This window comes from Petromyzon marinus, unplaced genomic scaffold (genome assembly GCF_048934315.1).
Source record: "Petromyzon marinus isolate PM22_M1 ecotype Great Lakes invasive population unplaced genomic scaffold, UKy_Petmar_22M1.pri1.0 PM_G_Scaffold_41, whole genome shotgun sequence".
Taxonomy (NCBI): domain Eukaryota; kingdom Metazoa; phylum Chordata; class Hyperoartia; order Petromyzontiformes; family Petromyzontidae; genus Petromyzon; species Petromyzon marinus.
In genome coordinates, this window is record NW_027422993.1 from 1,851,442 (window position 1) to 1,995,620 (window position 144,179).

The following is a 144,179-nucleotide window of genomic DNA, read 5'->3' on the forward strand; positions in this document are numbered from 1 at the left end:
CAAACAGCCTGTCATGGCATGCAATGAGAAGGCAAATGTCATAAATATTCCTGTAAGCCCTCGCATCTTCAACATTAATGTTGCCATAGAAACGTTGTGGGGTTTTTTGCTTCATTGTAAAAAAATATATCTGTTATTTTAATTTTATTTTCTATCTACGTGACTTTACCGAAAGAACCAAGAATATTAATTCCTGCAGTCACCAAAGTTTTAAGTCAAAACATTCACACACGTTGACAAAGCCTCACCTTGTGTTGTTGTGGGCAGGTCGCTTCTGATAACAAGAGCTGTATAGCAGCTCAAGCGGGCTTGGCCTGGTGAAAAAAATGAAAATAAAAACTGCGTGAATATTTACAATAAAACAAAGTTACAAAGTGGCGAGCCGGGTGAAGACAAATTAAACTTAAGCGAGATAATTAAAGTGAATGCAATCAGGCGAGGGCAGGAGGCAAGGCCCCGCGTGGCTAGGCCCCGCGTTGTAAAGTTCCAACCTGGACATCGATTCCCATGCTCGCTGCTACTCAACTGACATCCCTACGAGAGAGAGCGAGGCTCTACCTTGGTAAACAACAACTACCACGACCACCACAACGACCACCACCACAACGATGAGAATTTCTCACCTCGGATTTCAGTGCAAGCGCGCACACGGCAGCTTCCTGTTGCCTCGGGACAGCAGGAAGTAGTATGACGTCACTTCCCTCCCACGAGCGACTCTTTAACTGAATAAATTATGTTAATGAGGCCGGCCCCTATGTCGAGGGATGGGGGCGTGGGCGCAGAACCCGTCGCAATAAACTCGCAACGGCTTTAACGGACATATTATGTTAATGAGCCACCAGTCACTGGGCGTAGCTTTGCCCAAATAAGGATTGCCACTGGAACGATATCGGCAGTGACACGGGCGGAGGTGACGTCACGCTCAAGAGCGCGGTGGACGGGGGAGGGGTGAATACCTTGGTGACATGACGTCCTAGCGAGGTACACCTCCCCCTGGCGTTTCACGCCGATGAGGTAATGCAGAGTGGTGACGTCACACAGTTGGAGTTTAAGTTGATTTAGATTCATTTTCCATTGCTCCCTCCCTTGGGTGTGTGAGCTCAGCAAGAACAACGTGGACATTATTGTGTATACACTGTGTGTGTCACTGTGTGTGTGTACACTGTGTGTCACTGTGTGTGTGTACAGTGTGTATATATACCCTGTGTGTGTACACTGTGTATATACTGTATGTACAATGTGTGTGTACACTGTGTGTGTACAATGTGTGTGTACATTGTGTGCACACTGTATGTACACTGTGTGTGTGTACACTGTGTATACACTGTGTGTACACTGTGTGTGTGTACACTGTGTGTGTACACTGTGTGTGTGTACACTGTGTGTGTACACTGTGTGTGTACACTGTGTGTGTGTACACTGTGTGTGTACATTGTGTGTGTGTGTACTGTGTGTGTACATTGTGTGTACACTGCGTGTGTGTGTACATTGTGTGTGTGTGTACACTGTGTGTATACACTGTGTGTGTGTACACTATACTCTTTGGTTCTATTGGGTAAAGTCACGTAGGTGAAAATAAAATAAAAATCACGACGTTTCGGCCACAACACAAGCGGCCTTCATCAGGTGAAGGGACGAGACTGCCTGGAGGACAGCGCTGGAGTGAGAGAAGTCACGCTTAGATCACGACCCTTAAGCTTGTGATCGCGGCATCTTTTGAGGAAGGTCAGCGTCTCGATGAGTAGCGACTTCTTGTCCCGTTGTCTGTTAATAGAATAGAACCAAAGAGTATGGATCCTAGCAGTCACGAAAGCTTTAAATCTAGAATTGTGTGTACACTGTTTGTATACAGTGTGTGTGTACACCGTTTGTATACACTGTGTGTGTACACTGTGTGTATACACTGTGTGTCACTGTGTGTCGCTGTGTGTGTCACTGTGTGTGTCACTATGTGTGCGTCACTGTGTCAGTGTGTATATACTGCGTGTGTATATATACTGCGTGTGCACACACTGTGTGTGTACACTATGTATATACACTGTGTGTGTACACTGTGTCACTGTGTGTGTGTACACTGTGTGTGTGTACACTGTGTACCCTGTGTGTACACTGTACACTGTATGTGTGTACAGTGTGTGTACACTGTGTGTGTACACTGTGTACACTGTGTGTGTGTACACTGTGTGTGTGTACACTGTATACAGTGTGTGTGTACACTGTGTGTGTACCCTGTGTGTGTACACTGTGTGTGCACTGTGTGTGTGTACACTGTGTGTACACTGTGTATACAGTGTGTACACTACGTGTGTTTACACTGTGTACATACACTGTGTGTGTGTACACTGTATGTGTTCACTGTGTGTACACTGTGTATACACTGTGTGTGTAAACTGTGTGTGTACACTGTGTGTGTACACTGTGTGTGTGTGTGTACACTGTGTGTACACTGTGTGTGTGTGTACACTATGTGTGTGTACACTGTGTGTATACACTGTGTGTGTACACTGTGTGTGTGTACACTGTGTGTGTGTACACTGTTTGTGTCCGCATTGAACCGAACCCCCAGCAAGGCCATCTACTTAATGACGAGAGAAAATTCACACGAAATCTCCTTTTCAATGAAGTCTTCCAGATGTAAATTGATAAAAGCTTTTAATGAAGAAATAAAATCATCCAATTCAAAACACAACACAATTCAAAGATGTTTCATTTTACAACTTCAAAACGGAGCATGGGGTACTTGCGTAAATGCGTCCTTCGTGTGCAAATGTTGTGACTTTCCTGGCCTGAAGGCCGTCAATGTGTTGAACCCTTATTGGTGCACAGCGTCTCAACAACAGCAGTGGGGTTTGCTTCAACCGATAGGTAACGAACATCCAGACGTCAATCAGCAAGGTGCATTTCTAGCCCTAGTTAGACAAAATCTACGTCAACACGTAAGACAAAACTACAATTCGTGTTGTAGAGAATGTACCTCCTCCTATACGTGTAACTTTCAAGTGGTATGCCTTGTAACTCATGAATGATCCGAGTGTGCTACCTATTTCAAAGACAATGAGTTGCTCCAGAGGAAGATGCTTCGTGGAACACAAAAACACCCTTTGACCTGTATCACAAGAACAACGGGTCTCACCTGAGTTCTCTGTACAGGTTACTTTCAAACACACACACACACTTTGTCCTAACATCACTTATTCAATGTTTGACCCTTACAGATGAAATGTTACAAGTATGCACAAAACCAGACAAGTATACATTCTAAATTTATTGACAGGCATATTAACCATTACTGCAGTGAAATATACTGCATCACGTTACATCGTATTAACAAGAAGCTTTTAAAAAAAGTTGCACAGTCTGCTTCAAAGTGTATGTTAAACATACTATTGTGTCATTCAAAACGAGTAGGCCATTGCATGCTGGCGTCTGAGTGAAATTGTAGCAAATTCTAAACATTACCTACAAACTACACAACTGAGATGACACATCAATCATCGCCCCCTACTGACAGGCTCTAGTCCACATGCAGGCCGGTGCAGGGCCACCACCTTGTGCCACACAGGGGCAGCTGCTACTTGGGGATGCTCTTCGAGTGTTTCAGAAGAGGTACGACACAAAACTCCGAGTTGCTGAGGCAATTAAGCAAGCACTATGTAAAAGCAATTGTTATAACATAGTGAATGCTTGGGAGCTTATTGGCTCTTGCTCCTGGTTAGAGATCTACCCAACCCACGGGCCCACAAAGTGCTCAACTTCACATTACTGTCATTAAAGGCCTGTGACAAAGGTGCATCTATTGTAGCGACATCGTCTCTGGCTTACACATCTACCGGGTCTCCAATTGACTTTGTATTGTCTAGGAGCAAGTCCACCCACACCTCCACTTCCACAAACTGCTGGGAGTTGCCTCACTCTGCCTCAGTCAGAATTCTCCTCCTGCTTCACGTTGCCTTCATCAATGTAAAGGTCCCATTCTGGAGATGAATCTTCATCTTCACATTTTACCTTCACTTCTTCGCTTATCACTTCTTCACATTTCACCTTCACCTCTTCATATTTGACCTTGATACCTTTAAAAGTGTCCAAGCTGGGATTTTCGTCTGGTTCTTGTTTCATGAGGGATGGGCTCATTGCGGCACTTTGACTTTCACAAGCTGATTTCAGACTCCGACTCCGCTCCTTGTGATGCCTTTTTGTTCTCTGGTGTCTTCGAAGAGTTGATGAATCTGCAAACGGCTTCCCGCACAGAGCACACTTGAAGGGTTTCTCTCCTGTGTGTGTTCTCTGGTGTTTTACAAGATCAAATGACTGTGCAAATGCCTTCCCACAAACACTGCACTTGAAGGGTTTCTCTCCCGTGTGTGTTCTTTGGTGTTTTACAAGATTACATGACTGTGCAAACGCCTTGCCACACACACTGCACCTGAAGGGTTTCTCTCCCGTGTGTGTTCTCTGGTGGATCTGAAAAACTGATGGCCATGCAAATGCCTTGTTACACACAGTACATTTGAAGGGTTTCTCTCCCGTGTGTGTTCTTTGGTGTACTTGAAGATTTGATGAATCTGCAAACGCCTTCCCACACACACTGCACTTGAAGGGTTTCTCTCCCGTGTGTGTTCTCTGGTGTTTTTTAACAACAGATGAACATGCAAACGCCTTCCCACACACAGTGCACTTGCAGGGTTTCTCTCCTGTGTGACTTCTCTGGTGCCGTGTCAGATTTCCAGTCCGGTCCGTGCTGTATGCACGCTGGTCGCATTGTTGACTTGTCGTACCGAGCTGCGCTGAGTGCCTTTGCTCCATCAGAACAATTCTGCAGAGGAAGCGTCAGCTGCAGACATAAAAAAAGAATATCCACACCATCTACACGTCAGGCACAGAGGAATGCACACGTGACTTACACGTCTATACTTATTAATATATTCATGATGTAGTGAAAAAGTTTCCCAAATTCATCAGATCTGATGAACGTGCAAATGCCTTCACGCACAGAGTGCACCTGAAGGGTTTCTCTCCACGGGCTGCTATGGCACACAATGAGAGGGAAAATGTCATTAATATGCCTGGAAGGCTTCATATCTTCAAGATGAATGTTAACCCAAAACTCTAAGCACACAATTTCGGCTGTCTGACTACAAAAGGAATATTTATGAAAGCTCAATTCAGCTGACATAGCAAAGGGTGTTGAAAACAATACTATTTGTCTTATGCAGAAATGCATAAATTAATGTTCAATCGCAACTTAGAGGTGTGAATCCAGGCTCAGATGTCCTTGAATGCTGGGATGAACAGATCCGACTTCAGCTGAATGTGTGTGCTGTGTTCACCTCCTGTTTCCATTCTTATTAAGAGTTCCAGAGGAAAACAAAAATAAAATATTTTTTTGATACAACCTCCGTGTTCAACAGAGTTAATAGACTTTACTGCAAACACAAACTTGACACTGTCACACACTGCCATGAGTAAACAGGTGGCGGTGTGACCAGCACCAAGCCTGGCCACCTTCATCTGCTCAGCATTAATTCTTCCTCACTCCACCAAGTAATGAATCGAGGATCATCAACATAGCCGAGGCTATCCGTGTCTCTGTCTCTCTCTCCCCGTGGTGAAGGTGTTCCCCTCCACACATTCAGAGTCAACAGCGGCACGCGCTTAGCGTCTATGACCGATAGATACATTGACACACGTATTGTTTGTTCTTTCAGTAAAGTCACGTAGATAGAAAATAAAAATAACAGATTAAATTCAATAAGATAAAGACCACTTGTGCTGCGATCGAAACGTCGTGGGTTTATTGCTTTATTTAAAAAAATATATTTTTGATTTAAATTATTGTTATTTTCATTTTATTATCTATCTACGTGACTTTACCGAAAGAACCAAGAATATTAATTCCTGCAGTCACCAAAGTTTTAAGTCAAAACATTCACACACGTTGACAAAGCCTCACCTTGTGTTGTTGTGGGCAGGTCGCTTCTGATAACAAGAGCGGTATAGCAGCTCAAGCGGGCTTGGCCTGCTAACAAAATAACGAAAATAAAAACTGCGTGAATATTTACAATAAAACAAAGTTACAAAGTGGCGAGCCGGGTGAAGACAAATTAAACTTAAGCGAGATAATTAAAGTGAATGCAATCAGGCGAGGGCAGGAGGCAAGGCCCCGCGTGGCTAGGCCCCGCGTTGTAAAGTTCCAACCTGGACATCGATTCCCATGCTCGCTGCTACTCAACTGACATCCCTACGAGAGAGAGCGAGGCTCTACCTTGGTAAACAACAACCACCACAACCACCACCACAACAACCACCACCACAACCACAACAACCACAATCGCAATGAGAATTTCTCACCTCGGATTCCAGTGCAGGAAGCGATAGCTTCCTGTTACCTCATGACGTAACGCGGCAACAGGTGACGTGACGTCACTTCCAGAATACAAGACACGCTCCTCCTACAATGAGCTGCTCCGTAACTAATTAAATTAGAGAATTAATCAATTATGTTAATGTGACCCGTCCCATGTGTCGTGGGCAATGAACTGGTCGCAATAAACTCGCGACGGCTTTAACGAATACATTATGTTAATGAGCCACCAGTCACTGGGCGTAGCTTTGCCCAAATAAGGATTGGCACTGGAACGATATCGGCAGGACGCAGGCAGAGGGACGTTGGTGACATGACGTCACTATCGAGGTACACCTCCCCCTGGCGTTTCACGCCGATGAAGTAATGCTGAGAGATGACGTCACAGAGAGGGATTGGCGTTTAAGTTGATTTAGATTCATTTTCCATTGCTCCCTCCCTTGGGTGCGTGGGCTCAGCTACAACAACAACGTGGACATTATTGTGTATACAGTGTGTGTGTACACTGTGTGTGTGTGTACACTGTGTGTGTGTATATACTGTGTGTACAATGTGTGTGTGTGTGTACACTGTGTGTGTACACTGTGTGTGTATACTGTGTGTGTGTACACTGTGTGTGTGTACACTGTGTGTATACACTGTGTATGTGTACACAATGTGTGTGTGTGTACACTGTGTGTGTGTGTACACTGTGTGTGTACACTGTACACTGTCTGTGTGTACACAATGTGTGTGTACAGTGTGTGTGTACACTGTGTGTGTACACACTGTGTGTGTACACTGTGTGTGTACACTGTGCGTGTGTGTGTACACTCTGTGTGTGTGTACACTGTCTGTGTGTGTACACTGTGTGTGTGTGTACACTGTGTGTATACACTGTGTGTGTATACTGTGTGTGTGTACACTCTGTGTGTGTGTACACTATTGTGTGTACACTGTGTGTACACTGTGTGTGTACACTGTGTGTGTGTAGACTCTGTGTGTGTACACAATGTGTGTGTACACAATGTGTGTGTGTGTACACTGTGTGTGTACACTGTGTGTGTGTACACTGTGTGTATACACTGTGTGTGTGTACACTGTGTGTGTGTGTACACTGTGTGTGTACACTGTGTTTACACTGTGTATATACACTGTGTGTACACTGTGTGTGTGTACACTGTGTGTGTACACTGTGTGTGTGTACACTTTGTGTGTGCACTGTGTGTGTACACTGTGTGTGTGTACACTGTGTGTGTGTGTACACTGTGTGTGTACACTGTGTGTGTGTACACTGTGTTTACACTGTGTGTGTGTGTACACTGTGTGTGTACGCTGTGTGTGTGTACACTGTGTGTGTGTATACACTGTGTGTGTGTGTACAATGTGTGTGTACACTGTGTGTGTGTGTGTGTACACAATGTGTGTGTGTACACTGTGTGTACGTATATACACTATGTATGTACATACACACTGTGTGTATATACTGTGTGTGTACACAATGTGTGTGTACACTGTGTGTGTACACTGTGTGTGTGTGTACACTGTGTGTGTGTACACTGTGTCTGTACACTGTGTGTGTACACTATGTGTGTGTGTACCCTGTGTGTGTGTACACTGTGTGTATACACTGTGTGTGTACACTGTGTGTGTACACTGAGTGTGTGTGTACACTGTGTGTACACTGTGTGTGTGTGTACACTGTGTACACTGTGTGTGTGTGTACACTGTGTGTGTACACTGTGTGTGTGTGTACACTGTGTGTTTACACTGTGTGTACACTGTGTGTGTGTACACTGTGTGTGTGTACACTGTGTGTATACTGTTTGTGTACACTGTGTGTGTGTGTACACTGTGTGTTTACACTGTGTGTATACACTGTGTGTGTGTACACTGTGTGTGTACACTGTGTGTGTACACTGTGTACACTGTGTGTGTGTGTACACTGTGTGTGTGTGTACACTGTGTGTTTACACTGTGTGCGTACACTGTGTGTGTGTACACTGTGTGTGTGTACACTGTGTGTGTATACTGTGTGTGTACACTGTGTGTGTGTGTACACTGTGTGTTTACACTGTGTGTGTACACTGTGTGTGTGTACACTGTGTGTGTGTGTACACCGTGTGTGTACACTGTGTGTGTGTGTACACTGTGTGTTTACACTGTGTGCACACTGTGTGTGTGTACACTGTGTGTGTACACTGTGTGTGTGTGTACACTGTGTGTTTACACTGTGTGTATACACTGTGTGTGTGTACACTGTGTGTGTACACTGTGTGTGTACACTGTGTACACTGTGTGTGTGAGTACACTGTGTGTGTACACTGTGTGTGTGTGTACACTGTGTGTTTACACTGTGTGCGTACACTGTGTGTGTGTACACTGTGTGTGTATACTGTGTGTGTACACTGTGTGTGTGTGTACACTGTGTGTTTACACTGTGTGTGTACACTGTGTGTGTGTACACTGTGTGTGTGTGTACACTGTGTGTGTATACTGTGTGTATACACTGTGTGTGTTTGTGTACACTGTGTGTGTACACTGTGTGTGTGTACACTGTATATACACTGTGTGTGTACACTGTGTGTGGGTGGGTGAGTGAGCGACTGGGTGAGTGGGTGAGTTTGGCGCAGTAGCGGGTACAGGTGGTGCATCAGCCAGTCATCTCAGCCGTCTCAGTCAGTCGACCCGTGGCACCTGCTGGGCCTGCCCCGTGACTTCCTGCCAGCGGGCGTTCGACACTTCACGTGGCCTCAAGGTGCACCTAGCCTGGCAGAAGCGTCGTGGTGGCGTCACCGCCACTTAGTGGCGAATGGCGGTTGTTGTTGTTGGCAAAAACAACTCCCTACCTCCGCGTGGTGCCGAACGGGCAACGTCGTGGACAGTGCTGTGGGGTGGAGGGCCAATTCCAATCGGCCTCTTCTCTCAGGGCATTTGCGACCACCATAGCGGCTAATTAATTGAAGGTGGAGGGGCTGGTAACCCCTCCACCTTCATTTACTTAATTGAAGGTGGAGGGGTTACCCACTCACCCACCCACTCACCCAGACACTCACACATCCACCCACTCACCAAGTCGCCCACACACCCAGCCACTCACAACAATCGCCACTAATTGGCGGTGACGTCACCACGACGCATGTGCCAGGCTCACGTGGTTAGCAGTAATTAATTAATTAAGCCCCTCTCCACCTTCAATTAATTAACCCCTCCACCTTCAATTGATTACCGCTAACCACGTGACCCTGGCACAAGCGTCGTGGTGACGTCACCACCAATTAGTGGCGATTGTTGTGAGTGGCTGGGTGAGTGGCTGGGTGAGCGAGCAGGTGAGTGAGTGGGTGAGTGGCTGGGTGAGCGAGCAGGTGAGTGAGTGGGTGAGTGGCTGGGTGAGTGAGCGGGTGAGTGAGTGGGTGAGTGGCTGAGAGAGTGGGTGAGTGAGTGGGTGAGCGTGTGGGCATCTGGGTGGGTGAGTGGGTGGGTGAGTGAGTGTGTGAGCTGAGTGTGTGGGCGACTGGGTGAGTGGGTGGTGAGTGTGTGAGCGACTGGGTGAGTGAGTGTGTGGGTGGGTGAGTGAGTGAGTGGGTGAGTGAGTGAGTGTGTGAGGTGAGTGTGTGGGCGACTGGGTGAGTGGGTGGGTGGATGAGTGGGTGGGTGACTGTGTGAGTGAGTGAGCAACTGGGTGAGCAACTGGGTGAGTGTGTGAGGTGAGTGTGTGGGCGACTGGGTGAGTGGGTGGGTGAGTGGGTGGTGAGTGTGTGAGCGATTGGGTGAGTGTGTGGGTGAGTGGGTGAGTGAGTGTGTGAGGTGAGTGTGTGAGCGACTAGGTGAGTGTGTGGGTGGGTGAGTGACTGTGTGAGTGAGTGAGCAACTGGGTGAGCAACTGGGTGAGTGAGTGTGTGTGCGACTGGGTGAGTGAGTGGGTGGGTGTGTGTGTAGATGAGTATGTGAGCGACTGGACGAGTGAGTGTATGAGTGGTTGGGTGAGTGGGTGGGTGGGTGAGTGGCTGAGTGAGTGGGTGAGCCAGCAGGTGAGTGATTGGGGAGTGGCTGAGTGAGTGGGTGAGTAAATGGGTGGGTGAATGTGTGAGCGACTCGGTGAGTGAGTGGATGAGTGAGGAGGGGTACTGCGGAGGGTGGGGGGGGTGTACCAGGGGTGAGGGGTAATGATTATTATACAGGGCGGTACAAAAGTCAGGACACAGTTTCTTGGGTTTCTCTTTAAGTTTATTGTGATTTTTCGAATTCATATAGTTTAACACGTAGCAGGCTTTCGCGACCAATATTTTTAAAGGTTTTTGGGTAAGATCGCGTTATTTATAAATGTGTCGTAACCCTCCACCACCCGACACGGCCAATCAGCAAAAAAAAATGTCACGTTGACAAAAGACAAATAGTTCACTACTTTAGCCCACCGGTGTGTTGAAGAGTGAATCCACAACATTTACAGTTTGAGTAGTGTGACGTTTCGCTGGTAATTACATCCAGCATCATCGGGCAATTCGCCAGAATGGTAAAGACCCTCTCCACTTGCTCCCGGTCTTAAATAGAGCAGCAGCAGGGTGACGTCATCATTTAACTCATATCAGGTGCAGTGATTTGAGGCTGAGGGGGGGGGGTATTGTAATGATATAATCGAATAGTAATCAGTCAATGGTTATGATTAGTAATGAGTTGTAGATTAGTAATTAGTTGTAATGTGTGTTAGTAATCCGTTAATTAGTATGTGTTTCCCCTATAAGGAATTGTAATATGTATTATTTAATAATACGCTTCCAGGCCGCACTAAGCCTGTAGCTGTCAGAGCGATTAAAGTTATTTTTATTCCTCTCAATTTCAATGGATTCTCTAATTAGTCTTTGCCAGCAATAATTAGTTTTACACAACACTTCAACGTTATCAAAATCAATTGAGTGTCCTTGTTGACAAGCATGTTCTGCCACTGCCGACAGTTGTGTTTGAGATAATTTAATATTTCTCTGATGTTCTTTTAGTCTTACGCTGATGTTACGTACCGTCTGTCCAATATAGCATCTGCCACATAAACAATTAATCCGATATACACCTTCTGTTGATAATTTAGGTAATGCATTTTTAGTACAAGATACTAGTTTTTGAATTTTGTGTACTGTACCAAATTTTACTGTAATGTTTTGCTTTTGCAAAACACGGGCTAATTTGTCAGTTACTCCTGAGATATATGGAATTTTTTTATTGTTTTAACAATGTGATCGCTTTCAGCAGTATTGCTTTGCGATCGTGATTTGGCATTCAGTGCTCTGTTGATTTGAGCATTATTGTAGCCATTCTGTCGTAGTGCGTCTTTAACGTGTTTGATCTCTCTCACTAGACTCTCTCCATCTGACACTGTTTTAGCCCAATGTATGAGCGTCTTGATAAGAGAGGATTTCTGAGCTGGATGATGATGTGATTCTGCATTCAGATAGGTATCAGTGTGCGTTTGCTTTCTGTAAACGCTGTGTGTTATTTTACCGTTTAGGCCATGTCCAAGCAAAATATCTAGGAATGGGAGTGTGTTATTCACCTCCATTTCCATGGTGAACTGGATGGCCGGGTTTTGTGCATTGAGATGATTTAGAAAATCATTAAGCGTATCTTTACCATGTGACCAGACAACCAAAGTGTCATCCACATATCTAAACCAAAAAGATGGTTTTAATGTTGTCTTTTGTCAACGTGACACTTTTTTTTGCTGATTGGCCGTGTCGGGTGGTGGAGGGTTACGACACATTTATAAATAACGCGATCTAACCCAAAAACCTTTATTATGAGTTTATATAGGTAGCTCTGCTTAAACGCGTCTCTCTCTCTCCATCCATCTCTGTCTTCACTCTCTCCCTCTCTTCATATCCCCTGTAGGTTCGGGCCCGAGCGAGTTCCTGCCGGGGATTTGGCTCTTCAGGAGTTGATTCCCCCCGTGACTTTGTCGGCACGAGGCGACCGCGCGGAGCGTCAAGGGCTCCACCGGGCCCCAAGGCGCCGCCCCAGCACCACCGTAGCAGCCAAACCACCGGTGCTCGGCATGGCCTGCATGAAGAAGGTCCTGCCGGACCTCATGTTGCGCACGGGGTACAGCGTCGTCCGGGAGAACGGACAGAGGAAGATCGGACCACCGCCCGACTGGCAGGGGCCCCGTCCCGCCCGTGGCTGCGAGGTGTTTCTGGGGAGGATCCCGCGCGACCTCTACGAGGATGAGCTGGTGCCCGTGCTGGAGATGGTGGGGAATCTCTACCAGCTCCGCCTCATGATGGAGTTTAGCGGAGAGAACCGCGGCTACGCGTTCGCTACCTACGCCACGCGCGCCCAAGCCATGGATGCCGTCAAGAAACTCAATAAATTCGAGATCCGTCCCGGATGCCGCATTGGAGTCCACTTCAGCGTGGACAATCGCTGCCTCTTAATTGGGGGCCTGCCAAAGGACAAGAAGCGAGCGGAGGTGATGATGGCGATGAGCGGTGCCACGGAGGGCGTGGTGGACGCCAAGATGAGCGTCTGTCGCTGGGACAAAATCCTCAACCGAGGCTACGCGTTCATCGAGTACGGGAGCCATCACGCGGCCGCCATGGCCCGGAAGAAGCTCCTTCGAATCAACTTGCAGCTATGGGGCCGGACCATCAAGGTGGACTGGGCCATCTCGGAGTGGGTGGCTGCGGCCGCGGCGGTGGAGATGGAGGCGGCGGTGCCAGACCTGCTGCAGCCGGAGTGCACGGGCACCAGCAAAGCCGCACAAAGCCAATTTGGGGGCTGGGGGGCACGCATGCAACTGTGGTGGGTACCTCTCCACCTGCGGCCCATGCCCATTGCTCTCGAGGCGCTGCCGGAGGCGGCCATGCTGTCGTGGGAGGTGCGGCTGCGGATGCTGTGCCGGACCGCCGGCGTCAGCTACCCAATATTCGAGCTGCACGCTTACTCGGAGCCCGGGATACCCGTGGGCCTCCTCTATAAGATGTCGATTCCCGGGGTGGGAGAAGGCGCCGGCATCTTCCTCAAATTTCTGAGCTCCAGCGAGGAGGGAGCACGGGAGGTGGCGTGTCAGCTCGCCTACAACATCCTCAGCAATGCGAATCCCCCGCCTCCGGCCACGCCCTCTCGTGGAACCTTCGAGCAGGTTACACGAGAGGGCGTGGCCAGAGGTGTGGCTAGGCCCCGCCTCCAGCCACGCCCTCTCGTGGAACCCTTCGAGCAGGTGACCGGAGTAACTCAGCTAGCCCCACCTGTTGCCCTTGCCCCAGATGTGCCTCCTTCCCTGATTGGTTGTTACCTCTGTGGCCGTACCCCTGAAGCCCTTGCCAGGCCAGCAGGTGTCACCCTGTCAAGTCAGCAGGTGTCACCCTGTGATGTCAGCAGGTGTCACCGTGTGATGTCAGCAGGTGTCACCCTGTCATGTCAGCAGGAGTCACCCTGTGATGTCAGCAGGTGTCACCCTGTGATGTCAGCAGGTGTTACCCTGTGATGTCAGCAGGTGTCACCCTGTGATGTCAGCAGGTGTCACCCTGTGATGTCAGCAGGTGTCACCCTGTGATGTCAGCAGGTGTTACCCCTGTCATTGCACTTTAATGAAAACCGACAACAGAATCCTTGAAGAAAAAACTAATTCAGGTGTTTGACATGTCAACGCCATTTCGTTTTGAAAATGTAGCGGAGAAAAATATATATTGTTCACATCGCATTCTGTTTTGTCAATAATCTCTGTAACGTGTGCCTGCTCTGCAAGCCATACATTAACCCCTTTCTTTCTCAATTTAATTCCCAGCATGCAATTCTCCAAGCCTCAGATTTTATAACATATTTCGCACAACTTTAATCCTGGTAAATATATTATTTTCTTTAAAAACACAAGCATTATATTTAGTCTATTGCATTTCTAAAGTCTTCTAAGTAAAAATATAAATTGTATTAAACCAATGTTAGATCATCGCTATGATAAATATATTTCTACCCTACAACATACAAATCTACATTGTGCTAATGTTTCAATTCTACTTTTATTAACTTACAAATATATATAGTCTAGGACACATTTTCAAAGGAATATTTTCATGTACCCAGACAATATTTGCACGTGCCCACATAAAAAACTTGCAGACTGCATACGTAGCTACGACAACAGAATCCTTGAAAAAACGAACTCAGGTGTTTGACATGTCAATGCCATTTCGTTTTGAAAATGTAGGGGAGAAAAATATATTGTTCACATCGCATTCTGATGTCAAAACATTTGATTCTTTATAAAATTGAAAAACCCTTGAACAACTTTGCTGCACATGGAGATGTCCGTGCACCGCCTCGTTTCCACAGCCTCTATCCCGGTGCCATTTGTATTTCATGCACATACCGCTGTTAAGAGTTTGATGTTTTATTGATTTTCAATTTTGGTGTTTTTTTGCTGTAATGTTTTTTTGTTACTTTTTTAGTGGAAATAAAGTCCTGAAAAGTCTCTTCCTCTCTCTCTCTCCACTCTCTCGGCCGAGTCTCTGCCACTTTTGGTTCTGAGTGTCGCATGCTTGGGATCCTTCTTTCCCTCCTCTGTGGATTTAATTTGATTTGCTGATTAACATGTCAACATATTTCAGACTTTTTCCTAATCATTACCAACGTTTCCATGGCCATGCACTTTAGAGTAACTTATTACCTTTTAACACAGCATCATAATATAATTTTCCTGGATCATCGCCTTTATAGCTTTGATCAATCACCAATGGTTTACTGGTTCGTTTTTGTATTTACTTATGCCACCGTCTTTCCCCGTGGGACCATGTGGCGTGAAGTTGTGTCGCACATAAACAGAATCGGTGCACATCACGATTTTCCGTACTCGACTGTCAGTTGCCATCCCCGGGGCGATGTGCACATTTGTCGACTCGGCGAATCGATTTGATTTCGGGGCCCCGTTGGGTCGTCCCTTTTGTGCTTTTGCGTGAGCCGGATTTCAACGCAATTCCCGATCCGCTGTGGTGCCACGGTCTCGGAGCAACTCTGCCATCGCCTCGACTCCCCCGTGCCCCCCCACACCGAGCACGCACCTGCAGCTCACGCACGTAGCGTTCTGGCGGGGGATTGCCCGGCACGACGGGTTTTCATCCGAAGGGTCTCTGGGATGAAAGTCCCGCGGTTTCCCGGCGCCAGGAGAATGGCCGACCCTCGCAGAGTGAGTCACATTGCGGCGCCCCTGAGTTGGCTTCAAATTGTTTGGGCGCGCGAAGTTTCGCCGGGTCGGCGGCGACGAGTCGCACGCGACGCTCTCCGCCTTCTCGAGCCGCTCGCGGAATCCGTGCGACGCCGGCGAGCGCCGCTACGAGGCGGCGATAGGCAAAGTTCCCTTTCGTCTTCGTCCCTCCGACTATCACGGCGTCCGCGCGACGCCGTGAGCACGGCCGCGAGGTACGTGATGGGGCGTGCGAGCATTTGCGGACTTGGGTAGCGGTAGGCCTAGGGTCGGCTCGTAGAATATTCCCTCCGGGCGTTTGCACATTCATCAAGTCTGCAAAGACACCAGAGTACACACACGGGAGAGAAACCCTTCAAGTGCACTGTGTGTGGGAAGGCATTTTCACAGTCAACTGTTCTTAAAAAACACCAGAGAACACACACAGGAGAGAAACCATTCAAGTGCACTGTGTGTGGTAAGGCATTTTCACTGTCATCTGCTCTTAAAAAACACCAGAGAACACACACAGGAGAGAAACCCTTCAGGTGCATTTTGTGCGGGGTGATGTTTGCACGGTCATCAAATCTTCAAGTACACGAGAGAACACACACGGGAGAGAAACCCTTCAGGTGCACTGTGTGTGGGAAGGCGTTTGCACATTCATCAAGTCTGCAAAGACACCAGAGTACACACACGGGAGAGAAACCCTTCAAGTGCACTGTGTGTGGGAAGGCATTTTCACAGTCAACTGTTCTTAAAAAACACCAGAGAACACACACAGGAGAGAAACCATTCAAGTGCACTGTGTGTGGGAAGGCATTTTCACTGTCATCTGTTCTTAAAAAACACCAGAGAACACACAGGAGAGAAACCCTTCAGGTGCATTTTGTGCGGGATGGTGTTTGCACGGTCACCACATCTTAAAGTACACGAGAGAACACACACGGGAGAGAAACCCTTCAAGTGCACTCTGTGCGGGAAGGCGTTTTCACAGTCACCACATCTTAAAGTACACCAGAGAACACACACGGGAGAGAAACCCTTGAGGTGCGCTCTGTGTGGGATGATGTTTTCACAGTCATCACATCTTAAAGTACACCAGAGAACACAAACAGGAGAGAAACCCTTCAGGTGCACTCTGCAGGAAGGCGTTTGCACATTCATAAAATCTTCAAGTACACCAGAGAACACGGAAGCATCTGAAGATCCACAAGGAGTGGAGTCTGAAATCAGCTTGTGAAAGTCAAAGTGCCGCAATGAGCCCATCCCTCATGAAACACGAACCGGAAGAAAATCCCAGCTTGGACACTTTTAAAGGTATCGAGGTGAAATATGAAGAGGTGATGGTGAAGAGGGAAGAGGTGATGGTGAAGAGCGAAAAACTGAAGGTGAAATGTGAAGAAGTGAAGGTGAAGAGCGAAGAAGTGAAGGTGAAATGTGAAGATGAAGATTCAACTCCAAAATGGGACCTTCACATAAATGGAGGCAACGTGAAGCAGGAGGAGAATTCTGACTGAGGCAGAGCGAGGCAACTCCCAGCAGTTTGTGGAGGTGTGGGTGGACTTGCTCCTAGACAATACAAAGTCAAGTGGAGACCCGGTAGATGTGTAAGCCAGAGACAATGTCGCTACAATAGATGCACCTTTGTCACAAACCTTTAATGACAAGAATGTGAAGTTGAACACTCAGCTCCTAGGTTCAACCTGCAGAGTAAGAGCGGCCAGTCTTTGTGGACCTGTGGGTTGGGTCAATCTCTCACCAGGAGCGAGAGCCAATAAGCTCTCAAGCATTCACGATGTTCTCATGATAATTGCTTTTACGCTTTGCTCGCTTAACCGCCTCAGCAACTCGGAGTTTCGTGTCTCGTCTGAAACGCTCGAGGAGCATCCCCAAGTAGCAGCTGCCCCTGTGTGGCATACGGTGGTGGCCCTGCACCAGCCTGCATGTGGACAAGAGCCTGTCAGTAGGGGGCGATGATTGATGCGTCATCTCAGTTGTGTAGTTTGTAGGCAATCTTGATTCGAAGCTTTCGTGACTGCAGGAATCCACATTTTTGAGTTCTTTCGGTAAAGTCACCACGTGAGTAGAAACATAACAGACCACGGCGTTTAGATCACAACACAAGCAATCATCATCAGGTGGGACAACCACAGCAAGAGAAACTGCTGAAGTAGTAGGCGCCTACTCCAGCAGTTCCTTCTTCTTGCTGCTGTGCTTGTCCCACCTGATGACGATTGCTTGTGTTGCCATCGAAACGCCGTGATTTATTATTTGTAGCGTAATGTTTTAAATTTGCTACATTTTGACCCAGACGCCAGCATGCAATGGCCTACTTGTTTTGAATGACGCAACAATGGTACGTTGTACATACACTGTTAAGCAGACGGTGCGTATTTGTAAAATTACTTCTTGTTAATACGATGTAACGTGATGCAGTCAATTTCGCTGCAGTAATTCAATGTTGTTAATATGCCCGTCAATGATTTAGAATGAATACTTGTCTGATTGTGCGTGTGCATGTAACATTTTGTCTGAGGGTCAAACATTGAATAAGTGATGGTAGGACAAAGTGCGTGTGTGTTTTGGAAGTAACCTGTACAGAGAACTCGGGTGAGACCCGTTGTTCTTGTGATACAGGTCAAAGGGTACTTTTGTGTTTCACGAAGCGTCTGCCTCTGGAGCAACTCATTGTCTTTGAAATAGGTAGCACGCTCGGATCATTCATCAGTTACAAGGCATACCACTTGAAAGTTACACGTATAGGAGGAGGTACATTCTCTACAACACAAATTGTAGTTTTGTCTTACGTGTTGACGTAGATTTTGTCTAGCTGGGACTAGAAATGCTCCTTGCTGATTCACGTCTGGATGTTCGTAACCATCGGTTGAAGCAAACCCCACTGCTGTTGTTGAGACGCTGTACACCAATAAGGGTCCAACACATTGACGGCCTTCAGGCCAGGAAAGTCACAAAATTTGCACTCGAAGGACGCATTCATGCAAGTACCCCATGCTCCGTTTTTGAAGTTTTAAAATTAAACATCTTTGAATTGTGTTGTGTTTTGAATTAGATGATTTTATTTCCTCATTAAAAGCTTGTATCAATTTACATCTGGAAGACTTCATTGAAAAGGACATTTCGTGTGAATTTTCTCTCGTCATTAAGTAGATGGCCTTGCCGGGGGTTTGGTTCAATGTGGACACAAACAGGGTACACACACAGTGTATACACACAGTGTACACAGTGTACACACACACAGTGGCACACAGTGACACAGTGACACAGTGTGCACACGCAGTGTACACACTGTGTCACAGTGTACACACACACAGTGTGTAAACTGTGTGTGTGTACACTGTGTGTACACACACACAGTGTACACACTCAGTGACACACAGTGACACAACAACAACCGCCATTCGCCACTAAGTGGCGGTGACGTCACCACGACGCTTGTGCCAGGCACAGTGACACACACACAGTGACACAGTGACACACAGTGTATACCCATAGTGTACACACACGCAGTGTACACACACAGTGACACACAGTGTACACACACAGTGTACACACACACAGTGTACACACACAGTGACAGTGACACAGTGACACACACAGTGACACAGTGACAGTGTACACACACAGTGTACACACAGTGACACAGTGACATACAGTGACACTGTGACATAACAACCGCCATTCGCCACTAAGTGGCGGTGATGTCACCACGACGCTTGTGCCAGGCACAGTGACACACACACAGTGACACAGTGACACACACAGCGACACACAGTGACACACAGTGACACACACAGTGTATACACACAGTGTACACACACAGTGTACACACAGTGTATACACACGCAGTGTATACACAGTGACACAGTGTACACACACACAGTGTACACACACAATGTATATACGTACACACAGTGTACATACACACACTGTACACACACAGTGTACACACACAGTGTACACACACAGTGACACACACAGTGACACAGTGTACACACACATAGTGTACACACACACACAGTGTACACACAGTGTATACACAATAATGTCCACGTTGCTGAGCCCACGCACCCAAGGGAGGGAGCAATGGAAAATGAATCTAAATCAACTTAAACTCCACCTCTGTGACATCACCACTCTGCCTTACCTCATCGGCGTGAAACGCCAGGGGGAGGTGTACCTCGCTAGTGACATCATGTCACCAAGGTATTCACCCCAACCCCGTCCACCGCGCTCTTGAGCATGACGTCACCTCCGATTGGGTCACTGCCGATATCGTTCCAGTGGCAATCCTTATTTGGGCAAAGCTACGCCCAGTGCTCTGGTTCTATTGGGTAAATTCTAGATTTAAAGCTTTCGTGACTGCTAGGATCCATACTCTTTGGTTCTATTGGGTAAAGTCACGTAGGTGAAAATAAAATAATAAAATTAACAAAAATCACTACGTTTCGGCCACAACACAAGCGGCCTTCATCAGGTGAAGGGACGAGGCTGTCTGGAGGACAGCGCTGGAGTGGAAGAAGCCACGCTTAGATCACGACCTTTAAGCTGTGTGAGAAGAAAAAGACCACGCGCCTTGACAAAGGAATTAGCATATAATTTAGCATTGAAATGGCTCAATGAAATAGCTAAGTTAAAGTATACACATCCGCAGAGGTACCCCTTGACAAAGGAATTAGCATAGAATTTAGCATTGAAATAACTGAGTGATTAGCTTGTAACTGGTCACAGAAATAGCTATGTTAAAGTCAGAGCATATACATTCACCGAGGCACCTAGTACTCATCACGCCCAGTGACTGGCGGCTCATTAACATAATGTATCCGTTAAAGTCGTCGCGAGTTTATTGCGACGGGTTCAGCGCCCATGCCCCCATCCCTCGACACATGTGCTGGCCTATTAACATAATTTATTCAGTTGGAGAGCCGCTCTTGGGAGGGAAGTGACGTCATACTACTTCCTGCTGTCGCGAGGTAACAGGAAGTTGCCGTGTGCGCGCTTGCACTGAAATCCGAGGTGAGAAATTCTCATCGTGGTGGTGGTCGTTGTGGTTGTTGTGGTGGTGGTTGTGGTGGTGGTTGTTGTTGTTGTTTACCAAGGTAGAGCCTCTCTCTCTCAGGGATGTCAGTTGAGTAGCAGTGAGCATGGGAATCGATGTCCAGGTTGGAACTTTACAACGCGGGGCCTAGCCACGCGGGGCCTTGCCTCCTGCCCTCGCCTGATTGCATTCACTTTAATTATCTCGCTTAAGTTTAATTTGTCTTCACCCGGCTCGCCACTTTGTAACTTTGTTTTATTGTCAATATTCACGCAGTTTTTATTTTCTTTTGTCACCAGGCCAAGCCCGCTTAAGCTGCTATACCGCTCTTGTTATCAGAAGCGACCTGCCCACAACAACACAAGGTGAGGCTTTGTCAACGTGTGTGAATGTTTTGACTTTAAACTTTGGTGACTGCAGGAATTAATATTCTTGGTTCTTTCGGTAAAGTCACGTAGATAGAAAATAAAATTAAAATAACTGATAATAATTTTTCTTTTTTACAATGAAGCAAAAAACCCCACAACGTTTCTATGGCAACATTAATGTTGAAGATGCGAGGGCTTACAGGAATATTTATGACATTTGCCCTCTCATTGCGTGCCATGACAGTGCTGTTTGCACAGTCACACATAGTCACTGTAAGATGTTTTTCTTGGTCGTGTTGTTGTTTTGTTGCTTGTTGTGGTTGCACCCGATTCGAGAGCCGAATGGCTCACGGGACTATAACCAAAATAAATCAAACTGAAAATCAAAAAAACTGAAACCGCGTGATGAATTTGGGAAAGTTTTTCACTGCATCTCCAAATATATATAAAAGGCAAAGTTGTGATTGTGTGTGTTGTCTGTTCAAAATGTTTAGCGTACTTCCCGACATGCAATAAACTGGAAATTTGCCATGTGGGTACTTTCCAGACTGTACACCATGCAAACATTATACAAATACACTTTTGTGTTTTTGTTGGGGGGGGGGGGGGGAGAGCTCAATAATGTATAGATTTTTTGGACGGCAAGTGAGCTGTGACGTCAAATCTGTCACGTGACCCTCGCATGTGGAAGCGTAACGCATTGTATTGTAGTGGTTAGCGTTGTCTGTCTGTGTGTGTGTGTCTGTGTGTGTCTGTGTGTGTGTCTGTGTGTGTGTCTGTGTGTGTGTGTCTGTGTGTGTGTGGAAGAGTAACGCATTGTAGTGTAGCGGTTAGCGCTACGCCGCGCTACGAACCCGGCGACCCGAGTTCGATTCCCGCTCACGGCCACCACCGGCGACGATTATTTGAACCGCTTCTGGGCCTCCCCTAGGTCGACTCAGCCTCAAACGAGTAACTGTTGTTGTGTGAACATCGCCACTGGGGAGACAAAGGCGGCCGGACGTGGTGGATCCAAGTCCCGGGCGAAGCCGGGTAGTACAGCTAGTCATGAATACATGAATGAATATAGACGTGTAAGTCACGTGTGACTGTTTATATTCATTCCTCCATGGCTCGATACTGACGTGTAGATGGTGTGGATATTCTTATTTGCTGTCTGCAGCTGACGCTGGTCTGATGGAGCAAAGGCAGTCAGCACAGCAGCTCGGTACGGCAAGTCAACAATGCGACCAGCGTGCATACAGCACGGATCGGACTGGAAATTTGACACGGCACCAGAGAACTCGCACAGGAGAGAAACCCTTCAAGTGCACTGTGTGTGGGAAGACATTTTCAGATTTATCGACTCTTAAAAAACACCAGAGAACACACACGGGAGAGAAACCCTTCAAGTGCAGTGTGTGTGGGAAGGCATTTTCACGGTCATCTGCTCTTAAAATACACCAGAGAACACACACGGGAGAGAAACCCTTCAAGTGCACTGTGTGTGGGAAGGCATTTTCACGGTCATCTGCTCTTAAAACACACCAGAGAACACACACGGGAGAGAAATCCTTCTTGTGCAGTGTGTGTGGGAAGACATTTTCTGATTCATCTGCTTTTAAAACACACCAGAGAACACACACGGGAGAGAAACCCTTCAAGTGCACTGTGTGTGGGAAGACATTTTCAGATTCATCTACTCTTAAAAAACACCACAGAACACACACGGGAGAGAAACCCTTCAAGTGCAGTGTGTGTGGGAAGGCATTTTCACGGTCATCTGTTCTTAAAAAACACCAGAAAACACACACGGGAGAGAAACCCTTCAAGTGCAGTGTGTGTGGGAAGGCATTTTCACAGTCATCTGGTCTTAAATCACACCAGAGAACACACACGGGAGAGAAACCCTTCAAGTGCAGTGTGTGTGTGAAGGCATTTTCACAGTCATCTACTCTTAAAACACACCAGACAACACACAAAGGAGAGAAATCCTTCTTGTGCAGTGTGTGTGGGAAGACATTTTCTGATTCATCTGCTTTTAAAACACACCAGAGAACACACACGGGAGAGAAACCCTTCAGGTGCAGTGTGTGTGGGAAGACATTTTCAGATTCATCTACTCTTAAAAAACACCACAGAACACACACGGGAGAGAAACCCTTCAAGTGCAGTGTGTGTGGGAAGGCATTTTCACGGTCATCTGTTCTTAAAAAACACCAGAAAACACACACGGGAGAGAAACCCTTCAAGTGCAGTGTGTGTGGGAAGGCATTTTCACAGTCATCTGGTCTTAAATCACACCAGAGAACACACACGGGAGAGAAACCCTTCAAGTGCAGTGTGTGTGTGAAGGCATTTTCACGGTCATCTACTCTTAAAACACACCAGACAACACACACAGGAGAGAAATTCTTCTTGTGCAGTGTGTGTGGGAAGACATTTTCTGATTCATCTGCTCTTAAAACACACCAGAGAACACACACGGGAGAGAAACCCTTCAGGTGCACTGTGTGTGGGAAGACATTTTCAGATTCATCTACTCTTAAAAAACACCACAGAACACACACGGGAGAGAAACCCTTCAAGTGCAGTGTGTGTGGGAAGGCATTTTCACGGTCATCTGCTCTTAAAAAACACCAGAAAACACACACGGGAGAGAAACCCTTCAAATGCAGTGTGTGTGGGAAGGCATTTTCACAGTCATCTGGTCTTAAATCACACCGGAGAACACACACGGGAGAGAAACCCTTCAAGTGCAGTGTGTGTGGGAAGGCATTTTCACAGTCATCTGCTCTTAAAAAACACCAGAGTACACACGGGAGAGAAACCCTTCAAGTGCAGTGTGTGCGGGAAGGCATTTGCACATTCATCAAATCTTCAAGTACACCAGAGAACACAGAAGCATCAGAAGATCCACAAGGAGTGGCATCTGAAATCAGCTTGTGAAAGTCAAAGTGCCGCAATGAGCCCATCCCTCATGAAACACGAACCGGAAGAAAATCCCAGCTTGGACATTTTTAAAGGTATCGAGGTGAAATGTGAAGAGGTGATGGTGAAATGTGAAGAAGTGATGGTGAAGAAGTGATGGTGAAGAGTGAAGAAGTGATGGTGAAGAGCGAAGAAGTGATGGTGAAATGTGAAGAAGTGATGGTGAAATGTGAAGAAGTGATGGTGAAGAGTGAAGAAGTGAAGGTGAAATGTGAAGAAGTGATGGTGAAGAGCGAAGAAGTGAAGGTAAAATGTGAAGATGAAGATTCAACTCCAAAATGGAACCTTCACATCGATGGAGGCAACGTGAAGCAGGAGGAGAATTCTGACTGTGAGGCAGAGCGAGGCAACTCCCAGCAGTTTGTGCAAGTGGAGGTGTGGGTGGACTTCCTAGACAATACAAAGTCAAGTGGAGACCCGGTAGATGTGTAAGCTAGAGACGATGTCGCTACAATAGATGCACCTTTGTCACAGGCCTTTAATGAAAAGAATGTGAAGTTGAACACTCAATTCCTAGGTTCAACCTGCAGAGTAAGAGCGAGCGGCCAGTCTTTGTGGACCTGTGGGTTGGGTCAATCTCTGACCAGGAGCGAGAGCCAATAAGCTCCCAAGCATTCACGATGTTCTAATGATAATTGCTTTTACATGGTGCTTGCTTAATCGCCTCGGCAACTCGGAGTTTCGTATCTCGTCTGAGACGCTCGAAGAGCATCCCCAAGTAGCAGCTGCCCCTGTGTGGCACAAGGTGGTGGCCCTGCACCGGCCTGCATGTGGACAAGAGCCTGTCATTAGGGGGCGATGATTGATGCATCATCTCAGTTGTGTAGTTTGTCGGCAATCTTGATTCGAAGCTTTTGTGACCGCAGGAATCCACACTCTCTAGTTATTTCGGTAAAGTCACCACGTGGGCAGAAACATAACAGATCACGGCGTTTAGATCACAACACAAGCAATCGCCATCAGGTGGGACAACCACAGCAAAAAGAAGACGCTGAAGTAGGCGCCTACTTCAGCAGTTTTGTCTTCTTGCTGCTGTGGTTGTCTCACCTGATGACGATTGCTTGTGTTGCGATCTAAACTCTGTGATCTATTATTTGTAGCTAATGTTTATAATTTGCTACATTTTGACCCAGACGCCAGCATGCAATGGCCTACTCGTTTTGAGTGACACTACAATAGTACGTTGTACATACACTGTTAAGCAGGCGGTGCGTATTTTTAAAATAGCTTCTTAATACGATGTAACCTGATGCAGTATATTTCACTGCAGTAATTAAATTTTGTTCATATGCCTGTCAATAATTACGAATGAATACTTGTCTGTGCGTATTTTAAATGTTATTATTTTATAAGGTGATGTTAATATCGAAAACTGACACATAACTGGCATGCCATAAATAGGAAATTAACTCTGCTTATTTGAATCAATGTATTCGTATATGTTGATAAACTTTTCAAGCAGATTTTGTCTCTAACGGCGACTACAGGGACCACCTGATTGTTTAAAAATGTCTTTGATTATAACTATGATTGCCTACAATTCGTCATGTGTAGCTTATTTAGACTATAATTTATTCACTACCCAAAATGAATTTACTTGAAAACATAGAGCTGATATTTGTAAGCAATGTCTTTTTTATTTATACGTTTGAAAAAAAATATTTGCATAAATTGAACTTGTTCAGATACAAGGTGAATTCACAAGGCTTTGTTAAAAATCCAATATTTCAGAATTTTGCCTTAACGGAGAATATTTTTTTAAATGTTGGTAAAAATAAAGATTCAGAAATATATATTGTGCCGTGTCTACAATTTTACTGTAAAGTGGAATTGGTAAAAAAAATTGATGGTTCAATGAGCCACTCCGTCTACGGGAAAGCTACCCATACGGATGTTTACCTGAAACCGGATTCCAACCACCATCCATCCCAGAATTCCCTCATCAAGACTCTGCACCATAGAGCCCAATACATATCCGACCAGGAACACATAGCCAGTGAACTCAAGCACGTACATCACGCTCTTAAGGCTAATGGTTACTCCGACTACAATCCGCAAAGCTATCACTCCAACCATGAAGAAGGACCCTCTTGAGGAGCCTTTCAAAACCATCACTTTGCCCTACATTGCGGGGATCACAAAAAAGATCTCCAAAATCTTGAGTAAACACAAGATCCAGGTCCGATTCAACACATTACATAAAATCCGTGATCTGGTTCCGTCTGTAAAAGATGTGATTCCGGACATACAGTACCCTGGCGTCTACAAACTAAGTTGCCTCTGTGGTAGTAGTTACATTGGAGAAACCAAACGACATGTCTCGGACCTCATTCGTGAACAGAATGCAGACCTAAAACACGGTAGGACCAACACCTCAGCCGTGGCAGATCACTGTTATAATTCAGTAGGCTCACATGACATTGACTTCTCCAAGACAGAGGTTCTTTGTAAGCCATCTGGCTACCATGAGAGATTCGTTCATGAGGCTATCCACATATACACAGAGACAATTGCAACCGGGAAGATGCATTCTGGCTTAGCAATCATTGGAAAGATTTGATAAACCATTTCGGGTCTTAATTGTTGTTCACGCTTACAGTGGCTTTCAGACCGCATTCCATTATTTTCGTCTCCCCCCTCCTCTATTCCGAACATAGATGGACTAGTCCTTCTAAATAAACTGTCAAATCGCTCTCTGTGGTGCTAACGTTAAAAAAACCCGCCACTTTTTTTCAAAATTTCTTGCTGTGGTTTTCACACCTGATGATTGCTCGTGTTGCAGTCGAAACGTCGTGAGAATTTTATTGTTTTATATTTTTATTATTTTATTGTTTCCCTTCTACGTGGTGGTGACTTTACCGAAAGAACCAAGAATATGAATTCCTCGCAGTCACGAAAGCTTTAAATCAAAATGTATTTTTACTTTGTTAACATCTTTCACTTTCGCACGCCGCTAATTTTTTGCGACAAGAGGTTTCATTATCACAGGTTACACATGCAGTGGGCCCAAGATGAGGCGAGACGGTTCGCTGGAGGCAACACGTTTATTCAACAAGGGAACCACAACACAGAGGGGTGACGACCCCTCACAGCCGATAACCTCAGGAGGCAGTCCCTCCACACTACGGTGCCCTTACTCTGGTTCTAGCGCATACCCTACACTGGTTATGTCTGAACCCGACCCTAGCCAGGGTCACTGGGCTCTTCGCTTCAGGGTATTCAGGGTCTTCAGGGTAGCGCTCAAGAGTCTTCTTCAGAGCTTCAGGTGGACGAGGACCGCCAAACCCGTTCAGGGGTCCGGCTTTTATCCCCGTTCCAGGGTCTCTCCGCCCCTGGCCAAGCCTTCTGGAACTCTCTAGGGGGCCCTGGAACATCCCCCAGCCCCCCCCCCCCCCCTCTTGGGGTCTGGGGGCCCTGTTCGTCCCACCTGGTCTGTACACCACCCCCTGTTGCCGCATGTCCGCTATTACAGGTCAGCTCCCGTGGTAATACGCAGCCCAACATGGCGCTACATCATCCCCCCCCCCCCCCCCCCCTTGTAGCATCCAGGCGTCTGCTACGTTCACAGGAAGCCCTAGACGCATGCACGAATATGCTCAAGGTGCCACGTCATACGTTCGAGCGTATGGATGTCCCCGACTTATTTATTATCTTTACATGTAATCCAACTTGGCCTCAGATAAAACAAAAAAAGTAATAACTTTCATTCGGCCAGACACCCAGCCGTCGATACGACTTCACAGCCAGGGTGTTCAGACAAAAGCAAGTCAAATTCATCGAGAGCATTCACCGAGAGTCGTGTTTTTTGGAGAAACAAGATGCTGGATGTACTCAATTGAGTGGCAGAAACGAGGACTTCCACATCATAGGGGTTTCCCCTTTTTTTCTGGCAACAAAACTGAAACCTTTTGGCGTCCTCTGGTCGAGCACCAATTTGGTCGAGGCTCTCAAGAAAGCCGTCCCTTGATGTGGACCAATCGGTTTCAAGGACAATGCCACATATATTATCATAGTGTGTGTTTTGTTTGCATTTTGACTGCAGGTATTGTGGTTAATGCAGTAGACATGAATCCTTGTAAAAAGGTTTCAGTTTTGTTGCCAGAAAAAAGGAGAAAAACCCCTATTATATTTTGGTACTGGCAAAGGAGGTCTAATGATGTAGATGACTTGCCCACGCTCATATTTTAATCCGGCTGAAAGAAAAAAATCATCCAATCCAAATCGATGTTATATCTGCCGAGTTTCCAAATCCAGAGGAAGACCCAAAATCTGTTTGCAGTAGTGACCGCAAATATGATTCATGGACCATGTGGAAACCTTAATGTCAATGCAGCAGCATGTATGAAGGGGACATAGAGAGCAGCAAGAAATATCCGAGACAATTTAGTAAAGACACACAAACTGGAGATGATGGATATCCTCGCTATAGAAGGTGAGCTCCAGCAGACGGTGGATACACAGCAAGACTGAAGATTAGAGGCAACGCAGAAATCGAAATGGACAACAGGTGGGTTGTTCCGTATTCTCCACTTCTTTCTAAAATGTTTCAGGCGTAGATGTGTTGACCACACTCCACCTCCTCCAGTCAGTGTGTGTATCATGGTGTGTGTGTCAGTGTGTGTGTCAGTGTGTGTGTGTGTCAGTGTGTCTGAGTGTGTGTGTGTCAGTGTGTGTGTCAGTGTGTGTTTAACTCTCTGCTTTATTGACCTGGTCAAGGCCTATGCTACCATCAGTAGGCCTGGGCTCTGGGTTGTTCTTCGTGCTTTTGGAGTACCTGACCCTCTGCTCACGAGCATTAAGGACCTTCATGATGGTGAGCGGGCCCGGGTAAAACTACGTGGCTGGGAGTCAGAGCCATTCCCTGTACACCTTGGGGTGCGACAGAGATGTACTCTGGCTCCCACATTATTTAACATCTATTTTGACCACGTAGTTCTTGAAGCCTTCAATAGCTGTACTGGGGGAATCTCCATATGGTACAGATATAATGGGAGGCTGATCGATGCCCGGGTGCGGTCAAGGGATGGCTCCCTATTGCTCAACCACGTTATGTATGCTGATGATTTGGTAATGGCTGCTCAGTCAGAGGAGGAGTTGGAGATGCTGCTGCTGAGACTGGAGCGTGCCACTAAGAGGTGGGGCCTTACCATCAGCCCCACCAAAACTAAGCACCTGCCTGGGTATGACTGGCTCCAGTTTAACAGCAGAGGTCTCACTCCGAATCAGTCGAGCGGCAATATCTTTTCATTGGTTGCGTAACGCTGTGTGGAAGCTACCTGGTCTGTCGCTCCGCACTAAGCTTCAGGTCTTCTTGGCCACGGTCATTCCCTCCCTTCTCTACGCTTGCGAAACGTGGACCCCCCCTAATGGAACATCTTCGCCAGTTAGAAACATTTAGTCTGGCCTGCCTACGATCCATCCTGGGTTTAACCAGACTGGATTGTGTGAGTTCACAAATCCTTGAAAGATCTGGGCAAGGTCCCATCAGTGAGCTCCTCCGGCGGGCAAGGCTGCGATGGCTGGGTCATGTAGCCCGCATGCCCAGCCACCGCATGCCGAAACAGCTTTTATTCGGCCGAATTGAGGGGGCTAGGCGGGCGCGGCACGGGCTAGAGAAGAGATGGAGTGATGTGGTACAGGAGGACGTGGAGCTGAGTGGACTTGCCGATGACTGGTACCAGCGGTGTCAAGATCGGCCTCTGTGGAGGAGGCTCGTGAAGGATGCTACTGGGCAGTTGGAGGCAGTCGCCCTCCAACAACAACGGAGGGCGGAGGAGCGACGCTCAGAAAAACGAGCGGACCGCCGGGTGGCTAAAGCACAGCAGGTTGGCACAGTAGGGGGCACAGGTGGTGCATCAGCCAGTCATCTCAGTCAGTCGACCCGTGGCACCTGGGTCTGCCCCATGACCTCCTGCCAGCGGGCGTTCGACACTTCACGTGGCCTCAGGGTGCGCATAGCCTGGCACAAGCGTCGTGGTGACGTCATCGCCACTTAGTGGCGAATGGCGGTTGTTGTTGTCAGTGTGTGTGTCAGTGTGTGTGTGTCAGTGTGTGTCTGAGTGACTGAGTGTATGAGTGAGTGACTGAGTGACTGTCTGAGTGAGTGACTGAGTGTCTGAGTACGTGTCTGAGTGACTGAGTGTCTGAGTGACTGAGTGTCTGAGTGAGTGTCTGAGTGAGTGACTGAGTGAGTGACTGAGTGTCTGAGTGAGTGACTGAGCGAGTGACTGAGTGAGTGTCTGATTGAGTAACTGAGTGATTGAGTGTCCGAGCGAGCGAGTGAACCACTCCCAACGCCCTCACCCGCTGCCCTGGAGTCTCCTCACCCTCCTCCTCACCACCCTACACCTCACCACCCAGCCCCTCCTCACCACCCTACACCTCACCACCCAGCCCCTCCTCACCACCCTACACCTCACCACCCAGCCCCTCCTCACCACCCTACACCTCACCACCCAGCCCCTCCTCACCACCCTACACCTCACCACCCAGCCCCTCCTCACCACCCTACACCTCACCACCCAGCCCCTCCTCACCACCCTACACCTCACCACCCAGCCCCTCCTCACCACCCTACACCTCATCTCCTCCTCCTCACCCTGCATCTCCCCTCCAGCTGGTGTAACTCAGCCATGATGTCGTCTATCTGCTTGAGAATCCAGCACTCCTCCACCCTCTTGAGACTCGCCACCCTCTCCTCCACCTCCTCCTCGTCGCCCGACTTACAGTCGCCATCATCGGCTGCACTGCATGATCTCCGTAGTCCCCTCCTCCTCGTCCTCTTCTTCTTCCTCCTCCTCCTCGTCTTCCTCTCCTCCTCCTCGTTCTCCTCCTCCTCGTTGTCCGCCACCTCCTCATCGTCTCGTGCTCTGTCGACGCTCGGCTGCAGGCGGCTGGCGCGAAACTTCAGCAGCAGCCTGCGGACGCCCCCCGTAGACTCCACCACCTCCTTCTCCTTGTCGTCCCTCCGCTCCTTCACCTCGTCACCCTCCACCACCACCTCCCCCTCCTTCTCCTCCTTGCCCCTCCGCTCCTTCACCTCGTCACCCTCCACCACCACCTCCCCCTCCTCCTCCTCATCGTCTCTCCGCTCCTTCACCTCATCACCCTCCACCACCTCCTCCTCCTCCTCGTCCCTCCGCTCCTTCACCTCGTCACCCTCCACCACCACCTCCCCCTCCTCCTCCTCGCCCCTCCGCTCCTTCGCCTCGTCACCCTCCACCACCTCCTCCGGCGATGAAGACGATGACGACGATGCGTCCGAGAACGACCAACAGCTGGACGACGAAGACAACGCTCTCTGCTGCCGGTATTGTTGCTGAATTTGTCTCCGTCGCTGCCGCTGCTTCTCCAGGGCGCGACCCCGGCGCCTCTCGGAGGGCGGCGGCGGCTCAGCCAGCGGCCGCGGCATCAGCGAGCAGAAGTGGAACGTCGCCCCACGCGGGGCCGAGCGCCGCTTGCCCGCGACCGCCGCCGCCGGCAGCGGCAGCGGAGGAGGAGGCGGAGGAGCGCGGCAGGTAGAGGAGCCCGGGCAGGGATCGGGATTCGGTCCCACCGGGCAATCCGCCGCCGCCTCCCGCCGCTTGCTTAGCGGCGACCGCCCGGCCAAAACCTCCTCCTCTTCCTCCTCCGCCTTCATCGCCGCCTCGGCCTCCTCTTCCCCTCCTCCTCCTCCTCTCGCTCCGCCTCCTCCGCCCCTCCTGCTGCTCCCCCTCCTGCCCATGCCCTGCCACCAAAAGTCGAAGTGTCTCTTCCGCGCCGCACGCGGTCCAACCGCGGCCTCCCTGCGTCTCTCCGCCTCCTCCGCCTCCTCCTTGCCCGCCGCCTCGTCGGCACCGAGCGCCGGCCCCGACTCTCCGCCGCCGTCTCCGCGCTCCGGGGCGACCCTCGGGCTGATTCCCGGCGTCGGCCGGGCGCCGCTGCTGACGCCGCCGCGGGAGCTCTCCTGGGGGGGCGCCGCCGCCGCCGGAGTCTCCCGGCGGCGGCGCCCCCCCTCGAGAGCCCGGAACGTCACGGGGCGACGAAGACAACGGCCGCGGCGGGGAGGCCCCGGCGCGGGCCCCGGCCCCCCGGCGTCGTCGCCGAGCGGGCGAGCGACCTTGGAGGGCGCCGCGTGGGACTCGGCTCCTCCTCCTCCGGCGTCGTCCGTGGAGCGCTTGGGCACCCGGATGGGCCGGGAGGAGCGAGCCCTCGCGGAGGGGGCGGCCGTGGCCATGGCCGGGGTCGGGGCCGGGGCCCGGGCTGGGGGAGGCCGTCTGGGAGGCTGCTGGTGAGGGGGGAGGGCCAGAGGAGAGGGAGGAGACGCGGGATCAGATTCCAGCATTCAGCGCGCAAACATCCCGGTAGCGGTGGTGTTATTAGTGGTAGCGGTGGTGGTCAGTGATTGTAGTGATGTTGGTAATGGTGGTGGTAGTGATGGTAGTGTACGGTAGTAGTGGTGGTGGTGGTATTGGTGGTGGTAGTGATGGTAGTGTATGGTAGTAGTGGTGGTGGTGGTATTGGTGGTGGTAGTGATGGTAGTGTATGGTAGTAGTGGTGGTGGTGCTGGTAATGGTGGAAGTGGCGGTAGAAGTGGTGGTGGTGATGGTGCTAGTGGTGGTGGTAGTAGTGGTGGTGTAATGGTGGTGGTAGCGTTGCTGGTAGTAGTGGTGGTAATGGTGGTGGTAGTGATGGTAGTGTATGGTAGTAGTGGTGGTAATGGTGGAAGTGGTGGTGGTGATGGTGCTAGTGGTGGTGGTAGTAGTGGTGGTGTAATGGTGGTGGTAGTGACACCCGAGATTGTATACAGGTTAAGGGGGGGGGGAGAGACAAGAAGGGCCGTGGGGGGGGGCTAAGTTAAGCCGCCTTCTGTTATGCTGCAGGGGGTTGGGGGGGGACGGAGAGATGGCCGTGTGCAGGTTGAAGAGCGTTACACACATGAACCAGAGGCAAGAGGCAGTAGTTAAGCTGACAAACTGGTTGCCTTGCAGAGCATACTGCTGTAAACTATAAGGCTGCTAAAGTTTAACTTGGGTTTAACTTTATTTTTTTTACCTCCGCGACTTTACCGAAAAAAATCCAAAGAGTATGAATCCTTGCACATCACGAAAGCTTCAAATCTAGCGCCTGACATCGTGTTAGTTTGGCACCGATGTTCGTGCTGATTTTTTAAACTAGATCAATAAAACAACATTGATTACATAATAAAGTATAAAAGCTTTCGTGACTGCATAAAATTACTCATTGGTTTTTTCGGTAAAGTCACGTATGTAGACATTTTATTGTAGAAATACAATAAAATTATATTAAAAAACCAATGAGTAACATTGATTACAGCCCCAGCTCAGTTTTTTTTTCCCCATCAATGAAACAGCCCCTGGAGTGAGAGCACCTTCCAGGGTATAAACCAACACTGCCGCACATCTGTCCAAGAGCTGTGTAAAAAAACAATTGAGTTGAAAACAATGTCAAGCCGACAGGGAAAGGGGCTCCTGGCAACTGTGACCACCAGCCAGGTCGATGTGTTGGTAATGAGAATGTGCAATTTGTTTTATCCTTGGAAACACGGACTATGAATAAAACGAGATATTCTTAGTTCTTTCGGTAAAGTCACGTTGAAGGGAAACAATAAAATAATAAAATATATATAAAACAATAAAAATTCTCACGACGTTTCGACCATAACACAAACGGTCGTCATCAGGTCGAAACGTCGTAATAATTTTTATTGTTTTATATACATTTTATTATTTCATTGTTCCCCTTCAACGTGGTGACTTTACCGAAAGAGCGAAGAATATGAATTACTGCAGTCACGAAAGCTTCACATCAAAATTCAAAACGAGATACTCGCAGAGTTTACGCTTCTGAATGTGCACTTGTTCAAGCGATTCACTCGGTCTAAGAGGCAGACGCACGGTAAATTATTGGGCGGCACTTTGTAAGCTCCTAAGGTAGACAAAGCGAGCTTGAACACGACGCGCTCGAGTGAAGTCTTTGAGCGACGCATAGTTCATAGTTCATTTATTTGGTATAGCCCTGTGAGCCATTCGGCTCTTGAATCGGGTGCAACCGCAACAAACAAAAAACATGAACAAGAAAACATCTTAAAGTGACTTTGTGTTGACTGCGCAAACAGAAAATACAGGAAAAAAATATCAAAATATTCCTGAAATAGCACCGTACACCAACGCTGTGTGCAAAAATCCCAGTGGGATGCAAGTCAAATAACAACAACAACCACAAGACAACTAAGATTAAAGCCATCAGTCTAACTCCGTACTACAATAAACAAAAACATGGCCAAAACAATTTTTTTTCGAAATCACCAAAATAAAAGCCATAAATCCAATGTAACAGTGATCATAGGGACTGTGACCGAATTTTTAACAATAAACTACATAAATTATAACACCAAAATCTAGAGCCATAATTTAGGCCACTGAATAGCAGTGGCAGCTAGGGTTGTACAACTCCTCTAGAGCACATTGACACGCGTGCATTGCAAATAATTCAAGTTTAAAACACGCAGCAAAGATTCGTTACAAAAGCCTAGCGGCAGCCTTCAGGCATCCTTTGGAAGCTTGCTAACCCACAACATAACCTAGAGACCATCTTCCAGGTCTCTATGGAGACCATCGCATGACAGCGGCATCTGTAGCCGGCCAAAGTGCCGCCTCGGCCGGCTGGGCAATCTATCCGAGACCGGTGACACTCCCGGAATAGGCCTCAACACGGCACTCACCAGCGCAACGCTGCGTAGGTGTCTGGGGAGGGGGTCTTGAGCTATATTCTCCTTCGTGGTGAGGTTACAAACAAAACAATGTCCTCGTGTGGTCGTGGTGTAGGAGGAGATTCGACGTTCCGTGCCTCGAATCACGGGCAGGCGACTCGGCGGGGCTGTTATCACGTGAGGCCTTAGCAGGGCGTTTTTATAAACCGTAGTGCGGATAGGCGAACACGCAGTGCGAGCGAGGCTCAGATTCTGTAGAATTGATAAACACTGCCCACAGACTCAGCACTGCCCATAGACTCAACACTGCCCATAGACTCAGCACTGCCAATAGACTCAACACTGCCCATAGACTCAACACTGCCCATAGACTCAACACTGCACCATAGACTCAACACTGCACCATAATAGACTCAGCACTGCCCATAGACTCAACACTGCCTGTAGACTCAACACTGCCCGCAGACTCAACACTGCCCGTAGACTCAACATTGCCCATATACTCAACACTGCACCATAGACTCAACACTGCCCGTAGACTCAACACTGCCCATAGACTCAACACTGCCCATAGACTCAACACTGCCCATAGACTCAACACTGCCCCATAGACTCACCACTGTGATCTCTAAATTGGGTCAAACTTAACATCTCTTAATGTTTGACGGCTTGTGCACCAGATCTTATTTATTCACGATGTACTTACAAAAAATTCCGCAGACTACCTACTGGATCTCCTCTCTGTTTCAAAGAACAAATTTGACCTCAGGTCTTCGCTCATTTACCAGCTTCACATTCCCTATTGCCGTACAAAAACTGGAGGAAGGGCCTTTGCTATTCATGACCCCAGGGTCTGGAATGCTATTGCCAATAAACTGCAACTTGAATCAGTACCTATGAGATCTTCACTCAAAACTGCTCTAGAGGAGTTGTACACCCCTAGCGGCCACTGCTATTCAGTGGCCTAAAATATGGCTCTAGATTTTGGTGTTATAATTTATTTATGTAGTTTATTGTAAAAAAAATTCGGTCACACTCCCTATGATCACTGTTACATTGCATTTATGGCTTTTATTTTGGTGATTTCGAAAAGTTTTTTTGGTTTAGGCCATGTTAATGTTTATTGTAGTACGGAGTTAGACTGATGGCCTTAATCTTAGTTATCTACATAATGACACCTTGCCGATATTAACTATGTTAACCTATTTGTATTTTTTATTTTTAAATTATATCTTAAAGCTATTTTATATTGGATATTTATTAAATTTTATATACTTCAGCCCCTTGGTGTTAGACTTTTAACCCTTATTATTATAGTAAGACTTGTTTAAAACTTATTTAAGATTTTAGATTCCTATATGTTGAATGTATGCACCATCCTGCCAAAGTAAATTCCGTGTCGGTGTGAACTTTCATGGCGCATAAAACCCTTTCTGATTCTATTGTGGTTGTTGTTGTTATTTGACTTGCATCCCACTGGGATTTTTGCACACAGAGTTGGTGTACGGTGCTATTTCAGGAATATTTTGATATTTTTTTCCTGTATTTTCTGTTTGCACAGTCACATAATCATTTTAAGATGTTTTCTTGTTCATGTTTTTTGTTTGTTGCGGTTGCACCCGATTCAAGAGCCGAATGGCTCACAGGGCTATACCAAATAAATGAACAAATGAACTAAAATGAACTAATATCGAAATGAACATTAACATAATTTATTCAAACTATAATTTATTTATTTACGGAGAAGCTCATCGTGGGAGGAGCGTGTCCCGTTCCCCGGAAGTGACGTCATGTCACCTGCTGCCGCGTGACGTCACGAGGTAACAGGAAGCTATCGCTTCCTGCACTGAAATCCGAGGTGAGAAATTCTCATTGCGATTGTGGTTGTTGTGGTGGTGGTGGTTGTTGTTGTTTACCAAGGTAGAGCCTCGCTCTCTCTCGTAGGGATGTCAGTTGAGTAGCAGCGAGCATGGGAATCGATGTCCAGGTTGGAACTTTACAACGCGGGGCCTAGCCACGCGGGGCCTTGCCTCCTGCCCTCGCCTGATTGCGTTTACTTTAATTATCTCTCTTAAGTTTAATTTGTCTTCACCCGGCTCGCCACTTTGTAACTTTGTTTTATTGTAAATATTCATGCAGTTTTTATTTTTTTCACCAGGCCAAGCCCGCTTGAGCTGCTATACCGCTCTTGTTATCAGAAGCGACCTGCCCACAACAACACAAGGTGAGGCTTTGTCAACGTGTGTGAATGTTTTGACTTAAAACTTTGGTGACTGCAGGAATTAATATTGTTGGTTCTTTCGGTAAAGTCACGTAGATAGAAAATTAAATATAACAATAAAATAAATGAATAATTCCAAATAAAGAAAAGCAACTCACGTCGTTTTGATCGCAAAACAAGTAGTCTTTATTTAATGTAATTGTATTATCTGTTATTGTTATTTTCTATCTACGTAACTTTACCGAAAGAAACAAGAATACGTGTGTCAATGTCTATCGGTCAAAGACGCTAAACGGAGTGACGCGCAAACTCCAAATATACAGCAGGCGTCAGGGTCGGGATCGAACCCACGACTTCCTGTATACCAGGTGAGGTAGTTAACATCTCACCACGGAGAGAGACACGCAAACTCCAGTTAGCCTCGGCTGTGTTCGCTTATCCTCAATTAATTACTTGGTGGAGTTAGGAAGCATTCATGCCAAGCAGATGAAGGTGGCCAGGCATGATTCTAGACACGCCACCGCCTGATTACCCAGTGACAGTGTACAGTTTGTGTTTGCAGTAACGTCTATTAACTCTGTTGAACACGGAGGTTATAGCGTAACAATAGTTTATTTTTGTTTTCCTCTGGAACTCTTTGTAAGAAAGGAAACAGGAAGTTAACACAGCACACACATTCAGCTGAAGTCGGAACTGTTCATCCCAGCATTTAAGGACATCTGAGCCTGGATTCACACCTCTAAGTTGCGATTGAACGTTAATTTATGCATTTCTGCATAACACAAATAGTATTATTTTAAACACCCTTTGCTATGTCAGCTGAATTTAGCTCTCATAAATATTCCTTTTGAAGCCAGACAGCTGAAATTGTGTGCTCGGAGTTTTGGGTGAACATTCATTTTGAAGATACGAGGGCTTCCAGACATGTTTATAACCATTTGCCCTCTCATTGTGTGCCATTACAGCCCGTGTGATGAAGTTGGGACACTTTTCCACTATATCATGAATATATGACTAAGTATAGACGTGTAAGTCACGTGTTACTGTGTATATATGCTTTCCTCTGTGCATCGATACTGACGTGTAGATGGTGTGGATATTCTTTTTTTTATGTCTGCAGCTGACGCTTCCTCTGCAGAATTGGTCTGATGGAGCAAAGCCACTCAGCGCAGCTCGGTACGACAAGTCAACAATGCGACCAGCGTGCATACAGCACGGACCGGACTGGAAATCTGACACGGCACGAGAGAAGTCACACAGGAGAGAAACCCTTCAAATGTACTGTGCGTAACAAGGCATTTGCATGGCCATCAGTTTTTCAGAACCACCAGAGAACACACACGGGAGAGAAACCCTTCAGGTGCACGATGTGCGGGATGGCGTTTACACAGTCATGTAATCTTGTAACACACCAGAGAACACACACAGGAGAGAAACCCTTCAAGTGTACTCTGTGCGGGAAGCCGTTTGCAGATTCATCAAATCTTCTAAGACACCAGAGAACACAAAAGCATCACAAGGAGTCGAGTCGGAGTCTGATATCAGCTTGTGAAAGTCAAAGTGCCGCAATGAGCCCATCCCTCATGAAACAAGAACCGGACGAAAATCTCAGCTTGGACACTTTTAAAGGTATCAAGGTGAAATATGAAGAGGTGAAGGTGAAATGTGAAGAAGTGATGAGCGAAGAAGTGAAGGTAAAATGTGAAGATGAAGATTCAACTCCAAAATGGGACCTTCACATCGTAAAGCAGGAGGAGAATTCTGACTGTGAGTCAGAGTGAGGCAACTCCCAGCAGTTTGTGGAAGTGGTGTGGGTGGACTTGCTCCTAGACAATACAAAGTCAAGTGGAGACCCGGTAGATGTGTAAGCTTGATATAATGTCTATCCAATAGATTCACCTTTGTCACAGGCCTTTAATGACAAGAATGTGAAGTTGAACACTTTGTGAGCCCGTGGGTTGGGTAGATCTCTAACCAGGAGCAAGAGCCAATAAGCTCCCAAGCATTCACTATGTTATAATAATTGCTTTTACATGTTGCTTGCTTAATCTCCTCAGCAACTCGGAGTTTTGTGTCATACCTCGCCTGAAACACTCAATGAGCATCCCCAAGTAGCAGCTGCCCCTGTGTGGCACAAGGTGGTGACCCTGCACCGGCCTGCATGTGGACAAGAGCCTATCCGTAGGGGGCGATGATTGATGTGTAATCTCAGTTGTGTAGTTTGTAGGTAATGTTTAGAATTTGCTACATTTTCACTCAGACGCCAGCATGCAATGGCCTACTCGTTTTGAATGACACAATAGTATGTTTTACATACACTGTGAAGCAGACTGCATTTTTTTAAAAAGCTTCTTGTTAATACGATGTAACGTGATGCAGGATATTTCACTGAAGTAATCCAATTTTGTTAATATGCCTGTCAATAATTTAGAATGAATACTTGTCTGATTTTGTGCATGCTTGCAACATTTGATCTGTAAGGGTCAAACATTGAATAAGTGATGTTAGGACAAGGTGTGTGTGTGTGTTTGAAAGTAACCTGTACAGAGAACTCAGGTGAGACCCGTTGTTCTTGTGATACAGGTCAAATGGTGTTTTTGTGTTCCACGAAGCATCTGGAGCAACTCATTGTCTTTGAAATAGGTCACGCTCGGATCATTCATCAGTTACAAGGCATACCACTTAAAAGTTACACGTATAGGAGGAGGTACATTCTCTACAACACGAATTGTAGTTTTGTCTTACGTGTTGACGTAGATTTTGTCTAACTAGGACTAGAAATGTGCCTTGCTGATTGACGTCTGGATGTTCGTACCTATCGGTTGAAGCAAACCCCACTGCTGTTGTTGAGACGCTGTGCACCAATAATAATCCAACATATTGACGGCCTTCAGGCCAGGAAAGTCACAACATTTGCACACGAAGGACGCATTCACGCAAGTACCCCATGCTCCGTTTTGAAGTTTTAAAATGAAGCATCTTTGAATTGTGTTGTGTTTTGAATTAGATTATTTTATTTCTTCATTAAAAGCTTGTCTCAATTTACATCTGGAAGACTTCATTGAAAACGATATTTCGTTTGAATTTTCTCTCGTCGTTAAGTAGACGATGGTCTTGCCGGGGGTTCGGTTCGATGCGGACTTTCACCTGATTGGGATTGCGGCATCGAGATAAGGCGACACGGAGCTGCTGGCCGTCTGCAGATCGATTCCAACGTAATCGAGTGTCTGCCCCTGCGACTCCGTCGTTGGTACAGGCGGTGCGTGTCTCCGTTGTGGAGTTTCTGGATAATGTTTGGAATTTCCGCAATTTTGACCGTGACACCAACATGCAATGTGCGTTGTGAATGACGCAACGTTATGTTTTACATCTGCCGTTTAGCAGACTGCGCATATTGTGGTGAATGTTACTGGGGTAGCCAGGTGTGCCTGTCAGATTTTAACCTTGAACCTCTGCAATAAATAGAGAATGTGCTACCACATTCTTGGTTCTTTCCATAAAGTCACGTAGATAGAAAATAAGAAAAACAAGAAAATTGGAAAATTATAAATTGATGAAAAGATGCCCATTGGTCGACTGAGATGACTGTGCCCCCCACAATTTACACACACACACAGTGCACACACAGTGCACACACAGTGTACACACACACAGTGTACACACACACAGTGTGTACGTGTACACACAGTGTACACACACACAGTGTACACACACACACAGTGTGTACGTGTACACACACACAGTGTACACACACAGTGTACACACACAGTGCACACACACAGTGCTCACACACACAGTGTACACACACACATAGTGTATACACACACAGTGTGTACGTGTACACACATAGTGTACACACACACAGTGAACACACACAGTGTATACGCACACACAGTGTACACACACACAGTGCACACACAGTGTGTATGTGTACACACACAGTGTTCACACAGTGTACACACACAGTGTACGTACACACAGTGTGTACACACACAGAGTGTACACAATAATTTCAGTTTATTTATTTTGGTATACCACTGTGAGCCATTCGGCTCTTGAATCAAGTGCAACCACAACAAACACGAACAAGAAACACATCTTAAAGTGACTACTTTGTGTGACTGCAAACAGAAAATCCATGAATAAAAAACAGCAAAATATTCCTGAAAAAAGCACCGTACACCAACGCTGTGTGCTAAAATTCCCAGTGGGATGCAATGTCCACGTTGTTGTTGTTGCTGAGTTCAAGGGAGGGAGCAATGGAAAATGAATCTAAATCAACTTAAACTCCAATCCCGCTCTGTGACATCACTACTCAGCATCACCTCATCGGCGTGAAACGCCAGGGGGAGGTGTCCCTCGCTAGGACGTCATGTCACCAAGGTATTCACCCCACCCCGTCTACCGCGCCCTTGAGCGTGACGCCACCTCTGCCTGGGTCACTTCCGTTATCTGTACAATCCTTATTTGGGCAAAGCTACGCCCGGTGACTGGCGGCTCATTAACATAATATATTCGTGAAGGCCGTCGCGAGTTTATTGCAACGGGTTTCAGCACCCACGCCCCATCCCTCCACGTATGGCCCGGGCTCATTAACATAATTTATTTAAATTAGGACCCGCTCGTTGCGGGAGGGGAGTGTCTTGTACCACGCAAGTGACGTCATCTCCTGCTGCCGGGTGACGTCACGATGTAACAGAAATCTGCCGCTCCGCGCGTGAACTGAAATCCGAGGTGAGAAATTCTCATCGCGGTTGTGGTGGTGGTCGTTGTGCTGGTGGTTGTTGTTTACCAAGGTAGAGCCTCGCTCTCTCGTAGGGATGTCAATTGAGTAGCAGCGAGCATGGGAATCGATGTCCAGGTTGGAACTTTACAACGCGGGGCCTAGCCACGCGGGGCCTTGCCTCCTGCCCTCGCCTGATCGCGTTTGCTTCAATTATCTCGCTTAGTTGAGCAATCTTTGTAAGAAAGTAATCTACCAGGCTATGCGTTTATTGTGTGTTGACCGACTCTCTGTGTTGCATTGCATTACATTTCCAAATTTTACTCAGTTTGTTTGATTAAGTGAGCTTTTGATTTAAAGCTTTCTTGACTGCAGGGATTCATATTCTTGGTTCTGTCGGTAAAGTTACCACCACGTAGAAGGGAAACAATAAAATAATAAAAATATAAAACAATAAAATTCTCACGACATTTCGACTGCAACACAAGCAATCATCATCAGGTGTGAAAACCATCAGCAAGAAAATGTTCTTGTGTTGCTGTGGTTTTCACACCTGATGATGATTGCTCGTCTTGCAGTCGAAACGTGAGAATTTTATTGTTTTATATTTTTATTATTTTATTGTTTCCCTTCTACGTGGTGACTTTACCGAAAGAACCAAGATTATAAGTGAGCTTTCTCTCTCTCTCTGCGTGTGCTCGTGTTATTATTATTTCCTGCAGTCACCAAAGTTCCAAATCTCTCATTGACACAAGGCCGTAATGATAATGTTATAATAGTTATGATATATATTGGTGGGGGACATATCCCCCCCCAATAATCAAATATGCTCAAAATATATTGCATTAAAAATGTTATTTAAAATAATAATTGCTATGCTATGTTAATAAAAACAATTTGCTAAACCTTGGCCACAAAATGTGGACTTGTCTTCACGTAACAATGCGTAGATTTGTGTTTGTATGATTGCCTTGTACTTTATGAATCCCTAATCTCTGCCAATACATACTATGAAACAAGAAAAGTTAAAGAATAAACAACACAGAGCAATGTAATACAATACAATATTATACATTATTGTATCAAATAAAACAAAAATTCCATCCCATGTGTTAGTGAAATTTTTCAATATTTTAGGAAATGTCAGGAAATTAGTTTTCAAATTTAGATTTTTCTTTCTGGCGGGGGGGGGACCCCAGACCCCCTGGTAGATTTGGTCCCCCCCAATGTTGACTCCATGGCTACGGCCTTGCATTGACTCACGGATTTCTCTACACCCCCTCCCCTCTCTCTCTGCCCCCCTCTCTCTCTATTTAAGGCCTCGACACTGAGGCGTTGTTTCTCTGTGTGCCTACAGTGAGGGAAAAAAGTATTTGATCCCCTGCTGATTTTGTACGTTTGCCCACTGACAAGGAAATGATCGGTCTATAATTTTAATGGTAGGTTTATTTGAACAGTGAGAGACAGAATAACAACAAGAAAATCCAGATAAACGCATGTCAAAAATGTTATAAATTGATTCGCATTTTAATGAGGGAAATAAGTATTTGACCCCCTCTCAATCGGAAAGATTTCTGGCTCCCAGGTGTCTTTTATACAGGTAACGAGCTGAGATTAGGAGCACACTCTTAAAGGGAGTGCCCCTTATCTCAGCTCATTACCTGTATAAAAGACACCTGTCCACAGAAGCAATCAATCAATCAGATCCCAAATTCTCCACCATGGCCAAGACCAAAGAGCTCTCCAAGGATGTCAGGGACAAGATTGTAGACCTACACAAGGCTTGAATGGGCTACAAGACCATTGCCAAGCAGCTTGGTGAGAAGGTGACAACAGTTGGTGCGATTATTCGCAAATGGAAGAAACGCAAAAAAACTGTCAATCTCCTTCGGCCTGGGGCTCCATGCAAGATCTCACCTCGTGGAGTTGCAATGATCATGAGAACGGTGAGGAATCAGCCCAGAACTACACGGGAGGATCTTGTCAATGATCTCAAGGCAGCTGGGACCATAGTCACCAAGAAAACAATTGATAACACACTTCACCGTGAAGGACTGAAATCCTGCAGCACCTGCAAGGTTTCCCTGCTCAAGAAAGCACATATACATGCCCGTCTGAAGTTTGCCAATGAACATCTGAATGATTCAGAGGACAACTGGGTGAAAGTGTTTTGGTCGGATTAGACCAAAATGGAGCTCTTTGGCATCAACTCAACTCGCCGTGTTTGGAGGAGGAGGAATGCTGCCTATGACCCCAAGAACACCATCCCCACCGTCAAACATGGAGGTGGAAACATGCTTTGGGGTGTTTTTCTGTTAAGGGGACAGGACAACTTCACCGCATCAAAGGGACGATGGATGGGGCCATGTACCGTCAAATCTTGGGTGAGAACTTCCTTCCCTCAGCCAGGGCATTGAAAATGGATGGTGGATGGGTATTCCAGCATGACAATGACCCAAAACACACGGCCAAGGCAACAAAGGAGTGGCTCAAGAAGAAGCACATTTAGGTCCTGGGGTGGCCTAGCCAGTCTCCTGACCTTAATCCCATAGGAAATCTGGAGGGAGTTGAAGGTTCGAGTTGACAAACGTCAGCCTTGAAACCTTAATGACTTGGAGAAGATCTGCAAAGAGGAGTGGGACAAAATCCCTCCTGAGATGTGTGCAAACTTGGTGGCCAACTACAAGAAACGTCTGACCTCTGTGATTGCCAACAAGGGTTTAGCCACCAAGTACTAAGTCATGTTTTGCAGAGGGGTCAAATACTTTTTTCCCTCATTAAAATGCAAGTAAATTTATAACATTTTTGACATGCGTTTATCTGGATTTTTTGTTGTTATTCTGTCTCTCACTGTTCAAATAAACCTTCCATTAAAATTATAGACTGATCATTTCTTTGTCAGTGGGCAAACGTACAAAATCAGCAGGGGATCAAATACTTTTTTTCCCTCACTGTATGTATCTCTCTCTGTGTGTCTCTGTGTTATCTCTCTCTGTCTATGTGTCTCCGTGTCTGTGTTTTGTCTCTCTTTCAAATTGAGCAATCTTTGGAAGAACGTTATCAACCAGGTGGGGTGTTGACTCTTATGTTGGCCGACTCTCTGTGTTGTATTGCATTACATTTCTATTCTAGATTTTAAAGCTTTCGTGACTGCTAGGATCCATACTCTTTGGTGCTATTGGGTAAAGTCACGTAGGTAAAAAATAAAATAACAAAAATCACGACGTTTCGGCCACAACACAAGCGGCCTTCATCAGGTGAAGGGACGAGACTGTCTGGAGGACAGCACATAATTACAAGTTACCGTTGTAATTATGTGTAAGATGTACCCTTTTTTGAGCTGCCGTTTTGTATTTACAAGAGGTGGTCCTTTTTTGAGTTGCCGTTTTGTATGTGTAAGATGTTGCGTGTTTGAGCTGCCGCTCTCGCTCTGGCCCCTCCCCCCCTCCAACCGTATTTCCTATTTAAGCTTCTGTTCATCCCTCCCCCCCCTCTCTCTCTGCCTCCCTGTCCGTCTTTCCTCCCTCCTTACCTCTTGGTGGACTTGTATATGTATTTCTACTGACCGTGTACCTCGTATTTTTCATTCTATCTATGCTGGTATCTGCAATCCAAAGGTTGAACATGAAATTTAACACTCTTCTGAAATTTGTGGTCCGCCAGGAGATCATACAAACTCCACTCACTCTGTAGAACAGGGGGAGATCATACAAACTCCACTCACTCTGTAGAAGAGGGGGAGATCACACAAACTCCACTCACTCTGTAGAACAGGGGGAGATCATACAAACTCCACTCTGTAGAACAGGGGGAGATCATACAAACTCCACTCACTCTGTAGAACAGGGGGATATCACACAAACTCCACTCTCTAGAACGGGGATATCATACAAACTGCACTCACTCTGTAGAACAGGGGGAGATCATACAAACTCCACTCTCTAGAACAGGGGGAGATCATACAAACTCTACCCTCGCTAACTTTGCAAAACAGAAGGATATAATACTAACTCCACTCGCTATTATCAGGTAAGCTACTTTACGTAACTTTCAGCCAAGGATTATTCAATGCGCACTATAACTGCAGTTTGTGTGTTTTCATGGTTTTGGTCGAACAGTTGGTTAATATAGCAGCAGACACAACACCGTGCATTACTAGGCAAGAACCAGGCTCTTCCACGTGGGCGACCCACTAGGCCCAAACTCGTGGTCGGCGAGGCACCGATGTCCGTGTGGACGTGGAACCGTGCCCCTAACGCTGTTCTTGCCATTGTTGTTGCTGCTTCTGCTGTTGTTGTTGTTGCTGTGACACCTCTCAGCGTGGTTGTCTCTCTTTCGTCTCATTGGGCACCCTGCCTCGTTCTCTCGTCCGGAAGACTCCACCGTCCATTTCAACTGGGTGGACCCCTTGCCCTCTGAATCTGGTAAGACCTTCACACATTCGAACCTCATGGTGTGACCTCGGGGTCCCGTAAGCCCCCGGCTCTCGCACGAACTGCGTTGCGACGCCATTGTATATCTGTTGAAGGCGAACTATTCCTCTCGACGAGCTTTACACGATGCGCTAATCAAAGTTTTGTTCAGTCTGCGCATTCGTCCTCGCTGCTGTGCTTGGACGACGCACGACGAGGACAGAATTATCTCAGCGCCAGGTGGGTCACGGCGTTTACGTGCGCGGTGGGAACGGAGTCGCCCAAAATAAATGAATTTCGATTTTGACTTCCGTTTGGTTCATTTCACGTCAGGGGCTCTTCGACAACATCGACCGCCGCTGAGTTGTCACGTGACTGTTCGTTACTGCACCCCCCACCACCCCCCACCCCCCCTTTGCATTTTACAATTCTCACGAAGAAAAATTAGTTGCAAAGAAAAATAAAATACAAACATCATCCCAATGTCTGTGTTCACTTTCATTATTTTTTTTGTATCTCGAAACTTAAACTCAAAATGTCAATGCCAAGACAACTATCTCCCCATCCCCATGTAGACTGTAACAGGTTGTAGGGGCAAGTGGTGCTAGTAGCGAGCAGCAGCACCTACGGCGACACCGCCCTCGGGGGGGGGGGGGGGGGGGCAGGGTCAAGGTCAGGCACGGGGTAAAGGTCAAAGTCAGGAGCATCAAGGTCAAGGTCACGACCGGGGTGATGGTCAAGAGCCAATCCAGCTCGTGCCCTCACACTTGGGGAGCAGGACCCCTCTGGAGGGTGCAGCTCCACGCCACCAAATCGCTGCACCGCCACCGCCGCTCCCACAACGCAGCAGGGACGTTGCAGCAGTCAGAACAAAGGTTTTGGATATCCACTGCGGTCATTCTCAATGCAGCAACGGACGGAGGCCTCCACCCACCCACCCCCCACTTTACATCGCCGTCGGTAAATCACGCGTCACGCATTGAGACTCTACAGGAGCACCGTCAGTAGTGGGCGCAGTGGTGGCTGGGAGATGTTAACTACCTCGCCTGGTGTACAGGAGGTCGTGGGTTAGATCATGTCTCTGAGAGATGTTAACTACCTCGCCTGGTATACAGGAGGTCGTGGGTTGGATCATGTCCCTGAGAGATGTTAACTACCTCGCCTGGTCTACAGGAGGTCGTGGGTTAGATCATGTCCCTGAGAGATGTTAACTACCTCGCCTGGTCTACAGGAGTTTGTGGGTTAGATCATGTCCCTGAGAGATGTTAAGTACCTCGCCTGGTGTACAGGAGGTCGTGGGTTCGATCATGTCCCTGAGAGATGTTAACTACCTCACCTGGTGTACAGGAGGTCGTGGGTTAGATCATGTCCCTGAGAGATGTTAATTCCTCGCCTGGTATTAAGGAGGTCGTGGGTTAGATCATGTCCCTGAGAGATGTTAACTACCTCGCCTGGTCTACAGGAGGTCGTGGGTTAGATCATGTCCCTGAGAGATGTGAACTACCTCGCCTGGTGTACAGGAGGTCGTGGGTTAGATCATGTCTCTGAGAGATGTTAACTACCTCGCCTGGTCTACAGGAGGTCGTGGGTTAGATCATGTCCCTGAGAGATGTGAACTACCTCGCCTGGTGTACAGGTCGTGGGTTAGATCATGTCTCTGAGATATGTTAACTACCTCGCCTGGTCTACAGGAGGTCGTGGGTTAGATCATGTCCCTGAGAGATGTTAACTACCTCGCCTGGTGTACAGGAGGTCGTGGGTTAGATCATGTCCCTGAGAGATGTGAACTACCTCGCCTAGTGTACAGGAGGTCGTGGGTTAGATCATGTCCCTGAGAGATGTCAACTACCTCGCCTGGTGTACAGGAGGTCGTGGGTTAGATCATGTCCCTGAGAGATGTTAACTACCTCGCCTGGTGTACAGGAGGTCGTGGGTTAGATCATGTCCCTGAGAGATGTTAACTACCTCGCCTGGTCTACAGGAGGTCGTGGGTTAGATCATGTCCCTGAGAGATGTTAACTACCTCGCCTGGTCAACAGGAGGTCGTGGGTTAGATCATGTCTCTGAAAGATGTTAACTACCTCGCCTGGTCTACAGGAGTTCGTGGGTTAGATCATGTCCCTGAGAGATGTTAACTACCTCGCCTGGTGTACAGGAGGTCGTGGGTTCGATCCTGACTTTGACGATGCCTGCTGCTGCTGTATATTTGGAGTTTGTGTGCCTCTCATCACGGTGGCTGAGATGTTACCGACCTCACCTGGTGTACAGGAGGTCGTGGGTTCGATCCTGACCTTGACGATCATCACGGGGGCTGTGAGATGTTAACTACCTCGCCTGGTGTACAGGAGGTCGTGGGTTAGATCATGTCCCTGAGAGATGTTAACTACCTCGCCTGGTGTACAGGAAGTCGTGGGTTAGATCATGTCCCTGAGAGATGTTAACTACCTCGCCTGGTATACAGGAAGTCGTGGGTTAGATCATGTCCCTGAGAGATGTTAACTACCTCGCCTGGTATACAGGAGGTCGTGGGTTCGATCCTGACCCTGACGATCGTCACGGGGGCTGTGAGATATTAACTACCTCGCCTGGTATACAGGTGGTCGTGGGTTAGATCATGTCCCTGAGAGATGTTAACTACCTCGCCTGGTATACAGGTGGTCGTCGGTTCGATCCTGACCCTGACGATGCCTGCTGCTGCTGTATATTTGGAGTTTGTGTGCCTCTCATCACGGTGGCTATGAGATGTTAACTACCTCGCCTGATGTACAGGAGGTCGTGGGTTCGATCCTGATCCTGACGATGCCTGCTGCTGCTGCTGTATATTTGGAGTTTGTGTCTCTCTCTCCGTGATCGTGTGGATGTTTCTCCGGGTCCTCCGGTATTTGGCTGCGATCCATGTCCACGTGATAAGCCAACTAAGTTGAACTTTCATTTGTGGCCAGGTCGCTTCTGAAAAATAGCTACGTAGCTCTGTGGAGACTTATAAATATATTTTTTACGTAAAAAATTGTTTATTATAACATATTAAATATAAAATATAATATAACCATTAAAATAAAATGCTATATTATATGAAATAAATCTATAAAAAGAATTATGAACAAAAAGGTGTATTATATATTTAATATTATAATATGAAATGTAATAAAACCATTAAGGGGCCATCAATTTAGTCGGCACGCAAAAATCTGTCAAAACTTGACCCCTCCCTCCCTGTACGCACGCGGAATTTTTACACCACCACCACCAGCACCACCCATCAGCACCACCCACCACCAGCAGCACCAGCAGCACCACCACTACCACCACCAGCACCACCAGCAGCAGCACCACCAGCAGCAACACCACCCATCAGCACCACCCACCACCAGCACCACCCCCCTCAGCACCACCACCAGCACCACCACCCCCCTCAGCACCACCAGCAGCAGCAGCAGCAGCACCACCACCACCAGCACCACCACCATTACGATCCACTACCACCACGATCCACCAGCACCACCACCACCACGATCCACCAGCATTACGATCCACCACCACGATCCACCAGCACCACGATCCACCACCACGATCCAGCACCACCACGATCCAGCACCACCACCATCAGCTCCATGGCTTCGGGATTTGTCCGCACGACGTCTCTGTACAGCAGCAGGAGGAGGAGGCGTCTGGGGTCTCTCCTCGCCGTCTGCGTCGCCGCCACCGCCGTCTACGCGGTGGTGACCGCTCACGAAGGTAACGAGACGAGTGGGGAGCTCACAAAGTGTGTCACACTGTCACACTGTGTGTGACAGTGTGACACTGTGTTAGTGTCACACACACAGTGTGTGACACTAACACACAGTGTGTGTGACACTAACAGTGTCACACACACAGTGTGTGTGTGTGTGACACTGTGTGTGTGTGTAACACTGTGTGTTACACACACACACAGTGTGTGTATAACACACACACTGTGTGTGTGTGTTACACACAGTGTGTTATACACACTGTGTTATACACTGTGTTATATACAGTGTGTTATATACACTGTGTGTTACACACACTGTGTGTTATACACACACACTGTAACACTCCCTCCCTCCCTCCTTGACCCCGTGACCCCCGACGCTCGTCCTGACCCCGTCACCACCCGGGGGGCGGCTCCCCCCTCCCCCCTGCGTGCAGGGCGGGGCCAGCCCCAGCGCCCCTCCCTGCAGGACGGCCTCCCGGCCAACGTCACGGCGGTGGTGGGGAGCGACGCTCAGCTCCGCTGCGTCGTTCTGAAGGGCAGCGATGGCGGCGATGAACACCACCACCAGCAGCACCAGCACCACGTGCAGTGGCTCAAGCACGTGGAGGTGAACGGGAGCCTGGAGGCGCCCAACGGCTCGCCCTACGTGCGCATTGTCACGGTGAGCGAGCGAGGCACGGGGGCACTCACTCACCACTCACTCACCCACTCACTCACCACTCACTCACCCACTCACCCACACTCACTCACCCACTTACTCACCCACTCACCCACACTCACTCACTCAACCACTCACTCACCCACTCACTCACCCACTCACCCACTCACTCACTCATCCACTCACTCACTCACCCACTTACCCACTCACCCACCCACTCACTGACCCACTCACCCACTCACACACCCACTCACCCACCCACCCACTCACTCACCCACCCACCCACCCACTCACCCACCCACCCACCCACTCACTCACCCACTCACCCACCCACCTACCTACCCACCCACTCACTCACCCACCCACCCACCCACTCACCCACCCACCCACCCACTCACTCACCCATCCACCCATCCAAACTCAGTGGAGGCCGACATCACCCTCAACACAACAGGACCCAGCAGCTCCCCGCTTGGCTCAGACTCTACGCGTTCGCTGAGTGACGACAGATACAAAAAAATGAACCCCACGTTGGCGTGGGAACGCAAGATTCTGACTTCCTCTCGTCTCTCTCTCTCCGTGCCGCCCGTCGGTTCGCATCAAGACGGTCGGAGTGGAGGTCACGGACGTGGAGACGAACGTCCTCTACCTGCGCAACGTCAGCACGGACGACTCGGGCCGCTACACCTGCCTGGCGGTCAACGCCGTGGGGTTCGCTCGGCGCTCCGCCTGGCTGCTCGTCGTGCCGGGCGAGACGCCGGCGGGGGGCCGCACGCTCGCCGCCACGACGACCTCGGGGGCCGGGAAGATGTTGACCACCTCGCCTGGTACGCAGGAGGTCGTGGGTTCCATCCCGACCCTGACGACGCCTGCTGCTGCTGTATATTTGTGGAGTTTGCGTCTCTCTCTCTGTCATCATCATCATCCTCACGGTGGCTAGGGAGACGTGACAACAAGAGTGACCCCGGCAGTGTCTCTCGCCACTGCCGGGGTCACCGTGTGTCACCGTGTGTCACCGTGTGTCACCGTGTGTGTGTCACCGTGTGTCACCGCGTGTCACCGTGCGTGTGTCACCGTGTGTCACCGTCTGTGTGTGTGTGTCACCGTGTGTCACCGTGTGTCACCGTGCGTGTGTCACCGTGTGTCACCGTGTGTGTGTCACCGTGTGACACACAGTGTGTAACACAGTGTGTGACACACAGTGTCACACACTGTGTGACACTGTGTGTCACACTCCCTCCCTCCCTCTCCTCCCTCTCCTCCCTCCCTCCTTGACCCCGTGACCCCCGACGCTCGTCCTGACCCCGACACCACCCGGGGGGTGGCTCCCCCCTCCCCCCTCCCCCCGGCGTGCAGGGCGGGGCCAGCCCCAGCGCCCCTCCCTGCAGGACGGCCTCCCGGCCAACGTCACGGCGGTGGTGGGGAGCGACGCTCAGCTCCGCTGCGTCGTTCTGAAGGGCAGCAATGGTGGCGATGAGCACCACAACAACCACCACCACGTGCAGTGGCTCAAGCACGTGGAGGTGAATGGGAGTCTGGAAGCACCCAACGGCTCGCCCTACGTACGCATTGTCACGGTGAGCGAGCGAGGCACGAGGGGACTCACTCACTCACCACTCACCCACCCACTCACTCACCCACTCACTCACTCACCCACTCACACACTCACACACTCACTCACCCACTCACCCACTCACACACTCACTCACCCACTCACACACTCACACACTCACTCACCCACTCACACACTCACTCACCCACTCACACACTCACTCACCCACTCACTCACTCACCCACTCACTCACCCACTCACCCACTCACCCACCCACTCACTCACTCACTCACCCACCCACTCACCCACTCACTCACTCACCCACTCACTCACTCACCCACCCACTCACACACTCACCCACTCACTCACCCACTCACTCACTCACCCACCCACTCACTCACTCACTCACCCACCCACTCACCCACTCACTCACCCACTCACTCACTCACCCACTCACTCGCCCACTCACTCACCCACCCACCCACTCACCCACCCACCCACCCAATCTCAGCGGAGTCCGACGTCGCCCTCAACACAACAGGACCCAGCAGCTCCCCGCTTGGCTCAGACTCTACGCGTTCGCTGAGTGACAACAAATACAAAAATATAAACCCCACGTTGGCGTGGGAACGCAAGATTCTGACTTCCTCCCGCCTCGCTCTCTCCGTGCCGCCCGTCGGTTCGCGTCAAGACGGTCGAAGTGGAGGTCACGGACGTGGAGACGAACGTCCTCTACCTGCGCAACGTCAGCACGGACGACTCGGGCCGCTACACCTGCCTGGCGGTCAACGCCGTGGGGTTCGCTCGGCGCTCCGCCTGGCTGCTCGTCGTGCCGGGCGAGACGCCGGCGGGGGGCCGCACGCTCGCCGCCACGACGATCGCGGGGGCCGGGAAGATGTTGACCGCCTCGCCTGGTACGCAGGAGGTCGTGGGTTTCATCCCGACCCTGACGACGCCTGCTGCTGCTGTATATGTGGAGTTTGCGTCTCTCTCTGTCATCGTCATCATCGTCATCATCACGGTGGCTAGGGAGATGTGACAACAAGAGTGACCCCAAGGTCACCGTGTGTCACCGTGTGTCACCGTGTGTGTGTCACCGTGTGTCACCGTGTGTGTGTCACCGTGTGTCACCGTGTGTGTGTCACCGCGTGTCACCGTGTGTCACCGTGTGTGTGTCACCGTGTGTCACCGTGTGTGTCACCGTGTGCCACCGTGTGTCACCGTGCGTCACCGTGTGTCACTGTGTGTCACCGTGTGTGTGTCACCGTGTGTGTGTCACCGTGCGTGTGTCACCGTGTGTCACCGTGTGTCACCGTGTGTGTGTCACCGTGCTCACCGTGTGTCACCATGTGTGTGTCACCGTGTGTCACCGTGTGTCACCGTGCGTGTGTCACCATGTGCTCCCCGCTTGTCACCGTGTAACACCGTGTGTGTGTCACCTTGTGTCACCGTGTGTCACCGTGTGTGTGTCACCGTGTGTCACCGTGTGTCACCGTGTGTCACCATGTGCTTCCCGCGTGCGTCAGCGATGTTTACCAACGTCCCTGTCACAGTGGAGGCGGGGTCACCGTGTGTGTGTCACCGTGTGTCACCGTGTGTCACCGCGTATCACCGTGCGTGTGCTCCCCGTGTGTCACCGTGCGTGTGTCACCGTGTGTCACCGTGTGTGTGTGTGTGTGCTCCCCGTGTGTCACCGTGTGTCACCGTGTGTCACCGTGTGTGTGTCACTGTGTGTCACCGTGTGTCACCGTGTGTCACCATGTGCTTCCCGCGTGCGTCAGCGATGTTTACCAACGTCCCTGTCACAGTGGAGGCGGGGTCACCGTGTGTGTGTCACCGTGTGTCACCGTGTGTCACCGCGTATCACCGTGCGTGTGCTCCCCGTGTGTCACCGTGCGTGTGTCACCGTGTGTCACCGTGTGTGTGTGTGTGTGCTCCCCGTGTGTCACCGTGTGTCACCGTGTGTCACCGTGTGTGTGTATGCTCCCCGTGTGTCACCGTGTGTGTGCTCTCCGTGTGCGTGTCAGCGATGTTTCCCGATGTCTCCGTCACGGTGGAGGCCGTCTCGGCCGCTCCCTTGACGGCGGGCGACGTTTCTTGCACCGCCGGCTTCCTCCTGCTGACCGCCATCGCCGGCGTCGCCGCCTTCTGCCTCACGCAGACGCGGAGGGCGAGGAGAGAGTCGACCGGCGGAGAGGTGGAGATGCAGGTACAGTTGAGGTGGTGGTGGTGGTGGTGGGGGTGGTGGTGGTCGTGGAGGTGGTGGTGGAGGTGGTGGTGGAGGTGGCGGTGGCGGTGTGTTGTGGTGGTGGTGGCGGTGGAGGTGGCGGTGACGGTGTGTGGTGGCGGTGGTGGCGGTGGCGGCGGTGGCGGTGGCAGTGGCGATGGCGGAGGCGGCGGCGGAGGCGGAGGCGGCGGCGGCGGTGGCGGTGGCGGCGGAGGCGGTAGTGGCGGTGGTGGTGGCGGAGGCAGTGGAGGTGGCGGTGGCGGTGGAGGTTGTGGTGGAGGTGGAGGTGGCTGTGGCGGTGGTGGTGGAGGTGGTGGTGGTGGCGGTGGTGGTGGTGGTGGAGGTGGTGGTGGTGGTGGTGGATTGGCAGTCACTTGTAAGTGCAATAAACTAGTTTTAATAACAATGATAATGATAAAAACAACGATAATAATGGTAACAATGATAATAAAGGGGGAGTAGTTTGCATGTCTCTGCCATCATCATCATCATCCTCATCACGGTGGCTACGTAGATGTTCACTGTGAAAAGAGTGACCCCGGCACTCTTTTTCACAACATTAAACAAACGTTAAACAAACGTTTGGCGCTGAGCAGTAATGTTTAGTGTGCCTCCCAACATGCAAAACAAACTTGAAATTTGGCATTTGGGTAGCTTCCAGACTGTACACAATGCAAAAAGTATAAAAATAGACTCGTGTATTTTGCACGTCAAGTGAGCGGTGACGTCGCGTCTGTGATGTCACCGGCATGCGGCAGCGTCACGCGGTCTGCCTGCTGACGTCATCCCTCCCCAAGCCTCCGCGTAGGCCGTGTGTCCCGCACAGACGCGCCGCATCATTGTCTCGATGTTCTGAGTCAACGCGGCTGTTTCCAGTTCGCCCTCATAAACACAAAGCAGAAGGTTCGTCTTCTTAGCTCTTTCGGTAAAGTCACGTTGAAGGGAAACAATAAAATAATAAAATAAAGTCTTCTTTGGTTCTTTTGGTAAAGTCACCACGTAGAATGAGAATAAAATAATAAATTGATAAAATAAAATAAGACAATAAAATTATCTTATTTTATCAATGTATTATTTTATTCTCATTCTACGTGATGGTGACTTTACCGAAAGAACCAAAGAAGATGAATCCTTGCAGTCACGAAAGCTTTAAATCGAAATAAAATAAAGATTCGTCTGTTTGTGCGAAGCGGCAAAAAACTCTCGAACGCTGACCCTCCAACGTCATGAAATTTCGTTTTTGGTTCTTTCGGTAAAGTCGCTGCGTAGAATGAGAATAAAATAATAAATTAATAGAATAAAATAACACAATAAAATTCTCACGACGTTTCGGCCACGACACAAGTGGCCCTCTTCAGGTTGGACGACAGGTCTGTTCCTTTCACCTGAAGAGGGCCACTTGTGTTGTGGCCAAAACGTCGTGAGAATTTTATTGTGTTATTTTATTAATTTATTATTTTATTCTCATTCTACGTGTTGGTGACTTTACCGAAAGAACCAAAGAAGATGAATCCTTGCAGTCACGAAAGCTTTAAATCGTCATGAAATTTGCACAGCTTACGCCGTCTGGAATTTCTAAGGGAACGCGACGATTCTCAGCTCGCCACATCATTCCATTTCCGAGTTGCCTGGTTAAGGTTCAATTTCCTTGAGTGAAAGACATCCGATTTAGTTAAATTGATTTGTTTCGGATGTTTTTCTTTCTTGCAGGCATCAATGTTTTTTCAGGGTTTTCCAGTGAAATAAAAGGGAATATTAAATTAATCCAAGACGATAATCCAAGTCCCGGGCGAAGCCGGGTAGTAAAGCTCGTTCGTAATAAAGGCTGTCACAAGTCCTACCTGCCTCACGTGGATTTACAATTCCAGTTACGTACGAATAAGGTGCGCAGAGGTTGATCAAATACAACTGTAAAAGCGAGGTATTGTTGTATAAGCTGCGTGGAATTAACTGCGTATAGTCTTACTCGGGGTCAAGAGGTTGATCAAATACAACTGTAAAAGCGAGGCTATTGTATAAACTGAGCGGGATTAACTTCGTATAGTCTTACTCGGGGTCAAGAGGTTGATCAAATACAACTGTAAAAGCGAGGTTATTGTTGTTTAACCTGAGCAGGATTAACTGTGTATAGTCTTACTCAGGGTCAAGAGGTTGATCAAATACAACTGTAAAAGCGAGGTTATTGTTGTTTAACCTGAGCAGGATTAACTGTGTATAGTCTTACTCAGGGTCAAGAGGTTGATCAAATACAACTGTAAAAGCGAGGCTATTGTTGTATAAGCTGCGCGGGATTGACTGCGTATAGTCTTACTCGGGGTCAAGAGGTTGATCAAATACAACTGTAAAAGCGAGGTATTGTTGTATAAGCTGAGCAGGATTAACTGTGTATAGTCTTACTCGGGGTCAAGAGGTTGATCAAATACAAATGTAAAAGCGAGGCTATTGTATAAGCTGCGCGGGATTGACTGTGTATAGTCTTACTCAGGGTCAAGAGGTTGATCAAATACAACTGTAAAAGCGAGGTTATTGTTGTTTAACCTGAGCAGGATTAACTGTGTATAGTCTTACTCAGGGTCAAGAGGTTGATCAAATACAACTGTAAAAGCGAGGTTATTGTTGTTTAACCTGAGCAGGATTAACTGTGTATAGTCTTACTCAGGGTCAAGAGGTTGATCAAATACAACTGTAAAAGCGAGGCTATTGTTGTATAAGCTGCGCGGGATTGACTGCGTATAGTCTTACTCGGGGTCAAGAGGTTGATCAAATACAACTGTAAAAGCGAGGTATTGTTGTATAAGCTGAGCAGGATTAACTGTGTATAGTCTTACTCGGGGTCAAGAGGTTGATCAAATACAAATGTAAAAGCGAGGCTATTGTATAAGCTGCGCGGGATTGACTGTGTATAGTCTTACTCAGGGTCAAGAGGTTGATCAAATACAACTGTAAAAGCGAGGTGTTGATGTATAAGCTGAGCGGGATTAACTGCGTATTGTCTTACTCGGGGTCAAGAGGTTGATCAAACTCAACTGTAAAAGCGAGGTGTTGTTGTATAAGCTGAGCGGTATTAACTGTGTATAGTCTTACTCGGGGTCAAGAGGTTGATCAAATACAACTGTAAAAGTGAAGTGTTGTTGTAAAAACTTAGCTGTATTAACTGCGTATTGTCTTACTCGGGGTCAAGAGGTTGATCAAACACAACTGTAAAAGCGAGGTGTTGTTGTATAAGCTGAGCGGTATTAACTGCGTATAGTCTTACTCGGGGTCAAGAGGTTGAACATTCAAATGAAAGTCGAAGTTCGACTTGGGCCATAATCCGTCAGAGGTGATAACAAAAAAACCGAGCACCACAAAGGCCCTTCTCTCTTAAAAAACACATCCCGAGTAGGCGTATGTATTAATATATAACGCGAGACACGGTCGTGCACACATCAAACTCTCCCGTACTGCAGCCTGAGCTGCCAATGCGCCCAGTCGCCGCTATCCACATCTTCAGTTGCATTGTCGTTGTAAGACGCTGTTTGTAATCGTGGTCGTCTTTCGCGTCGCAGCAATGAGGGATCTTCACGACGAGCTCACAGCTGCCAATCTGGGAAGGGTGGCGGCAATGCTTGGGTGAGCAGTAGCAGCAGCAGAAGAAGAGACGCTTTGAAATGGGTTCCATTGGCAAAGAAGTCAGCGGCTCTCGTCTGGTACGGCCACCGAGGGAGGAGGAAGTGGGGCAAGCCCCCCCAAGTTCGGGGTTTGCTCCGACAAGCCCACAGCTGCGAGCCACAGCGGTCTCCGCCGCTGGCAGCAAACTCTGAGTCTGAACCGACGACGTTCCACAAATACGCAGCCCCCTACGCGCCAACACCGACGTCGCATCGAACAAACATCCACTGAATTAATCTTTGGTTTTTTCGGTAAAGTCACGTAGAAATGAGAAAAAATAAAATTACATAATATGCGACTTTTCGATTGCAACGCAAGCAATCATCATCAGGTAGAGGAAACACAACCGCAGATATATATACTGACCTTAAGGAGAAGGAATTAACACAGATATACCAGGGGATACAGAGAGACGGAGCATCACACTTATCAAACAGGGTTTTTGCAAAATTTGGAAACTGTACAAAGCAACACAGACGGTCGGTTAAAACACAACGCATGGTCTGGTTGAATACGCTATTTCAAAGATTGTTAAATTGTAAGTTGAGCGTGAAATTTAAGATAGTGATAGAATACATACCGTAGAGAGACCTATGGGGGGAGACACGCAAACAGTTAAGAGGTGAAGCAGCTCTGTACCGAGGCCTTAAATAGCCAGAGATGGAGGGACTGGGTTTCAGAGACAATGGGACATAAATTAGCATGTACCGAGGCGCAAACCGTTTAGCTATTGCGAATCGTGTGTTGTGTTTCACATCGATATTCTCGGTTCTTTCGGTGAAGTCACGTAGACGTAGACGGCAAATGAGGAATATTTTAATTCCTGCAGCCGCAAAAGTTTTCGGTGAAAATTTCATCTTTCAATAACGCGTGGGGTGGAGCGGTTGTCGCCGCGGTGAGCGCGGTGCGCGATGAACTCCACCGCCCGAGTTTGAGTCTCCGTCACGGCTAACCGTCAAGTGGCGGAGTGACACCTGAGCCAGACCTGGACACCGCCTCATTCAGTCAACCCGCACACTGTGTGTACACGCACAGTGTGTATGTACACAGTGTATACACACTGTATACACACTGTGTATACACACACACAGTGTACACACAGTGTATATGTACATTGAGGGAAATAAGTATTTGATCCCCTGCTGATTTTGTACGTTTTCCCGCAGACGAAGAAATGATCAGTCTGTAATTTTAATGGTAGGTTTATTTGAACAGTGAGAGAACAGAATGACAACAAAAAAATCCAGAAAAACGCATGTCAAAAAATGTTATAAATTGATTTGCATTTTAATGAGGGAAATAAGTATTTGACCCCTCTGCAATTTGTCGCTAATGTTTAGAATTCGCCAGCATGCAATGGCCTACTCGTTTTGAATGACACTACAATAGTATGTTTTACATCCACTGTTAAGCAGACGCTGCATATTTTTTTAAATAGCTTCTTAATCAGATATTATCTGATGCAGTATATTTCACTGCAGTAATTAAATGTTGTTAAAATGCCTGTCAATTATTTCGATTAAACACTTGTCTGATTTTGTGTGTACATGCATCATTTCATTTATAACGGTCAAACATAGATTAAGTGACGTTAGGACAAAGTGTGTGTGTGTTTGGAAGTAACCTGTAGAGAGAACTCAGGTGAGACCCGTTCTTGTGATACAGGTCAAAGGGTACTTTTGTGTTTCACGAAGCGTCTGGAGCAACTCATTGTCTTTGAAATAGGGAGCACACTCGGATCATTCATCAGTTACGAGGCATACCACTTAAAAGTTACACGTATAGGAGGAGGTACATTCTCTACAACACGAATTATAGTTTTGTCTTACGTGTTGAGGCCACGTGATGTGTCGAAGGCTCTCTGCCAGCTCACAGGACAGACCCAAGTGCCGTGTGCTCAATAAGATGACTGACAGAGGCACCACTGCACCGACTTGGTGTGGCCGGCGCTCCGCTGGTTGTTGTGAGCGTCGCTCATCCGCCCTCCGTTGTTACTGGAGGGCGACTGCCTCCAACTGCCCAGCAGCGTGCTTCACGAGCCTCCTCCACAGAGGCCGATCTTGACACCGCTGGTACCGGTCATCGGCAAGCCCACTCAGCTCCACATCCTTCTTGTACAGCATCAGTCCATACATCTTTAAGAGGGTTATCGAAATGCCATGCTACAGACAGATGGGCAGTTATGAACGAACAGAGCTAATGCATTAACATCTCAAACTTGGTTGGAAAGCGTTAAAAAGGAATGTCTTATTTGACCTGAACTGCATATTGATTGATTTGCATGTAATTTCTAAGACAATGCAAATTTGGCCCAATATGTACAAATCTTTTCCACTAAGCATACATGTTCCAGGCAACGGTTATTCACCGTGAAACGCGATGCAGTGAAGGACAATAAAAACAACTGTAATACAGAAATCGTGCACTCACATCAGTCTGGGTTAGCCCGTGAGAGGATCTGTAATACTATGATCTTCTTCTTTGGTTCTTTCGGTAAAGTCACGTAGAATGATAATAAAATAATAAATTGATAAAATAAAATAACACAATAATATTCTCACGACGTTTCGGCCACAACACAAGTGGCCTTCATCAGGTGAAGGGGGCGAGACTGTCTGGTAGGACAGCGCTGGAGTGAAAGAGCCACGTTCAGATACGGCCTTTAAGCTGTGTGAGAGGAACAAAGCGCCTTGACAAAGGAATTAGCATATAATTTAGCATTGAAATGGCTGAATGATTAGCTTGTGACTGGTCACAGAAATAGCTATGTTAAAAGTTAAAGCATACACACCCGCAGAGGCACCCATTGTTAAAGGGATTAGCATAGAATTTAGCATTGAAATAGCTAAGTTAAGGCATACACATCTTGACAATGGAATTAGCATAGAATTTAGCATTGAGATAGCTGAGTGGTTAGCTTGTACCTGCTGCAGAATACGGAGACAAATTGGCATTAATGCAGATTTGAGGCTATGCGGATGGCTTTGAACCCAATGCACCCTTCAATGGTAATGCACATAATAGAGACATGCTTTGTTCACTTTTTTAAACCCATGCTTTTAAAATAATCTCAAGCAATTTTCTCTGCCAGTCATTGCCTGATCTTATTGCACACACTCACTCACACACTCACACACACACATAAAGATCCCCCGTACAGCCTTCAACAGACTGCTGGGGCAAGTGCTGATGGTGAGCTATAAACGCCGGCACGCACGGCACTCTAGGGGGAGGGTGGCCAACACCGCACCGGGCCGCCTTTGTCTCCCCTGATATTTACACACCACACTCGGAAGTCATTCAAGACGACATCGATGTAGGGAAAACCCAGGACTGGTTTAAATATCTGCCACTGTTGTGTGTCATGAGCAGGAATCCAATTTGGGTCACCGGTTTAATGAGTGCAGTGCGATAGCCACTAAATTACCGCTCCCCACTCGTACACAACGACAAGAACAAAGATCCCCGGTAGAGCATTAACAGACTCTAGGGGCAAGTGCTGTTAGCGAGCACCTATGAAGGATGGCACGGCACACGAGGGGGTGGGTAGCCAGCACCGCGCCCGGCCATCTTTGTCTCCCGAGTGGCGATGCTCACATCACACTGGGTACTCATTTTTAGGCTGAGTCGACCTAGGGAAGGCCCTGGACCGGTTCAGATAATCGTCACTGGCGGTGTTGGCCGTGAGCGGGAAACGAACCCGGGTCTCCGGGTTCGTAGCGCAGCGTAGCGCTAACCGCTGCCCTACCGCTCGTACAAAGATACGTTTAAACACGCGCACGCAAATACACATTCTGTTTGACTAACACTTCTTTCAAACCGTACGTAGCCAAACATTTCCGTTGTAGAGTTTCTGGACAATGTTTGGAATTAACCACAATTTTTGACCGTGACACCAGCATGCAATGACCTGTGCCTTGTGAGTGACACAATACTCTGTTTTACATCCGCCGTGAAGCAGAACAGCGCATATTGTGGTGAATGTTACTGGGGTAGCCAGGTGTGCCTGTCGGATTTGAACTTTGAACCTCTGCAACAAATAGAGAATGCACTACCATATTCCTGGTTCTTTCAGTAAAGTCACGTAAATAGAATACAAAAAATAAACTAAATTAAAGATTAAAAAATAAAAAATATACAAATAAATAAAAATAATAATTTTTCTAAATTAATTGATAAGATGCCATGGGTCGACTGACTGAGATGACTGGCCAATGCACCGCCTTTGCCCCCCACTACACACACAGTGTACACACACACAGTGTACACACACACAGTGTACACACACACACAGTGTACACACACACAGTGTACACACACACAGTGTACACACACAGAGTGTGTACGTACACACACACAGTCTGTACGTGTACACTGTGTACACACACACATACAGTGTGTGTGTACACACACAGTGTGTACACACACAGTGTATACACATAGTGTACATACACACAGTGTACACACACACTGTACACACAATAATGTCCACGTTGTTGTTGCTGAGTTCACGCACTCAAGGGAGGGGGCAATGAAAAATGAAGATAAATCAACTTAAACTCCATCCCCGCTCTGTGACGTCACCACTCAGCATGACCTCATCGGCATGAAGTGCCAGCGGGAGGTGTACCTCGCTAGTGACGTCATGTCACCAAGGTATTCACACTCCCCCAACCTGCTTCCGCGTGACGTCGCGAGGTAACAGGAGGCTGCCGATCCACGCTTGCACTGAAATCCGAGGTGAGAAATTCTCATCGTTGTGGTGGTGGTCGTTGTTGTTTACCAAGGTAGAGCCTCTCTCTCGTAGGGATGTCAGTTGAGTAGCAGCGAGCATGGGAATGGATGTCCAGGTTGGAACTTTACAACGCGGGGCCTTGCCTCCTGCCCTCGCCTGATTGCGTTTACTTTAATAATCTCGCTTAAGTTTAATTTGCCTTCACCCGGCTCGCCACTTTGTAACTTTGTTTTATTGTAAATATTCACGCAGTTTTTATTTTCGTTATTTTTTTGACCAGGCCAAGCCCGCTTGAGCTGCTATACCGCTCTTGTTATCAGAAGCGACCTGCCCACAACAACACAAGGTGAGGCTTTGTCAACGTGTGTGAATGTTTTGACTTAAAACTTTGGTGACTGCAGGAATTAATATTCTTGGTTATTTCGGTAAAGTCACGTAGATAGAAAATAACAATGAAAATAACAATAAAATTAAATGAAAAATATATATTTTTTTAAATAAAGCAAAAAACCCACGACATTTCGATTGCAACACAAGTGGTTTTTATCTTATTAAATTTAATCTGTTATTTTTATTTTCTATCTACGTGACTTTACTGAAAGAACCAACAATACGTGTGTCAATGTCTATCGGTCAAAGACGCTAAGCGTATGCCGCTGTTGACTCTGAATGTGTGGAGGGGAACACCTTCACCACGGGGAGAGAGAGAGAGACACGGATAGCCTCGGCTATGTTCATTGATCCTCGATTCATTACTTGGTGGAGTGAGGAAGAATTAATGCTGAGCAGATGAAGGTGGCCAGGCATGGTTCTGGTCACACCACCACCTGTTTACTCATGGCAGTGTGTCACAGTGTCAAGTTTGTGTTTGCAGTAAAGTCTATTCACTCTGTTGAACACGGAGGTTCTATCAAAACAATAGTTTATTTTTGTTTTCCTCTGGAACTCTTTATAAGAATGGAAACAGGAGGTGAACACACCACACACATTCAGCTGAAGTCGGAACCGTTCATCCCAGCATTCAAGGACATCTGAGCCTGGATTCACACCTCTAAGTTATGATCGAACGTTAATTTATGCATTTCTGCATAACACAAATAGTATTGTTTTCAACACCCTTTGCTTTGTCAGCTGAATTTAGCTTTCATAAATATTCATTTTGTAGTCAGACAGCCGAAATTGTGTGCTTAGAGTTTTGGGTTAACATTCATCTTGAAGATATGAAGGCTTCCAGGCATATTTATGACATTTTCCCTCTCATTGTGTGCCATAACAGCCCGTGGAGAGAAACCCTTCAGGTGCACTCTGTGCGTGAAGGCGTTTGCACAGTCACCACATCTTAAAGTACACCAGAGAACACACACGGGAGATAAACCCTTCAAGTTGCAGTGTGTGCGTGAAGGCATTTGCACGGTCATCAAATCTGATTAATTTGGGAAACTTTTTCACTGCATCATGAATATATTAATAAGCATAGACGTGTAAGTCAAGTGTGCATTCCTCTGTGCCTGACGTGTAGATGGTGTGGATATTCTTTTTTTATGTCTGCAGCTGACACTTCCTCTGCAGAATTGGTCTGATGGAGCAAAGGCACTCAGCGCAGCTCGGTACGACAAGTCAACAATGCGACCAGCGTGCATACAGCACGGATCGGACTGGAAACTTGCCACGGCACCAGAGAACTCACACAGGAGAGAAACCCTTCAAATGTACTGTGTGTAACAAGGCATTTGCATGGCCATCAGTTCTTCAGACCCACCAGAGAACACACACGGGAGAGAAACCCTTCAGGTGCACGATATGCGGGGTGGCGTTTGCACAGTCATGTAATCTTGTAACACACCATAGAACACACACGGGAGAGAAACCCTTCAAGTGCAGTGTGTGTGGGAAGACATTTTCATGTTCATTTGTTCTTAAAACACACCAGAGAACACACACGGGAGAGAAACCCTTCAAGTGCAGTGTGTGTGTGTGAAGGCGTTTTCACGGTCATCTGCTCTTAAAACACACCAGAGAACACACACGGAAGAGAAATTCTTCTTGTGCAGTGTGTGGGAAGACATTTTCTGATTCATCTGCTCTTAAAACACACCAGAGAACACACACGGGAGAGAAACCCTTCAAGTGCAGTGTGTGTGGGAAGGCATTTTCACAGTCATCTGGTCTTAAATCACACCAGAGAACACACACGGGAGAGAAACCCTTCAAGTGCAGTGTGTGTGTGAAGGCATTTTCACGGTCATCTGGTCTTAAATCACACCAGAGAACACACACGGGAGAGAAACCCTTCAAGTGCAGTGTGTGCGGGAAGGCATTTGCACATTCATCAAATCTTCAAGTACACCAGAGAACACACAAGCAATAGAAGATCCACAAGGAGTGCAGTCTGAAATCAGCTTGTGAAAGTCAAAGTGCCGCAATGAGCCCATCCCTCATGAAACACGAACCGGAAGAAAATCCCAGCTTGGACACTTTTAAAGGTATCGAGGTGAAATGTGAAGAAGTGATGGTGAAGAGTGAAGAAGTGATGGTGAAGAGCGAAGAAGTGAAGGTGAAATGTGAAGATGAAGATTCAACTCCAAAATCGGACCTTCACATTGGTGGAGGCAACGTGAAGCCAGAGGTGAATTCTGACTGAGGCAGAGCGAGGCAACTCCAGCTTGGACACTTTTAAAGGTATCGAGGTGAAATGTGAAGAAGTGATGGTGAAGAGTGAAGAAGTGATGGTGAAGAGCGAAGAAGTGAAGGTGAAATGTGAAGATGAAGATTCAACTCCAAAATCGGACCTTCACATTGGTGGAGGCAACGTGAAGCCAGAGGTGAATTCTGACTGAGGCAGAGCGAGGCAACTCCCAGCAGTTTGTGGAAGTGGAGGTGTGGGTGGACTTCCTCCGAGACAATACAAAGTCAAGTGGAGACGCGGTAGATGTGTAAGCCAGAGACTATCTCGCTCCAATAGATGCGCCTTTGTCATAGGCCTTTAATGACAAGAATGTGAAGTTGAACACTCATTTCCTAGGTTCAACCTGCAGAGTAAGGGCGGCCAGTCTTTGTGGACCTGTGGGTTGGGTAGATCTCTAACCAGGAGCGAGAGACAAGCCCCCAAGCATTCACTATGTTATAATAATTGCATTTACACGGTGCTTGCTTAACGCCTCAGCAACTCGGAGTTTTGTATCTCGTCTGAAGCACTCAAAGAGCATCCCCAAGTAGCAGCTGCCCCTGTGTGGCACAGGGTGGTGGCCCTGCACCGGCCTGCATGTGGACAAGAGCCTGTCAGTAGGGGGCGTTGATTGATGCGTCATCTCGGTTGTGTAGTTTGTAGGCAATATTGACTCGAAGCTTTTGCGACTGCAGGAATCCACACTCTTGAGTTCTTTCGGTAAAGTCACCACGTGGGTAGAAACATAACAGGTCACGGCGTTTAGATCACAACACGCACAATCGTCATCAGGTGGGACAACCACAGCAAGAGAAACTGCTGAAGTAGTAGGCGCCTACTCCAGCAGTTTCTTCTTATTGCTGCTGTGCTTGTCCCACCTGATGACGATTGCTTGTGTTGCCATCGAAGCGCCCTCATCTATTATTTGTAGCGTAATGTTTAGAATTTGATACATTTTGACCCAGACGCCAGCATGCAACGGCCTACTCGTTTTGAATGCCGCAATAGTACGGTGTACATACACTTTTGATTTAAAGCTTTCGTGACTGCAGGGATTCATATTCTTTGTTCTTTTGGTAAAGTCACGTAGAAGGGAAACGATAAAATAATAAAAATATAAAACAATAGTATTCTCACGACGTTTCGACTGCACTGAGAACCAAGAATATGTACATACACTGTTAAGCAGACGGTGCGTATTTTTAAAAATAGCTTCTTGTGAATACGATGGAACCTGATGCAGGATATTTCACTGCAGTAATTCAATTTTGTTAATATGCCTGTCAATAATTAAGAATTAATACTTGTCTGATTGTGCGTGTACATGTAACATTTTTTCTATGAGTGTCAAACATTGATTAAGTGTTCAAATCTAGATTAAGTGATATTAGGACAAAGTGTGTGTGTGTTTGGAAGTAACCTGTACAGATCACTCGGGTGAGACCCGTTGTTCTTGTAATACAGGTCAAAGGGTACTTTTGTGTTTCACGAAGCGTCTGCCTCTGGAGCAACTCATTGTCTTTGCAATAGGGAGCACGCTCGGATCATTCATCAGTTACAAGGCATACCACTTAAAAGTTACACGTATGGGAGGAGGTACATTCTCTACAACACGAATTATAGTTTTGTCTTACGTGTTGACGTAGATTTTGTCTAACTGGGACTAGAAGTGCACCTTGCTGATTGACGTCTGGATGTTCGTTACCTATCGGTTGAAGCAAACCCCACTGCTGTTGTTGAGACGCTGTGCACCATTTAATGGTCCAACACATTGACGGCCTTCAGGCCAGGAAAGTCACAACATTTGCACACGAAGGACGCATTCACACAAGTACCCGATGCTCCGTTTTGAAGTTTTAAAATGAAACATCTTTGAATTGTGTTGTGTTTTGATTTACATTATTTCTTCATTAAAAGTTCATTTTACATCTGGAAGACTTCGTTGAAAAGGACATTGCGCGTGAATGTTCTCTCGTCGTTAAGTAGACGATGGCCTTGCCGGGGGTTCGGTTCGATGCGGACTTTCACCTGGTAGGGGATCGCGGGATCGAGATAAGGCGACACGGAGCTGCTGGCCGTCTGCCGATCGATTCCAACGTAATCGAGCGTCTGTCCCTGCGCCTCCGTCGTTCGCATGCAGGGGGCGCATGTAGGTTTACAGCGCCCCCTGCAGGAAAACGACAAAGTGCAGCGTTCATCACGGATAAAGTTGTGCGCTTATATATTAAATGTTATTCTTTTATAAGTTGATGTTGATATCGATAACTGACACATAACCGGCATGCCATAAATAGGAAATTAACTCTGCTTATTCGAATCAATGTATTCATATATGTTGATAAACTGTTTCAAGCAGATTTTGTGTCTCTAAGGACGACTACAGGGACCACGTGATTGTTTAAAAATGTCTTTGATTATAACTATAATTGCCTACAATTCGTCATGTGTAGCTTATTTAGACTATAATTTATTCACTACCCAAAATGTATTTACTTGAAAACATAGAGCTGATATTTGTAAGCAATGATTTTTATTTATACGTTTGAAAAAAATATTTGCACAAATTGAACTTGTTCATCAGATACAAGGTGAATTCACAAGACTTTGTTAAAAATCCAATATTTCAGAATTTTGCCTTAACGGAGAATATTTTAAAAAATGTTAGTAAAAATAAAGATTCAGAAATATATATTGTGCCGTGTCTACAATTTTATTGTAAAGTGGAATTGGTAAAAAACATTATTTGTACACGTAGAGGCGTTGTGGTCCATAAGTCTGGTGACACAGGCGTTGTGGTCCATAAGTCTATGGGCAGTGTTGAGTCTATGGCAGTGTTGAGTCTATGGCAGTGTTGAGTCTATGGACAGTGCTGCGTGTATGGGCAGTGTTGAGTCCATAGTAGTGTTGAGTCTATGGGTGGTAGTGTTGAGTCTATGGGTGGTAGTGTTGAGTCTATGGGTGGTAGTGTTGAGTCTATGGGTAGTGCTGAGTCTATGGGCAGTGCTGAGTGTATGGGCAGTGTTGAGTCTATAGTATAGTGTTGAGTCCATGGGTAGTGCTGAGTCTATGGGCAGTGCTGAGTGTATGTGCAGTGTTGAGTCTATAGTAGTGTTGAGTCTATGGTAGTGTTGAGTCTAAGGGTGGTAGTGTTGAGTCTGTGGGTGGTAGTGTTGAGTCTATGGTAGTGTTGAGTCTATGGTAGTGTTGAGTCTATGGGTGGTAGTGTTGAGTCTGTGGGTGGTAGTGTTGAGTCTATGGTAGTGTTGTGTCTATGATAGTGTTGAGTCTGTGGGTGGTAGTGTTGAGTCTATGGTAGTGTTGTGTCTATGGTAGTGTTGAGTCTATGGTAGTGTTGAGTCTATGGTAGTGTTGTGTCTATGGTAGTGTTGTGTCTATGGTAGTGTTGAGTCTATGGTAGTGTTGAGTCTATGGTAGTGTTAAGTCTATGGTAGTGTTGAGTCTATGGTAGTGTTGAGTCTATGGTAGTGTTGAGTCTACAGTGAGGGAAAAAAGTATTTGATCCCCTACTGATTTTGTACGTTAGCCCCATGACAATGAAATGATCAGTCTATAATTTTAATGATACGTTTATTTGAACAGTGAGAGACAGAATAACAACAACAAAATCCAGAAAAACGCTTCGCTACGTGGCCACGAGTGACGGTGAAATATGAAGAAGGGGCGACCTTGAAGCGTGAAGGTCAGGAATCTTCTCCGGGTGCTCATCCTCCCACGTTTGCAGTCGCCTATCAACGTCATCACAGCATCCCAATGGCAGTATTCTCGACACGAATATCTCGAGACTGAAGGAGGCTATTCTGGACAAAAATCATTCGCGTTATTATGATTATTGTAATCCTCATGTGTGTATGTTGAACTTCTTTCGCACAGTACGTAGCCAACCTTGCTATACATCTTAAATAGAATAGAAGAGTCATCCTATGCAGAGACCGGTGCCTGCCAATAAATGTGTAACTTCCACCCTCGAGCTCAGATAGATGTATATTTGACAATGGTGACACTTTGCTTTGTGTTTCTGGATAAGGTTAACATATAGGTTGCATTTTGCATTCAAACATGATTATACAGGAATACAGCTTCTGACCTTCAAGTGTGCATAACGTTAATTTTATTTAAGCCGAGATGCCATTCATTAATGTGAATGGAAATAAGCTCAAATATACGTTTTATGAAAGTATACCACATTGATGAAATTTATGGTGTGCATTATTGAAGGTCTGTGAACTTTCTAACAGTCTTCCCAGGAAGTTGAAGAAATTTGTCAAGCATTTCTAAAACACTTTATATAAACAAGGTTAATGTTTTAATGGTATCTGTGAAAGCAGAGGATGGAGCTCTTTTTTTCATCAGCGGAGTACGGTGCCCACACTCCTCTTACACAGCAACTCTGAGTTTACGGATCACGCAGAGATCGTAAAACTCTGCACGCCCGACTTGCAGGGCAGCACTGTGGTGTCTGTAAGAGCATTCATTTTTATCTATGCACGTAGTCTTCAGTCTCGGTGGTGCTTTCCTGGGTAAATATTCTAATGAAATATGGATGATGAATGTTAGCAACTGCTCAATCTGCTGTGTGTATATTTACATTTCTGCTCTAATTTGATGCGTGAGAAGGGGAGATCCATTTTTCACTTAATGGGAACCAGTCTTCCCGAAAAAAGACTGCAGTATAGTGGCTGTACAAATATACTTACAGCTTTGTTGAACAGCACCACTCACCTTCATTACAGTGGAGATAACCCATGTATATCGGTTCACCAACATTGATCTGTTGTTCACACATTACTAAGGTTGTGGTTATGGTGGTGGAGACAGAAAAATGCGCATTTGTGGGGGCTACCATCCCCCGCCATCACCGAATTGTCGGGGCCGTTGGCCCCCGACTCCTCCGTTAAATTCATGCCACTACCACAACTGCAACACCCGGTGTATGATTATGCCCGTGGGTACCCGTGTACCTCACGGCGCAGCTCTACTCACGCGGTAACCACCGCCAGCAGCATCGCGTGCTTGAATTGTGTAATCTTGTTTCATTTACCTTCGCAGCCGGTCGGAAGCAACAAATTAGGCTGCGCTGCGGAATACCCGCTCACCAATTGATCTCTACGGCGCGTGCCGTGAGCGCCGCTGCTCCTGCACGCCCCCGTACTGGCGCGGGCGAAGTGCAACCAGTACCACACGATGCAGAGGCTCACTACACCACGCACGAGTGCATTTAATGATCGAAGGACCCGTACTTTAATTCCCAGGGCGATAGCACGTTACTGCTGCCCCGGCATGCGCGTCGAGCCCCGAGTGGACCCACCCGTGCGGGCGTAAACACGTGGGTAAAATTACTCACTCACGCGCAAACAAAAGAATCACCGCGGGTAGGCTCGCCACACCATGCACCGCCCCTCCGTAATCACAGAGACAACAGGACACGGTTTATACCCTACAGACGGTTTATTCCCCACGAATAAACGAACTAGACTGTGCGTGTCAGTACGGACCAGCAGGACAGGTCTAACCTATCTCGCTACTGCCTGATACCTAATCGACCTGTCTGCCCTCTATTTTCTCTCCGAATTTCGTCCCTTTGTCTTACCTCTCTCCCTCGTACTTACGGTCCAACCTCGCAGCGATGGAGGTCGCGGATAAATGATGCTGTAAACAGAATCTGGCTGTTCTCTTCCCCATCTCACGGACGTGCGAGTAACAGTCAGGTGACGGCTCCTCGATCCCTCCCTCCTGTTGATCTCCAGTCAAATAAAAAATGGCCCGTGCTTCCCCAAAGCGTCCCTTTTTATGCTCCTTTCAAAGCCCTCGCACCGCCCATCCGCGGTGCATCACGGGTCAGGCCGTTAATCCGCGGTGCATCATGAGTAGAGACGCTAGCCCGCGGTGCACCATGGGTAGAGACGCTTAACCCGCGCTGCCCCGCTCCCCACCTGTCTGCTGGTCCGCGTGTGTCTTGAGCATCTCCTCACTGCGGTTCTCAGTGAGTTCGCCGTGGTCATTTAATTCTAAGTTAAGCCACGGCGCCGCAGTGCCATTTGGCCTGGGGGGGGGTGCCAATTCCCTGACCCTGAGAAACCGTGGAGCATCCCCACGAGGGGGCCTCTCGGGTAACAACTCAGGGCAGGTGCCCCCCCCCCCTCCCCATGAGGCCCTACTTGAGTGTGTGTGTGTTTAAGGGGGGGGGGGGGGGGGGTGGCGGTTGAAGTGCTGTGATGGGAGCCGGGTGGCTTCTCGGTCGCAGCAGCACAGCGACGGCCCCTATTTCGACGGAGCGGCTTCGCTGTTGTGGCACCACAATTACATCCAGCATCATCGGGCAATTCACCAGAATGGTAAAGCCCTCGCTTGCTCCCAGTCTTAAATAGAGCAGCAGCAGGCTGACGTCATCATTTAACTCATATCAGGTGCAGTGATTAGAGGCGGATGGGGGGTATTGAAATTATATAATCGATTGGTAATCAGTCAATGGTTATGATTAGTAATGAGTTGTAGATTAGTAATTAGTTGTAATGTGTGTTATTGTGATTATATGCTACGTTAGTAGTCCGTTTATTAGTATGTTTCCCCTATAAGGAATTGTAATATGTATTATTTAATAATACGCTTCCAAGCCGCACTAAGCCTGTAGCTATCAGAGCGATTAAAGTTATTTCTATTCCTCTCAATTTCAATGGATTCTCTAATTAGTCTTTGCCAGTAATAATTAGTTTTACACAACACTTCAACGTTATCAAAATCAATTGAGTGTCCTTGTTGACAAGCATGTTCTGCCACTGCCGACAGTTGTGTTTGAGATAATTTAATATTTCTTTGATGTTCTTTTAGTCTTATGCTGATGTTACACCGGTTGATAATTTTGGTAATGCGTCTTTAGTGCAAGATACTAGTTTTTGAATTTTGTGTACTGTACCAAATCTTACTGTAATGTTTTGCTTTTGCAAAACACGGGCTAATTTGTCAGTTACTCCTGAGATATATGGAATTTTTATTGTTTTAACAATCTGATCGCTTTCAGCAGTATTGCTTTGCGATCGTGATTTGGCATTCAGTGCACTGTTAATTTGAGCATTATTGTAGCCATTCTGTCGTAGTGCTTCTGTAGAGGTGTTAACTACGCGCTGTTGCGTAACCTGCATTGCCGCCAGGGCAGTGCAGCATTACCCCTGGGTACAACGGTTGGGGTCAGTCGAGGTGAAACGGATCGTGGCCAGGGTTTGGTGCGAACCAATCAGACGGTTCCACGTGGGAATGTATGATTGGTTCTACCTGGCCACGAAGGGGTATAAGACGGGTGACCCAACGGACCTCGGGGAGTTCTCTCCCCGCACGAAGATAGAAGACTGGGCTGAAGCCTAGCTAGGACCCTGGACCAGCCCTTCAGCTCGGCATACCCAGTGGTCAGGACCCACCGGGCCAGCGGTGGGTCAGATAGCCTCCCCTAGGTCCTAGCCGGAGGACTAGGATAGCGGTAGACGTGTGAGTCCCGCCAAGTCCGGAGGTTGTACCTCCTTAGGTATCAAGGAGGTTAGCGGTAGACGTGTGAGTCCCGCCAGGTCCGGAGGCTGTACCTCCCTAGGGTATCGGGTGAGGGGACCGAATATCCCTCTGTGTGTGTTAAGCATTGTATAAGGAAATAATACAATAAACAGAGTGTGCCTCCTAAAGAAGTCTGCTCGTCCTTACAACACTACAACTGGAGTCAGAAGTGGTTGGAAATGGAAACCAGAAGTTCAGCCCACGCGCGGAGCCAAAACGAAGATAACGCTGTCTCACCTGCAAGCACCGCCAGCTCCGCTGAAAACACTGCCGCGTTGACGGCCGCCCAGCCACCGGTTGAGCAGCCGGTTGCTCCCCCTGCCATGGGGGACGGACTCAGGGCAGCACACGGCCGTCTCGCTCAACTCCTACACGCCGCGGCCTTCATTTTCGAAGAGATCAACTTGGAGGTTGCGGGCAGGCCGAGTCAACAGCCGGCAGACGTTCCCGCCATCGGCCAGGGCAGACATTTTGATTTTCCCGCCGGGGAACCACGTGATTCCGCCGGAAGCGGAAGCCAGGGGCATCCTGGGAACGCGGGGGGCCAATCACAACCCGCAACGTCATCAGCACGCGACGCTGCGGATTCAAGTTCCTCAGCGGACGCCGCGTCATCACTGTACCGACACGGTACAGTAGACTCTATCGGCCGGGAAATCGCCGATCTCCGGCTCGAGACGGTACAAGCTGAGGGGGAGACGACGTCCGCCCTCCAACAACGCCTGCCCATCTTCCGAGAATTCACATCTGAAGGGGGCGACTGGGCGGCGTTCCAGCGTCGCTTCCTGAGCCACCAAGAGATGGTGGGCTGGTCGGACGCACAGGCGCTCCGAGCACTACCGGCCACTTTGGATGACGACGCTCTCGCCTCGCTCCTCACCATCCCCAGGCAACAAAGGGCGACTCTTCAATCGGCCCTCTGACGGATGTCCGACGTGTACGGGCCTCCATCCGACGTCCGCAGCCGATTTTACGACAGGCGACGCCGCCCTAAAGAGTCTCCGTTGGCATTCCGGACTGCTCAACTGGCGATGGCAAGAGCGGGTTACCCTCGCATGGACGACGAGGCCATCGATGCCATCGTTCTCCAGAAGATGCTGGAGCTGGCGCGCGAGCTGCTCATCGTCATCCAAGCGGTGGACGACGACGGTATGTGCTCGCTACGAGCCGCTCGGTGCATCCACGCACATTTGCTGCTCCACACGGAATCGACCATCGCCGCCTCGGCTTCGACGTCGGAGCCTGCCAGCAGGGGCGCCGAGTTCTCCCCCAACCGGGCCTTCATGGCGACCAGGTCAACGGGCCGGCGATCGTCCGACCACGCTGGTCCCCGCAACGACCAGCAGCGGGGACGGCCTGCTCCACGCGGCGACTTGACGTGCTTCAACTGTGGCCGACGAGGCCACATCTCCTCTGACTGCCGTGCGCCTCGACGACGCCCCTCCGCATCCCGGGGCCAGGACTACAGGACGTCCACGGCATCGCGGCAAAACCAGGCAAGTCGCGACGCCTCTCACGCTCGGCCCTCATTCACACCATACACACTGCAACGCACCATAAGAAGGGCTCGCGATTCGGCGTGTGATGGGGGGTATTCTGGCGTTTGTTCGTGGCCACTCAAACCTGGGCAGTGGTCTGAGTTGGCCCATAGGGTAGTCGCGGCGACGGCAGGTTCGTCCGTGGTTGTCGGATCAATCGAGGGTGTGGAATTTCGCGTGTTGGTCGATACTGGTGCGTCGGCTACGATCATTTCGGATCTGATTTACAATATACTGCCCGTACGATGCCGCCCCTTGGAACGGGTTTCTATCCCGTGTTTCGCCGCTAATGGCAGTTCACTTGGCATTATTGGGCAAATTCGGGCGCAAATTTCGATTGGAGACATTAAATTGGCAGGGCCTATTTTGGTCTCTTCTTCCCTCGCCGTGCCGTGTTTGTTAGGCACTGATTTTCTCGCGAAAATGCCTATTAAGATCCTTGTAGATCAAGGCTGCATCGAACTCCCGTCGGGTTGACGGATGGCGTTCTTGCCCACACCCTCAAATCCGCGCATGGCTAGTGCCTCGGTGCAGGCGTTTGTTGCGAGCACAGTCCGCATTCCGCCAGGGACACAAATGCTCGTGCCCTTGCAACTTAAAAAAACCGCTAGCCCCGGAGGCCTCGGCACATGGCATTTTGCTGGGGCCTTCAAACGCAGCTGCTAAGGGGTTAGATTTGGTGGCTGCACAGACCCTCGTAGCAGCCGACAGGGAGCCGTTCTTGCAGGTTTTGAATGTCGGATTGTCCACAACCGTCATTCCGCAAGGAACTGTGCTCGCTCACGCGACCCCGGTGCCGTTGGGAACCGGAGTCGCGGGACACGTGCATGACACGCCGCAGGTCCCACCTCCTTCCGAATCGGATGAGAAATGGTTGGGCGCGCTCTGCACAGACACGGGTGATCTGTTTCATTCGCAGCGAATTAAATTGCGCGCTCTTCTGCGAGAATTTTCCGATGTCTTTAGTAAATCTAAATTTGATATTGGCTGCACCAAGCTGCTGCGTCACCACATTGATACTGGTGACGCTGCCCCGATTCGACAAAACCCGTTTCGGCTTAGCCCGGCGGAGAAACAGCATGTTAAATCGGCTGTGGATGACATGCTGAAGGCCGATATAATTTCTCCCTCCACTAGTCCCTGGGGTGCTCCAATAGTGCTGGTCAAAAAGCACGATGGTAGTCTCCGTTTTTGCGTTGATTTTCGGTGCCTAAATAAAATCTCGGTAGCGGACGCCTACCCTCTTCCTCGTATGGACGAGTCATTGGATGCCCTGGCAGGGGCGCACTATTTCTCCACCTTGGACCTTCTGTCGGGGTTTTGGCAACTCCCCCTCGACGAATCGTCAAAACCTAAGACTGCTTTTCGGACACCACAGGGCCTTTTCGAGTTTAATAGATTGCCCATGGGTCTCCACTCGGCCCCAGCGACGTTCCAGAGGCTCATGGAGCTGGTCCTCGCTGGGCTCCAGTGGGACTCATGTCTCATTTATCTTGACGACGTCATCGTCTTTAGCCGCACGTTCGGCGAACACATCGAACGGTTGCGTGCTGTCTTCTTGAAAATGCGGGCCGCTAACTTGAAATTCAAGCCGCAGAAGTGTCACCTTCTGCGTGAGTCTGTGCGCTATCTGGGCCACATAGTTAGCCGCTCGGGCATCTCTACCGACCTTGAAAAAACCAAATGTGTTCAACATTGGCCGACCCCTACATCTGCGGGCGATGTTCGTAGTTTTATTGGTTTTGCGTCGTACTACCGCCGGTTTGTTGCTGGCTTCGCGACGATTGCCAAGCCGCTCCACGCCCTTACGTCAAAAGGGGTGGCGTTTCATTGGGGGGACGCAGAACAGGCTGCGTTCGACTCCTTGCGGAACGCGTTCGTGATGGCACCGTCCCTTGCGTACCCCGATTTTTCCGTGCCATTCGTGTTGGACACCGACGCTAGCAATACGGGGATTGGGGGTGTTCTGTCCCAAAAAGTTGATGGCATTGAAAGGGCTGTTGCCTATGGTAGCAGAGTCTTGTCTCTTGCTGAATAAAGATACTGTGTGACCAGACGTGAGCTGCTGGCCATTGTGTTTTTTATTCAGCAATACAGGCCGTACCTGTATGGTCAGCATTTTACCGTGCGATCTGATCATTCGGCTTTACAGTACGCTCTGCGGGTTGACCAACCGTCCGGGCAGCTTTCTCGGTGGCTCGAAGTCCTTCAGGACTACGATTTCAATGTCACTTACCGTAGGGGTGCACAACACACGAATGCCGATGCGTTGTCTCGCCTTCCGCCGGCTCAAAAATGTGCGTGTTTTTTGGGCTCGGGCCATTGTAAGCCGCCACTGCCTGCGCAGGTCGCGCCTCTCACAACGGTGTCAGCCGCACTTCCCGCCGCCTCAGCGCCGATGTTGGATCACGCAGATCCAATGGCCAGTGACGATTTGCTGGGGCTAACTTTGACCAAATGGGGTCGGCACCAGGGCGAGGACATGTCGTTATTGAGGTTGCGTCGCCACGCGAATAATGCGGTTCCAAGACAGGGCAAATTTAATTCATTTGTCATGAAGCGCGGCTTGTTGATGCATTGGGATGCTGACTCGTGTCAACATAAAATCGTCGTACCATCCGCCTTGCGATGCAAGGCCGTATGGGCGGCGCATGAGCGTTTATTGCACCTGGGTGTTCATAAGACCATTGGGTTGTTGCGGTTGCAATTTTTCTGGCCGGGCATGCTGCGCGACGTCACTGACATTTTGCTGGGGTGCACCCATTGTGCGCAACGTAAACCGCCGGCTAAACCGGCATGTCCACCCCTGCAACCCATTTCGGTCTCTCGTATAAATGAGTTGGTGGCTCTCGATATTTTGGGCCCTTTTCCTACTACGCCACGGGGTAATAAGTACCTTCTGGTTGGGGTAGAGTATTTTACACGGTGGCCTATGGCCTGGGCCCTCCCCAACCAGTCGGCGGCGGCCGTTGTGGACGCCTTTGTTCAAGGCTACGTCCTGGACAAGGGCGCACCAGAACGGTTGCTGACCGATCAGGGAAGAAATTTTTCAGGAGCCTTGCTGACTGATGTGTGCCGCCTGTTGGGCACTAAGAAAGTGCGCACTTCGCCCTACCATCCCCAGACCGACGGCATGGTGGAGCGCCTTCATAGAACTCTCACCGCTATGTTATGCCATCAGGTCGATGAATCCCACCTCGATTGGGACTTGCAGGTTCCGGGGGTCCTCACCGCATACCGTATGGCACCTCACGCGGCGACGGGATTTTCCCCGTTCTTTCTAATGTACGGCAGGGATGCCTTTCCTCCCGCCGACGTTCGGCTGGAAATCGAACAGCCACCGCAAAAGTCAAAGCTCGTTGACCACTTGCGATTCAACCTCCGTAAGTTGGCCGAGGCACGGGAGGCCGCCATTGAAAATTCGGCTTCCCGCCAACGGGCGAATTTGCGACTGCGGGACCCTCGGTCGTACACGCATCGGTGGCCACCGGGAGACAGGGCATGGCTCCACTGCCCCCAGGTGCCGGTGTCCATGTCGGCCAAACTCCTCAGACCATGGCGAGGCCCGGTTGAGGTAGTGGAAGTCCTGCGTCCCCAATGTGTTAAAATTAGCTGGGGACGGCGTCGCTGGTGCGTTCACCCCTCTCGGTTAAAACCCTTCGTCACGCCACGCGTCCCTCCACAACACACACGACATGGGGGCCGAGTGTGCGACGCGTCCGACGAGCCGGATGTTGCCCCGTTGGTGCCTAACCCACAGCGCAGGCGTGTCATTCCTCCTGCAGATGACGCGGGAGTGACGGCTCCATGCAGGCCACGTTCGGCCTCAATGGACCGTGGAGCAGCAGGTGTCCCCGTGGAGATGCCTAAAGGCCCACCGGATGCTCTGGCTCATCCTCCTCCTTCCCTTGTGCCGCCGACAAAGCCTGCCATCCCCTACGATGGCCCCGCGAAACGCACGCGCGCGAAATCTCGCCGGTTGTTATGTTTTTTTTGGCATGTCTAGTGCCTTGTACATACGTTATGTTGTTAAGGGGGGTATTTATAGTGGTTTAATTGTTCTTGTTGTTCGTGAGGCACACTCACAATTCTTCTACCATTGATAATTTCGGAGTTTCTCATTGTTGCAGCCGGGACGGCTGGAGCTTCCGAAGGAGGGGGTGATGTAGAGGTGTTAACTACGCGCTGTTGCGTAACCTGCATTGCCACCAGGGCAGTGCAGCATTACCCCTGGGTACAACGGTTGGGGTCAGTCGAGGTGAAACGGATCGTGGCCAGGGTTTGGTGCGAACCAATCAGACGGTTCCACGTGGGAATGTATGATTGGTTCTACCTGGCCACGAAGGGGTATAAGACGGGTGACCCAACGGACCTCGGGGAGTTCTCTCCCCGCACGAAGATAGAAGACTGGGCTGAAGCCTAGCTAGGACCCTGGACCAGCCCTTCAGCCCTTCTAAGGGCTAAGGCTCGGCATACCCAGTGGTCAGGACCCACCGGGCCAGCGGTGGGTCAGATAGCCTCCCCTAGGTCCTAGCCGGAGGACTAGGTTAGCGGTAGACGTGTGAGTCCCGCCAAGTCCGGAGGTTGTACCTCCTTAGGTATCAAGGAGGTTAGCGGTAGACGTGTGAGTCCCGCCAGGTCCGGAGGCTGTACCTCCCTAGGGTATCGGGTGAGGGGACCGAATATCCCTCTGTGTGTGTTAAGCATTGTATAAGGAAATAATACAATAAACAGAGTGTGCCTCCTAAAGAAGTCTGCTCGTCCTTACAACACTACAGAACCAAAGAAGATAAATCAAACAGAGTATAGCAAGATTTGGAAACCATATAATGCAACACAGATGGTCAAAACACAACGCAAGGTCAGGTTGATTACGTTATTATTACTGGTAGGAACGAAGTTGTAAACTGAGTGTACCAGCCTGCAATAGATTAATGTGTCCGTCCGTCCGTCCATCCGTCCCCTTTCAATACTTTAGAAGTGAAATCTCGTGCTGTTGGGTGTAAAAAAAAATCCAATGTTCCTACCAGCCCACCCTGCAAGGACCTGTTAATTTATCTTCCGTCCTGCTGTCCACGCCCCCACGCTACTCTCCCACTACTTCCTGTCTCCCTTCCCCCCTCTCTCTTCACCCACTTGGGGTAAACTGTCCCTCAAGGATCGTAGATCGAAGCCCCCCACCGCACCTCGCTCTCTCCCTCCCTGGCCCCCCATCTCTCTCCCTCCCTGCCCCCCCGTCTCTCTCCCTCCCTGCCCCCCCGTCTCTCTCCCTCCCTGCCCCCCCGTCTCTCTCCCTCCTTCCCAACTGAACCCCCCTAACCTCTCGCTCACAAGTCGCTGAAGGTGAGGCGCCCTCTGATGTCTCTCTCTCTCTTCCTGCCGTGCCCTCGCCTCCCCGTCTCTTTGCCTCTCTCTCGCCACGTCTTTGCCCCTCGACTCTTCCAGCCCCGTCGTCTCTCTCGCTCCTTCCGAACTGTGCGCCCCTAACCTCTCCCTTAAAAATCGTTGCATGAAATTGCTCTGATGGCGATCTCTCTCTCTCTCGCTGCATCCCCCACGCCGTCAGGTCTCGCTGCCTCCCGCTCGCCACGTCTCCGCCCCTCGACTCCTGCCTCCCCATCTCTCTCTCCCCTCTTCCCCTCCCGCTCCCCGGTTCCGCCAAGTTCCTGTGCCCCTCGAAGCGAGCCCCGGTCCCTCGCTGCCATTCGTCCGCCCCCCTTCGATGCTCTCCCTCAGGCCTCCCTCGCCCCGTTCCTTGGCCCCCTCTCTCCCTCGCCCCGCTCCCGCCTCTCTCCATGGAAGCTCTCCGCGGGTCGCGTCTCCTCACTCCTCCGGACGCCGTTCGGCCTCCTGCGCACACCTCCTGCACCGCCGCCACCGCCAAAGATCCCCCGTGCAGCCTCGAACAGGCTGTCGGGGGCAAGCGCTGTTAGTGGCGAGCAGCAGCACCTACGAAGGCTACCGGCACTGTGGTACACGAGGGGGGTGGGTGGCCAGAAACCACGGCCGGCACCCCTTTGTCTCCCCAGCGGTGATGTTTTACACGTCCCACAAGGTACTACTTTTAGGCGGAGTCGATCTCGGGGAGGCCCACGACCGGTTCATATAATTGTCACACTTCTAGATTTTTGTTGTTTTTATTTTTTTACCTACGTGACTTTATCGAATAGAACCAAAGAGTATAATTGTCACACTGTTTTTGGGCCGTGAGCAAGGAAATCCAACTCGGGGTCTCTGCAGAGTTCGCTCGAGTTTGCAAACGAAAAAACTAAAACGTGTAGCGCTAAACGACCAAATCGGTGATGACAATTCCTGCTGAACGCCGCAGAAGACCAGGCCCACAACGTGGATAGCAGAGCCACGCCCCACCGGCATCAAACTCTGCCCACACATTGTAAACAAATGCAACTCGTGTAACGCGTAGGCTTTTCGCAAGCAGCATTATTCGTGAATGTTTTTGGGGGTTAGTTCGCGTTATTGTTAATGTGTCGTAACCCTCCACCACCACCGCCCGACACGGACAATCAGTAAAACAAATGCCATTGCTCCACTGTAGGGGCGGCCAGGTGGATTTTCAAGAACGCCAATGTTGGTTTCACTGTTGTTAGATTTACACATTTTGGCCGAGGAGGCGAAAATCCACGAGTTGTTAATTCACGTCAAAATCTGAGAATTCGCGGTGAATCCACAAATTTGGCCTAGTCTGCTGTATCCATCAGTCACTTTCCGCATCAGATATTAACCAACATATCCATGATGCAACGTAACAACTGCAGTCTAACTGCATTTTAAATGGATTAAATAAGCATGGACTGAATGACCATTCATTATGAATATCCCGAGGTAACACCAAAACACACTTTACGCACATTCAACAATCTAACAACAATTCTACACTATGTGCCTGTGTTCAACCAAGTTAGCGATCTTAAAACCATTCAAACTCACCACCACCACCACCACAACCAAACCACCAGAATCGTCAAATCGAAATCCCAACGAAGCGAACGGCGGTCCACAGAAGTACGTCCTGGCACGAGAAAACATTCCCCGCTCAAACACAAAGAACACCACCACCCATACACTCCACACCACCACCACCACCACACCACCACCACCACACCCCACACCACCACCACCACCACACCACCACCACCACACCCCACACCACCACCACCACCTCCCCTACACCACCACCACCACACCCCACACCCCACACCACCACTACCACACCCCACACCACCACCACCACACCACCACCACCATACCCCACACCACCACCACCACACCCCACACCACCACCACCACACCCCACACCACCACCACACCACCACCACCACTACCACACCCCACACCACCACCACACCCCACACCACCACCACCACACCACCACCACCACTACCACACCCCACCACACCACCACCACCACACCCCACACCACCACCACACCCCACACCACCACCACCACCACATCCTACACCACCACACCCCACACCACCACCACATCCCACACCACCACCACCACACCACCACTACCACACCACCACACCCACACCACACCACCTCCCCTACACCCCACACCACCTCCCCCACCCCACCACAACACACCACCTCCCCTACACCCCACACCACCACACCCCAAACCACCACACGCTACACCACCACTACCACACCCCACACCACCACCACACCCCACACCACTACCACACCCCACACCACACTCACCACACTCACCACACACACGCTCACCACACTCACCACGCTCACCACGCTCACCACACACACCACACTCACCACACACACACCACACACACCACATTCACCACAAACACACACCACACACACCACACTCACTCACCACGCTCACCACAAACGCTCACCACACACTCACCACACACACCACACCACACACACTCACCACACACTCACCACACACTCACCACACACACACCACACACACACCACACACTCACCACAAACACACACCACACACACCACACACTCACCACACACTTACCACAAACGCTCACCACACACTCACCACACACACTCACCACACACACCACACTCACTCACCACACTCACCACACACTCACCACACACACACACCACACTCACCACAAACACACACCACACACACCACACACTCACCACACACTCACCACACACACACCACACTCACAAACACCACACTACACTCACCACACACTCACCACACCACACTCACCACACTCACCACAAACGCTCACCACTCTGTTCACACACACTGTTCACACACACTGCTCACCACACTGTTCACACACACTGTTCACACACACTGCTCACCACACTGTGCCCCGGAGAGGCCTACCCACCTGCTGGGAGGCCTACCCACCTGCCGCTGGGAGGCCTACCTACCTGCTGGGAGGCCTACCCACCTGCTGGGAGGCCTACCCACCTGCTGCTGGAGAGGCCTACCCACCTGCTGGAGAGGCCTACCCACCTGCCGCTGGGAGGCCTACCCACCTGCCGCTGGAGAGGCCTACCCACCTGCCGCTGGAGAGGCCTACCCACCTGCCGCTGGGAGGCTTACCCACCTACCGGGAGGCCTACCCACCTGCCGCTGGAGAGGCCTACCCACCTGCTGGAGAGGCCTACCCACCTGCCGCTGGGAGGCCTACCCACCTGCTGGAGAGGCCTATCCACCTGCCGCTGGGAGGCCTACCCACCTGCTGGAGAGGCCTACCCACCTGCCGCTGGGAGGCCTACCCACCTGCTGGGAGGCCTACCCACCTGCTGCTGGGAGGCCTACCCACCTGCTGGAGAGGCCTACCCACCTGCTGGGAGGCCTACCCACCTGCTGGGAGGCCTACCCACCTGCCACTGACAGTGGTACCTGGAGCGTGCTGACGCTCAGCTGATGTGTCACACCGTGGCGAACCCCGCAGCTAACTCATTCACGTGGAGCAGGCCAAGAAACGACATTCCAGTCGTGGGCTGAGCTCAAAAGGGCTAACTCGAGCACCATCCTGCGGCGGGGAAAGGAGGCGGTGCAAGAGGTTCAGCCGAGCCCACAACAGCCAAGAATCTGCTGTCTGGGAGAGGGGGGTGGGCGCTGTTAAACCCTAGCACATGGGCGAGAAGCCGTGCATGTGTGACGAGTGCGGCAAGACGTTTTTCTCACGCTCGGCCTACAAGTATATATATTTTTCTATTCCACTTGTGTGTAAATCTGTGTATACCCCGGATATTTTAGAGATGGCAATTCTCCTGCTGTGTGTCCTACTGCTGTCCCTCCCGGCCATATCTAGTGTCACACTCAACTCTACAAACGGCTACCCTCGTTATTTTGCGTCAATACTTGTTGCTCGATTTGCCACTACACCTGCAAATGAAACAGCTCATAGACACTTCTACACTCCATCATTGTATCCTTTTAAACCCTATCTTTGTCCCATTACTTCACCAGCACTCCTTCCAAACTTCATTTTGCTCTTAAAAATAACACCATCTGCGAGCTGCTGCTATTCGTCCAAGGTTCGCCGCTCTTCATCCTTTCACAGAAAATACTTATGCAAACTGTTAATTCTACATTTCTTATTCCTGGGTGGTATTGAGCTTCATCCAGGCCCAAATGAAAAGAGCTCGTATAATTCTGTAGATTTTTCTGGCAGGAAAGGTGTTGGTGTTCTACATATCAACATCAGAGGGCTTGTGATTAAATTAAGTCAACTAAAACTAGAAGTGGCAAATCTTGATCCGGACATTTTTTGCCTAACAGAAACATTTCTCACTCCTGCCGTCAATAACTTGCAGATTACGATTGAAAACTACAACCTTTTTCGGCTTGACTGAGGATCTAAAGGAGGTGGAATTGCCATCTATGTTCGTAACACTATTGCATGTTCACCAGCTCACTCTTTGTTTAAAAAATGTTGCTTTGAAGGTCTGGCTCTCAGAATAACTCTCCCAAATAATCAACAGATATTGGTAGTGTGCTGCTATAGACCGCCTTGTGGGAAGGATGTTGAAGCTGCATCGGCACTGAGAGAGCTTTTTGGGGGCCTCCCTAAAGGTGAAATAATTTTAGTGGGTGATCTAAATTGGAATTGGCTAAACCTGCCGGCCGTGGCCACAAATTTTACAAATGAATTTAACTTGTTTCAATTAATAAATGTCCCCACAAGACCCAACCTAAAAAATCCGGGACAGTCAACTCTGCTTGACGTCCTATTGACAAATGCCCCTCACAATTTCGCACTGACTGGTGTTCTGGGTAATAACCTTAGTGATCACTCCTTCATTTTTGGTGTGAGATCATCAGCCAGACCCAAAGCCCCCCTAAAATTGTTGAGAAGCACTCTTTGAGGCACTTCAGCACTCAGGCATTTACAAATGATGTGCTTCACTCGGATATTGATAAGGTCTGTGATATACCCAACCTGACTACGGCTTGGGAGACTTTCAGGTACACATTTCTCCAAATTCTTAACAAACATGCTCCGTTGGTTAGATTTAAAACTAAAGGCAACCGCCCACCATGGTATGATCCTTTGATTACAAAGCTCATGAAAACTAGGGACAAGGCTTGGGCATGTGCTCAGAAAAGTAATTTGGTAAATGACTGGCTAGAAAACAGGATTTTAAGGAATAGATGCGTAAAAAATACGGCATGCAAAAAATGCCTATTTTTCCTCCACTCTCCTGGAATCACATGGAAATGCCAGGATTTTTTGGAAAACAATCAAATCTATCGAAAAGGCATCCAAAACAGAAAATCTGCCCGTTGAGCTTCACCGAAATGGGGAATATTTTTCAGATCCCAAAAAAATAGTTGACAATTTTAACCTTCATTTTTCTGAAGCTGGTAATCTTTTTGATAATGTATTGGGAGTCACCCCTGCTCCTGCAAATTCCTACACCCCTGTCCAAACATTAAACGAATTTAGTTTCCAACCAATCCACGAAAGTAATGTTCTGAAACAACTGTCCTACCTCAAAGGGTCCTCCTCTACCGGAGCAGATAGTTTTCCCGTCTTTGCTCTACTGTTGGTCACCTAATATACAAACCTATAGCCCATATTTTCAACCTGTCCATCAAAGAAGCATCAGTTCCTCTAGAATGGAAACATTCCTATGTCCGCCCACTTCACAAAGGGGGCCCTAAAGATGATCCCAATAACTACCGACCTATCTCAATTTTGTCCCCATTGATGAAAATTTTTGAAAAATTATTGAACTACCAAATTAGCAGTTTCCTGTCCACCAACAATCTACTACATCTAAAACAATCTGGGTTCCGGAAAAAATACAGCACCACATCTGCTGCATTAGACTCTTTGAATCAAATTTACAATAGCCTTGATAATAAGCAGTACTGTGTCTGTCTTTTTCTTGACCTGTCCAAAGCTTTTGATACAGTTGACCACAACACCCTGCTTAGTAAACTAAGTTGCCTCGGTTTTTCCGAGAACACAGTACAATGGTTAAAAAATTACCTCTTTTCTCGCACCCAAACTGTATTCACAGATGGTTGGAGGTCAAACAGTGTTAAGATAACAAAAGGGGTTCCACAGGGTTCCATCCTCGGCCCCCTCTTGCTCTCTCTTTATGTCAATGACTTGGGCACTGAACTGGATCATTCCAGGGTAAATCTTTTTGCAGATGACACGATACTGATTACTGCTGGCCGCTCTCCGGATGACGTGATTGCTAAGCTCCAGGGTGATTTCAACAAACTACAACATCAGCTAGTTTCTCTTAAACTAGTCCTGAATACCTCCAAAACCAAGGTGCTATGCTTCTCTCCGGGACTAAAGCAGGAAGTTATTTTTCCCCAATTACATTCCTTGAATAATTATCAAATAGAGCAAGTCAAGATCTATAAGTATCTTGGGGTCATCCTGGATTCAAAACTTAGTTTTGAAGATCACATTGATTATATTGGTAAAAAGACAAAAATAAAAATTGGTTTTCTGTATCGACACAAGCACTGCTTCCCCCCAATGTTCCGTTTGGAATTGATAAAAGCTACCATACTGCCTCTACTTGACTACTGTGACATCGTGTATAAATCAGCCCCAAGTACTGTACTGAAGAAGCTTAATTCCATCTATCACTCGGCCTTAAGATTTGCATTGAACTGCCCATATAGGACTCACCACTGTGATCTCTACATTGAGTCAAACTTAACATCTCTTAATGTTCGACGGCTTGTGCACCAGATCTTATTTATTCACGATGTCCTTACAAAAAATTCCGCAGACTACCTACTGGATCTCCTCTCTGTTTCAAAGAACAAATATGACCTCAGGTCTTCGCTCATTTACCAGCTTCACATTCCCTATTGCCGTACAAAAACTGGAGGAAGGTCCTTTGCTATTGATGCCCCCAGGGTCTGGAATGCTATTGCCAATAAACTGCAACTTGAATCACTACCTATGAGATCTTCACTCAAAACTGCTCTAGAGGAGTTGTACAACCCTAGCTGCCACTGCTATTCAGTGGCCTAAAATATGGGTCTAGATTTTGGTGTTATAATTTATTTATGTAGTTTATTGTTAAAAATTCGGTCACAGTCCCTATGATCACTGTTACATTGGATTCATGGCTTTTATTTTGGTGATTTTCGAAAAGTTTTTTTTTGTTTTGGCCATGTTTTTGTTTATAGTAGTACGGAGTTAGACTGATGGCCTTAATCTTAGTTGTCTTGTGGTTGTTGTTGTTATTTGACTTGCATCCCACTGGGATTTTTGCACACAGCATTGGTGTACGGTGCTATTTTAGGAATATTTTGATATTTTTTTCCTGTATTTTCTGTTTGCACAGTCACATAACCACTGTAAGATATTTTCTTGTTCATGTTTTTGTTTGTTGCGGTTGCACCCGATTCAAGAGCCGAATGGCTCACAGGGCTATACCAAATAAATGAACTATGAACTATGTCCTAGTTCGACAAAATCTACGTCAACACGTAATACAAAACTACAATTCGTGTTGCAGAGAATGAACCTCCTCTACGTGTAACCTTTGAGTGGTATGCCACGTAACTGATTAATGATCCGAGTGTTCTCCCTATTTCAAAGACAATGAGTTGCTCCAGAGGGAGATGCTTCCTGAAAACACAAAAATACCCTTGTTTGGTTCTTTCCTCCAGTCTCATCCCTTCACCTGATGAAGGCCACTTGTGTTGTGGCCGAAACGTCGTGAGAATTTTATTGCGTGATTTTATTTGATCAATTTATTATTTTATTCTCATTCTACGTGGTGACTTTACCTAAAGAACCAAAGAAGATGAATCCTTGCAGTCACGAAAGCTTTAAATCGAAAAACAAAAATACCCTTTGACCTGTATCACAATAACAATGAGTCTCACCTGAGTAAGCTGTACAGGTTACTTCCATAACACACACTTTGTCCTAACATCACTTATTCAATGTTTGACCCTTACAGACAAAATGTTACATGTACGCACACAATCAGACAAGTATTAATTCTAAATTATTGACAGGCATATTAACAAAATTGAATTACTGCACTGAAATATACTGCATCAGGTTACATCGCATTAACATGAAGCTATTTTTAAAAATACGCACCGTCTGCTTAACAGTGTATGTACAACGTGCTATTGTATTGTCATTCAAAACGAGTAGGCCATTGCATGCTGGCGTCTGGGTCAAAATTGCTCAAATTCTAAACATTACCTACAAACTCCACAACTAAGATGCCACATCAATCATCGCCCCCTACTGACAGGCTCTTGTCCACATGCAGGCCGGTGCAGGGCCACCACCTTGTGCCACACAGGGGCAGCTGCTACTTGGGGATGCTCTTCAAGTGTTTGAGACGAGATACAAAACTCCGAATTGCCAGAGGCGATTAAGCAAGCACCATATAAATGGATTTTAAAACCGAGTGAATGCTTGGGAGCTTATTGGCTCTCGCTCCTGGTTCGAGATCTACCCAACCCACAGGTCCACAAAAACTGGCCGCTCTAACCATGCAGGTTTAACCTAGGAACTGAGTGTCCAACTTCACATTCTTGTCATTAAAGGCCTGTGACAAAGGTGCATCCATTGGAGCGACCAGAGTGGAGTCGGCTCCGGGGAGGCAACCACCTTGCCCCACGGCGCTCCTCCACTTCGAGGTCTGCGGAGTACTTCGCCACCACCACCAGCGTGGCGATCTTCACGGCTGTGCTCACTTTGGTTCTGCTGCTATCGCAGCCAGTGGTGGAACTCCTCGGAGGATCTCGGCGTGGGGGTTCGAACATCAACGGCTCCAACACCACCACCACCACCACCACGATCAACAACTACTCGGGACTCGTGAAGGACGTCTCTCCACCGGCAGCGGTCGCCACCTGGGGACCGATGTTCACCAGTGCCAGGACATAGTGGACAGCGTGCTCCCTGCTCTACTGCAGGCTATGGGTCAGCTGAGCGGCAGCTGCCAGGACATAGTGGACAGCGTGCTCCCTGCCCTGCTCCACGTCGTGCGTCAGCTGTACAGCGGCTGCAAGGAGGCCATCGGCTCCACCGTGCCGCTGAACACCCCGCACATCGCCGTGCGTCTCCGGCGTTTCGTACGTCGCAGAGTTGAGTGAGCAACATCCATCGTCGTCGTCACCATCAGCCACGGTCAATCCACTAGCGGGTAGAGACCTCCCCCGTGCCGTCGCCACCTCCCACGATGCCGCTGTGCGGTGATCCACCCAGCGCCTGACACGTGGAGCGATTTCATTGCTTGATCTCCCCACTGGGCATCCTCTCGGATGACCCCCTCGCCGCCCATCGGCATCTCTCGCCCCCTTCGCGCCCTCCACCGTCACCCTCAACTCTACTCGCGGTTAAATTTTGATTTAAAGCTTTTGTGATTGCAGTAATTCATATTCTTAGCTCTTCCGGTAAAGTCATGTTGAAGGGAAACAATAAAATAAATATATATAAAAAATATAAATTCTCACGACGTTTCGACACACCTGAAGACGACCGTTTGTGTTATGGTCGAAACGTCATGAGAATTTTTATTGTTTTATATATATTTTATTATTTTGTTTCCCTTCAACGTGACTTTACCGAAAGAGCTAAGAATATCCACTCACGGTGTTTTCAACAGCCTGGTTGGGCACTGGAACGATATCCCGGACAGTACCGGATTAAGCTCGTGCGGGTCCTGTGGCATATATTATAATGGTGCCCAAAATAAAATAAAAAAACACAATTATCAAAACGCAAAGTTTACACATCTACCGGGTCTCCACTTGACTTTGGATTGTCTCGGAGGAAGTCCACCCACACCTCCACTTCCACAAACTGCTGGGAGTTGCCTCGCTCTGCCTCACAGTCAGAAATCTCCTCCTGCTTCACGTTGCCTCTGTCGATGTGAAGGTCCCATTTTGGAGTTGAATCTTCATCTTCACATTTCACCTTCACTCCTTTGCTCTTCACTTCTTCACATTTCACCATCACCTCTTCATGTTTCACCCCGATACCTTTAAAAGTGTCCAAGCTGGGATTTTCTTCCGGTTCTTGTTTCATGAGGGATGGGCTCATGGTGGCACTTTGACTTTCACAAGCTGATTTCAGACTCCACTCCTTGTGGATCTTCTGATGCTTCTGTGTTCTCTGGTGTACTTGAAGTTGTTGTTGCTGTGCAAACGTTATCCCGCACGGAGTGCACCTGAAGGGTTTCTCTCCTGTGTGTGTTCTCTGGTGTACTACAAGAGTAGATGAATGTGCAAACGCCTTCACGCACATACTGCACTTGAAGGGTTTCTCTCCCGTGTGTGTTCTCTGGTGTTCTACAAGAAGAGATGAACGTGGAAACGCCTTCATGCACACACTGCACTTGAAGGGTTTCTCTCCCGTGTGTGTTCTCTGGTGTGCTACAAGAGTAGATGAATGTGAAAACGCCTTCATGCACACACTGCACTTGAAGGGTTTCTCTCCCGTGTGTGTTCTCTGGTGTGCTACAAGAGTAGATGAATGTGAAAACGCCTTCCCACACACAGTGCACATGAAGGGTTTCTCTCCCGTGTGTGTTCTCTGGTGCTCTGTCAAATTTCCAGTCCGGTCCGTGCTGTATGCACACCGGTCGCATTGTTGACTTGCCCTACCGAGCTGCGCTGAGTGCATTTGCTCCATCAGACCAATTCTGCAGAGGAAGCGTCAGCTGCAGACAGAAAAAAATAATATCCACACTATCTACACTTCAGTATCGATGCACAGAGGAAAGCATATACACACAGTAACACGTGACTTACACGTCTATACTTATTCACATATTCATGATATAGTGGAAAAGTGTCCCAAATTCATCACACGGACTGTTATGGCACACAATGAGAGGGCAAATGGTTATAAACATGCCTGGAAGCCCTCGTATCTTCAAAATGAATGTTCACCAAAAACTCCGAGCACACAATTTCAGCTGTCTGGCTACAAAAGGAATATTTATGAGAGCTAAATTCAGCTGACATAGCAAAGGGTGTTGAAAACAATATTATTTGTGTTAGGCAGAAATGCATAAATTAACGTTCAATCGCAACTTAGAGGTGTGAATCCAGGCTCAGATGTCCTTGAATGCTGGGATGAACAGTTCCCACTTCAGCTGAATGTGTGTGCTGTGTTCACCTCCTGTTTCCATTATTATAAAGAGTTCCAGAGGAAAACAAAAATAAACTACTGTTATGATAAAACCTCCGTGTTCGACAGAGTTAATAGACGTTACTGCAAACACAAACTGTACACTGTCACTGGGTAAACAGGCGGTGGCGTGTCTAGAATCATGCCTGGCCACCTTCATCTGCTCAGCATTAATGCTTCCTCACTGCACCAAGTAATTAATTGAGGATCAACGAACATAGCCGAGGCTAACTGGAGTTTGCGTGTCTCTCTCCGTGGTGAGATGTTAACTACCTCACCTGGTATACAGGAAGTCGTGGGTTCGATCCCGACCCTGACACCTGCTGTATATTTGGAGTTTGCGCGTCTCTCCGCTGAGTGTCTTTGACCGATAGACATTGACACACGTATTCTTGTTTCTTTCATTAAAGTTACGTAGATAGAAAATAACAATAACAGATAATAGAATTACATTAAATAAAGACCATTTGTGTTGCGATCAAAATGACGTGAGTTTTTTTGCTTTATTCACAATTATTTATTTATTGTATTGCTATTTTTATTTAATTTTCTATCTACGTGACTTTACCGAAAGAACCAAGAATATTAATTCCTGCAGTCACCAAAGTTTTCAGTCAAAACATTCACACACGTTGACAAAGCCTCACCTTGTGTTGTTGTGGGCAGGTCGCTTCTGATAACAAGAGTGGTATAGCAGCTCAAGCGGGCTTGGCCTGCTAACAAAAGAACGAAAATCAAAACTGCGTGAATATTTACAATAAAACAAAGTTACAAAGTGGCGAGCCGGGTGAAGACAAATTAAACTTAAGCGAGATAATTAAAGTGAACGCAATCAGGCGAGGGCAGGAGGCAGGGCCCCGCGTGGCTAGGCCCCGCGTTGTAAAGTTCCAACCTGGACATCGATTCCAATGCTCGCTGCTACTCAACTGACATCCCTACGAGAGAGAGCGAGGCTCTACCTTGGTTAACAACAACAACCACCACCACAACCACCACCACCACGACAACCACAACAACCACAATCGCAATGATAATTTCTCACCTCGGATTTCAGTGCAGGAAGCGTTAGTTTCCTGCTACCTCGTGACGTCACCCGGCAGCAGGTGACATGACGTCACATCTGGGGTACGAAACACGCTCCTCCCACAATGAGCCGCTCCGTAACTGAATAAATTAGAGAATGAATAAATTATGTTAATGTAACATGTCCCATATGTCGTGGGCAATGAACCCGTCGCAATAAACTCGTGACGGCTTTAACGAACACATTATGCTAATGAGCCGCCAGTCACTGGGCGTAGCTTTGCCCAAATAAGGATTGGCACTGGAACGCAATCGGCAGTGACCCAAGCGGAGGTGACGTCACGCTCAAGAGCGCGGTGGAATACCTTGGTGACATGACGTCACTAGCAAGGTACACCTCACCCTGGCGTTTCACGCCGATGAGGTAATGCAGAGTGGTGACGTCACAGAGCGGGGTTGGAGTTTAAGTTGATTTAGATTCATTTTACATTGTTCCCTCCCTTGGGTGTGTGGGCTCAGCTACAACAACGTGGACATTATTGTGTATACACTGTGTGTGTGTGTACACTGTGTGTGTATACACTGTGTGTCTGTGTATACTGTGTGTGTGTGTACTGTGTGTGTGTACACTGTGTGTGTGTACACTATGTGTGTACACTGTGTGTGTGTACAGTGTGTGTGTGTGTACACTGTGTGTGTGTGCACTGTGTGTGTGTACAGTGTGTGTGTGTGTACACTTCTAGATTTAAAGCTTTCGTGACTGCAAGGATCCATACTCTTTGGTTCAAAGGGTAAAGTCACGTAGGTCAAAGATGTTGTACTGTCCCCTGACGATATCCTTGTCAGCTTCGATGTGGTCTCTTTGTTCACCAAGGTCCCAGTACCTGATACCATTGAAATAATTGAAAATTTGGTCCAACATGGACTAGACCCCGACACACCTGCACTGGTTAGGCACTGCCTCAACAATACCTACTTTACTTGGAATGGCTCCTACAAACAAAATGAGGGTACCCCCATGGGATCCCCCTTATCACCAGTGATAGCCAATATTTTCATGGAGAAATTTGAATCAGACGCCATCCAGACTTCCACCCTCAGACCTTCCCTGTGGAAGAGATATGTGGATGACACTTTCGTCATTTGGCCACATGGCCTCCCAGCTTTGAACCTTTTCCTACACCACATCAATTCCAAACATCCCGCCATCAAATTCACCATGGAAGTGGAGAAAGATGGCAAGCTACCATTCTTAGATGTTCTGTTTGAGAGGAGACCTGATGGCTCATTGGGGCATTCTGTCTACAGGAAACCCACCCACACAGATTCCTACTTGAAACCTGATTTCCACCACCACCCAGCCCAAAATAATTCTCTCATCAAAACTTTATACCATAAGGCTCATTGCATTTCGGACGAACACCACCTGACCAGTGAATTAAAACATGTACACCTGGCCCTCAAAAGGAATGGTTACTCTGACCGTATAATCCGCCAAGCTGTTTCTCCCTCCATACAGAAACAACAACTTGATACTCCGGTCAAAACCATCACACTACCATATATAGCAGGCGTTACTAAAAAGATTTCCAAAATTCTAAACAAACACAAGATCCAGGTTCGGTTCAATACAGTACACAAAATTCGTGATCTGATCCCATCCGTGAAGGATGTCATTCCTGACTTACAGTACCCCGGGGTTTACAAATTGAGTTGTACCTGCGGTGATTGCTATATCGGGGAGACAAAGCGACATGTCTCTGACCGAATCCGCGAGCACAAATCAGATTTGAAACACGGCAAAACGAATTCTTCTGCCGTGGCTGATCACTGTTACAACGCTGTGGGTGATCACGATATCATTTTCTCCGATACCAAGGTTCTTTGCAAACCCACGGGTTTTTATCAGAGATTTGTTCACGAGGCAATTCAGATCTACAAACACAGACACAATTTCAACCGAGATGGTTTCAAATTTAGCAACCATTGGAAAGATGTTCTAAATCGAACTAAACATTAAACTAATTTCAATGGTACAGTATATTTTTCAAGTAGTGGTACCCCAAACTTTCGCAGCTCTTATAAATTCCCTTTTCACACCATCAATAGGTAAACTCTCCCCCCCCCCCTCCCGCGCCAAACGGCAAGTCCACCGGCACGTACAACACCTCTTTTCTAAAATCGGCCAATCAAATGCTAATTTTTCTTTGCTAATTTCTTTGTCAGGACACCATGTTTGCTCGCACAAAGTTTAAAGGTCCGCGGTCTGAGCGTGGTTGTGTTTCGCTAAATTCTCCTGTTTGATTTGTACTAGGTGCCTCAGTGAATGTATATGCTCTGACTTTAACATAGCTATTTCTGTGACCAGTTACAAGCTAATCATTCAGCTATTTCAATGCTAAATTCTATGCTAATTCCTTTGTCAAGGGGTGCCTCTGCGGATGTGTATACTTTAACTTATCTATTTCAATGAGCCATTTCAATGCTAAATTATATGCTAATTCCTTTGTCAAGGTGCTTTGTTTCTTCTCACACAGCTTAAAGGTCGTGATCTGCGCGTGGCTTTTTCCACTCCAGCGCTGTCCTCCAGACAGTCTCGTCCCTTCACCTGATGAAGGCCGCTTGTGTTGTGGCCGAAACGTCGTGATTTTTGTTATTTTATTTTTTACCTACGTGACTTTACCCAATAGAAGCAAAGCGTATGGATCCTAGCAGTCACGAAAGCTTTAAATCTAGAATAGAAATGTAATGCAATACAACACAGAGAGTCGGCCAACATAAGAGTCAACACCCCACCTTGTTGATAACGTTCTTCCAAAGATTGCTCAATTTGAAAGAGAGACAAAACACAGACAAGGAGACACACAGACAGAGAGAGATAGAACACAGAGACACACAGAGAGAGATACACACATACAGTGAGGGAAAAAAGTATTTGATCCCCTGCTGATTTTGTACGTTTGCCCAATGACAAAGAAATGATCAGTCTATAATTTTAATGGAAGGTTTATTTGAACAGTGAGAGACAGAATAACAACAAAAAAATCCAGATAAACGCATGTCAAAAATGTTATAAATTTATTTGCATTTTAATGAGGGAAAAAAGTATTTGACCCCTCTGCAAAACATGACTTAGTACTTGGTGGCAAAACCTTTGTTGGCAATCACAGAGGTCAGACGTTTCTTATAGTTGGCCACCAGGTTTGCACACATCTCAGGAGGGATTTTGTCCCACTCCTCTTTGCAGATCTTCTCCAAGTCATTAAGGTTTCGATGCTGACGTTTGTCAACTCGAACCTTCAGCTCCCTCCAGATTTCCTATGGGATTAAGGTCTGGAGACTGGCTAGGCAACCCCAGGACCTTAATGTGCTTCTTCTTGAGCCACTCCTTTGTTGCCTTGGCTGTGTGTTTTGGGTCATTGTCATGCTGGAATACCCATCCACCATCCATTTTCAATGCCCTGGCTGAGGGAAGGAGGTTCTCACCCAAGATTTGACGGTACATGGCCCCGTCCATCGTCCCTTTGATGCGGTGAAGTTGTCCTGTCCCCTTAGCAGAAAAACACCCCAAAGTATGTTTCCACCTCCATGTTTGACGGTGGGGATGGTGTTCTTGGGGTCATAGGCAGCATTCCTCCTCCTCCAAACACGGCGAGTTGAGTTGATGCCAAAGACCTCCATTTTGGTCTAATCCGACCAAAACACTTTCACCCAGTTGTCCTCTGAATCATTCAGATGTTCATTGGCAAACTTTAGACGGGCATATATATGTGCTTTCTTGAGCAGGGGAACCTTGCAGGCGCTGCAGGATTTCAGTCCTTCACGGTGAAGTGTGTTATCAATTGTTTTCTTGGTGACTATGGTCCCAGCTGCCTTGAGATCATTGACAAGATCCACCCGTGTAGTTCTGGGCTGATTCCTCACCGTTCTCATGATCATTGCAACTCCCCGAGGCGAGATCTTGCATGGAGCCCCAGGCCGAAGGAGATTGACAGTTTTTTTGCGTTTCTTCCATTTGCGAATAATCGCACCAACTGTTGTCACCTTCTCACCAAGCTGCTTGGCAATGGTCTTGTGGCCCATTCCAGCCTTGTGTAGGTCTACAATCTTGTCCCTGACATCCTTGGAGAGCTCTTTGGTCTTGGCCATGGTGGAGAGTTTGGGATCTGATTGATTGATTGCTTCTGTGGACAGGTGTCTTTCATACAGGTAACAAGCTGAGATTAGGAGCACTCCCTTTACGAGTGTGCTCCTAATCTCAGCTCGTTACCTGTATAAAAGACACCTGGGAGCCAGAAATCTTTCTGATTGAGAGGGGGTCAAATACTTATTTCCCTCATTAAAATGCGAATCATTTTATAATATTTTGACATGCGTTTCTCTGGATTTTCTTGTTGTTATTCTGTCTCTCACTGTTCAAATAAACCTAACATTAAAATTATAGACTGATCATTTCCTTGTCAGTGGGCAAACGTACAAAATCAGCAGGGGATCAAATACTTTTCTCCCTCACTGTAGGCACACAGAGAAACAACGCCTCTGTGTCGAGGCCTTAAATAGAGAGAGAGGGGTGCAGAGAGAGAGAGGGGAGGGGTTTAGAGAAATCCGCGAGTCAATGCAAGGCCGTAGCCATGGAGTCAACATTGGGGGGGGAACAAATCTACCAGGGGCTCTGGGGTCTCCCCCCCCCAGAAAGAAAATCTAAATTTGAAAACTAATTTTTAAAATATTGAAAAATTTCACTAACACATGGGATGGAATTTGTATTATTTGATACAATATTGTATAATATTGTATTGTATTACATTGCTCTGTTGTTTATTTTTTAACTTTTCTTGTTTCATAGTATGTAATGGCAGAGATTAGGGATTCATAAAGTACAACGCAATCATACAAACACAAATCTACACATTGTTACATGAAGACAAGTCCACATTTTGTGGCCAAGGTTTAGCAAATTGTTTTTATTAACATAGCATAGCAATTATTATTTTAAATAATATTTTTATAGCAATAAATTGGGGGAGACATTTTGAGCATGTTTGATTATTGTGGGGGGATATGTCCCCCACCAATATATATATTATAATTATTATAATATATTATAATTACGGCCTTGTGTCAATGAGAGATTTGGAACTTTGGTGACTGCAGGAAATAATAATAACACGAGTACACGCAGAGAGAGAGAAAGCACACTTATATTCTTGGTTCTTTCGGTAAAGTCACCACGTAGAAGGGGAAACAATAAAATAATTAAAATATTAAACAATAAAATTCTTACGACGTTTCGACTGCACCACAAGCAATCATCATTAGGTGTGAAAACCACAGCAAGAAACCACAGCAAGAAAATGTTCTTGCTGTGGTTTTCACACCTGATGATGATTGCTCGTCTTGCAGTCGAAACGTCGTGAGAATTTTATTGTTTGATATTTTTATTATTTTATTGTTTCCCTTCTACGTGGTGGTGACTTTACCGAAAGAACCAAGAATATGAATCCCTGCAGTCAAGAAAGCTTTAAATCAAAAGCACACTTAATCAAAGAAACTGAGTAAAATTTTTGAAATGTAATGCAATGCAACACAGAGAGTCGATCAACACACAATAAACGCATAGCCTGGTAGATTACTTTCTTACAAAGATTGCTCAACTAAGCGAGATAATTGAAGCAAACGCGATCAGGCGAGGGCAGGAGGCAAGGCCCCGCGTGGCTAGGCCCCGCGTTGTAAAGTTCCAACCTGGACATCGATTCCCATGCTCGCTGCTACTCAACTGACATCCCTGAGAGAGAGAGCGAGGCTCTACCTTGGTAAACAACAACCACCACCACAACAACCACCACAACAACCACGACCACCAACACGATAATAATTTCTCACCTCGGATTTCAGTGGAAGAGCGAAACGAACGCTTCCTGTTACCTCGTGACGTCGCGCGGCAGCAGGTGATATGACGTCACGTCCGGGGTACAAGACACTCCCCTAGCACGAGCGGCTCCGTAACTGAATAAAATTATGTTAATGACATCGGGCCATATGTCGAGGGATGGGGGCGTGGGTGCTGAACCCGTCCCAATCAACTCGCGACGGCTTTCACGAACTCATTATGTTAATGAGCCGCCAGTCACTGGGCGTAGCTTTGCCCAAATAAGGAATGTACAGGAACAGATATCGGCAGTGACCAAGCAGAGGTGACGTCACGATCAAGGGCGCGGTGGACGGGGGTGGGGTGAATACCTTGGTGACATGACGTCACTAGCGAGGCACACCTCCCAACGGCGTTTCACACCGATGAGGTCATGCTGAGTGGTGACGTCACAATCAGGGATGGAGTTTAAGTTGATTTAGATACATTTTCCATTGCTCCATCTCTTGAACAGAGACCCTTGCGTGCGTGAGCTCAGCAACTACAACGTGGACATTACTGTGTGTACACGCTGTTTCTGTGTGTACACACTGTTTCTGTGTGTACACTGTGTACAGACTGTGTGTGTACACAGACTGTGTGTGTGTACACACACACACAGTCTGTACACACAGAAACAGTGTGTACACAGTTTTTGTGTGTACACACTGTTTGTGTGTACACACTATGTGTGTACACTATGTGTATACACTGTGTGTGTGTACACTGTGTATACACACTGTGTGTATACACTGTGTGTGTACACTGTGTATATACTGTCTACACTGTGTGTGTGTACACTGTGTGTACAGTGTGTTGTGTGTACACTGTGTGTACACACTGTGTGTGCCTGTATCTCTGTGTGTGCCTGTGTCTCTGTGTGTGTGCCTGTGTGTGACACCTGATAATGATTGCTTCTGTTGCAGTCAAAACGTCGTGAGAATTTAATTGTTTTATATTTTTATTATTTTATTGTTTCCCTTCTACGTGACTTTACCGAAAGAACCAAGAATAAATATCAGCTCTATGTTTTCAAGTAAATACATTTTGGGTAGTGAATAAATTATAGTCTTAATAAGCTACACATGACGAATTGTAGGCAATTATAGTTATAATCAAAGACATTTTTAAACAATCACGTGGTCCCTGTAGTCACCGTTAGAGACACAAAATCTGCTTGAAAACAGTTTATCAACATATATGAATACATTGATTCGAATAAGCAGAGATAATTTCCTATTTATGGCATGCCAGCTATGTGTCAGTTTTCGATATCAACATCACCTTATAAAAGAAAAACATTAAAAAAATAAGTGCACAACTTTATCCGTGATGAACGCTGCACTTTCCGTCATTTTCATGCAGGGGGCGCTGTAAACCTACACGCACCCCCTGCATGCGAACGACGGACGCGCAGGGACAGACGCTCGATTACGTTGGAATCGATCTGCAGACGACCAGCAGCTCCGTGTCGCCTTATCTCGATCCCGCGATCCCTTACCAGGTGAAAGTCCGCATCGAACCGGACCCCCAGCAAGGCCATTGTCTACTTAACGAGGGAAAATTCACGCGAAATGTCCTTTTCAACGAAGTCTTCCAGATGTAAATTGATACAAGCTTTTAATGAAGAAATAAAATAATCTAATTCAAAACACAACACAATTGAAAGATGTTTCATTTTAAAACTTCAAAACGGAGCACGGGGCGCTTGCGTGAATGCGTCCTTCGTGTGCCGTAAATGTTGTGACTTTCCTGGCCGAAGGCCCTAAAATGCTTGGACCCTTATTGGTGCACAGCGTCTCAACAACAGCAGTGGGGTTTGCTTCAACCGATAGATACGAACATCCAGACGTGAATCAGCAAAAGGCATTTATAGCCCTAGTTAGACAAAATCGACGTCAACACGTAACACAAAACTACAATTCGTGTTGTAGAGAATGTACCTCCTCCTATACGTGTAACTTGTAAGTGGTATGCCTTGTAACTGATGAATGATCCGAGCGTGCTCCCTATTTCAAAGACAATGAGTTGCTTCAGAGGCCGACGTTTCGTGAAACACAAAAATACCCTTTGACCTGTATCACAAGAACAACGGGTCTCACCTGAGTTCTCTGTACAGGTTACTTCCAAAACACACACACGCACTTTGTCCTAACATCACTTATTCAATGTTTGACCCTCAGACTTACATGCACACGCACAATCAGACAAGTATTCATTCTAAATTATTGACAGGCATTTTAACAAAATTGAATTACTGCAGTGAAATATACTGCATCACGTTACATCGCATTAACAAGAAGCTATTTTTAAAAAAATATGCACCGTCTACTTAACAGTGTATGTACAACGTACTATTGCCATTTGCACGCTGGCGTCTCGGTCAAAATTGATAACATTCTAAACATTACCTACAAAGTCACGTAGAAGGGAAATAATAAGATAATAAAATAATCAAATAAAATTCTCACGACGTTTCGGCTTCTTGCGAACGTCGTGAGAATTTTATTTCGTTTCATTTTTATTATGTTATTTCCCTTCTACGTGACTTTACCGAAAGAACCAAGAAGATGAATCCCTGCAGTCACGAAAGCTTTAAATCGAAAAATTACCTACAAACTACACAGCTAAGATGCCAGATCAACCAACGCCCCCTACTGACAGGCTCTTGTTCACATGCAGGCCGGTGCAGGGCCACCACCTTGTGCCACACAGGGGCAGCTGCTACTTGGGGATGCTCTTCGAGTGTCTGAAACGAGATACAAAACTCTGAGTTGCTGAGACAATCTTGATTTGAAGTTTGTGACTGCAGGGATCCATACTCCTTGGTTCTTTCGGTAAAGTCACGTAGAGGCGATTAAGCAGGCACTATATAAATGCAATTGATAAAATAGTGAATGCTTGGGAGCTTATTGGCTCTCGCTCCTGGTTAGAGATCAACCCAACCCACAGGTCCACAAAGACTGGCCGCTCTTACCATGTAGGTTGAACCTAGGAGCTGAGTGTTCAACTTCACATTCTAGTCATTAAAGGCCTGTGACAAAGGTGCATCTATTGTAGCGACATCGTCTCTGGCTTACACATCTACCGGGTCTCCACTTGACGTTGTATTGTCTAGGAGTAAGTCCACCCACACTTCCACAAACTGCTGGGATCCATACTCTTTGGTTCTATTCGATAAAGTCACGTAGGAAAAAAATAAAACAAAAAATCACGACGTTTCGGCCACAACACAAATGGCCTTTTTTGTTGTTTTATTTTTTACCTACGTGACTTTACCGAAGAGAACCAAATAGTATGGATCCTTGCAGTCACAAAAACTTCAAATCTAAAACTGCTGAGAGTTGCCTCACTCTGCCTCACAGTCAGAATTCTCCTCCTGCTTCACGTTGCCTCCATCGATGTGAAGGTCCCATTTTGGAGTTGAATCTTCATCTTCACATTTCACCTTCACTTCTTCCCTCTTCACCATCACTTCTTCACATTTCACCTTCACTTATTTCCTCTTCAGCCATCACCTCTTCATATTTCACCTTGATACCTTTAAAAGTGTCCACGCTGGGATTTTCTTCCGGTTCGTGTTTCATGAGGGATGGGCTCATGGTGGCACTTTGACTTTCACAAGCTGATTTCAGACTCCACTCCTTGTGGATCTTCTGATGCTTCTGTGTTTTCCGGTGTTCTATAAGATGTGGTGACTGTGCAAACGCCTTCCTGCACCGAGTGCACCTGAAGGGTTTCTCTCCCGTGTGTGTTCTCTGGTGTATTACAAGAGCAGGTGACCGTGAAAATGCTTTCCCACAAACACTGCACTTGAAGGGTTTCTCTCCCGTGTGTGTTCTCTGGTGTGCTACAAGAGTAGATGAATGTGCAAACGCCTTCTCACACACATTGCACTTGAAGGGTTTCTCTCCTGTGTGAGTTCTCTGGTGCCGTATCAAATCTCCAGTACGATCCGTGCTGTATGCACACCGGTCGCATTGGAGCCTTGTCCTACCGAGCTGCGCTGACTGCCTTTGCTCCATCAGACCAATTCTGCGGAGGAAGCGTCAGAGGAAGCGTCAGCTGCAGACAGAAAAAAATAATATCCACACCATCTACATGACAGTATCGAGGCACAGAGGAATGCATATATAGTCACATGTGACTTACACGTCTATACTTATTCATATATTCAGGATGTAGAAAAAACGTTTCCCAAATTCATCACAGGGCTGTTATGGCACACAATGAGAGGGCAAATGGTCATAAACATGCCTGGAAGCCCTCGTATCTTCAAAATGAATGTTCACCAAAAACTCCGAGCACACAAATTCAGCTGTTTGGCTTCAAAAGGAATATTTATGAGAGCTAAATTCAGCTGACATAGCAAAGGGTGTTGAAAACAATACTATTTGTGTTATGCAGAAATTCATAAATTAATGTTCAATTGCAACTTAGAGGTGTGAATCCAGGCTCAGATGTCCTTGAATGCTGGGATGAACAGTTCCGACTTCCGCTGCATGTGCGTGCTGTGTAAACTCCCTGTTTCCATTCTTATAAAGAGTTCCAGAGGAAAACAAAAGTAAACTACTGTTATGATATAACCTCCGTGTTCAACAGAGTTAATAGACGTTACTGCAAACACAAACTGTACACTGTCACTGAGTAAACAGGCGGTGACGTGTCTAGAATCATGCCTGGCCACCTTCATCTGCTTGGCATGAATGCTTCCTTACTCCACCAAGTAATTAATTGAGGATCAACGAACACAGCCGAGGCTAACTGGAGTTTGCGTGTCTCTCTCCGTGGTGAGATGTTAACTACCTCACCTGGTATACAGGAAGTCGTGGGTTCGATCCCGACCCTGATGCCTGCTGAATATTTGGAGTTTGCGTGTCTCTCCGTATAGCGTCTTTGACCGATAGACATTGACACACGTATTCTTGTTGATTTCGGTAAAGTTACGTAGATAGAAAATAACAATAACTGATAATACAATTACATTAAATAAAGACTACTTGTGTTGCGATCAAAACGACGTCAGTTTTTTTAGCTTTATTTACAATTTTTTAAATTATTTTTATTATCTGTTATTTTGATTTAATTTTCTATCTACGTGACTTTACCGAAAGAACCAAGAATATTAATTCCTACAGTCACCAAAGTTTTAAGTCAAAACATTCACACACGTTGACAAAGCCTCACCTTGTGTTGTTGTGGGCAGGTCGCTTCTGATAACAAGAGCGGTATAGCAGCTCAAGCGGGCTTGGCCTGGTGAAAAAAATAAAAACTGCGTGAATATTTACAATAAAACAAAGTTACAAAGTGGCGAGCCGGGTGAAAACAAATTGAACTTAAGCGAGATAATTAAAGTGAATGCAATCAGGCGAGGGCAGGAGGCAAGGCCCTGCGTGGCTAGGCCCCGCGTTGTAAAGTTCCAACCTGGACATCGATTCCCATGCTCGTTGCTACTCAACTGACATCCCTACGAGAGAGAGAGAGGCTCTACCTTGGTAAACAACAACAACAAAGACCACCACCAGCACCACCATGAGAATTTCTCACCTCGGATTTCAGTGCAAGCGTGGATCGGCAGCCTCCTGTTACCTCGCGACGTCACGCGGGTAAGCAGGTAACGTGACGTCACTTCCGGGGTAAGAGACACGCCCCTCCCATGAGCAGCTCTGTAACTGAATAAATTATGTTAATGTTAACTGGCCATATGTCGAGGGATGGGGCGTGGCTGCTTAACCCGACGGCTTCAACGGATAGATTATGTTAATGAACCGCCGTAACTGGGCGTAGCTTTGCCCAAATAAGGATTGCCACTGGATTGATATCTGCAGTGACCCAAGGGGAGGTGACGTCACGCTCAAGAGCGCTGTGGACGGGGTTGAGGGAGTGTGAATACCTTGGTGACATGACGTCACTAGCGAGGTACACCTCCCGCTGGCAGTTCACGCCGATGAGGTCATGCTGAGTGGTGACGTCACAGAGCGGGGATGGAGTTTAAGTTGATTTATATTCATTTTCCATTGCCCCCTCCCTTGGGTGCGTGAACTCAGCAACAACAACGTGGACATTATTGTGTGTACGTACACACACACACACATTTGAGGCTGAGTCGACCTAGGGGAGGCCCAGAACCGGTTCAAATAATCGTCACTGGGTGTTGGCTGTGAGCGGGAATCAAACTCGGGTCGTTATGTTCGTAGTACAGTGCACTAACCGCTAGACTACGTCCACACACGTTACACACACACGTTACACACACACAGTACACACACACACAGTACACACACACACGTTACACACACACAGTACACACACACAGTACACACACACACAGTACACACACACACGCACGGTACACACACACGCACGTTACACACACACACAGTACACACACACAGTACACACACGGTACACACACACACACAGTATACACACACAGTACACACACACAGTATACACACACACAGTACACAAACACGCACAGCACACAGTACACACACACGCACGGTACACACGAACAGTAAACACACGCACAGTACACACACACGGTGCACACACACACGCACAGTACACATACACGGTGCACACACACGCACGACACACACGCACAGTACACACACACACTCACAGTACACACGCACAGTACACACGCACAGTACATACACACACACGGTACACACACGCACAGCACACACACACACGTTACACACACACAGTACACACACACACACAGTACACACACACAGTACACACACACACGGTACACACGCACGACATACACGCACAGCACACACACACGCACAGTACACACGCACGGCACGCACACACACACGCACAGTACACACACACACGCACAGTACACACACACGCACGATACACACACACACGCACAGTACACACACACGCACAGTACACACACACGCACAGTACACACACACACGCACACACTCACAGTACACACACACGCACGTTACACACACAAGCACAGTACACACACACGCACAGTACACACACACACACGCACACACACGCACAGTACACACACACACGCACGGTACACACACGCGCACGGTACACACGCACGGTACACACGTACGCACGGTACACACACACACGCACGGTACACACACACACACGCACAGTACACAGACGCACAGTACACACACACGGTACACACACACGGCACACACACACACACAGTACACACACAGTACACACACACACGGTACACACACACACGACACGCACGGTACACACACACACACGCACAGTACACACACAGAGTACACACACACGTTACACACACACAGTACACACACACAGTACACACACACACAGTACACACACGTACGCACGGCACGCCCACACTCCTTCAGTCACGTGACTAAGGTTGACGCGCCGCCCCGTCTCCCGAGGTGACCTCTTGGCTCTCTCGTCTCTCCTCGACACGTAGATTCATTTCTTACTCTTACCTAGAAACGTCATTGTCTGTCTGTCTCTGTGGACGCAACTTGCGAGGAATTGTACTCACAAACTGTGGGGTTTACGTTTCAAATAAAGTGCCCAGATACCACGCGATAAGCCCCGTGGTGAGACAGTGCTATTCGTAGTTCCAATCCGTCAACATGAAAGTAGTTAAATTAACAATTTATTACTAATCTCCATATGTATCAAAGGCAAAGTTGTGAATGTGTTCAAAATGTTTAGCGTACTTCCTGACATGCACCAAGCTTGAAATTTGCCATGTGGGTAATTTCCAGACTGTACACCGTGCAAACATTATAAAAATACACTTTTGTATATTTTTTTTGGGGGGCGCGCAATAATGTATAAGCATGAAAACACCACGATACATAGGACTTACTTTTATTAGAATGTTGGAATTGATTGTGTACATGTTGCAATTGTTAAATGAGCATTTTGAGCACACTGCTGTTTTAATAAATGTTCATGATTCTGAGAATATAAGTGTAATTCTGAGCATCATAATGACCACACTGGAATTGTCATGAATGGGGGGTACAATGATTTTTAATAATAGGAATGCGGTTTTGAGCATGACTATTGATATTTCGGACTCATTTATGACAATAGATTCACGATTAAATTGCGGTTTTGTTTTGCTCATCAATCAGGATACTGTTAATGATGCGCATGCCCATAAATTGTTGAAATTACTAGAACTACAAGTTGTGTATACTCTCCAACCCCATTCCTCTACCTACCCATTCCCTTGACGGGCTCCGTGCCCACTTAAACCCATGGCGGTGACGATTTCACCTCTCGCTGTAACAATCAAAGCACCTCCAACTTCTGAATGCAAAGGTGCTGGTTGGTGTAACGCCAAAACACATCTTCAACGCCGCTCCCAAGCCCGCCGTACGTTAAGTTACATCGTTAGGATCAACGAAATAAAAAGTTCCACAGAGGAAACTAAAATGACATTACGCAATCCCCAAAGTCGCACGCGGTAGGCTACACGACTCGGAGAACAGCGTCAGACTTCAAGACTTGCATCGCCATCATTATCATTCTTCCTCTCCACAAGTCATCGCACGTCAATATTCAACAAGCTGCACACACGTGCAAGTAACCTCTCGACCCCCACCCACTGCACAGTTAACGCGATCAGACCCGGGGGTCAAATTAAAATTGTGTCTTTGGTGACGTTTTGCAATCGGTGTAATTTTAATGATGCACGTACAGCAACTGCTGTACGTGCAACTGCTGTACGTGCATCAAATTATATCATTGACAATGGGGTCCGCTTTTGCGGTATCTGCGTGTGGTATTTTAATTATATAGATACGTAGTCAGTTCATTAGTATGGGGTTCCTCTATAAGGAATTGTAATTGTAAAATGTATTACTTAATTATACGATTCCAGGCCGCACTTAGCTTGTAGCAGTCAGAGCAGTTAAAATGACTGTACATGTGTAGGTATAAAATAAAATAAATTTAATTAAAATAACATTTAATCTAATGTAGGTATAAAATAAATTTAAATGAAATAAATTTACTAAAAAATTTAACATAGGTATAAAATAAATGTAAATGAAATTTATTAAAAATTTAATTTAACGTAGGTATAAAATAAATGTCATTTAAATAAATGTAATTTATTAAAAATTCAATTTAACGTAGGTATAAAATAAAATCAATTTAAATGTAATTTATTAAAAATTTAAATTAAACGTAGGTATAAAATGAATTTAAATAAATTAAATTTATAAAAATTTTCAATTTAACGTATGTATGAAATAAAATTTTATTTATTACAAAATTAAATTAAATTCAACGTAGGTATAACGTAAAATACATTTAATTTAAATTATAAAAAATATTCATTTATAAAAAAATACGTAGGTATAAAATAAGTTTCAATTAACTTAATTAAAAATTTAAATTAAATTTAACGTAGGTATAAAATAAAATGTAATTAAATAAAATCATAAATAAATTTTATTTTCTACCTCCGTGACTTTACCGAAAGACGCAAAGAGTGTGGACCCACGTGACATCAAGGCTGCCCTAGTCTAGGCAAGGCCTCAGGGTGTACCAGGCCTTTCACAACAACAGCAGCAGCAACAACGGTTCTCTTGACAAAATGCTTTAAAAAGAAAAGTCAACGTAGCTTATCTTGACACTCGCGAACTTTAATGATTAAAATAATTAAAACAAAACTAAACACTCACACGCACATGGGCGCGCGGCTTTCAGCGTGTAAGGCATTAAAAATGGTAGCGTCCTCCCGCGATCTGATTGGTCGCAGCGTGCCAAAGTGGGGAGGAGGGAGGGCCAGCGATCTGATTGGTCGAGAGGCAAACCTGGGCGCGTCTCCAGCGATGGTGCGCAGCGATTGGTCAACGGTTGACCTATGCTAATTTTGGTATGCTAATATATTTTAAACTTGACTTAAAGCTTTCGTGACTACAGTAATTCATATTCTTAGCTCTTTCGGTAAAGTCACGCTGAAGGGAAACAATAAAATATATATAAAACAATAAAAATTCTCACGACGTTTCAACCATAACACAAACGGTCGTCATCAGGTGTGTTGGTTTGCAATAATTAATTTATTTTAAAAGGTGTATTTATTTATAAAAAAACGTCAGCACCACACGCAGCGATTTGGCAGTTTATTTAGAAGGACTAGTCCATCTATGTTCTGAAAAGAGGAGGGAGACGAAAAATTAATTTGTTGTCTGAAAGCCAATACCAGCGACAATTAGGGGCCGTCCGTGAATGACGTCACGCACCTAGAGGGGGGGCGGGGTCAGACGTTTGTGACGATGACAAGAATAGTTTAAAGCGATTTGAAGCATGTTTTATTTTTTGGGGGGGGTGGGGGGGCAGAGCTTTGTGACGTCAGAATTGAGGGGGGAGGGGTCTGACTTTTTGTGACGTCGTGTGACGATGGGGCGGGGGTCAAAAATCCTCTAAAATCGCGTGACGTCATTTAAGGTCGGCCCCTTACCTGAAGCAGTCCTGAGCGTCACTTAGGTGGACTCAGCCATAATTAAGGAGGTGGTGAGGTGGGTGGGGGTGCTAACATCAGAATGTGAGAGACGAGCGGCCAGCCGTGGTTCTGTCCACACCAGCCCCTGGTGTTGTTCCATTGCGACCCTCACCGGTGCTCGCTAACAGCGCACGCCCAGTGGGAGTCGATGAGTCCGTGGGTTTCGATGCGAGTCCGTGGGTCCATGTGTGGGTCTGTGGATGCGTCAGTCTATATTGGGGAGCCTTTGTCTATGCAGTTTGGGGACTAGTGCAGCACTAGTGTGTAGTAGTGTATAGTAGTGTAGTGTATAGTGTAGTGTATAGTGTAGTGTATAGTGTAGTATATAGTGTAGTGTATAGTGTAGTGTATATTGTAGTGTATAGTGTAGTGTATAGTGTAGTATATAGTGTAGTGTATAGTGTAGTGTGTAGTGTATATTGTAGTGTAGTGTATAGTAGTGTATATTGTAGTGTATAGTGTAGTGTATAGTAGTGTATAGTGTAGTGTATAGTGTTGTGTGTAATGTGGTGTATAGTGTAGCATATAGTAGTGTATATTGTAGTGTATAGTGTAGTGTATAGTGTAGTGTATAGTGTAGTGTATAGTAGTGTAGTGTATAGTGTAGTGTATAGTAGTGTATAGTGTAGTGTATAATAGTGTTTAGTGTAATGTATAGTGTAGTGCATAGTAGTGTAGTGTATAGTGTAGTGTATAGTGTAGTGTATAGTTTAGTATACTAGTTATCACGTGACTAGTGTAGCTAGCCAGGTGATGACCACACTCGTGCGTGCATCTCCACTCGTCCGTGTCTGCAAGTAAGCGCTCGTGTGTGTATGTGCACCCGCGTGTTTGTTCGTGTCTGTATGTACGCACACTGTTGCATGTGGTTCGCTCGTGTGGATGTGTAGTGGAACGCACTGCTCATGAAAACGTTGCCTCGTTACGCGGTAAATGCTGCGGCACAACAGGAGGGAACTGCAGGGATGAGGCTCTCCGCTCCTGGTGCTGTGAATTAAAACAGCGCCAGGGTGGAGCGTCCCATCCCTACAGATCGTAGCTGAGACGGAGCGAGAGTGATCAGCGGACAGCCACCATGGTTGCCAGGTAAGGGGAGACTTCACCCGGAACTCTCCTCCACACGTGTTCCCCGTGAACATTGTCGCAATAAACGTACGATCAGGAATCTTTAAAATATCCGACCTTTGTTGTTCCGCAAGAATATTAACGCTCAAACTCGTATCGAACTCTTCATGAATTCACTTGGTCAAACAGTTCAGGTACTCGGCAAAGCATTTCACCACCCGGTATGCAACAGTTAAACAATCTACTCCAAATCAACACCGAAATGTCAAATTATCATCCACAATTGACTTCCACATCGATGGAAGCCATTTGCCATGATGTCCAAGCCATTAAACACCGGAACAACGAACGTGCCATTAAAGTACATCTTGAAACCCATTATCAGAAGTAGTTTGTATTAAACAATAACTAAATAATAGAAATACGTTTACAATATTGAGCGAAGTTATATTCACGGACTTTTTCCAACTTTATCCAGCACCGCATGTTCACACAGCGTGAGAGAGTGTGTTGCTTGTGAATCTCACCGTGTGTGTGCCGTGTGTGCGTGTGTACGTGTGTGTGTGTGCTGCAAGTGGCGGGAAGTCGTGGGCCGTGTTCAAGTCGGCGACGCGGGCACGAACCTTCACTTGGCTGCTCGCGTTCCCAAGGAAGAAGTTGTAACGCCGCTTGCTGTAGTTGTAACCCTGAGGTTGTAGTAGTAACAACGCCGCTTGCTGTAGTTGTAACCCTGAGGTTGTAGTAGTAACAACGCCGCTTGCTGTAGTTGTAACCCTGAGGTTGTAGTAGTAACAACACCGCTTGCTGTAGCTGTAACCCTGAGGTTGTAGTAGTAACAACACCGCTGTAGTTATAACCCTGAGGTTGTAGTAGTAACAACACCGCTGCTGTAGTAGTAACCCTGAGGTTGTAGTAGTAACAACACCGCTGTAGTTATAACCATGAGGTTGTAGTAGTAACAACACCGCTGTAGTTGTAACCCTGAGGTTGTAGTAGTGTAGAGGTGTTAACTACGCGCTGTTGCGTAACCCGCGTTGCCACCAGGGCGGTGCAGCATTACCCCTGGGTACAACGGTTGGGGTCAGTCGAGGTGAAACGGATCGTGGCCAGGGTTTGGTGCGAACCAATCAGACGGTTCCACGTGGGAATGTATGATTGGTTCTACCTGGCCACGAAGGGGTATAAGACGGGTGACCCAACGGACCTCGAGGAGTTCGCTCCCTGCACGAAGACAGAAGACTGGGCTGAAGCCTAGCTAGGACCCTGGACCAGCCTTTCAGCCCTTCTAAGGGCTAAGGCTTGGCATACCCAGTGGTCAGGACCCACCGGGCCAGCGGTGGGTCAGATAGCCTCCCCTAGGTCCTAGCCGGAGGACTAGGATAGCGGTAGACGTGTGAGTCCCGCCAAGTCCGGAGGTTGTACCTCCTTAGGTATCAAGGAGGTTAGCGGTAGACGTGTGAGTCCCGCCAAGTCCGGAGGCTGTACCTCCCTAGGGTATCGGGTGAGGGGACCGAATATCCCTCTGTGTGTGTAAGCGATGTATAAGGAAATAATACAATAAACAGAGTGTGCCTCCTAAAGAAGTCTGCTCGTCCTTACAACACTACAACTGGAGTCAGAAGTGGTTGGAAATGGAAACCAGAAGTTCAGCCCACGCGCGGAGCCAGAACGAAGATGACGCTGTCTCACCTCCAAGCACCGCCAGCTCCGCTGAAAACGCTGCCGCGTTGACGGCCGCCCAGCCACCGGTTGAGAAGCCGGTTGCTCCCCCTGCCATGGGGGACGGACTCAGGGCAGCACACGGCCGTCTCGCTCAACTCCTACACGCCGCGGCCTCAATTCTCGAAGAGATCACCTTGGAGGTTGCGGGCAGGCCGAGTCAACCGCCGGCAGACGTTCCCGCCATCGGCCAGGGCAGACATTTTGATTTTCCCGCCGGGGAACCACGTGATTCCGCCGGAAGCGGAAGCCAGGGGCATCCTGGGAACACGGGGGGCCCATCACAACCCGCAACGTCATCAGCACGCGACGCTGCGAATTCAACTTTCTCAGCGGACGCCGCGTCATCACTGTACCGACACGGTACAGTAGACTCTATCGGCCGGGAAATCGCCGATCTCCGGCTCGAGACGGTACAAGCTGAGGGGGAGACGACGTCCGCCCTCCAACAACGCCTGCCCATCTTCCGAGAATTCACATCTGAAGGGGGCGACTGGGCGGCGTTCCAGCGTCGCTTCCTGAGCCACCAAGAGATGGTGGGCTGGTCGGACGCACAGGCGCTCCGAGCACTACCGGCCACTTTGGATGACGACGCTCTCGCCTCGCTCCTCACCATCCCCAGGCAACAAAGGGCGACTCTTCAATCGGCCCTCCGACGGATGTCCGACGTGTACGGGCCTCCATCCGACGTCCGCAGCCAATTTTACGACAGGCGACGCCGCCCTAAAGAGTCTCCGTTGGTATTCCGGACCGCTCTACTGGCGATGGCAAGAGCGGGTTACCCTCGCATGGACGACGAGGCCATCGATGCCATCGTTCTCCAGAAGATGCTGGAGCTGGCGCGCGAGCTGCGCATTGTCATCCAAGCGGTGGACGACGACAGTATGTGCTCGCTACGAGCCGCTCGGTGCATCCACGCACATCTGCTGCTCCACACGGAATCGACCATCACCGCCTCGGCTTCGACGTCGGAGCCTGCCAGCAGGGATGCCGAGTTCTCCCCCGACCGGGCCTTCATGGCGACCAGGTCAACGGGCCGGCGATCGTCCGACCACGCTGGTCGCCGCAACGACCAGCAGCGGGGACGGCCTGCTCCACGCGGCGACGTGACGTGCTTCAACTGTGGCCGACGAGGCCACATCTCCTCTGACTGCCGTGCGCCTCGACGACGCCCCTCCGCATCCCGGGGCCAGGACTACAGGACGTCCACGGCATCGCGGCAAAACCAGGCAAGTCACGACGCCTCTCACGCTCGGCCCTCATTCACACCATACACACTGCAACGCACCATAAGAAGGGCTCGCGATTCGGCGTGTGATGGGGGGTATTCTGGCGTTTGTTCGCGGCCACTCGAACCTGGGCAGTGGTCTGAGTTGGCCCATAGGGTAGTCGCGGCGACGGCAGGTTCATCCGTGGTTGTCGGATCAATCGAGGGTGTGGAATTTCGCGTGTTGGTCGATACTGGTGCGTCGGCTACGATCATTTCGGATCTGATTTACAATATACTGCCCGTACGATGCCGCCCCTTGGAACGGGTTTCTATCCCGTGTTTCGCCGCTAATGGCAGTTCACTTGGCATTATTGGGCAAATTCGGGCGCAAATTTCGATTGGAGACATTAAATTGGCAGGGCCTATTTTGGTCTCTTCTTCCCTCGCCGTGCCGTGTTTGTTAGGCACTGATTTTCTCGCGAAAATGCCTATTAAGATCCTTGTAGATCAAGGCTGCATCGAACTCCCGTCGGGTCGACGGATGGCGTTCCTGCCCACACCCTCACATCCGCGCATGGCTAGTGCCTCGGTGCAGGCGTTTGTTGCGAGCACAGTCCGCATTCCACCAGGGACACAAATGCTCGTGCCCTTGCAACTTAAAAAAACGCTAGCCCCGGAGGCCTCGGCACATGGCATTTTGCTGGGGCCTTCAAACGCAGCTGCTAAGGGGTTAGATTTGGTGGCTGCACAGACCCTCGTAGCAGCCGACAGGGAGCCGTTCTTGCAGGTTTTGAATGTCGGATTGTCCACAACTGTCATTCCGCAAGGAACTGTGCTCGCTCACGCGACCCCGGTGCCGTTGGGGACCGGAGTCGCGGGACACGTGCGTGACACGCCGCAGGTCCCACCTCCTTCCGAATCGGATGAGAGATGGTTGGATGCGCTCTGCACAGACACGGGTGATCTGTCTCATTCGCAGCGAATTAAATTGCGCGCTCTTCTGCGAGAATTTTCCGATGTCTTTAGTAAATCTAAATTTGATATTGGCTGCACCAAGCTGCTGCGTCACCACATTGATACTGGTGACGCTGCCCCGATTCGACAAAACCCGTTTCGGCTTAGCCCGGCGGAGAAACAGCATGTTAAATCGGCTGTGGATGACATGCTGAAGGCCGATATAATTTCTCCCTCCACTAGTCCCTGGGGTGCTCCAATAGTGCTGGTCAAAAAGCACGATGGCAGTCTCCGTTTTTGCGTTGATTTTCGGCGCCTAAATAAAATCTCGGTAGCGGACGCCTACCCTCTCCCTCGTATGGACGAGTCATTGGATGCCCTGGCAGGGGCGCACTATTTCTCCACCTTGGACCTTCTGTCGGGGTTTTGGCAACTCCCCCTCGACGAATCGTCAAAACCTAAGACTGCTTTTCGGACACCACAGGGCCTTTTCGAGTTTAATAGATTGCCCATGGGTCTCCACTCGGCCCCAGCGACGTTCCAGAGGCTCATGGAGCTGGTCCTCGCTGGGCTCCAGTGGGACTCATGTCTCATTTATCTTGACGACGTCATCGTCTTTAGCCGCACGTTCGGCGAACACATTGAACGGTTGCGTGCTGTCTTCTTGAAAATGCGGGCCGCAAACTTGAAATTCAAGCCGCAGAAGTGTCACCTTCTGCGTGAGTCTGTGCGCTATCTGGGCCACATAGTTAGCCGCTCGGGCATTTCTACTGACCCTGAAAAAAACAAATGTGTTCAACATTGTCCGACCCCTACATCTGCGGGTGATGTTCGTAGTTTTATTGGTTTTGCGTCGTACTACCGCCGGTTTGTTGCTGGCTTCGCGACGATTGCCAAGCCGCTCCACGCCCTTACGTCAAAAGGGGTGGCGTTTCATTGGGGGGACGCAGAACAGGCTGCGTTCGACTCCTTGCGGAACGCGCTCGTGACGGCACCGTCCCTTGCGTACCCCGATTTTTCCGTGCCATTCGTGTTGGACACCGACGCTAGCAATACGGGGATTTGGGGTGTTCTGTCACAAAAAGTTGATGGCATTGAAAGGGTTGTTGCCTATGGTAGCAGAGTCTTGTCTCTTGCTGAACAAAGATACTGTGTGACCAGACGTGAGCTGCTGGCCATTGTTTTTTTTATTCAGCAATACAGGCCGTACCTGTATGGTCAGCATTTTACCGTGCGATCTGATCATTCGGCTTTACAGTACGCTCTGCGGGTTGACCAACCGTCCGGGCAGCTTTCTCGGTGGCTCGAAGTCCTTCAGGACTACGATTTCAATGTCACTTACCGTAGGGGTGCACAACACACGAATGCCGATGCGTTGTCTCGCCTTCCGCCGGCTCAAAAATGTGCGTGTTTTTTGGGCTCGGGCCGTTGTAAGCCGCCACTGCCTGCGCAGGTCGCGCCTCTCACAACGGTGTCAGCCGCACTTCCCGCCGCCTCAGCGCCAATGTTGGATCATGCAGATCCAATGGCCAGTGACGATTTGCTGGGGCTAACTTTGGCCGAATGGGGTCGGCACCAGGGCGAGGACATGTCATTATTGAGGTTGCGTCGCCACGCGAATAATGCGGTTCCAAAACAGGGCAAATTTAATTCATTTGTCATGAAGCGTGGCTTGTTGATGCATTGGGATGCTGACTCGTGTCAACATAAAATCGTCGTGCCATCCGCCTTGCGATGCAAGGCCGTATGGGCGGCGCATGAGCGTTTATTGCACCTGGGTGTTCATAAGACCATTGGGTTGTTGCGGTTGCAATTTTTCTGGCCGGGCATGCTGCGCGACGTCACTGACATTTTGCTGGGATGCACCCATTGTGCGCAACGTAAACCGCCGGCTAAACCGGCATGTCCACCCCTGCAACCCATTTCGGTCTCTCGTATAAATGAGTTGGTGGCTCTCGATATTTTGGGCCCTTTTCCTACTACGCCACGGGGTAATAAGTACCTTCTGGTTGGGGTAGAGTATTTTACACGGTGGCCTATGGCCTGGGCCCTCCCCAACCAGTCGGCGGTGGCCGTTGTGGACGCCTTTGTTCAAGGCTACGTCCTGGACAAGGGCGCACCAGAACGGTTGCTGACCGATCAGGGAAGAAATTTTTCAGGAGCCTTGCTGACTGATGTGTGCCGCCTGTTGGGCACTAAGAAAGTGCGCACTTCGCCCTACCATCCCCAGACCGACGGCATGGTGGAGCGCCTTCATAGAACTCTCACCGCTATGTTATGCCATCAGGTCGATGAATCCCACCTCGATTGGGACTTGCAGGTTCCGGGGGTCCTCGCCGCATACCGTATGGCACCTCACGCGGCGACGGGATTTTCCCCGTTCTTTCTAATGTACGGCAGGGATGCCTTTCCTCCCGCTGACGTTCGGCTGGAAATCGAACAGCCACCGCAAAAGTCAAAGCTCGTTGACCACTTGCGATTCAACCTCCGTAAGTTGGCCGAGGCACGGGAGGCCGCCATTGAAAATTCGGCTTCCCGCCAAAGGGCGAATTTGCGACTGCGGGACCCTCGGTCGTACACGCATCGGTGGGCACCGGGAGACAGGGCATGGCTCCACTGCCCCCAGGTGCCGGTGTCCACGTCGGCCAAACTCCTCAGACCATGGCGAGGCCCGGTTGAGGTAGTGGAAGTCCTGCGTCCCCAATGTGTTAAAATTAGCTGGGGACGGCGTCGCTGGTGCGTTCACCCCTCTCGGTTAAAACCCTTCGTCACGCCACGCGTCCCTCCACAACACACACGACATGGGGGCCGAGTGTGCGACGCGTCCGACGAGCCAGATGTTGCCCCGTTGGTGCCTAACCCGCAGCGCAGGCGTGTCATTCCTCCTGCAGATGACGCGGGAGTGACGGCTCCATGCAGGCCACGTTCGGCCTCAATGGACCGTGGAGCAGCAGGTGTCCCCGTGGAGATGCATAAAGGCACACCGGATGCTCTGGCTCATCCTCCTCCTTCCCTTGTGCCGCAGACAAAGCCTGCCATCCCCTACGATGGTCCCGCGAAACGCACGCGTGCGAAATCTCGCCGGTTGTTATAATGTTTTTTTGGCATGTCTAGTGCCTTGTACATACGTTATGTTGTTAAGGGGGGTATTTATAGGGGTTTAATTGTTCTTGTTGTTCGTGAGGCACACTCACAATTCTTCTACCATTGGTAATTTCGGAGTTTCCCATTGTTGCAGCCGGGACGGCTGGAGCTTCCGAAGGAGGGGGTGATGTAGAGGTGTTAACTACGCGCTGTTGCGTAACCTGCATTGCCACCAGGGCAGTGCAGCATTACCCCTGGGTACAACGGTTGGGGTCAGTCGAGGTGAAACGGATCGTGGCCAGGGTTTGGTGCGAACCAATCAGACGGTTCCACGTGGGAATGTATTATTGGTTCTACCTGGCCACGAAGGGGTATAAGACGGGTGACCCAACGGACCTCGAGGAGTTCGCTCCCTGCACGAAGACAGAAGACTGGGCTGAAGCCTAGCTAGGACCCTGGACCAGCCTTTCAGCCCTTCTAAGGGCTAAGGCTCGGCATACCCAGTGGTCAGGACCCACCGGGCCAGCGGTGGGTCAGATAGCCTCCCCTAGGTCCTAGCCGGAGGACTAGGATAGCGGTAGACGTGTGAGTCCCGCCAAGTCCGGAGGTTGTACCTCCTTAGGTATCAAGGAGGTTAGCGGTAGACGTGTGAGTCCCGCCAAGTCCGGAGGCTGTACCTCCCTAGGGTATCGGGTGAGGGGACCGAATATCCCTCTGTGTGTGTAAGCGATGTATAAGGAAATAATACAATAAACAGAGTGTGCCTCCTAAAGAAGTCTGCTCGTCCTTACAACACTACAGTAGTAACAACACCGCTTGCTGTAGTTGTAACCCTGAGGTTGTAGTAGTAACAACACTGCTGCTGTAGTTATAACCCTGAGGTTGTAGTAGTAACAACACCGCTGCTGTAGTTATAACCCTGAGGTTATAGTAGTAACAACACCGCTTGCTGTAGTTGTAACCCTGAGGTTGTAGTAGTAACAACACTGCTGCTGTAGTTATAACCCTGAGGTTGTAGTAGTAACAACACCGCTGCTGTAGTAGTAACCCTGAGGTTGTAGTAGTAACAACACTGCTGCTGTAGTTATAACCCTGAGGTTGTAGTAGTAACAACACTGCTGCTGTAGTTATAACCCTGAGGTTGTAGTAACACCGCTGCCGCTGCTGCTGCTGCGATGTTGGCGGGGTAATGAACTCTGGCGATATCAAAAGTGTCGGGAAATCACGTGACGGGAAATCACGTGACGTTGCAACGCCTCTTTAGTTCCATCTGTCTGTTACAAACCCCCCCACCCCCACACCGGGATACAGAGGTCGCTGTTTTCACAACTGACACAGCCACCAAAGACAAAAGACCCCCCCACACCGGTGGTGTTGTTGTTGTAGCCTGTGGCGGACTTCTGGGGCAAGTGCTGTTCAGCGAGCAGCGCCTCTTGAATGCCGGAACGGTACACGGAAAGGGGTGGGCGGCCAGCACCACGCCCGGCTGTCTTTGTCTCCCCGAGTAAACCGAATTTATTATCAAACGCATCACAACATTGTACCGCTAAAATAAAATGCAAAGACAATTTAACAAAAAAATGTTTTAAGTAGCGGCTTTGATTAGACGCCGCATCGGCTACTCAATTTGAGGCTGAGTCGACCTAGGGGAGGCCCAGGACCAGTTCGGATAATCGTCACTCGCGTTTGCTGACCGTGTGCGGGAATCCAACTCGGCGAGGCCGCTAACCGCTGCGCCACCGCTCCTCTCGTCTCTGAAACAGAGGTCGCTGTTTTCACACAGCCTCGGGTCACTTAAGCATCATGGCACCGAGACAGAGGTTACAGCCTCGAGTTGCTTCTGTCTGTTACGAAGACAGAGGTTACTGAAACAGAGGTCGCTGTTTTCACACAGCCTCGGGTCACTTAAGAATCATGGCACCGAGACAGAGGTTACAGCCTCGAGTTGCTTCTGTCTATTACGAAGACAGAGGTTACTGAAACAGAGGTCGCTGTTTTCACACAGCCTCGGTTCACTTAAGCATCATGGCACCGAGACAGAGGTTACAGCCTCGAATTGCTTCTGTCTGTTACGAAGACAGAGGTCACTGTTTGGAAGAAAATAAGAATTAATGTTGATTTGAAGCTTTCGTGAATGCAGGAATCTATACTCTGGTTAAAATTCTGATTTATTTTATACCTACGTGACTTTACCGAAAGAACTAAAAAAATAAGAATTAAGTTTTACCCTGTCTGGCAATAAAAAAAACCCCTTTTTTGCGAGGAATCAACTCTGCTGCATTAACCGCACGCACTTGTGATGAACACGCTAACACAACATGCTCTGATAATATATGCAAATCTAGAATTAATATATGGCGTGTCTCCCGCACACAACGCGTCATCCACCACCAGACACCCCCCGGCGCCTCTGCAGCCCCCGGCAACAGTCCCAGCCAATCACCGCCGTCGCTTCTCGTCTACCTTTGATTGGGCCCAACCGATGACGTCACCTCACAGCTTCTGCCTCCTCTCAGACACCCCCCGGCGCCTCTGCAGCCCCCGGCAACAGTCCCAGCCAATCACTGTTAGCGCCACGGGCAGCGATTTGTCACTGGGTAAACAGCGGGAGGGGGGCGGGGGCGGCGGCGCGGGTGGGGGGGATGACGAGACTCCTCCCCCCCCCACCACCCCCCAACGGCCGGGGGCGTTCGATTGGATGCGCAGGATGACGTCAGATGATCCGGGTACTAACGGGTTTTTGTTGCCATATAAGGGAGTGGGAGCGGAGCAAAAAAATTCTGCGGAGTCATTCAGGAACGTCGGCACGAAGTTCAGGCGGCCTCAGCCGTCCTCAACATTCCGCGTGAGGTTCGCAGGGTGGAGTTCAGGGCGAGCCTTTTCCCCCCCCCCAAGCCCCATCGGGCAGCGTAAAGAAGAGATGAGTGGATACCGGTAAAAGGCGAGGTCGGCTGTTCCGGTCGAGCTTAGGCGATAGACTGCGCTCGGCGACGAGGCCTATTCTCTCACCCTCTCCTAGCCTCTCCACTGCTAGCCTGTTCTCTCTCACGCTCCTAGCCTCTCTACTGCTAGCCTGTTCTCTCACTCTCCTTAGCCTCTCCACTGCTAGCCTGTTCTCTCACGCTCCTAGCCTCTCCACTGCTAGCCTGTTCTCTCTCACGCTCCTAGCCTCTCCACTGCTGCCCTGTTCTCTCTCTCCGAGCCTCTCCACTGCTAGCCTGTTCTCTCACTCTCCTAGCCTCTCCACTGCTAGCCTGTTCTCTCACCCTCTCCTAGCCTCTCCACTGCTAGCCTGTTCTCTCACCCTCTCCTAGCCTCTCCACTGCTAGCCTGTTCTCTCTCACTCTCCTAGCCTCTCCACTGCTAGCCTGTTCTCTCTCACTCTTCTAGCCTCTCCACTGCTAGCCTGTTCTCTCACGCTCCTTAGCCTCTCCACTGCTAGCCTGTTCTCTCTCTCACTCTCCTAGCCTCTCCACTGCTAGCCTGTTCTCTCTCACGCTCCTAGCCTCTCTACTGCTAGCCTGTTCTCTCACTCTCCTTAGCCTCTCCACTGCTAGCCTGTTCTCTCACGCTCCTAGCCTCTCCACTGCTAGCCTGTTCTCTCTCACGCTCCTAGCCTCTCCACTGCTGCCCTGTTCTCTCTCTCCAAGCCTCTCCACTGCTAGCCTGTTCTCTCACTCTCCTAGCCTCTCCACTGCTAGCCTGTTCTCTCACCCTCTCCTAGCCTCTCCACTGCTAGCCTGTTCTCTCACCCTCTCCTAGCCTCTCCACTGCTAGCCTGTTCTCTCTCACTCTCCTAACCTCTCCACTGCTCGCCTGTTCTCTCTCTCTCTCCTAGCCTCTCCACTGCTAGCCTGTTCTCTCTCACGCTCCTAGCCTCTCCACTGCTAGCCTGTTCTCTCACCCTCCTGGCCTCTCCACTGTTAGCATGTTCTCTCACGCTCCTAGCCTCTCCACTGCTAGCCTATTCTCTCTCTCCTAGCCTCTCTACTGCTAGCCTGTTCTCTCACGCTCCTAGCCACTCCACTGCTAGCCTGTTCTCTCACCCTCCTAGCCTCTCCACTGCTTGCCTGTTGTCTCACTCTCCTAGCCTCTCCACTGCTAGCCTGTTCTCTCACACTCCTTAGCCTCTCCACTGCTAGCCTGTTCTCTCTCTCACTCTCCTAGCCTCTCCACTGCTAGCCTGTTCGCTCTCACACTCCTAGCCTCTCTACTGCTAGCCTGTTCTCTCACTCTCCTTAGCCTCTCCACTGCTAGCCTATTCTCTCACGCTCCTAGCCTCTCCACTGCTAGCCTGTTCTCTCTCACGCTCCTAGCCTCTCCACTGCTGCCCTGTTTTCTCTCTCCAAGCCTCTCCACTGCTAGCCTGTTCTCTCACTCTCCTAGCCTCTCCACTGCTAGCCTGTTCTCTCACCCTCTCCTAGCCTCTCCACTGTTAGCCTGTTCTCTCACGCTCCTAGCCTCTCCACTGCTAGCCTATTCTCTCTCTCCTAGCCTCTCTACTGCTAGCCTGTTCTCTCACGCTCCTAGCCACTCCACTGCTAGCCTGTTCTCTCACCCTCCTAGCCTCTCCACTGCTTGCCTGTTGTCTCACTCTCCTAGCCTCTCCACTGCTAGCCTGTTCTCTCACACTCCTTAGCCTCTCCACTGCTAGCCTGTTCTCTCTCTCACTCTCCTAGCCTCTCCACTGCTAGCCTGTTCGCTCTCACACTCCTAGCCTCTCTACTGCTAGCCTGTTCTCTCACTCTCCTTAGCCTCTCCACTGCTAGCCTATTCTCTCACGCTCCTAGCCTCTCCACTGCTAGCCTGTTCTCTCTCACGCTCCTAGCCTCTCCACTGCTGCCCTGTTTTCTCTCTCCAAGCCTCTCCACTGCTAGCCTGTTCTCTCACTCTCCTAGCCTCTCCACTGCTAGCCTGTTCTCTCACCCTCTCCTAGCCTCTCCACTGCTAGCCTGTTCTCTCACCCTCCTGGCCTCTCCACTGCTAGCCTGTGCTCTCACGCTCCTAGCCTCTCCACTGCTAGCCTGTTCTCTCTCCTAGCCTCTCCACTGCTAGCCTGTTCTCTCACCCTCTCCTAGCCTCTCCACTGCTAGCCTGTTCTCTCTCACTCTCCTAGCCTCTCCACTGCTAGCCTGTTCTCTCTCACTCTTCTAGCCTCTCCACTGCTAGCCTGTTCTCTCACGCTCCTTAGCCTCTCCACTGCTAGCCTGTTCTCTCTCTCACTCTCCTAGCCTCTCCACTGCTAGCCTGTTCTCTCTCACGCTCCTAGCCTCTCTACTGCTAGCCTGTTCTCTCACTCTCCTTAGCCTCTCCACTGCTAGCCTGTTCTCTCACGCTCCTAGCCTCTCCACTGCTAGCCTGTTCTCTCTCACGCTCCTAGCCTCTCCACTGCTGCCCTGTTCTCTCTCTCCAAGCCTCTCCACTGCTAGCCTGTTCTCTCACTCTCCTAGCCTCTCCACTGCTAGCCGGTTCTCTCACCCTCTCCTAGCCTCTCCACTGCTAGCCTGTTCTCTCACCCTCTCCTAGCCTCTCCACTGTTAGCCTGTTCTCTCACGCTCCTAGCCTCTCCACTGCTAGCCTATTCTCTCTCTCCTAGCCTCTCTACTGCTAGCCTGTTCTCTCACGCTCCTAGCCACTCCACTGCTAGCCTGTTCTCTCACCCTCCTAGCCTCTCCACTGCTTGCCTGTTGTCTCACTCTCCTAGCCTCTCCACTGCTAGCCTGTTCTCTCACACTCCTTAGCCTCTCTACTGCTAGCCTGTTCTCTCACTCTCCTTAGCCTCTCCACTGCTAGCCTATTCTCTCACGCTCCTAGCCTCTCCACTGCTAGCCTGTTCTCTCTCACGCTCCTAGCCTCTCCACTGCTGCCCTGTTTTCTCTCTCCAAGCCTCTCCACTGCTAGCCTGTTCTCTCACTCTCCTAGCCTCTCCACTGCTAGCCTGTTCTCTCACCCTCTCCTAGCCTCTCCACTGCTAGCCTGTTCTCTCACCCTCCTGGCCTCTCCACTGCTAGCCTGTGCTCTCACGCTCCTAGCCTCTCCACTGCTAGCCTATTCTCTCTCTCCTAGCCTCTCTACTGCTAGCCTGTTCTCTCACGCTCCTAGCCACTCCACTGCTAGCCTGTTCTCTCACCCTCCTAGCCTCTCCACTGCTTGCCTGTTGTCTCACTCTCCTAGCCTCTCCACTGCTAGCCTGTTCTCTCACACTCCTTAGCCTCTCCACTGCTAGCCTGTTCTCTCTCTCTCACTCTCCTAGCCTCTCCACTGCTAGCCTGTTCGCTCTCACACTCCTAGCCTCTCTACTGCTAGCCTGTTCTCTCACTCTCCTTAGCCTCTCCACTGCTAGCCTATTCTCTCACGCTCCTAGCCTCTCCACTGCTAGCCTGTTCTCTCTCACGCTCCTAGCCTCTCCACTGCTGCCCTGTTTTCTCTCTCCAAGCCTCTCCACTGCTAGCCTGTTCTCTCACTCTCCTAGCCTCTCCACTGCTAGCCTGTTCTCTCACCCTCTCCTAGCCTCTCCACTGCTAGCCTGTTCTCTCACCCTCCTGGCCTCTCCACTGCTAGCCTGTGCTCTCACGCTCCTAGCCTCTCCACTGCTAGCCTGTTCTCTCTCCTAGCCTCTCCACTGCTAGCCTGTTCTCTCACGCTCCTAGCCTCTCCACTGCTAGCCTGTTCTCTCACCCTCCTAGCCTCTCCACTGCTAGCCTGTTCTCTCACTCTCCTAGCCTCTCCACTGCTAGCCTGTTCTCTCACGCTCCTAGCCTCTCCACTGCTAGCCTGTTCTCTCACCCTCCTAGCCTCTCCACTGCTAGCCTGTTCTCTCACGCTCCTAGCCTCTCCACTGCTAGCCTGTTCTCTCACGCTCCTAGCCTCTCCACTGCTAGCCTGTTCTCTCTCACGCTCCTAGCCTCTCCACTGCTGCCCTGTTCTCTCTCTCCAAGCCTCTCCACTGCTAGCCTGTTCTCTCACTCTCCTAGCCTCTCCACTGCTAGCCTGTTCTCTCACCCCCTCTCCTAGCCTCTCCACTGCTAGCCTGTTCTCTCTCACTCTCCTAGCCTCTCCACTGCTAGCCTGTTCTCTCTCACTCTTCTAGCCTCTACACTGCTAGCCTGTTCTCTCACGCTCCTTAGCCTCTCCACTGCTAGCCTGTTCTCTCACGCTCCTAGCCTCTCCACTGCTAGCCTGTTCTCTCACCCTCCTAGCCTCTCCACTGCTAGCCTGTTCTCTCACGCTCCTAGCCTCTCCACTGCTAGCCTGTTCTCTCACCCTCCTAGCCTCTCCACTGCTAGCCTGTTCTCTCTCACTCTCCTAGCCTCTCCACTGCTAGCCTGTTCTCTCACCCTCCTAGCCTCTCCACTGCTAGCCTGTTCTCTCTCACTCTCCTAGCCTCTCCACTGCCTGCCTGTTCTCTCTCACTCTCCTAGCCTCTCCACTGCTAGCCAGTTCTCTCTCACGCTCCTAGCCTCTCCACTGCTAGCCTGTTCTCTCACGCTCCTAGCCTCTCCACTGCTAGCCTGTTCTCTCTCACGCTCCTAGCCTCTCCACTGCTGCCCTGTTCTCTCTCTCCAAGCCGCTCCACTGCTAGCCTGTTCTCTCACTCTCCTAGCCTCTCCACTGCTAGCCTGTTCTCTCACCCTCTCCTAGCTTCTCCACTGCTAGCCTGTTCTCTCACCCTCTCCTAGCCTCTCCACTGCTAGCTTGTTCTCTCTCACTCTCCTAGCCTCTCCACTGCTAGCCTGTTCTTTCTCACTCTTCTAGCCTCTCCACTGCTAGCCTGTTCTCTCACGCTCCTTAGCCTCTCCACTGCTAGCCTGTTCTCTCTCACTCTCCTAGCCTCTCCACTGCTAGCCTGTTCTCTCTCACGCTCCTAGCCTCTCTACTGATAGCCTGTTCTCTCACTCTCCTTAGCCTCTCCACTGCTAGCCTGTTCTCTCACGCTCCTAGCCTCTCCACTGCTAGCCTGTTCTCTCTCACGCTCCTAGCCTCTCCACTGCTGCCCTGTTCTCTCTCTCCAAGCCTCTCCACTGCTAGCCTGTTCTCTCACTCTCCTAGCCTCTCTACTGCTAGCCTGTTCTCTCACCCTCTCCTAGCCTCTCCACTGCTAGCCTGTTCTCTCACCCTCTCCTAGCCTCTCCACTGCTAGCCTGTTCTCTCTCACTCTCCTAGCCTCTCCACTGCTCGCCTGTTCTCTCTCTCTCTCCTAGCCTCTCTACTGCTAGCCTGTTCTCTCTCACGCTCCTAGCCTCTCCACTGCTAGCCTGTTCTCTCACCCTCCTGGCCTCTCCACTGCTAGCCTGTTCTCTCACGCTCCTAGCCTCTCCACTGCTAGCCTATTCTCTCTCTCCTAGCCTCTCTACTGCTAGCCTGTTCTCTCACGCTCCTAGCCACTCCACTGCTAGCCTGTTCTCTCACCCTCCTAGCCTCTCCACTGCTTGCCTGTTGTCTCACTCTCCTAGCCTCTCCACTGCTAGCCTGTTCTTTCACACTCCTTAGCCTCTCCACTGCTAGCCTGTTCTCTCTCTCACTCTCCTAGCCTCTCCACTGCTAGCCTGTTCTCTCTCACACTCCTAGCCTCTCTACTGCTAGCCTGTTCTCTCACTCTCCTTAGCCTCTCCACTGCTAGCCTGTTCTCTCACGCTCCTAGCCTCTCCACTGCTAGCCTGTTCTCTCTCACGCTCCTAGCCTCTCCACTGCTGCCCTGTTCTCTCTCTCCAAGCCTCTCCACTGCTAGCCTGTTCTCTCACTCTCCTAGCCTCTCCACTGCTAGCCTGTTCTCTCACCCTCTCCTAGCCTCTCCACTGCTAGCCTGTTTTCTCACCCTCTCCTAGCCTCTCCACTGCTAGCCTGTTCTCTCTCACTCTCCTAGCCTCTCCACTGCTCGCCTGTTCTCTCTCTCTCTCCTAGCCTCTCCACTGCTAGCCTGTTCTCTCTCCCGCTCCTAGCCTCTCCACTGCTAGCCTGTTCTCTCACCCTCCTGGCCTCTCCACTGCTAGCCTGTTCTCTCACGCTCCTAGCCTCTCCACTGCTAGCTTGTTCTCTCTCTCCTAGCCTCTCCACTGCTAGCCTGTTCTCTCACGCTCCTAGCCTCTCCACTGCTAGCCTGTTCTCTCACCCTCCTAGCCTCTCCACTGCTAGCCTGTTCTCTCACTCTCCTAGCCTCTCCACTGCTAGCCTGTTCTCTCACGCTCCTAGCCTCTCCACTGCTAGCCTGTTCTCTCACCCTCCTAGCCTCTCCACTGCTAGCCTGTTCTCTCTCACTCTCCTAGCCTCTCCACTGCTAGCCTGTTCTCTCACCCTCCTAGCCTCTCCACTGCTAGCCTGTTCTCTCTCACTCTCCTAGCCTCTCCACTGCTAGCCAGTTCTCTCACCCTCCTAGCCTCTCCACTGCTAGCCTGTTCTCTCTCACGCTCCTAGCCTCTCTACTGCTAGCCTGTTCTCTCACGCTCCTAGCCTCTCCACTGCTAGCCTGTTCTCTCACTCTCCTAGCCTCTCCACTGCTAGCCTGTTCTCTCACTCTCCTAGCCTCTCCACTGCTAGCCTGTTCTCTCTCTCCTAGCCTCTCCACTGCTAGCCTGTTCTCTCTCACTCTCCTAGCCTCTCCACTGCTAGCCTGTTCTCTCTCACTCTCCTAGCCTCTCCACTGCTAGCCTGTTCTCTCTCACGCTCCTAGCCTCTCTACTGCTAGCCTGTTCTCTCAAACTCATAGCCTCTCCACGGCTAGCCTGTTCTCTCTCACCCTCCTAGCCTCTCTACTGCTATCCTGTTCTCTCACGCTCCTAGCCTCTCCACTGCTAGCCTGTTCTCTCACGCTCCTTAGCCTCTCCACTGCTAGCCTGTTCTCTCTCTCACTCTCCTAGCCTCTCCACTGCTAGCCTGTTCTCTCTCATGCTCCTAGCCTCTCTACTGCTAGCCTGTTCTCTCACTCTCCTTAGCCTCTCCACTGCTAGCCTGTTCTCTCACGCTCCTAGCCTCTCCACTGCTGCCCTGTTCTCTCTCTCCAAGCCTCTCCACTGCTAGCCTGTTCTCTCACCCTCCTGGCCTCTCCACTACTAGCCTGTTCTCTCACGCTCCTAGCCTCTCCACTGCTAGCCTGTTCTCTCTCTCCTAGCCTCTCCACTGCTAGCCTGTTCTCTCACGCTCCTCGCCTCTCCACTGCTAGCCTGTTCTCTCACCCTCCTAGCCTCTCCACTGCTAGCCTGTTCTCTCACTCTCCTAGCCTCTCCACTGCTAGCCTGTTCTCTCACCCTCCTAGCCTCTCCACTGCTAGCCTGTTCTCTCTCACTCTCCTAGCCTCTCCACTGCCTGCCTGTTCTCTCACTCTCCTAGCCTCTCCACTGCTAGCCTGTTCTCTCTCATGCTCCTAGCCTCTCCACTGCTAGCCTGTTCTCTCACCCTCCTAGCCTCTCCACTGCTAGCCTGTTCTCTCACCCTCCTAGCCTCTCCACTGCTAGCCTGTTCTCTCTCACTCTCCTAGCCTCTCCACTGCCTGCCTGTTCTCTCTCACTCTCCTAGCCTCTCCACTGCTAGCCTGTTCTCTCTCACGCTCCTAGCCTCTCCACTGCTAGCCTGTTCTCTCACCCTCCTAGCCTCTCCACTGCTAGCCTGTTCTCTCTCACGCTCCTAGCCTCTCTACTGCTAGCCTGTTCTCTCACGCTCCTAGCCTCTCCACTGCTAGCCTGTTCTCTCACTCTCCTAGCCTCTCCACTGCTAGCCTGTTCTCTCACTCTCCTAGCCTCTCCACTGCTAGTCTGTTCTCTCTCTCCTAGCCTCTCCACTGCTAGCCTGTTCTCTCTCACTCTCCTAGCCTCTCCACTGCTAGCCTGTTCTCTCTCATTCTCCTAGCCTCTCCACTGCTAGCCTGTTCTCTCACGCTCCTTAGCCTCTCCACTGCTAGCCTGTTCTCTCTCTCACTCTCCTAGCCTCTCCACTGCTAGCCTGTTCTCTCACTCTCCTAGCCTGTACACACACAGGACACACAGAGAGGCACACGCTGTACACACACAGGACACACAGAGAGACACGCTCTACACACACAGGACACACAGAGAGACACACGTTGTACACACATAGGACACAGACACAGAGAGACACACGCTGTACACGCACAGGACAGACACAGAGACACACGCTGTACACACACAGGACACAGACACAGAGAGACACGTGCTGTACACACACAGGACACAGACACAGAGAGACACACGCTGTACACACACATGACACAGAGAGACACACGCTGTACACACACAGGACACAGACACAGAGACACACGCTGTACACACACCGGACACAGAGAGACACACGCGGTACACACACAAGACACAGACACAGAGAGACACACGCTGTACACACACAGGACACAGACATAGAGAGACACACGCTGTACACACACAGGACACAGACACAGAGACACACGCTGTACATGCACAGGACACAGACACAGAGAGACACACGCTGTACACACACAGGACACAGACAGACACACGCTGTACACACACAGGACACGGACACAGAGAGACACACGCTGTACACACACAGGACACAGACACAGAGAGACACACGCTGTACACACACAGGACACAGAGAGACACACGCTGTACACACACAGGACACAGACACACGCTGTACACACAGAGGACACAGAAACAGAGAGACACACGCTGTACACACACAGGACACAGAGAGACACACGCTGTACACACACAGGACAGACACAGAAAGACACACGCTGTACACCCACAGGACACAGACACAGAAAGACACACGCTGTACACCCACAGGACACAGACACAGAGAGACACACGCTGTACACACACAGGACACAGACACAGAGAGACACGTGCTGTACACACAGGACAGACAGAGAGACATGCTGTACACACACAGGACACAGACACAGAGAGACACACGCTGTACATACACAGGACACAGACATAGAGAGACACACGCTGTACACACACAGGACACACAGAGAGACACACGCTGTACACACACAGGACACAGACACAGAGAGACACGTGCTGTACACACAGGACACAGACACAGAGACACGCTGTACACACACAGGACACAGACACAGAGAGACACACGCTGTACACACACATGACACAGAGAGACACACGCTGTACACACACAGGACACAGACACAGAGAGACACACGCTGTACACACACAGGACACACAGAGAGACACACGCTGTACACACACAGGACACACAGAGAGACACGCTCTACACACACAGGACACACAGAGAGACACGCTGTACACACATAGGACACAGACACAGAGAGACACACGCTGTACACACACAGGACACAGACACAGAGACACACGCTGTACACACACAGGACACAGACACAGAGAGACACACGCTGTACACACACAGACACAGAGAGACACACGCTGTACACACACAGGACACAGACACAGAGAGACACACGCTGTACACACACAGGACACAGACACATAGAGACACACGCTGTACACACACAGGACACAGAGACAGAGAGACACACGCTGTACACACATAGGACACAGACACAGAGAGACACACGATGTACACGCACAGGACAGACACAGAGAGACACACGCTGTACACACACAGGACACAGACACAGAGAGACACGTGCTGTACACACACAGGACACAGACACAGAGAGACACACGCTGTACACACACCGGACACAGAGAGACACACGCGGTACACGCACAGGACACAGACACAGAGAGACACGATGGACACACACAGGACACAGACAGAGAGACACATGCTGTACACACACAGGACACAGAGAGACACACGCTGTACACACACAGGACACAGACACAGAGAGACACACGCTGTACACACACATGACACAGAGAGACACACGCTGTACACACACAGGACACAGACACAGAGAGACACGTGCTGTACACACACAGGACACAGACACAGAGAGACACACGCTGTACACACACCGGACACAGAGAGACACACGCGGTACACGCACAGGACACAGACACAGAGAGACACGATGGACACACACAGGACACAGACAGAGAGACACATGCTGTACACACACAGGACACAGAGAGACACACGCTGTACACACACAGGACACAAACACAGAGAGACACACGCTGTACACACACATGACACAGAGAGACACACGCTGTACACACACAGGACACAGACACAGAGAGACACGCTGTACACACACACACAGAGACACACGCTGTACCCACACAAGACACAGACACAGAGAGACACACGCTGTACACACACAGGACACAGAGAGACACACACTGTACACACACAGGACACAGACACAGAGACACACGCTGTACACGCACAGGACACAGACACAGAGAGACACACGCTGTACACACACAGGACACAGACAGAGAGACACGCTGTACACGCACAGGACACAGACAGAGAGACACGCTGTACACGCACAGGACACAGACACAGAGAGACATGCTGTACACACACAGGACACAGAGAGACACACGCTGCACACACACAGGACACAGACACAGAGACACACGCTGTACACGCACAGGACACAGACACAGAGAGACACACGCTGTACACACACAGGACACAGACAGAGAGACACGCTGTACACGCACAGGACACAGACACAGAGAGACATGCTGTACACACACAGGACACAGAGAGACACACGCTGCACACACACAGGACACAGACACTGAGAGACACACGCTGTACACACACAGCACACAGAGAGACACACGCTGTAAACACACAGGACACAGACACAGAGACACACGCTGTACACACACAGGACACAGACACAGAGAGACACACGCTGTACACACACAGACACAGAGAGACACACGCTGTACACACACAGGACACAGACACAGAGAGACACACGCTGTACACACACAGGACACAGACACATAGAGACACACGCTGTACACACACAGGACACAGAGACAGAGAGACACACGCTGTACACACACAGGACACAGACACAGAGAGACACACGCTGTACACAGGACAGACACAGAGAGACACACGCTGTACACGCACAGGACAGACACAGAGAGACACACGCTGTACACACACAGGACACAGACACATAGAGACACACGCTGTACACACACAGGACACAGAGACAGAGAGACACACGCTGTACACACACAGGACACAGACACAGAGAGACACACGATGTACACGCACAGGACAGACACAGAGAGACACACGCTGTACACACACAGGACACAGACACAGAGAGACACGTGCTGTACACACACAGGACACAGACACAGAGAGACACACGCTGTACACACACCGGACACAGAGAGACACACGCGGTACACGCACAGGACACAGACACAGAGAGACACGATGGACACACACAGGACACAGACAGAGAGACACATGCTGTACACACACAGGACACAGAGAGACACACGCTGTACACACACAGGACACAGACACAGAGAGACACACGCTGTACACACACATGACACAGAGAGACACACGCTGTACACACACAGGACACAGACACAGAGAGACACGCTGTACACACACACACAGAGACACACGCTGTACACACACATGACACAGAGAGACACACACTGTACACACACAGGACACAGACACATAGACACACGCTGTACACGCACAGGACACAGACACACACGCTGTACATGCACAGGACACAGACACAGAGAGACACACGCTGTACACACACAGGACACAGACACAGAGAGACGCACGCTGTACACACACAGGACACAGACACAGAGAGACACACACTGTACACACACAGGACACAGACACATAGACACACGCTGTACACGCACAGGACACAGACACAGAGAGACACACGCTGTACACACACAGGACACAGACAGAGAGACACATGCTGTACACACACAGGACACAGAGAGACACGTGCTGTACACACACAGGACACAGACACAGAGAGACACACGCTGTACACACACATGACACAGAGAGACACACGCTGTACACACACAGGACACAGACACAGAGACACACGCTGTACACACACCGGACACAGAGAGACACACGCGGTACACGCACAGGACACAGACACAGAGAGACACACGCTGTACACACACATACACACACAGAGAGACACACGCTGTACACACACAAGACACAGACACAGAGAGACACACGCTGTACACACACAGGACACAGACACAGAGAGACACACGCTGTACACACACAGGACACAGACACACACGCTGTACATGCACAGGACACAGACACAGAGAGACACACGCTGTACACACACAGGACACAGACAGACACACGCTGTACACACACAGGACACGGACACAGAGAGACACACGCTGTACACACACAGGACACAGACACAGAGAGACACACGCTGTACACACACAGGACACAGAGAGACACACGCTGTACACACACAGGACACAGACACACGCTGTACACACAGAGGACACAGAAACAGAGACACACGCTGTACACACACAGGACACAGAGAGACACACGCTGTACACACACAGGACACAGACACAGAGACACACGCTGTACACACACCGGACACAGAGAGACACACGCGGTACACGCACAGGACACAGACACAGAGAGACACACGCTGTACACACACATACACACACAGAGAGACACACGCTGTACACACACAAGACACAGACACAGAGAGACACACGCTGTACACACACAGGACACAGACACAGAGAGACACACGCTGTACACACACAGGACACAGAGAGACACACGCTGTACACACACAGGACACAGACACAGAGAGACACACGCTGTACACACACAGGACACAGAGACACACGCTGTACACACACAGGACACAGACACACGCTGTACACACAGAGGACACAGAAACAGAGAGACACACGCTGTACACACACAGGACACAGAGAGACACACGCTGTACACACACAGGACAGACACAGAAAGACACACGCTGTACACCCACAGGACACAGACACAGAAAGACACACGCTGTACACACACAGGACACAGACACAGAGACACACGCTGTACACACACAGGACACAGAGAGACACACGCTGTACACGCACAGGACACAGAGAGACACACGCTGTACACGCACAGGACACAGACACAGAGAGACACACGCTGTACACACACAAGACACAGACACAGAGAGACACACGCTGTACACACACAGGACACAGACACAGAGAGACACACGCTGTACACACACAGGACACAGACACAGAGACACACGCTGTACACGCACAGGACACAGACACAGAGAGACACACGCTGTACACGCACAGGACACAGACACAGAGAGACACACGCTGTACACGCACAGGACACAGACAGAGAGACACGCTGTACACGCACAGGACACAGACACAGAGAGACATGCTGTACACACACAGGACACAGAGAGACACACGCTGCACACACACAGGACACAGACACAGAGAGACACACGCTGTACACACACAGCACACAGAGAGACACACGCTGTAAACACACAGGACACAGACACAGAGACACACGCTGTACACACACAGGACACAGACACAGAGAGACACACGCTGTACACACACAGGACACAGACACATAGAGACACACGCTGTACACACACAGGACACAGACACAGAGAGACACGCTGTACACACACAGGACAGACACAAAGAAACACACGCTGTACACGCACAGGACAGACACAGAGAGACACACGCTGTACACACACAGGACACAGACACAGAGAGACACGTGCTGTACACACACAGGACACAGACAGAGAGACACGCTGTACACACACAGGACACAGACACAGAGAGACACACGCTGTACACACACAGGACACAGACACAGAGAGACACACGCTGTACACACACAGGACACACAGAGAGACACACGCTGTACACACACAGGACACACAGAGAGACACGCTCTACACACACAGGACACACAGAGAGACACGCTGTACACACATAGGACACAGACACAGAGAGACACACGATGTACACGCACAGGACAGACACAGAGAGACACACGCTGTACACACACAGGACACAGACACAGAGAGACACGTGCTGTACACACACAGGACACAGACACAGAGAGACACACGCTGTACACACACATGACACAGAGAGACACACGCTGTACACACACAGGACACAGACAGAGACACACGCTGTACACACACCAGACACAGAGAGACACACGCGGTACACGCACAGGACACAGACACAGAGAGACACACGCTGTACACACACATACACACACAGAGAGACACACGCTGTACACACACAAGACACAGACACAGAGAGACACACGCTGTACACACACAGGACACAGACACAGAGAGACACACGCTGTACACACACAGGACACAGACACACACGCTGTACATGCACAGGACACAGACACAGAGAGACACACGCTGTACACACACAGGACACAGACAGACACACGCTGTACACACACAGGACACGGACACAGAGATACACACGCTGTACACACACAGGACACAGAGAGACACACGCGGTACACGCACAGGACACAGAGAGACACACGCTGTACACACACAGGACACAGACACAGAGAGACACGCTGTACACACACACACACAGAGACACACGCTGTACCCACACAAGACACAGACACAGAGAGACACACGCTGTACACACACAGGACACAGAGAGACACACACTGTACACACACAGGACACAGACACAGAGACACACGCTGTACACGCACAGGACACAGACACAGAGAGACACACGCTGTACACACACAGGACACAGACAGAGAGACACGCTGTACACGCACAGGACACAGACAGAGAGACACGCTGTACACGCACAGGACACAGACACAGAGAGACATGCTGTACACACACAGGACACAGAGAGACACACGCTGCACACACACAGGACACAGACACAGAGACACACGCTGTACACGCACAGGACACAGACACAGAGAGACACACGCTGTACACACACAGGACACAGACAGAGAGACACGCTGTACACGCACAGGACACAGACACAGAGACATGCTGTACACACACAGGACACAGAGAGACACACGCTGCACACACACAGGACACAGACACTGAGAGACACACGCTGTACACACACAGGACAGAGACACAGAGAGACACACGCTGTACACACACAGACACAGAGAGACACACGCTGTACACACACAGGACACAGACACAGAGAGACACATGCTGTACACACACAGGACACAGACACATAGAGACACACGCTGTACACACACAGGACACAGAGACAGAGAGACACACGCTGTACACACACAGGACACAGACACAGAGAGACACACGCTGTACACAGGACAGACACAGAGAGACACACGCTGTACACGCACAGGACAGACACAGAGAGACACACGCTGTACACACACAGGACACAGACACAGAGAGACACGTTCTGTACACACACAGGACACAGACAAAGAGACACGCTGTACACACACAGGACACAGACAGACACACGCTGTACACACACAGGACACAGACACAGAGAGACACACGCTGTACACACACAGGACACACAGAGAGACACACGCTGTACACACACAGGACACACAGAGAGACACGCTCTACACACACAGGACACACAGAGAGACACACGCTGTACACACATAGGACACAGACACAGAGAGACACACGATGTACACGCACAGGACAGACACAGAGAGACACACGCTGTACACACACAGGACACAGACACAGAGAGACACGTGCTGTACACACACAGGACACAGACACAGAGAGACACACGCTGTACACACACATGACACAGAGAGACACACGCTGTACACACACAGGACACAGACACAGAGACACACGCTGTACACACACCGGACACAGAGAGACACACGCGGTACACGCACAGGACACAGACACATAGAGACACACGCTGTACACACACAGGACACAGACACATAGAGACACACGCTGTACACACACAGGACACAGAGACAGAGAGACACACGCTGTACACACACAGGACACAGACACAGAGAGACACACGATGTACACGCACAGGACAGACACGGAGAGACACACGCTGTACACACACAGGACACAGACACAGAGAGACACGTGCTGTACACACACAGGACACAGACACAGAGAGACACACGCTGTACACACACCGGACACAGAGAGACACACGCGGTACACGCACAGGACACAGACACAGAGAGACACGATGGACACACACAGGACACAGACAGAGAGACACATGCTGTACACACACAGGACACAGAGAGACACACGCTGTACACACACAGGACACAGACACAGAGAGACACACGCTGTACACACACATGACACAGAGAGACACACGCTGTACACACACAGGACACAGACACAGAGAGACACGCTGTACACACACACACAGAGACACACGCTGTACACACACATGACACAGAGAGACACACACTGTACACACACAGGACACAGACACATAGACACACGCTGTACACGCACAGGACACAGACACACACGCTGTACATGCACAGGACACAGACACAGAGAGACACACGCTGTACACACACAGGACACAGACACAGAGAGACGCACGCTGTACACACACAGGACACAGACACAGAGAGACACACACTGTACACACACAGGACACAGACACATAGACACACGCTGTACACGCACAGGACACAGACACAGAGAGACACACGCTGTACACACACAGGACACAGACAGAGAGACACATGCTGTACACACACAGGACACAGAGAGACACGTGCTGTACACACACAGGACACAGACACAGAGAGACACACGCTGTACACACACATGACACAGAGAGACACACGCTGTACACACACAGGACACAGACACAGAGACACACGCTGTACACACACCGGACACAGAGAGACACACGCGGTACACGCACAGGACACAGACACAGAGAGACACACGCTGTACACACACATACACACACAGAGAGACACACGCTGTACACACACAAGACACAGACACAGAGAGACACACGCTGTACACACACAGGACACAGACACAGAGAGACACACGCTGTACACACACAGGACACAGACACACACGCTGTACATGCACAGGACACAGACACAGAGAGACACACGCTGTACACACACAGGACACAGACAGACACACGCTGTACACACACAGGACACGGACACAGAGAGACACACGCTGTACACACACAGGACACAGACACAGAGAGACACACGCTGTACACACACAGGACACAGAGAGACACACGCTGTACACACACAGGACACAGACACACGCTGTACACACAGAGGACACAGAAACAGAGACACACGCTGTACACACACAGGACACAGAGAGACACACGCTGTACACACACAGGACACAGACACAGAGACACACGCTGTACACACACCGGACACAGAGAGACACACGCGGTACACGCACAGGACACAGACACAGAGAGACACACGCTGTACACACACATACACACACAGAGAGACACACGCTGTACACACACAAGACACAGACACAGAGAGACACACGCTGTACACACACAGGACACAGACACAGAGAGACACACGCTGTACACACACAGGACACAGAGAGACACACGCTGTACACACACAGGACACAGACACAGAGAGACACACGCTGTACACACACAGGACACAGAGACACACGCTGTACACACACAGGACACAGACACACGCTGTACACACAGAGGACACAGAAACAGAGAGACACACGCTGTACACACACAGGACACAGAGAGACACACGCTGTACACACACAGGACAGACACAGAAAGACACACGCTGTACACCCACAGGACACAGACACAGAAAGACACACGCTGTACACACACAGGACACAGACACAGAGACACACGCTGTACACACACAGGACACAGAGAGACACACGCTGTACACGCACAGGACACAGAGAGACACACGCTGTACACGCACAGGACACAGACACAGAGACACACGCTGTACACACACAGGACACAGAGAGACACACGCTGTACACGCACAGGACACAGAGAGACACACGCTGTACACGCACAGGACACAGACACAGAGAGACACACGCTGTACACACACAAGACACAGACACAGAGAGACACACGCTGTACACACACAGGACACAGACACAGAGAGACACACGCTGTACACACACAGGACACAGACACAGAGACACACGCTGTACACGCACAGGACACAGACACAGAGAGACACACGCTGTACACGCACAGGACACAGACACAGAGAGACACACGCTGTACACGCACAGGACACAGACAGAGAGACACGCTGTACACGCACAGGACACAGACACAGAGAGACATGCTGTACACACACAGGACACAGAGAGACACACGCTGCACACACACAGGACACAGACACAGAGAGACACACGCTGTACACACACAGCACACAGAGAGACACACGCTGTAAACACACAGGACACAGACACAGAGACACACGCTGTACACACACAGGACACAGACACAGAGAGACACACGCTGTACACACACAGGACACAGACACATAGAGACACACGCTGTACACACACAGGACACAGACACAGAGAGACACGCTGTACACACACAGGACAGACACAAAGAAACACACGCTGTACACGCACAGGACAGACACAGAGAGACACACGCTGTACACACACAGGACACAGACACAGAGAGACACGTGCTGTACACACACAGGACACAGACAGAGAGACACGCTGTACACACACAGGACACAGACACAGAGAGACACACGCTGTACACACACAGGACACAGACACAGAGAGACACACGCTGTACACACACAGGACACACAGAGAGACACACGCTGTACACACACAGGACACACAGAGAGACACGCTCTACACACACAGGACACACAGAGAGACACGCTGTACACACATAGGACACAGACACAGAGAGACACACGATGTACACGCACAGGACAGACACAGAGAGACACACGCTGTACACACACAGGACACAGACACAGAGAGACACGTGCTGTACACACACAGGACACAGACACAGAGAGACACACGCTGTACACACACATGACACAGAGAGACACACGCTGTACACACACAGGACACAGACAGAGACACACGCTGTACACACACCAGACACAGAGAGACACACGCGGTACACGCACAGGACACAGACACAGAGAGACACACGCTGTACACACACATACACACACAGAGAGACACACGCTGTACACACACAAGACACAGACACAGAGAGACACACGCTGTACACACACAGGACACAGACACAGAGAGACACACGCTGTACACACACAGGACACAGACACACACGCTGTACATGCACAGGACACAGACACAGAGAGACACACGCTGTACACACACAGGACACAGACAGACACACGCTGTACACACACAGGACACGGACACAGAGAGACACACGCTGTACACACACAGGACACAGAGAGACACACGCGGTACACGCACAGGACACAGAGAGACACACGCTGTACACACACAGGACACAGACACAGAGAGACACGCTGTACACACACACACACAGAGACACACGCTGTACCCACACAAGACACAGACACAGAGAGACACACGCTGTACACACACAGGACACAGAGAGACACACACTGTACACACACAGGACACAGACACAGAGACACACGCTGTACACGCACAGGACACAGACACAGAGAGACACACGCTGTACACACACAGGACACAGACAGAGAGACACGCTGTACACGCACAGGACACAGACAGAGAGACACGCTGTACACGCACAGGACACAGACACAGAGAGACATGCTGTACACACACAGGACACAGAGAGACACACGCTGCACACACACAGGACACAGACACAGAGACACACGCTGTACACGCACAGGACACAGACACAGAGAGACACACGCTGTACACACACAGGACACAGACAGAGAGACACGCTGTACACGCACAGGACACAGACACAGAGACATGCTGTACACACACAGGACACAGAGAGACACACGCTGCACACACACAGGACACAGACACTGAGAGACACACGCTGTACACACACAGGACACAGACACAGAGAGACACACGCTGTACACACACAGACACAGAGAGACACACGCTGTACACACACAGGACACAGACACAGAGAGACACATGCTGTACACACACAGGACACAGACACATAGAGACACACGCTGTACACACACAGGACACAGAGACAGAGAGACACACGCTGTACACACACAGGACACAGACACAGAGAGACACACGCTGTACACAGGACAGACACAGAGAGACACACGCTGTACACGCACAGGACAGACACAGAGAGACACACGCTGTACACACACAGGACACAGACACAGAGAGACACGTTCTGTACACACACAGGACACAGACAAAGAGACACGCTGTACACACACAGGACACAGACAGACACACGCTGTACACACACAGGACACAGACACAGAGAGACACACGCTGTACACACACAGGACACACAGAGAGACACACGCTGTACACACACAGGACACACAGAGAGACACGCTCTACACACACAGGACACACAGAGAGACACACGCTGTACACACATAGGACACAGACACAGAGAGACACACGATGTACACGCACAGGACAGACACAGAGAGACACACGCTGTACACACACAGGACACAGACACAGAGAGACACGTGCTGTACACACACAGGACACAGACACAGAGAGACACACGCTGTACACACACATGACACAGAGAGACACACGCTGTACACACACAGGACACAGACACAGAGACACACGCTGTACACACACCGGACACAGAGAGACACACGCGGTACACGCACAGGACACAGACACAGAGAGACACGCTGGACACACACAGGACACAGACAGAGAGACACATACTGTACACACACAGGACACAGAGAGACACACGCTGTACACACACAGGACACAGACACAGAGAGACACACGCTGTTCACACACATGACACAGAGAGACACACGCTGTACACACACAGGACACAGACACAGAGAGACACGCTGTACACACACAGAGAGACACACGCTGTACCCACACAAGACACAGACACAGAGAGACGCACGCTGTACACACACAGGACACAGACACAGAGAGACACACACTGTACACACACAGGACACAGACACATAGACACACGCTGTACACGCACAGGACACAGACAGAGAGAGACACACGCTGTACACACACAGGACACAGACAGAGAGAAACGCTGTACACGCACAGGACACAGACAGAGAGACACATGCTGTACACACACAGGACACAGAGAGACACACGCTGTACACACACAGGACACAGACACAGAGAGACACACGCTGTACACACACAGGACACAGACACAGAGAGACACACGCTGTACACACACGTACACAGAGAGACACATGCTGTACACACACAGGACACAGACACAGAGAGACACACGCTGTACACACACAGGACACAGACACAGAGAGACACACGCTATACACACAGGACACAGAGACACACGCTGTACACACACAGGACACAGACACAGAGAGACCCACGCTGTACACGCACAGGACACAGACACAGAGAGACAAACGCTGTACACGCACAGGACACAGACACAGAGACACACGCTGTACACACACAGGGCACAGAGAGACACACGCTGCACACACACAGGACACAGACACACGCTGTACACACACAGGACACAGAAACAGAGAGACACACGCTGTACACACACAGGACAGACACAGAGAGACACACGCTGTACACCCACAGGACACAGACATAGAGAGACACACGCTGTACACGCACAGGACAGACACAGAGAGACACACGCTGTACACACACAGGACACAGACATAGAGAGACACACACAGGACACACAGAGAGACACGCTGTACACACACAGGACACAGACACAGAGAGACACACGCTGTACACGCACAGGACACAGACACAGAGAGACACACGCTGTACACACACAGGACACAGACAGAGAGACACGCTGTACACGCACAGGACACAGACACAGAGACATGCTGTACACACACAGGACACAGAGAGACACACGCTGTAAACACACAGGACACAGACACAGAGAGACCCACGCTGTACACGCACAGGACACAGACACAGAGAGACAAACGCTGTACACGCACAGGACACAGACACAGAGAGACACACGCTGTACACACACAGGGCACAGAGAGACACACGCTGCACACACACAGGACAGAGACACACGCTGTACACACACAGGACACAGAGAGACACACGCTGTACACCCACAGGACACAGAGAGACACACGCTGTACACGCACAGGACAGACACAGAGAGACACACGCTGTACACACACAGGACACAGACACAGAGAGACACACGCTGTACACACACAGGACACAGACATAGAGAGACACACACAGGACACACAGAGAGACACGCTGTACACACACAGGATACAGACACAGAGAGACACACGCTGTACACGCACAGGACACAGACACAGAGAGACACACGCTGTACACACACAGGACACAGACAGAGAGACACGCTGTACACGCACAGGACACAGACACAGAGACATGCTGTACACACACAGGACACAGAGAGACACGCTGTAAACACACAGGACACAGACACAGAGAGACACACGCTGTACACGCACAGGACACAGACACAGAGAGACAAAAGGCGATCTGGGCCTTGTTTAAGTAACGAATGATATTAAAATATAGTCATCGTGTTTTCTGGTCGGATTCATCGAAGAGTTGCGAGGAAGTTGTAAAAGTCGATGTCGATTTTTTTTTGTTCCCCCAGCGAACGCGCGGCCGCCTCAAGATGGTGGCGGGCGGTGACGGGCGGGTTAATGGCGAGTCGATCACGTGACCCTCGCCGATCACGTGACACCCGCGCGGGGGAGGGCGGGAAATAGGCGCTCCTCGGCACGTAAACATTCGCGTTGTTTTACATTAAGCCCCAGGTTCGTTGTGGTGTTGTTAACGTTGTCGGCGCATGTGTGGCTTAATAAATTAACTTTTACGTTGAAAAAAGAAAAAGAGAGTGAGAGAACAGGCTAGCAGTGGAGAGGCTAGGAGAGTGAGAGAGAACAGGCTAGCAGTGGAGAGGCTAGGAGGGTGAGAGAACAGGCTAGCAGTGGAGAGGCTAGGAGAGTGAGAGAGAACAGGCTAGCAGTGGAGAGGCTAGGAGAGAGAGAGAGAACAGGCTAGCAGTAGAGAGGCTAGGAGCGTGAGAGAACAGGCTAGCAGTGGAGAGGCTAGGAGCGTGAGAGAACAGGCTAGCAGTAGAGAGGCTAGGAGCGTGAGAGAGAACAGGCTAGCCGTGGAGAGGCTGAGAGTGAGAGAACAGGCTAGCAGTAGAGAGGCTAGGAGCGTGAGAGAGAACAGGCTAGCAGTGGAGAGGCTAGGAGAGTGAGAGAGAACAGGCTAGCAGTGGAGAGGCTAGGAGAGTGAGAGAGAACAGGCTAGCAGTGGAGAGGCTAGGAGAGAGAGAACAGGCTAGCAATGGAGAGGCTAGGAGAGTGAGAGAACAGGCTAGCAGTGGAGAGGCTAGGAGAGTGAGAGAACAGGCTAGCAGTGGAGAGGCTAGGAGCGTGAGAGAACAGGCTAGCAGTAGAGAGGCTAGGAGCGTGAGAGAGAACAGGCTAGCAGTGGAGAGGCTAGGAGGGTGAGAGAACAGGCTAGCAGTGGAGAGGCTAGGAGCGCGAGAGAACAGGCTAGCAGTGGAGAGGCTAGGAGAGAGAACAGGCTAGCAGTGGAGAGGCTAGGAGCGTGAGAGAACAGGCTAGCAGTGGAGAGGCTAGGAGCGTGAGAGAACAGGCTAGCAGTAGAGAGGCTAGGAGGGTGAGAGAGAACAGGCTAGCCGTGGAGAGGCTATGAGAGTGAGAGAACAGGCTAGCAGTAGAGGCTAGGAGCGTGAGAGAGAACAGGCTAGCAGTGGAGAGGCTAGGAGAGTGAGAGATAACAGGCTAGCAGTGGAGAGGCTAGGAGAGTGAGAGATAACAGGCTAGCAGTGGAGAGGCTAGGAGAGTGAGAGAGAACAGGCTAGCAGTGGAGAGGCTAGGAGAGAGAGAACAGGCTAGCAGTGGAGAGGCTAGGAGAGTGAGAGAACAGGCTAGCAGTAGAGAGGCTAGGAGCGTGAGAGAGAACAGGCTAGCAGTGGAGAGGCTAGGAGGGTGAGAGAACAGGCTAGCAGTGGAGAGGCTAGGAGCGTGAGAGAGAACAGGCTAGCAGTGGAGAGGCTAGGAGAGTGAGAGAGAACAGGCAGGCAGTGGAGAGGCTAGGAGAGAGAGAGAACAGGCTAGCAGTGGAGAGGCTAGGAGGGTGAGAGAACAGGCTAGCAGTGGAGAGGCTAGGAGAGTGAGAGAGAACAGGCTAGCAGTGGAGAGGCTAGGAGGGTGAGAGAGAACAGGCTAGCAGTGGAGAGGCTAGGAGGGTGAGAGAACAGGCTAGCAGTGGAGAGGCTAGGAGCGTGAGAGAACAGGCTAGCAGTGGAGAGGCTAGGAGCGTGAGAGAACAGGCTAGCAGTGGAGAGGCCAGGAGCGTGAGAGAACAGGCTAGCAGTGGAGAGGCCAGGAGGGTGAGAGAACAGGCTAGCAGTGGAGAGGCTAGGAGAGGGAGAGAGAACACGCGAGCAGTGGAGAGGCTAGCAGAGTGAGAGAGAACAGGCTAGCAGTGGAGAGGCTAGGAGAGGGTGAGAGAACAGGCTAGCAGTGGAGAGGCTA

General features: G+C 49.2%; 2 protein-coding genes and 1 long non-coding RNA gene across 5 annotated transcripts; 2 read left to right on the forward strand and 1 right to left on the reverse strand.

Annotated features, from left to right (window-relative positions):
• Positions 1-9,652: 9,652 nt before the first annotated feature.
• On the forward strand, positions 9,653-46,333 carry LOC142917090 (RNA-binding protein 47-like). The gene is made up of 3 exons (XM_076061787.1): positions 9,653-9,705; positions 12,221-13,547; positions 46,304-46,333. Exons 2-3 carry the CDS (start codon positions 12,384-12,386, stop codon positions 46,331-46,333), a joined length of 1,194 nt encoding a protein of 397 aa, XP_075917902.1. The 5' UTR covers positions 9,653-9,705; positions 12,221-12,383.
• Positions 41,502-59,327, forward strand: LOC142917106 (uncharacterized). Of its 2 annotated transcripts, none has more exons than XM_076061802.1 (9): positions 41,502-41,569; positions 45,878-45,982; positions 49,221-49,705; positions 50,138-50,364; positions 50,966-51,188; positions 51,718-51,938; positions 52,605-52,827; positions 53,941-54,122; positions 57,689-59,327. In XM_076061802.1, the coding sequence occupies exons 3-9, from the start codon at positions 49,582-49,584 to the stop codon at positions 57,692-57,694; spliced, it is 1,206 nt and encodes a 401-aa protein (XP_075917917.1). In that variant the 5' UTR covers positions 41,502-41,569; positions 45,878-45,982; positions 49,221-49,581; the 3' UTR covers positions 57,695-59,327. The 2 variants fall into 2 exon arrangements, with proteins under 2 accessions (XP_075917917.1, XP_075917916.1); XM_076061801.1 differs by lacking the exon at positions 57,689-59,327 and adding an exon at positions 55,851-55,978.
• A 20,255-nt stretch (positions 59,328-79,582) lies between these two features.
• On the reverse strand, positions 79,583-97,912 carry LOC142917081 (uncharacterized). 2 transcript variants are annotated; one of them, XR_012936864.1, is made up of 4 exons: positions 97,821-97,912; positions 91,957-92,078; positions 91,562-91,627; positions 79,583-80,196 (listed from the first exon to the last, which is right to left on the reverse strand). It is a non-coding gene; the product is annotated as an uncharacterized LOC142917081 (long non-coding RNA). The 2 variants fall into 2 exon arrangements; XR_012936863.1 differs by having other exon boundaries at positions 91,562-91,630.
• Between the last annotated feature and the right edge of the window lie 46,267 nt (positions 97,913-144,179).

What these genes read in the sequence shown, in the direction of transcription:
- LOC142917106 (XM_076061801.1), top strand. Translation starts at nt 49,582, where the DNA reads ATGGCTTCGGGATTTGTCCGCACGACGTCTCTGTACAGCAGCAGGAGG. An exon ending in CCTACGTGCGCATTGTCACG is followed by an intron (nt 50,365 to 50,965) that starts GTGAGCGAGCGA and finishes GTTCGCATCAAG; the next exon opens with ACGGTCGGAGTGGAGGTCAC. An exon ending in CCTACGTACGCATTGTCACG is followed by an intron (nt 51,939 to 52,604) that starts GTGAGCGAGCGA and finishes GTTCGCGTCAAG; the next exon opens with ACGGTCGAAGTGGAGGTCAC.
- LOC142917090 (XM_076061787.1), top strand. Translation starts at nt 12,384, where the DNA reads ATGGCCTGCATGAAGAAGGTCCTGCCGGACCTCATGTTGCGCACGGGG. An exon ending in TCGTGGAACCCTTCGAGCAG is followed by an intron (nt 13,548 to 46,303) that starts GTGACCGGAGTA and finishes ATTTCACGTCAG; the next exon opens with GGGCTCTTCGACAACATCGA.